The sequence below is a fragment of the Molossus molossus genome, unplaced genomic scaffold (genome assembly GCF_014108415.1).
Source record: "Molossus molossus isolate mMolMol1 unplaced genomic scaffold, mMolMol1.p scaffold_m16_p_21, whole genome shotgun sequence".
NCBI lineage: Eukaryota > Metazoa > Chordata > Mammalia > Chiroptera > Molossidae > Molossus > Molossus molossus.
In genome coordinates, this window is record NW_023425357.1 from 48644055 (window position 1) to 48784600 (window position 140546).

The following is a 140546-nucleotide window of genomic DNA, read 5'->3' on the forward strand; positions in this document are numbered from 1 at the left end:
AGAGAGGGAGGGAGAGAGAGAGAGAAACATCGATGTGATAGAGACACATCGATTGGTTGCCTCCTGCACGACCCCAACCAGGGCCAGGGATCAAACCTGCAACTCAGGTATGTGCCCTTAACTGAGAATTGAACCCATGACCTTTCAGTCCGAGGGCTGACACTCTAACCACTGAGCCAGACTGGCCAGGGTGAAGCTCCCAGTGTTTTAATAGAGAAGTTCAAAAAACAATCTTACGCATTTTGCAGTGTATTTTTTAAACACTTATGTTTGCCCAGCCGGTGTGGCTCAGTGGATTGAGCATCATCCCTTGAACTGAGAAGTCCTGGTTCGATTCCCGGTCAGGGCACATGCCCGGGTTGTGAGCTCGATCTCCAGTGGGGGGTGTTCAGGAGGCAGCTGGTGGATCTTTCTCTCTCACTTCGATGTTTCTATCTCTCTCTCCTTCCTCTCTCTCTCTAAAAAATCAATAAAAACATATTTTAAACACTTATGTTTAATGCTTTTAACTTATACCCCTACCACCATCAACAAACCATATAAGTGTTTTATTCCCATCATAATGGCTGGATTTCTTTTTGAAAAGAGAATTTCACACTGCACGGCAGGAGTTGCGGTGTGGGAACGGGTCCACGGTTAAGTCAGTTGCTTGGTGAACACTTTCTTTCGGTCCTGACTGCACATCTCTGTGATGCGTCAGCCCACACAGACGAATGTCCAGCATCCAGGCTTGAGGTCTTTGATGACCATGTGGCCCTCCTGCTTTAACAGGCTCTGTGTCTGCTTCGGTCATTTAGCCATCAGACGTTTACCAAGCTCTGTGCTGGCACTAACCTAGATTCACGGATACATTCACGAACAGGACGGACAGGTCCTGGGTTTCAAAGAGGTTACATTCTAGGGAGGTTGGCAGAAAATAAACAAGCCAAGGGAGAAGGAAATGGCGGGGGCAGGGGAGGTAGATGCGATAAACCAAAGAACATATATGCCGGATGTGTAACCAATGGACATAAACAACAATGCTGGGGTGGGGCAGGATGGGAAGGAGGGGGTCTCGGGGGGAAGGAGAAACACCTGTAACAAAAATAAATGAATGAAAATTGAAAAAAGTGTAAAAAAAGAAAGAAAGAAAGAAAGAAAGAAAGAAAGAAAGAAAGAAAGAAAGAAAGAAAGAAAGAAATGGTGGTTTCAGACAGTGATAAGAAAATGTAATGGGAAACTATGTAGCAGCTGATGGAGCAGGGAGAACATTAGGTAAGAAGTTCTGGAAAGGTCACTCAGAGGAGGTGGGGCTTGAGCTCAGTGAGACCTGAAGACAAGAATGGGCCAGCTGTGCAAGGAGCTGGCAGCAGAATGCTCTTGGCAGAGACCACGGTGGGGAGGCGTGTCCCCGTTTCTGGAACAGGGGAAGGGTCCGCAGACTGCGATGTTGCATTCAGCAGTCACCAAGTGGCCAGTGGTGGCCTCCAGCAGCCGGCGGACCCAGCAGAAGGAACTGAGCCTGAGAGCCGGCAGGTGAGCGGGGCGGGAACGGCTGCACGGGAGGGGCACAGCAAGGGAAAGGGCCGAGCGCAAGCTTCTTCCACCTGCCTGGCAGGTGCCTCTGCCCCACTGCCCTGGGCCCCTTCCCTGTCCTCGGGTGCACCGCCAGCCTTGGACACTGGCCACAGTTTACCTTGCTCCGGGGCCCCTCCTGTACAGGCCATTGCGCCACATGCAAACAGCCCATGCCCAAACCGAGTTTACGATCATGACTTCGGCCCCTGGGCGACGGGGAGGACACCAGGCTGAAAGCATGCTTCCTTTCTGGTCTGTTCCCGGTCATGTCCTGGTCCCCACCTGAACCGCGGGGACAGCCTTGCCGCTGATCAGAGTGAACAAGCGTCAGCCGTGCCGCTCCCGGGCGAAGGCGGGCGGCCGGGGAAGCTCCAGGCCTGCCTCAGGAAGGGCTGCAGGGTCCCTGGCCGGCCGAGGCTGGAGGCTCGGCCTCGGAGGACGGGAGGCGGCCTGAGCCAACGTGGGGCTGGCGCCCTGGCGCTGGGATGAGCAGGTGGCATTCTGCAAACACAGCCGCTGCGCACGTTTGCATTCCCTTCCCTTCCGTTCGGTTTACTTCCCCTGGTATTCGTTTGCTGGCCCGGTTCTGCACAGTCCCACCGTTGACACCCCCCCTGCATCTCCCCGGAGGGGGTCCGAGTCCACCAGGTCGGCAAACCGCGCTACAGCGGAGAGGGAGAGAAATCGAAGGTCTCCGCTTGCTCTCGAAGAATCTGGTCCTGCTCCTGAAAACCTGCCTGCTGCTTCACGGGGAGAAAGGAAGCGTTCGAGTTTGCTTACTATTCCTTTCAGACCGTGTTGAACCCAGCCATTGAAATAGCTCCCCGAAGCGATGCTCCGGGAAGGCTCGGCCTCACAATTGTTACCAGGCTGAGGAAGAGTCAGGGCACTGGGCACAGTGTCCTCTACTGCCCGCCTTTTCCAAATGATGTCCTCTGTCCACCCGGTCACTGCCTGCCCTCCCGTCATTAGAGGGTCTGCAGCAGGCCTTCAAGGGATGCTTTGCGGCTTGCTGGTGGCCGGGTGGTATTCCCAGGGTTGCTTGGCCTCTGCTGCATTGTTTTGCAGCCTGGGTGGTCCACTGGTCACCCACTGGCAAGGCGCTCGCCCAGACTTTAATCCCTCCTGCTCCTGTCTGCGCCCCGGGGAGCCAGGACAGCGACGTCCAGGCGCAGCCCGCATTTGCCCGTGGATCACTTAGGAGTGGATTGGACAAAGCCGTCCCTGATGGGAGGGTTTAGAAAAAGACACCGCTTCTTCCCAAATGGAGGCAACAGAAGTCTGCTGGGGTCTATTCACACTGGCTCATGAGACCAACCGTCAAACTCTCGGGGATTTTGAGAGCCCAGTTGTTAAACACAAACATTGTGAAAATTAAATTATATACACTTACAACTAAATATACTACATCAGAGACCAAGGGTTACTCCAGGTTTATCACCGCCTAATGATTTTACTTTATTTTGCACTTGGAGGTGATTTATTTACGTCGGATCGGTAGGGTGGCAAGCCACACTGTGATGTTTGACTGCGCCTCTCTTCCAAACGCCATGCTCAGTGGTCCTGTTGGGAGCTTGCAACCAGCCACGCTGGGAATATCTTCACCATGAAAATCAGCAAAAGCTGCAAATCATGGCTTGTGTTATTATTTTGTTGCTTGTCTAGGCCTAGGGAATCAATGTAGGAAATGTGACTAACAAGGTGACATGGACCTATGTGTGTGCCTGCAGCCCTGACGTTGTGAAGAGCACCAAAAATGGGGACATATTCTTCCCATTATTGGAAAACTGTTCAGCAAAGTTACTCGGGTCATTGGCAAATGAGCGAAGGTCCTACCAACATCCACCGTTGACGGTTCATCCTGCTCGTACTCATTAGCAGGAAGCAAAAGGTCCCACAGTGTTCATGCTTAACTCACAGTTGCAACAAGAGGTTAGCAACACACAGCCGGGTGCCAGGGTGCATGACTTGCGATCTAGAATTTGCTGACTCCACCTGCTCCCCACCCCCGCTCCTCCCACTGGGAAGCTTTGCAGAGTGAAGAAACCGAGGGCAGTGAACACGGTCTTTGCCCCAGGGCCGCCCTCTGTGCAATCCTGCCCATTCTACCTTAATGTGTCTATTAGCTAGGCTGGTTCAGGCAGCTGGAAACCTGGCCTCTTCCCAGAGTCATCAACAAGAAGTTTGCGACACCCTCTTACCTAACACACCTCCTTCTTGCTTTTTTCTTTCCCATCAACCCGGAAAGGTTCACTTTTACCATCGCACGGCAAGTCTAGCTCATGACCGGTCCATCCTGGGAGTCTCTCTACCCTGTGCCCGTAGGAGAATTCCAGAAACCGAGTCCACCACACTGGGCTCTGATTTGCTAAAAGAAAGTGAGGTGGGAGGGATACAGGACGTGAGAGAATAATTTCCTAAAACGAGAGGCCGTTTGCAAGTCTCGAAGCAGCATCCAAGATGTGAAGGACGAAGCTGTACCCCAGCACCAGGACCCACCCGGGGAGCGATGAACTTGTGGGGCCCCTTGTTGGAAATTATTAAGAATTTCAAGTTGGTGACGCAGGGCATGAAACCGAGCCTGAGTTCTCCTGAGTTCCCCTGTGAAGCACTGGCCATTCCCCAGCGGCGGGCTGTGTGATCCTCTGCCTCTTTCCCTTCCTTCAGAAATATTCCTAATTACCACCCTTCTTCTGCCCCTGGCGCTGGCTGCTCTGGGGGTGAGTCACACAGCAGAAGGGCAGAAGGCATGTTAATGCGTTGTGGGAAATGCCTTGGTTATTTAAGGTGCCTAAGCTGTGCCCAGATCCACTGCCCTGAGTTGGAAAACCAAGAGTCAGAAAATGGCAAAACCGCGTGACTTTCCCTTATGCACGCACCCATTGGTCACTTGTTTATTGAACACCTGGTCTGCGCTCGAACACCTGGTCTGCGCTCCTAGGCCTGTCCCAGGCCCCAGAGCTTCCGCCACGAGCCAAGCAGGCATGTCCCGCCCTCTGGGGAGTGCAGGAAAGGAACTCTGAGCAAATGATGATTGGCATGAACATACAGTTACCAACTGGGATAGGAGAAGCAGCTTGGTTTTCTTGTAATCCTCACCCGAGGATGTTATTTATTTAGTTATTTTAGAGAGAGAGAGAGAGAGGGACAGATAGAGAGGAGGAGAGAAACATCAATGTGAGAGAGAAACTTGGATCGGTTACCTCCCGGTATGTGCCCTGACCGGGAATCAAACCTGAAACCCTTTGGTGCCCGGGACGATGCTCCAACCAACGGAGCCACACTGGCCAGGGCAGAAGCGTGGATTTATGGGCAGACTTGGGTATAACAAAGGAGACTGACCTGGCCCAAGGTGGTGGGGTTGTGGAGACGGTTTCCCTAAGTGGTATCGGGCTGAGGCCTGAGGAGAGGTTTAGAAAGTCCATCCCAGGCAGAGGGAAGAGCAGGGGCCGGGACAATGGCCCAGCCCGGCACACGGCCCCCACGCTCCCTGGAGGGTTTTGTCCTCTGTCTAATCTGCTTCTACCTGTTGCTTTTTCAGACTCTCTGATTTTGGAGAACAAAGAATTGGCAGAACAACTGAAAATGACCAAGAGGAAGATACACTGGGTCCCCGAGTCTTCGGGTGGCATTGTGAATCTTGGCTTGGATGTGCATGATGACATGGTTTCAGGAGCTGGCTACGTAAGTACATCTCCTTTGCATCAAAACGCCAGGAAGTTGAGTTGGCAGGGTAATCTCAGTGATCAGAAATGAGCTCAAGGAATTATGTCCCATATTTATCCAACCTTGATTTTTTTTTCAGTGGACCTTGGGCTTCTATAATTAGATGAACCATAATCCTCGGTCATGACCCACCTTCGTGGTTCCTGCAGCTGTGCGCATGTATAATCTATTACCGACCTATCTACGTATTTACTTACAATGATGCGCTCAGCACCAGTAAACCCATCCCCGTGCCAGCTTGGACCTTGATTATCACATCCAGCTGTTGGTCTCCCCTGCTCCTCCCCACCCCCACCTGAAGGACCCACTATCCCGAACCATTTCCCATCGATCCCTTGCTATGCTTTTGAGGTAGATTATCTATTCTGTAGGAACTCCTAGAGATGATACGTCTCTTTTTTATTTTAGCTGTTTCCCACTTTATCAAAAGGGTAACACGTAATGTTTGGGGATTTACTTGTTTATTTACTGATTTCTTTTTAGTAGGTTGACCCTCAGAGGGTGACTTGGTCTCACATTCTTTAGGTGATTAACCATAGCACCCTGTTTCCTTGTCTAAGGTGTTGGTGACAGGTGAAATCCAGGGAGTGGACTGACCTGCCCAGAGTCACCTAGTGACCACAGGGCAGAGCCAGGGCGGGACCTGGTTGTCCTGACTCCTGGCTCAGTGCTCATTCTCTGCCTGGTGGCCTTCCATTTATTTATTTGTTCGTTTGCTTATATGGAGATACAGTTGACATATAACAGTATGTTAGTTTCAGGTGTACAACCTAACATTCATTATTTGTACATGTTGCGAAACGATCACCACAGTGAAGTCTAGTTAACATCCATCACCATACATAGTAATGCTTTTTTTTTTTCTTATGATGAGAAATTTTAAGATCTCCTCTCTCAGGAACTTTCAAATATATCACACGGTATTATTAACTGTAGTCACCATGCCGAGACTTCCATCCCAGGACTTCTTTACTTTGTAACTGGAAGTTGCTATCGTTTGACTTTACCCATTTGCCCGCCTGCCCACCAGGCATCCAGCAACCACCGATCTGTTTTCTGTGTCCACGGACTCCTTTTTAATTTTTTTTAAGATTCCACATGTAAGTGAGGACGTACGGTATCCGGTATAGACGGATCCCTCTTCCTTGGGCGGCTGGTCTCCACTCCCTCGGGACGGAATTGATCAGGTCTGTAGCTGATGCTCTTTTTGTTTTTCTTTCCAAGAAAACGTCCACTCCTGAAGATGGCCCCTGGAGGCAGCCGGCAAGGAAGCCCGAGGCCCCAGGGAGTGCCAGTGTCCCCCCTTCGGGGGACCATGACGGCTGGAGAATGCTGATCCCCTCTGCCCCGAGCAGAGTGAGTCTGGGGGGGACGATGAGGGGCAGGGAAGGTCAATGCAGGTCAGTGCCACCTTGGGCACTGCCGCGCTGTCCCCACTGAATGGACAGACCGCGCCTCTTCCTTTGAAAATCATTCCCCTGTTCACGGGTGTCTTCCACGTTTCTGATGTTTCACTAGCACAAATGACAGTCATGGAAACACACACTTTGTTGTCCATCTGGATGACCACGCAGTGGTTTTTACATATTTACAGTTCATCATCTCAAAATCTTGCCCTCGACTTCGTGTTCACCCTCTGGAGCCCACGTGCTAACAGTGACCACATTGCCTATGACTTCTAGGGTTCCTTCCGCCACCCCCTGGATGACGCCGGCCTGTTCTCCTACCTCGTGATGTCGTGGCTCAGCCCACTCATGATCAGGGGCCTAAAGAAACGTTTAGATGAGAACACCATCCCCCCGCCATCGGCACAGCACGCCTCAGGCCGAAACTGCAAAAGGTACAGTCGCGTTGGGCAAAGCACCAGGTTGGTTAAAGACCATGTCGTGGGGGGATGGTGCCCAGTGATGTTCAAGAGCAGGTAGGTGGGTCCAGCCTCAGACAGCAAGGAATGGGGGCTTTTTCTCTGTAGCAAGACGCTTCCCTCTAGGCTGGAGGCTCTATATTTTTATTTTATTTTAATTTTTAAAAAATATGTTTTTATTGATTTTTTGAGAGAGAGATACAAACATCAATGTGAGAGAGAAACATTGACCGGCTGCCTCCTGCACGCCCTCTACTGGGGATCGAGCCTACAAGCAGGGCATGTGCCCTGACCGGGTATCGAACCGGGAGCTCTCAGTCTATGAGCCTGAAGCTCAATTCACTGAGCCACACCGGCTGGCCTTAATTTTTTTTTATTTGAGAGAGAGAGCGGAACATCGATTTGTTGTTCCACTTCTTTTTTTTGGTTAATCCTCACCCAAGAATATTTTTTCCAGTGATCTTCAGAGAGAGAGTAGAAGTGGGGGAGAGAGAGAGAGAGAGAAAGAGAGAGAGAGAATGATGTGAGAGAGACACATCGATTGGTTGCCTCCCGCATGTGCTCTGACCAAGGTTAGGATTGAACCTGCAATCCAGGTATGTGCCCTTGACAGGGAATCAAACCCAAAGTCTTGGCATATCAGGATGACGTCCTAACCAACTGAGCTCCCCGGCCAGGGCTGGAGGTTCTTAACCCGGGGTTCACGAATCTCCTTCCTGAAATGGTATAAATACTTGATCCGTATGGCCAGAGACTTTTTCTGGAGCAAAAACTCGCATCTTTTATCGGATCTGTTTAATGGCCCAGGACACCAAGAAAGGAAGAAATCATTCCTTCTAGTCTCTTTTGCTTTTTCTTCTGGATCAGGTATTGATCTCTGTCATGGGTCATCCACTTGGAGTTAGCAGCGGTGTCTCTTAACCCTTGGGTCTCCACGAACTGGTTGTGTGATTGAACTTCCTGTATCAGGAAGACGTGACTACAGGTTCCCACCTCTAGCTACTGCCTGAGAGTCACCAGGTGTAGAACATCATTTTCCGTGTGTGTTCCCTAGGACCTCCCCGAGAAGAGCCCTCAGCAGGTGGGGGCAGTCTGTGACGTGCTGCATGCACTAGTCAGGTCTCAGAGGTTTACAACTCAAGGGCGTGGATGGACGGCACCGAGCAAACAGAACCTGGTTCAAACCTCCGTCAAGCCCAGCCGGTGTGGCTCAGTGGTTGAGCGTGGACCCTGCACCAAGAGGTCGCTGGTTCGATTCCCGGTCAGGGCACATGCCCAGGTTGTGGGCCAGATCCCCAGTGGGGGACATGCAGGAGGCAGCCAGTCAGTGTTCTCTCTTGTCAATGTTTCTATCTCTCTCTCCTCTCTTCTTCTCTCTCTAAAATCAATAAAGAAAAAACAAAAAGAAAAACCTTGGTCAAAGGCAGAATGTGGGAAATTCTACAGGATAAGTAACTCAGTTTCTCTAGCAAATGAATGGCAGACAATGCAGAGGAGAAACTGCTACAGATGACAATGAGACTCAAGAGGTCTATCAGAGGCAAATAAATAAAACATATGGACCTTGTTTGTATCTTAATTTAGGCAAGCTAACTGTAAGAACCCATTTTTGAAATAATTAGAGATATTTGAATACAGACTGGGTATTCAATACCAGTAAGAAACTATTGTTACTACATCATTATTATTATTTTAAAATTCTCACCCAAGGATATTTTTCCACTTTTGTTCAGATAGAGTGGGAGGGAGGGAGAGAAAGGGAGAGAGAGAGAAACATCAATGTGAGAGGGACACATTGACTGGTTGCCTCCCACACAACCCCAACCAGGGCCAGGGACGAACCACAACCAGGGTACATGCCCTTGACCAGAATCAAACCCTCGACTCATTGGTCCGAGGGCCGACAGTCCAACTGCTGAGCCAAACCGGCCAGGGCTATTACTACATTATTAATATATAACTATGAATTAGTATTAATAACTCTTGTTATTATGATTACTGTGAGTTTTTTTTTAAGGCTTATCTGGGAGAGATACACACCGAAGCATTGAGCGATAAAATGATATGTCTCAGATTTGCTTGAAATACAGGAAAAAAAAGAAAAAAGTGGAGAGGAGGAGAGCTGAACAAACATGTCAGATGCCGAGCGCTCTCCCCCGGGGGATGGGTGCTCGGGGGAGGTGCCCTATGCTCCTCCACTTTGTTCCGTTTGCACATTTCTGTACTGACGCCTGCGCTGTAAGACCTGGGGCACGTAGGTGCCGCGTGCAGACTTCAGTTAGCTGTTCACCTCTTTCCAAGGCTCCGCCTCCTTTGGGAAGAAGAAGCCTGGAGGTGTGGGATGGAAAAGGCCTCAGTGTTCCGAGTGATGCTGAGATTCCAGAGGACAAGGGTGCTTTTCTACATGCATCTGGGCTGCTGCTTCTGCATCGCCAGTGTCCTGGGACCAGCAAGTGGCGGGCTGGGTGCCATGCTGGGGCCCCCGGGCTTTCGCGAGTGGCACGTTCAAGTCCATGCCAGGAACCAGGTTGAAGCTCTCTGAGGGCCCGCAGAGTTCATCATGAGAATGTGAGTTCTGCAGCCATCGCTCGGGTCCGAACCTTGGCCCTTCCGCGTAAATGCCGGGTGCCTCCGGGCAATGCGTTTACCTTCCCTGTGCCTTCGTTCATCCTGGAACCCCATCGTTCTCTCCGTGGTGGACTCCACGGAAATGCGCATGTGCGAAATGGAGAGGATGCTTTGCCTGCCATGTAGGTGACATTCAACAAGTCAAGTATGTGAAGCACTTAGAACAGGGCCAGCTTGGGAGGTGCTGGCTGCTTTGAGAAATGGCTGAGTGGCCCCGGGATGGAGGGACAGGAACTGACAGTGTCTCCCACGTCCCGTGGTTGCGATGAACTGGCTCTGCCTGTTCCGGGTCCTGCAGCTCCACAGCCCCAATACGATTGCAGAGAGCGAGTGGACTGGCCCAGCTGGGGTCCCTGCTGGCCAGCAAAGGGCAGGACCCATGGACTGACCACCCAACCTAGGCTGTGTGCCCCGGGGCAGGGACAATCCCCCAGAGATAATGGAAGTGATGTGACCGACCAGGGGAGAATGGAAGGAGGAGTCTGGGCAGAATATTGATTCCTCGGACCACCTCCTTCTCCTTCACTGGAGGGGCCCAGACTCCCGTGAGGGGCCCTCTCTGTAGGACTCGCTTTTCCTGGGTCCCAGGAACCGCCCCCTGCCCTCTGTCCCCAGGTCTGAGGAGACAGCAATTCCCTGCTGTTACCAGCTCCCCTGTGCGCTGGCATCCTGCTGGATTTCCTAAATTCTGCCCACACCTTTGTAACTAGTCAGTTAACTCCCGATTGCCGTGTGTGTGTGTGTGTGTGTGTGTGTGTGTGTGTGTGTGCTGGGTCCTGGCAGGGCCAGCTAGGAGGCGGCGGAGCTGGGCTCAGATCTGGGTCAGTAGGACAAAGCCCCCCTCCACTGGACTAGGCGACCTTCCTGAGCCAGGGCTGTGCCGAGTCAGTGTGAGTCGTTCAGCCCTGCCCTGGCCGGAGCCCCGCACTGACCGGAGCCCCTGGTGCACAGCCGAGCTGGCTGTCCGTGGCCTGAAAAAGAATTGGATGTTCTGGATGATCCAAACTCCTGGCTGTTGTTTCAGGTGCTGATTATACCCAAGATCCTGGAACATTCCTTGGAGCAGCCCAAGAACATCGTCTACGGGGTGGGGCTCTGCGTGGCCCTGTTCCTCGCCGAGTGTCTGAAGACTCTGAGTCTGAACTCGTGCTGGTTGGTCAACCTGCACACGGCCATCCAGTTCCGAGGGGCCGCCTCCGCCGTCGCCTTCGAGAAGCTCGTGCAGTTCAGTCTCTGACGCAGGTCACCACGGGAGAGGTCGGTGCCTGGCCCTGGGACGCCACCGTCCGGGGGCCATGGGAGGGACAACAGCGAGCCAGGAGAGGAGCGAGAAAGAGAAAGAAAATAATTCCGAGGGGGTGTTGATAACCATCAACAGTGGCCTCTGGGGTCATAAAGCAGGTCAACAAGGAGCCAGGGAGAGGCCACTTGCACTCAGAGGGTTAGAAGGTATTTCTCTATCTTGCCCGGCCGGTGTGGCTCAGTGGCTGAGCATCGACCCTGCACCAAGAGGTCACCAGTTTGATTCCTGGTCAGGCCACACATGCCCAGGTTGTGGGCCTGATCCCCGGTGGGGGGCGTGCAGGAGGCGACCAATCGATGTTCTCTCTCATCGATGTTTCCATCTCTCTCTCTCTTCCTCTCTCTCTAAAATCAATAAAGAAAAAACATTTTAAAGAAGGTATTTCTCTGTTTGCTCCACAAGTAGTTCCGAGGTCCACTCTGGGGCGGCCCTGCTGCAGGCCCTGCGGATGCAGCACGCTGGGAAGGGCAGCCTGTCGGTCAGCCTGGGGAGGAGGGGATGGGAAGACTTCCCAGCTCCGGGGAATGTCCTAGGCGAAAGCAGTCACTGATCACTTCTCTGGGTGTTCATCTTCTTATCTCAGAAGAGGCTCCCAGGGCCGTCCGGGGATGCTGAGCGATGGGTCAGTCCCTGCCCCCCCTGAGCGGAATGAGCACAGGGACTGGAGGACGACACACCCATTTATGACCCATAGTCCTGGGGGACGTTGGAACTTATATATTTAATTCCAATTTCCCCATTTTCCTATGGCTTGCCGGTTGCCTGGAGGAGCCTGGATGACTTTTTTTTTTAATCCTCACCTGAGGATATTCTTCCATTTATCTTCAGACAGAGTGGGAGAGAGAGAGAAAGGGGGAAAGGGAGAGAGAGAGAAGCATCGATTTGAGAGGGACACATCGACTGGTTGCCTTCTGCATGACCCCGACCAGGGCTGGGGACGAACCGCAACCAAGGTTCGTGCCCTTGGCTGGAATCAAACCCGTGACTCACTGGTCTGTGGGCCGACGCTCTAACTGCTGAGCAAACCGGCCAGGGCGAGCCTGGATGACTTTTCAATTGAGAGACATCTGGGTTTTTGGAAAGGGTGGCACTACTTTGGCTCCTGACCCTCAAGCCAACTCCCTTCAGAATCCAGCGGCAGCCACTTTCCAGCCTCGGCTCCTCCCAGGGGCCCTCCCCCAGCCCTAGGTGGGCTTCTTCCCTTCCCGCCAGGCGGGGCCTAACCGCCAGTCCTCAGGCAAACCAGGCACGTCCGCCTCCTCCACCCCCTGCCCCTCGAAACGCCCCTGTGTCCTTCCAGGCCCAATTTGATGCCCTCTCCTGATGAGAGTAGCCCTAAACCCACCCTCTACCCCCACCCCCCACCAAACCCAAATCTGGCCGCCCCACTCCTTTGAGCCAAGCCCCCTTCAAGGACACAAAGCATTCCCGATTCCCACTCACTTCCGCAGAAGGCCCAGCATCTGAGTGACACAGGACAGATGCTCCAAAAATGTCTGCTACATTAACCGTTGCCTCCATGGGCGTGATTTTGCCAGACTCACCTGGTAACAAGCATCAGATACTTATTATCATCATCGCTACTGTTATTCTTCACCATTGTACTAGTTCTGTGACCCCAGGCAGCTTATTAAGCATCCTTCCAGGGAGGTGTAGCCCTTCTGGGTAACTGGGAAGGTGACACCTGTGCCCGGGCCTTGCTGTCTTGCAGGCCATCGGTTTCTTCACCAGTGACACAAACAACCTGTTTGAAGGGGTGTACTGTGGCCCCCTGTTCTTCACGAGCTTTTTGTCGCTGACGTTCTGCTCCATCACCACTTACCTCGAGCTGGGATCCACTGTGTTCATCGCCATTGTTGGCTGCCTCCTGGTCCTGGTGCTAACGGCAATGCTGGCCATTCCCCAGGATTCCCAGGGCTCTGTCGTCGGGGTGCTCCTGGCGGAAGCATTGACCCCTGCTGACTGTCTATCCCTCTGTGGGGAAGCTTCGGCTTCCGTTCCTGCCGCAGACGGTTCTCTGGCCACGACACTGGCCTCGTGAATTAGCGGTGAACCTGCCGTGCGAGGTCCCCTCGTAGCTTTGTCCCAGGGACTGTCTACTTCACACTGTCCTCAGTAGATCGATCGCCTCTGAGGTCCGTGTCCCTCCCCTTCTGCCCAGAGCGTGCTGATGTGATAACAGCACGGACAGCATGTGGCGTTCGGTGAGCACGGTGAGCGGGGAGGGAGACACTCTTGCATTTCAGGGGAAATCAAATCGGGCTAAACTGCAAGTGACCCGCACTCTGAACCTCGGACACCGCGTGTTTTCCCCTCAGTGCTCAAGAATGGTGGCCGTTGTTGTTAGAGGGTCCGGATCCCCAGAGGCAGACGGGTCCACATTCTGTTGAATTAGCCACAGCCTGGCTTGGCACCCCGGAGAGAAAGACGCCCCAGGATTTGAGAAGCAGGTGCCCTAAACCACGGGGGCCTGGGGCGGCTCCCTTTGGAAAGCCTTCAGTGGGCTTAGCCACAGGGATTCGAACCGTGCACAGTTAAACCCCTGGGAATCCTCACTGCCCTCTCAAAAGAAGCTCTTGCCGCACCTGGACTGCAGGTCCTCCTGACCAGCAAGGTTGTGAAGAGCCACAAGGATGCCTCTGAGGTCAGGGACCAGCGCATCCGCGTGACCAGTGAAGTTGTCACCTGTGCCAAGCTGATTAAAATGTACATGTGGGAGAAACCATTTGCAAAATAATTAAAGGTACGGAAAAGCGAGCTTTCTGCTCGGAGCCTGCGGACATCACGGGGGGCGGGAAGGGGGAGGGGCACACTGCTGGCCTTCAGGGATGTCCTTGGCCCTCTGCAGGCTGTTCTTGGCTGACTTCGGGGCATTGCCCGTTTACTTCCCAGCTCTCAGAAGGAAGGAAAGGAGGCTGATGGAGAAGACGGGTTCATCCAGAGCTTGAGCACGCTCTTCTTGTCCGTAGCCCCGCCCACAGCCATTGTCATGATGCTCCTTGTCCGCATTGGCTTGCGGCTGAAACTCACAGTTTTGTCCGTAAGTGTCCGGGGGACTTTGTTTCCCCGCCCACATGGATCGGAAGTTTTCTCAGGTGTCCTTCCCCCGCTTGTGCCCCCCAAAGATCTGAGGGTTTTGCTGATACATAATACAAATTGATTTCGATTTTCCAGGCTCTCGGGGCGCTGGGGCTTTCTTCCATCTCAGCCCCTGGGAGAAACTGCCGTCTCTTGGGTAGCGGCGGTGGGAGGGAGGGATGGCAGTCATCTGGGGGTGCAGAGGGGTGCAATGTATAGTTCACACCCCGATGAGCTGAATGTACACCTTGAGGTTTGGAATCCTAAACTGATGAGTTTCTCTGTTGCCAAAATAGAGCCCTGGAAATACACTTTAAAATGAAAAGGTACAGTCTGGCCGGTGTGGCTCAGTGCTTAAGTGTAGACCCATGAGCCCAGAGGTCGCTGGTTCGATTCCGGTCAGGGCACATGCCCAGGTTGTGGGCCTGATCCCCAGTGGGGGGCGTGCAGGAGGCGGCCAATCGATTTTCTCTTTCAGTGATGTTTCTGTTTCTCTCTCCCTCTCCCTCTCCCTTCCTTGCTCTCAAAAATCAATAAAGAAAAAAAATTGTTTTTAATTAAAAGGTATAGTTTCTTCTGTCTTTTCCTTGTTGGTCTGACCCTGTCCCTGGGACAGAGCAGCTGACTAGGGTTAGGGATCCAGCTCTTTGGGGGGAGTAGGGCCGGGCTGATGTTGGCGGGGTTGGAATAGAGCTGGGAAGGCCGGAGACGGCCCCCCAAGCAAGAGGGGGATTCTTTGGGAGACTGCGGCAAAGGCTCGCCTGCACCCGGACAGCGGCCTCCTCTCCTGGGCCCAGCGTGCACCTGAGCGGCCCTTGTAGGACGTTTGAGGGTAGAAGTGGGGCCCATGTAGGAAAACTTGCAATGGGGCTTGGGGGTCACACAGTATTCACACTGTTGTCGGATTGAACCAAAGCATTCCTGCCCCATTGGAGTTTCTCTTTATTTACTTATTTATTTTTCCTTATTGATATTACAGAGAGAGAAGAGGGAGAGGGAGAGGGAGATGGAGATAGAAACATCGATGAGAGAGAACATCGATGGCCGCCTCCTGCACGCCCCCTGCTGGGGATCGGGCCACAACCTGGGCATGTACCCTGACCGGGAATCAAATCGGACCTCTTGGTGCAGGGTCGACGCGCAACCACTGAGCCACACCGGCCAGGCTGGAGTTTATCTTTAGATTAAACTGGAAAAAGAGGAGGGTGGAGTGCTAGGGCCCCAGGGTGCCTGCAGGGGCTCACCTTCTGGGGTCCCGAAAGCCCGAGGTGGTTTGCTGTAGATGGCGAAGTCCCCTTGGGGAGGGTGAGACCTGGGTCGGGCTGATGTGGGGAGGTTTTGGATAATGGAAGAGGAAAAGCACATCTAAGGCAAAGAAGGAGGAGGAGGATATCAGCAGAGAATAGCACGAAGCCATGTTGATAGTGCACAACGCGATCCCGACTCTATTTTTTCGGTGCTTCCTGAACACCCTTCCTGCACCAGACTGATGATTCGGGGCACTGTGCCCACGGGGAAACGGAGCGCGTGATGAGGGCTGGCCTGCCCATGTAGGGGACGCCCCAGGGGCTAAGCTACAGGAGGGACCAGGCCTTTGGACTTACAGACTAACAACTGCTCTTTTTCACTAATATTTCCAGTGTCCCCAGTACCAGCTTAGCCACAGCCACACGATGGGCCCGCCTGTGTGAGGCTGCGTGGTCCGGCGCTGTGGCCGGAGGCTCAGGGACGGGGCCGCGGGGGTGGAGGGAGCAGGGCAGGGCTTGGACCCTCACACCGCCTGCCCCCTTGTCCAGGCCTTCAGCAGCATGGCCGTCTGGAACACCACGCAGATGCCACTGTTCCTCGTACCCTTCGCCCTGAAAGGCCTCGCCAAGTCCAAGCCTGCGACCGAGAGGTTCAAGGTAAGGGGTCAGGACGGCTGCGTGCCTCGGCATGGGCGTTCCCGACTGTGGGGATGGTGGTGACAGGGGGAGGTAGAGCTGGGAGGGCTGGGAGCACCCCGTTTATGCCAAGCGGGGGGTGAGATGGGGAAGGACCCACAGGGCCACAGTTATGGCTCTTGGAGTCAGCAGCCGGCTCATGGATGCTCATCCGACAATGAAAAATAACTCAACAAGGCAGTGCCCAGTAGCAACCGAAGTGAAGGGGCCGTGTCGTGCCCGCTGGGGATGCTGTCCCTGGACAGGATGCTGTTATTAATCCAGTGAAATAGGCCTGAGGTCCAATTTTTAAAAAGTTAAAAACAGCCCGGCCGGTGTGGCTCAGTGGGTTGAGTGTCGTCCCATGGACTGAGAGGTCCCAGTTCGATTCCCCGTCAGGGCACACGCCCAGGTTGCAGATTCAGTCCCCAGTAGGGGGCGTGCAGGAGGCAGCTGATCGATGTTTCTCTCTCACATCGATGTTTCTATCTCTCCCTCTCCCTTCTTCTCTCTCTAAAAAATCGATTAAAAAATTTGAAGAAAGGGGAAAAACAGACTTCCTCTTTTTTCTTTTGAAAATAGCTTTCTGCTTTGGTTTTGTTTTTTTATAAAATTCTACGTACTCGTTGTCAAAGGTTGAGACAGTAGGAAAAGGTACAGAGAGCAGGAATGACCCTAAACCACCTAAAATCCTGTCCGGACGGTGCCGAGCGTCCGTCTAGGTCTCTTACGCGTGTCTGCAGCCAGAGACGGCGAGTTCAATTCGACTTCGGCGAGAGCCTGCTCCCACCCTCCTTGTTTTAAATGCTTGAGTGCACATAGTCTAACTCTTGTATTTTACAGGCAGGGAGAGGAGATGCAGAGGGAGGTGACTAGTCAGTGGTCACACTTTGAAATATGTGAACCCGAACAGCATCTCTCGCAGTGTGGCCCACGGGCCGACCTTTTTACTTTTAGTTGTTATAAATAAAATTTAATGAGAAAAACTAGCCCGGCTGGTGTGGCTCAGTGGTTGAGCGTCGACCCTGCACCAAGAGGTTTCAGGTTTGATTCCCGGTCCGGGCACATGCCCAGGTTGTGGGCCCGATCCCCAGCGGGGGGCGTGCAGGAGGAAGCCAGTCGATGTTCTCTCTCATCGATGTTTCTCTCTCTCTCTCCCTTCCTCTCTTTCTCTAAAATTAATAAAGACACTACATTTTTAAAAAGAAAAGAAAAACTACACATGGAGACTATGATTCAACAGCTGTTGTCACTTAGATGAGGCTGACGCAGGCGAGGCTGTTGGTCGATGTACAATAAAGTAGCAAGTAAAGAACAGGGCAGGCCGTGCTCAGACGTGGAAGAGTGACCCAGTGGTCTGACAATTGGAAAACCTTGATTTAGAATCTTAACTGATGGTGGTTCTTCTCACTTTCACTGTTTATGAGTTCGTAAACCAGTGCGAGGGGCCGGCCAGCAAAACGGGGACACCGTCCTACTGGACCAAAGATCTGAATTCCTTCTTTCTCCCTTTGTTTTTGTCTGTACAGAGATTTTTCCTCCAGGAGAGCCCCGTTTCCTATGTCCAGGCTTTGAAAGACCCCAGCAAAGTGCTGGTTCTGGCAGGGCCACCTTGTCCTGGAGAAAGACCTGCCCCGGGGCTGTCCACCGAGCGCCGGAACTGGAGAGGAATGGACGTGCTCCCGAGGGGACGAGTGGGGCTCAGCCACCTCTGGGTGCCCTCGGGTCAGAGGACAAAGGGGACAGCCTCGCCCCAGAGTTGTGCAAGATAAACCTGGCAGTGTCAAAGGTAGCCCCCCGCCCCCCCACCCCCCCTGCAGGTGGACAGCTGCCAGAGGCTGGGTTCCTCCTGAGACCAGGAGGACAAATACAGAAACCCTTTCATTCTTCAGTGTGAATCAGTCGACCACCTGAAATTGTTTTGTAAGGGCAAGACCCAGAATAGTATGCTATCTGTGTGCAGGTCCTCAGAGAGAACCTGGCGAAGGAGGTGACACATTTATTAAGTTCCCGGTATGTGCCAGGCACTAGCACAGTGTTTTAATGTGGTTATCTGTGAACTCACCTTACCTGCCCGTTTCTCTGAGTAATATTTGCAAGGATGCGCTTCCCTCCCAATCCCCCTGCTGCCCTGCGCTTCCCTATCATCTGTTAATGTTTTGTAATAGACAGCAGGTATCTAATGATGATATGGATACAGCATGTGAATGCTGATCTGTGTCTAAGGATAGAGATGTCTATATAAAGTAGATATTCATGCTTAAGTCAGCAATACTAACATCTGATAGTCAGAGGTGTTACTCTCTAATATCCGTTATCAGTTACACCTTCCTGCTGGGCGGTCGCCTGCCGCCCCTTGGCTTTCAAGCCCACCTCTACGCTGTTTTCTCTAGCCTCGAAGTGTCTTCGGAGTTCCACATTCAACTGGCTATTTGTTTAGTATCTCCACTTCAATGATGACCACACATTTTAACAAGAAGAGACCCCTTCTCCAAGTCCTCCCTGTCTCAGGAGCCGCCTCGCCGCCCTTCCAGCGGTGGAGGACCTGGAAGTCAGAGCTGAGTTCTGCCTCGTCCCAGCAGGCTGACCCATCAGCAAGGACCATTTGCTCCTGAGCCCAGCCACCTTCCACAGGGGCGTCCCCCACCGCCTCCACCCAGCCACCACTGTGCCATTTTCTGCTCCTCTGAGACCCTCCATACCAGCCTCTCTGCTTCCACTCTGCCCTTTACAATGCACTACACACAGTGAAAAGGGAGCTTTCTAAACCGTAAGCCAGTTCAAGCCGCTCTCCAGCTGGAACCCTTCAGTGACGCCACTCTCGGGGGGGAGCCCAGGTTCCCCCAGCACCCTGCCCACCTCTCTGCCCTCTTCTCCCATGTATTCCCTCCACACCACCTATCCCAACCAGCCCTCTCCCCAGCCCTGCTGTTTGGCAACCGATCTTCTTCCTGTCTCAGGACCTTTGCACCTGCTATGCCCATAGCCTGGAACCTCCGCCAGATCTCCCTGTCCCTGGCTCCTCTGTCATTCAGATCTCAGCTTCACTGACACCTGCTCTAGGAAGCCTTGCTTAGCCAATCCATCTAACATTGTTGTAACCCCCAACTTTCTGAAATAGTAGCCAATTTCATTGGACTTATATCACTTGTCACCACCTGATATTATTTGTTTGTTTGCTTATATCCTGCACGGTTTTCTCTCCCTACTAGAATGTAAGCGCAGTGAGAATTATTTTCATTACTTGGTACACAGAAGAAACTCAAATGACTGTTTGATGGACGAATGCGTGCATGAATGAATGCATGAATGCATGAATGCTGTGAAGCTGGCTTTGTTGTCCCCATTTTACAGATGAAGAAACTAAGGTGCAGAGCGGCTCAGAGCCTTGCCCAGAATCAGAGTGAATGCAGGCGGGTCTGGAACGTGGGCTTCCTCCCTGCCATCACCACTCGACTGCCTTCCTTCAAGGCTGCCCAGCCCACGCTATCAACCGACCCCAGATCTCCTTGTTTGTCTGAGGGGCTGTGGGGTGTGCGTGTGGTTGTTTCATCTTCCATTTGTCACTTTGTGTTCAAACAACAGACCCACCCTGGACAGGTGAAGGCTCGTGCTTTCCCAACACCTGTCTGTCCTCCTTGGCTTTGCAGGGGACCCTCTTAGGGGTCTGTGGCAGCACGGGGAGCGGAGAGCAGCCTGTTGTCTGCCATCCTGGGGGAGGTGAGTGGGCGGTGACCATGCACGGCCCCCCAGGCAGACCAGACCTCCCAAGCTCGAGCTCCCCGTCAGCGGCACCATCACTGTCTTCCTCAAGGGGGCTAAGCCAGACCAGTTTTGATACATCGCAAACAGTGATGGTGCACTGAGGGGGTGGCCGATGTCACAAAGGGGAAGAGTGGAGCCGGGGTTGAAGGCCAGGTCTGCCCGACGTGGTCGGAACTTCGCTTCCCAACACAGCAGCGTTTCCTGGTGGCTTCCGTTCAAGGCCACCTTCCTGCGTGGCCACTGGCTTGTCTGTTCCCTCTGCAAGGGAGCCAGCCAGCTTCCTGACAGTAAAGGAACAGAGGAAGGTGTCACAGAAATTTGTTCTTCATGAAACCTGATCCCAAATCAGAAGCAGGAAGCCCAAGATACAAAGGAGAAAGGAACACAGGATGATGCGGTCCTGGGCTGGGGTGACGGCTGTGCTCTTTACTTTATTAATGTGTGTCTTTAAATGTATCATCCAGAGAAGCTGGAAGACATGGTGGTAGAGACAGTGTCCCGGTGCCCAGGTTCACCGGGTGCTGGCACTCACCCATCTATGTAGAAACACTTTTTTTATCCTCACCCGAGGACATGTTTGCATTTATCTTCAGATAGAGCAGGAAGGGGAGAGAGAGAGAGGGAGAGAAACATCGACGTGAGAGACACATCGAGTGGTTGCCACCCACACGACCCCAACCGGAGCCAGGGACAAACTGCAACCGAGGTACGTGCCCTTAGCAGGAACCGAACCTGGGACTCTCTGGTCCACAGGCTGAGGCTCTAACCCCTGAGCCAAACCGGCCAGGGCTGTAGAAACACTTTTTGTGGAACTATTTTAAATCACGAACACGGTGACACTTCCCTACTAACTACTTCGTCGCGATGTTCCAAACACAAGGACCGTCCCCTGGAACCACGATGCCCGCGTCACTTTAGTAGAAGTTCTGGGGTATCCAGGGAGGGTCCGAGATGGCTGGGGGCTTTCTGTCCAGGGAAAGGGGCTGGGGAATGAGAGGGGAAAAGCAGGGGGTGTCTTCAGTGCAAAACTTGCTCAGTCCCTGTGGGAGCGGGTCTGGCTTTGCTCCGGTTCGCGGGACTGTGCCCTCACTCCCTGGTGGGCCTGGCAGGTCCCATGTTACTCCGAGTCCTTGTACATAGGTGGGCCCTTGGGTCCGGAGGGCAGGGGGGCCCTGGTGTGTCCCCTGGCTGCCCGTCCTGAGGCTGGACTCCCTGCCCCGCAGATGCACCTGCTGGAGGGCTCGGTGGGGGTGCACGGAAGCCTGACCTGTGTGCCCAGCAGGCCTGGATCCTCATGGGCAGCATCAGAGACAACATCCTCAAGGGAAACCAGTACGACCAGGCCCGGTAAGCCTCTGGGGGGCCGGGAGGGGCAGGAGTATGGCTGGTTTGGGGAGGGAACCCCACCTTGGAGTGGTAATTTGAGAATTGCTGACACTTGCTGTGTGTCCCCTTACAGGCCCACAGAGCCCCCCCCCCCCCAGAAAGCTCATTACCATATCCGTGTTCTAGGCCAGTGAGTTGAGGCCAAGGAGGTTCAATCATTTGCCCGAAGTCACACAGCTGGTGGGATCTGATATCACTGGGACTGAACCCAGTCGCCTTCGGAAATTTCACTTAACTGCTTTGCTATACGGGCCCCCCCCCAAAGGTTAGCTTAACACTTTGTTCCCGTGAATCTGTTCTGACCTCTCGGTCAGAGGTGAGTCACTAGGTGATCATGTGGTCAGTGTGGAAGAGTTGGCTGGATTCCTGGCCTGGGGCCCCTCCGTCCTGGTGCCGGTGACCTGCTCCGCACATTGCCAGGACAGCCCGAGGGAAGTCTGTGCCGGAGGGTTTGGGAGAACTTGCCGGACACTGCAGCCAGCCGGGCTCCCAGCTCCGGTGGGCTCCCCTGAAATGACTCTCAGCTCGACTTTGCCATCTGCCCCCCACCCCAGTAACAGCCCCGAGGGTGTAGGTGTTCACACCGACCAGCTCCAGCCCGGTGGCCTGTGGGCTCCTCAATGTCAGGTCCAGTACCAACTCTGAGCACCCTGCTTGCACAACCCAAATTGCCCAATTCAGTTTAATGGCATTCTGGAGCTGTGCACCCCGAGGCCGAGCGCCCCGCCTCCGGTAGCTTCCTCGTCATTGGACAGCTGTCTCCTAGTGCCCGAGGTAGTCTTCTCTCCGTCTGCACGGCCAGTTCTGCTCTGTGGTTTCCGGCTGGGACTGTCCCCTGGTCCTGTCCTTAGCGCTGTGTCCGTCCTCTCTGCTCTGCTCCTCCCTGTGCACACTCCAGGGCCACCCTCACACCCGGCCCTTGTTCGACTGCTGCCCTTCCCGTGCGCTGGTACGGCCCAGGGCCCTTTCGAAGCGAATGTCCCAAACAGACACGCTTGGCATCGCTGCACACGTCATGCATGGGGAATTTCACCCAGAACACAACCCATGTGCAAGCATGTCCACACTGCACATGTTCACAGTTGAAAAAGACTAGACGGACCCAAGTGTGCAGCGCGGGGCCCGTGGTTCAATAATCCGCGGTGCAGCCGGGTAAGAACACTGGTGCCGATAACGCAGCACACGCCTGGGTGTGCTGCTCACGGCCGCCCAGGAGCCGAGCCTTTCTGAATAAACACATAAGAAACCGCGATGGTGGCTTCTCCTGAGAAAAGCCGCTGAGGGCCAAAGACGCAAGAGACTTGCTTCTCGTATCCTCTTCCTTTCGTTCTGTTCAAACATTCACAAGCACCTGTGTTAGAGTAAGAGCAGAGAGAGAAGGAAGGACATGAAAGAGCCTCCGGTGGATTGCCATTAAACAGGATCAATCCAAATGTCTTAGCGCGGAGTGCGGGACCTCTCCCTTCCAAGCGTGGGCAGGCGCAGGGCCTGCGGCCACCTGTCCCTTTGACTCCGCAGGTACCTCCAAGTGCTGCATTGCTGCTCCCTGATCCGGGACCTGGAGATTCTGCCCTGTGGAGACATGACGGAGGTGAGCCTGCTCCAGCTCTGTGTGATGCTCTGGGACCCCAGGCTGCCTCGCCGGGTAAATGGAGGCGGGAACTCATCTTCTGCCCAGCACAGCCGAGCCCTGCCTGAGAACCTCTCCAACAAGGGAAGGACGTTGAGAAGATAAGAAACCTCCCATGAGCCCCCTTCCCCCCACCCATCCCCCTGCCCCTCGCTGGCCATTGCTCCCTTCTCCAGTGGGAACACCAGCCAGAGCTCCACAGTGGCAATCTGAGTTCTGGCTACTGCATTTCTGCACAATTCACCATCCTGCGCACCTGCAGCCACCTTTGATCCACACAGCACTCTGGTGAGATAAATGCAGAGTTGTCTTGATTTCACTAGAATGATATGGCAGTCTGGTGTCCACTTACCATCTGCAAAGTGCTAGTCCAGCCACTTGAGTGCATTGTTTCAGGTGAGCCTCAGACACCCCACCCCTTTCTTCCTCTGAGACCCACCATGCTGTTGTCTGTGTCAATGAACGTGTCTGAGCGTTTTGTGTGTTCGTTTGTTGCTTTCTGTTTAATGTCCCACCTATGAGTGAAATCACATGGTTCTTGCCCGTTTCTATGTGACCTACGTGACTCAGCGTGATATCCTCAGGATCCATCCATGTTGTCACAAATGGCAGCTTTTCATCCTTGCTTCTGGCCGAGTAGTATTCCACTGTGTGTATGTACCGTGTCTTCTTTATCCAGTTATCCCCTGAAGGACACTTTCTCCTATGCAAATTTTTAGAACTATTAAAAATTTTTTTTATTTGTTAATCCTCATCTGAAGATCTTTTCCCATTGATTTTAAGATAGAGTGGAAGGGAAGAAGGAGAGAGACAGAAACATCCATGTGAGAGAGACACATCAATTGGTTGCTTCCCACACCACTCCGACTGGGGTGGGGAATCGAACCTGCAACCCAGATACATGCCAGTGACCAGGGAATCAAACCCTCGAACCTTCAGTCTAACTGCTCAGCCCAAATGGCCTGGGTGAGAACTATTTTTCAAATGCCAGAAATGCCCAATCATTAGGTGTCTAGGAGTGTGCCCCGAGGCGGTTCTGTCTGCCCCCTCTGACCACCTGGCTGGTCTGAGCACACCTGGCTATGCTCACCCTCTAGATACAGTGCCTTTGGCTGCCTGTCCGCAGATTGGGGAGTGGGGCCTCAACCTCTCCGGGGGACAGAAGCAGAGGATCAGCCTGGCGCGCGCCGTCTACTCGGACCACGAGGTCTACCTGCTGGACGACCCCCTGTCGGCCGTGGACACCCACGTGGGGAAGCACATCTTCGAGGAGTGCATTCAGAAGACGCTCAGGGGGAAGACGGTGGTCCTGGTGACCCACCGGCTGCAGGTGCGACTTCATGACAACCCAGAGCAGCTGCCCCTTCAGCTCAGACCAGACCCCAGCATTTGGAGAGTATCGTGAAGAACTTAGGCTTCCTCTGCGCTCATGTGAACAAGACAGGCTGGTCAAAACCAGATTTTAGGGCCTCCTTGTCTTCCGAATGTTAGGGCTGGGCCAGTACTTTAGAAGAAAAAAGGAACAACGTCCCTCAGAGAAGGATTCCCCACGTCTCCCATTCTGCGTTCGATCGAGGGCAGTGGCTGAGCCCGGGGCCGCCTCTCACCCGTCTGTCCCCCTACATACTGTCGTGTTTGGTTTGGGCCTCAAGATATTATTGTTATTTCTCCCTCTTCTTTTTTACTTATTTTATTTTTATTTTTTATCCTCACCCAAGGACATTTTTGCATTTATCTTCAGATAGAGCAAGAGGGAGAGAGGGAGGAAGAGAGAGAGAAGCATTGATGTGAGAGAGACACATCGAGTCGTTGCCACTCACACGACCCCAACCAGGGCCGGGGACAAACTGCACCCGAGGTATGTGCCCTTAGCGGGAACCAAACCCCGGTCTCTGGTTCATGGGCCGACGCTCTAACTGCTGAGCCAAACTAGCCAGGGCTCTCCCTCTTCTTATATCTTGGCCTTGCTATTCTTCTGGTATAAAATATCTAAGACATTAAAAAGGCTTAGAAAGCAATCGAATGAACACCCATATGTCTAGCGCCCAGACGACCCAATCCAACGTGGCCCTCCGGTGGCGCTCCCGTCCTCCTCCTCGCTGTTGGTGCAGGCGCCCGGCGTGTCTGCACACCTTCACGGCACAGCATCTTCAGACACGGTGACGTCTCCTTTCCCACATGGTCCATCTGTACGTAACTGAGGTTTTACTTCCTGGGTTAATTTGCCTTTTCATGCAACCTTCTGTTTTTGAGATTGTCCACGTTGATGTAGCTTTCCTTCTCACAGGTGTGATGTCCCAATTCCTGAAGATACCCGAATTTATTCTCCAGGATGAACATTTATGGGTTCCCCCCATTTTTCACTTTTACAAAAAAATGCGTCAGCCTATGTATCAGTGACATGTGTTGATGCTCGTTTGAGAGTTTTTTTTAGGACAGTTTTAAGGGTTGAATTGTGGGTTCGTAATTCTTCAGAAATCTTTCGTTCTACTGTATGTTGTCAAATTGTTTTCCAGAGGAGTTCTAACTTACAAGCTCCTGCCCCAACATGTTCTGAGTGTTCCCTTTACTTCCAGTCACCAGCGTTTCGTTCTGGCCAACCAGGGGATAGAGTAACATTGTATCCGGATTGGAATTCACCGGTTCCTTTGGAACGTGAAGTTGAACATCATCCCGGGCTCACTGCAGACCTCACTCGTCTGCCTCTTCAGCATTTACAGGTCTGCGACCAGGTCATTTTGCTGGAAGACAGTCGGATCTGTGCAAAGGGGACTCACAGTGAGTTAATACAGAGAGGGCGGTACGCCCTCCTCCTCCAGAGGATGCACAGGGACGCCATGCAGGTGGTTTGCACTCCACCCTCCCGCACGCCCCGTGGGGAGCCCACCGGCACTCACGGCCCTGCTTTCCCCGGGACACACTTTGGGACTTTGCAAAGGCAGCCCAGGAGCCTCCGGGGGAAGGCCAGGCCCAGACCACCTTCCAGGAAGAGTCTCTCAGTGACAATGCTGGTAATGACGCTGGGGACAGGCCAGGCGTCTTCATGTCTGCCTGGGTCCTCCAAGGTCCCGGCACTCCCTCCTGGGCCCAGACTGGGCCGTGTCCCTGACTGTCGGGGATCTGGCACATCACACATACAGGCTACAGGTTCCTGCTAGTCAGGGGCTTTGGGCGTGGGTTGTGCTGGCTGGGAGACCTGAGGGGCCAGGAAGTGAGTGGTCCGGGGCACCTTGGAGGGTGTGCAGAGGTGCAGGCGGGATGGGGCGGCTTCAGCATGAAGTGATGTCAACTGAAAACTTGGCGTCTGGACTTGCCTTCCATGTGTGTGGAAAGCTCGTGTTGAAAACAAAGGTATTGCAATCAGAGATGGTCAGGGCCTGGTCCCCAACACCCAGCTCCTGCCTCGCCCCTTTCTGAGACAGGGCAGCAGAACAGGGAGACTTCCCTCGTAAAGTAAGAGAAGTTCTGGGTTTGCATCCCAGCCCTGCTGCTCGCAAAGCTGTGTGACCTTGGCCAAGCAGCTTAACCTCTCTGAGCCGTCATTGGCAAACGTGAAGGCAAGAGTCGTCATGCAGTTGAGATGAGGTCCAGTTTAAAGAGACCCAGCACAGTGTCTGGCACACTGTAGACCCCTGTCACCAAGGGCATCACCAGCTGTGAAGATCAGACACCGATCTGGGCAGAAAAGTAATTGGAAGGCAAGGGCGCAGGCGACAGAATGACAAGGAAGGTTGAAGCGCCAGGGCCTCAGCAACTTTGGGGTCTCAGCAGCAAATCGATTTGAAGAAAATCTATGCCAAATATTTTCCATTCTGGTGTAATTGCCCTCACGATCCAAATGCCAAGAAGAGCACCCGCCCCCCAGGAAACACTGGGGCGGGCTCTGAGGAGCAGGATGCTTGGCAGGGAAGTACTGGTGCTCTCCAGGGCGCTGCTGCCTGTGCCACTGTCCCCAGGAGTGTCTGCTGGCACCTCCGGTACCCGTCTCCTGCCCCGCTCTAGACCCCGACTCTGCCTGGGCTGGTGTCACAGCTGCTTCTGGGGAGTTGTCTCAGAAGCGTATTGCTGCAAAGCACCTTACTCTCCACCTATAGGCCCGCCTGTTATCAGACGGGGACACAGAGAGGTTAAGTGATTTGCCTGAGGTTGCACAGCATTGTGATGACAATTCTGGAACCCAGGTTTCTAGTCCGAGGTCATTGCTTTCTTCATTTTCTCCAGTTGCCTTTCTCAACCCAGCCAGCTCCTGGGAACTCCGGGCCCTCCAGGGTTGACTGGATAGTTGGGGGTGGCCCCCTTTCCAGACTCTGGAGTCTAGAGTCTTCGTGGGAAAGCTGCTGGTTAGGTCGGATGGCGGGCACTGCAGCCGGAGGCGAAGGAGCTGGAAGAGGGTGGACTCCTCTCGATGCCGGAAGGAGAACGGGGTCATCATTTCTCTCTTCTCTCCCCTGCGCAGGGCTGGACAATCAGCTCATGAAGAAGGAGGAGATGGGAGAAGGGTCCCTGACGTGGCGTGTCTACCACGAGTACATCCAGGCAGCGGGGGGTACGTCTGTCAGCTGCCCATGCCCTGCCCAAGGCTGGTTCAGGTTGGAAGGTGTGAGGTCGTGTGCGGTCCAGAGGCACCGGAAAATCATGCCACACGGGTTACCTCGCGTGATCCCAGCCACTCAGTCACGGCACCAGCACCACCATGGTCAATGCTGGGATTGTGGCCCCAAGGGCGCTTGTGTTACAATGTCCCTGAGATTCGTTTTCATCAGGTTGGTCAGACATGCAGACATGGGCAGCACAGTCGAAGGAAGAGGTATATACTCATAGATCCCTAGAAGCAGCAGGCCACACTGTGGCGGCAGAAATGCGGTCGGTGGGGAGAGACAGATGCGCGCGCTCGGAGGACTAGGAAAGGACTGTAAATGCACCGGTGCTGACCCAGTGGAGTCACATGCCCGGGTTCCAGCCGCCTTTTATACATGACAAGCCTCCAGGCATTTGGGGGCTTCTAGTTCCGCTGTAGTTTAGGCGGTTGGTGGATGGAAGGGGATTACAGAAGCCAGGGGCGGGGTCTCTGCACCACCTACGGGGCTGCACCGGGCTTGTCTTCTCAATGACACATTGGGCCACATGGGGAGGCACCAGGGTTGGTCAGGAGGCAGAGCGGGTGAGAAAGGAGAGTGTGGTTCAGAGACCTTGTTGGAGTTTTCATGGGAAAGAGTGGGCAAGGCCGGGTAGGTACACAGAGTAAGCTCAGAATCAGAGGTTTGAACAGTTTTGGGGGGCTCTGGCTATAGGGATGGTCCCTAGTTGTCAGGTGCCTGGTCTAGGGCAGGGGAACACTGGCTCAGGGTGTGTGAACATGGCAGATGACACAGCGGGGGGATGGGCACTCTCACTGCGGCTGTTTGCCACCTCCAAGGACCAGCTGACCCTGGGAGAGGCAGCCTCTTCAGGACCAGGGCCCCAGTACCAAAGCATCAGGACACAAGACACAAGAAAGTCTAGTGCTACAGTGATGCAGGTGTCAGGGCTACAGCAGTGCAGGTGTCAGGGCTACAGCGGTGCAGGTGTCAGGGCTACAGTGGTGCAGGTGTCAGGGCTACAGTGATGCAGGTGTCAGGGCTACAGCAGTGCAGGTGTCAGGGCTACAGCAGTGCAGGTGGCCACAGCGGTGCAGGTGTCAGGGCTACAGCGGTGCAGGTGTCAGGGCTACAGTGATGCAGGTGTCAGGGCTACAGCAGTGCAGGTGGCTACAGCAGTGCAGGTGTCAGGGCTACAGCGGTGCAGGTGTCAGGGCTACAGTGATGCAGGTGTCAGGGCTACAGCAGTGCAGGTGTCAGGGCTACAGTGATGCAGGTGTCAGGGCTACAGCAGTGCAGGTGGCTACAGCAGTGCAGGTGTCAGGGCTATAGCAGTGCAGGTGTCAGGGCTACAGCAGTGCAGGTGTCAGGGCTACAGTGATGCAGGTGTCAGGGCTACAGCAGTGCAGGTGGCTACAGCAGTGCAGGTGTCAGGGCTACAGTGATGCAGGTGTCAGGGCTACAGCGGTGCAGGTGTTAGTGTTTCTCAAACTGCGTAGTGAGAGGGGTTCAGCGCCCAGCAGCGCTGAGGGGGACAGACGCGTGCCCATCGCCGGGGAGGAGCGCGGCCGAAGCTTTGCCTGGACGTGTTAGAGGTGCCGCTAAAGGCGGAGGGCCGCTGAAGGCTCAAAGCTACTGCTCTCTGAAATGGTGGGTGTGGCCCGGTCCAAACACATGTCACCGTACGATGCTGTAAACCCCGAGCCAAGCGCGTGGTTCTGCATTTGCGGGGTTGTTTAAGAGATTTCTGAGAGTAGCTGTGACTCTGTGACCACTCCTTACTCTTCACTGACCTCAGAAGGGACCCTGTGTCAGGCGGAGCCCCTCACGGAGTCTCAGTGAATGGGCACAGGAACCCCTAATTCAGAAAGAGGCCCGTGTCCCGCATCAGGCCCGGCACGCCCCACACACGAGTACGCACCACCTAAGAGGTGGCCGATGGTGTTCCTTAGAAAATTGGACCCCCCGGCCCTGTGTGAGGGGAACTAACCTTTCTAGAACACCGCTCTGACAGACACTGGCCGGGTGCCAGACACATATCATCTCATGTCCTCTCCAGAGTGGCCCAGGGGGCTGGTGTGACTCTTGTCACTTCACAGCTCAGGAAGCAAAATGCCACTGACATTTGGTACCTTGCCTGGGATCACAGTGTTAGTAAGTAGCAGCGCCAGGCTTCGAACCCAGGGCTTTCTGACCTCAGAACCCAGCTCTTTCTGGTCCTTCGAGGCGTCCAAGGTGGACGGGAGATCCACGGGCCTGGGGTGATGAGCAGCTCGGTCAGCAGCTGCTGTGCTCCTTCCTGGGGCACCCCGTCACCTCCCTCCCCCTCCCAGGGTACCTGGTCGCCGTCCTCGCCGTCCTTCTCATCGTGGTGTTCGTCGCCCTCTCGGCCTTCAAATCCTGGTGGCTGAGCTACTGGCTGGAGCAGGGCTCAGGGGTGAGTGCCATGGTGGGAGTGGGGTGAATTCTGACGGGCTCCTCTGAGGGCCAGCCACAGGCTCGGGACCCCACGACCAGCCCAGGGCCTGCTTTGCCGAGATGACAGACGGAATTCCAGGGAGGACCCCTGGGAGCCAGACCCCCGGGGCTCCCTCTGTCCCGGCTTTAACCGGTGCTCACAGAATGAGCCGTCACCCCTGCAGTCTTTCTGGGACAAAACCAAGAGGTTTCTGTGCCCAACTGTGCCCCACCATGGCGACACTTTCCTTTGGTGGCACTTGTGCCTTCTCGCTCTGTGAGTAAAACATGCCCCTGCTCTGGGTGGGCGTGGGAGCCACCCAAAGAAAACGTGTGGGCTGAGGGAAATCGGGGAGAAGCCGTCGATTCCGCCACTACCGACAGCAGGGAGGGCTGAGCGCCCTTCTGATCCGTGCAGAAATGACCCGGGCGTCTCAAAGGAAGAAGGATGGAGGGGCGGGTGACATCTCCCCGGGGACACAGGAAGCCAGGAGTCCATCCTCCCACGGACACCGGGAGGCAGGGGCCCTCTCCTTGCGGTGACTCCATTCCTAAGGGCGGGTCTCGGGCCCTTGAGAGAGCTGCCTGCCTTGGAAAGAGGCGGACTCGCCCCGGGAGCCCGATGAGAAAGTCCCGGGGAAGGGAGCGCGGGGCAGTGTGCTGGCCGGAACCAAGTCCGTTCTCGGGCCACACCTCGGCTTTCATCGGAGGGCTGGGGTCCCCCAAGCCGTCGACTTAAGCGCTAAAATCCATGTTAGAGTTCGGCTCCGATATACAGCCACGTGTAATGATTGATGTGAGCTGCAGCCCCCTCCTCACCCTGGGGTGGGGGGGCTAGAAGTTCCAGGCTTTGACTCAGGGCTCGGTTCTCTGGTGACCAGCCTCTATCCTGAGCCGTCAGGGCCCAGCCACTGGCCATCTCATGAGCTACCGAGACTCTTGTTACTGCGGAGACTCCAAGTCTAAGCTCTTGTATCAGGACCCAGAGCCAGAGGCCACGTGTTGGAACAAAAGGCGCCCCGAGCGCACTTTGTTATCCTACCACATCCCGTTCTCTCCTGAAGACCAATAGCAGCCGAGAGAGCCGCAGACCCAGGCGACACCCTGGACAACCCCTGCCTGTCCTTGTACAAACTGGTGTTCGGCCTCACCCCCCTGGTCTTCCCCTGTGTGGGGTGTGCTCCTCGGCCGCGTTCAGCAAGCTCACGAGGAAGGCGTCCGCGGGCTGCATGACAAGCTCTTGGACAAGGTACGGCCGCCGCAGGTGGAGCCCGACCTCCCCCGTCCGGTTTCCTCACTAGACTTGACCGTCTGAGCAGTTTTTGGTTTCAGAAAAACAGTGGAAAGTACAGAGAGTTCTCGAACGCCCCTCACCAACCCCTACCTTGTCCTTTTATTAACATCTTGCATTAGTGTGGGACATTTGTTACAACTGATGAGTCAGTAGGAATCTATCGTTATTATTATTATTGTTGTTGTTGTTATTAACTCAGGTCCATAGAATGGGACATTGATGTGAGAGAAACATCGATTGGTGGCCTCCCGTGCATGTCCCGACCAGGATCGAACCCGAAACCTAGGTTTGTGCCCCAACCGGGAATGAAGCCCGAAACCTCCTGGTGCACGAACACGCTCCAACCACTGAACATCCAGCCAGAGCGTGTCCAGGACTTTAGTTAACAACAACAACAACAATAATAATAGAGTCATACTGACTCATCAGTTGTAACAAATGTCCCAAATGTAACACACCTCCTGGTGTGTAAACATGCTCCAGCCACGGAACCACCCAGCCAGAGCGTGTCCAGCACTTTCAGAGAGCTGGCTGGGAACCCACCTCCAAGAAGGGGCAGTCAGGGCTCACTTCTGAGATGCCAGGTCATATGCAGCCACCGTGGGCTTGTTACCAGTCCTCGGTGATCTTGAGTGAAAATGGTCCCATCACCGGAAGTAAGAAGAGCTGGTACGAACGGCTGCTGACCAGAGCCAGGTGCTGTTCCGAGCACTTTCTGTACATTTCCTGTTTCTCTCCCTCCCTTCTCTCTCCCTCCCTTCTCTCTCCCTCCTTTCTTTTTCCTTCCTTCCTTCCTTCTTAAATAACAGCTCTATGGAGACATAGTTCACATGACCATAAAATTCACCCTTTTAAATCGTACCACTCAGAGATTTTTAGTGAATTAGTGGCGTTATACAATCTTCACCACAATTCTATGAAGCGCTGTTATCATCCCCACCTTACACATGAGGACACTGAGACTCAGAGGGGTCAAGCAACTTGCCCAAGGTCACACAGCAGTCGGTGGAGAAGTCCGCGGCTCTGGAGCCCAAGCAGATCTACCCCGGAGCCCCTGCTATTAACCACGACTCCATACGACCACCCCCATGCCCCTCCGGCTGCGTCCTGCCCCTCTCCAGACCCAAAGGATAAGTCAAGTCTCAGCAAAGCCAGCTTCCTCTCCCGATCAGATCCCAAGCTTTTGTCTCTGCAGGTTTCCTGCTGCCCCATGAGCTTCTTTTGTTGTAACTCAGGAGAGTCATCCTCACTCAGACATCAAGTAATTTTGAATATTAGGAGCTTTATTACCTGCGCAGGGACTGCAGCCAACCTACACAGAGGAGAACTGCAGCCCCGAGCTCAGGGGGAGGGTTGCTTATATAGCACAGGGGTTACTCACGAGTTTAGCAGAGCAAGCAAGCTGCGTGTACAGAAGCAGATATCAGCAGTTAGTAACTGCACAAGTTGTTTGTTTTATATTCCTTAACATTTACTAAACCCCAGCCTTGATGTCTCATTGTCCCATCTGGCATCTCCTGATTAGTTAAGCTCATGGTCATGGCTGATGCATACCTTCCTCTTCAAGAATTTTTGCAAAAACAACTCGGGTTCAAGGAACCCAGGAGAGGTTCCTTCTTCTAGCAGATGGAGAATTACTGGGTTATAACACTTTGACACAACCCCACGGGCCGACTCTTGAACTGCTTTGCAGGGGACCTGAATGAGCTGGACCAGTCACTGCCCCTTGTGTCCGAGGAGGTCCTGCTCATGTTCCTGTGGGTGATCACCAACCTGGTGACAGTCGGTGTGCTGTCTCCTTTCATCATGCTGATCGGAGTCACCATAGTCATCGTTTGCTTCATTTATTCTACGTGAGCGGGTTCTTTTTGCTTGTGAATGAGCTCTGTGCCTCGGGGCTTGAGGTTGGGACCCACCTAGACATGGGTGACCCAGCGCTGCCTGGCCAGGTCACGCCCGCCATTCTCAATGCAGGAAGTTGAAGAGGGCCACCAACGTGTTCGAGAGACTGGAGAACTACAGCCGTTCCCCGTTCTCCCCCCACATCCTAACCTCGCGCGCAGTCGGAGCTCCATCCATGTCCACGGGGAAACCGAAGACGCCATCAGCGAGTGAGTTCTTCTGCCGTCTGAGGGTGCTGGGACCGTGGGGTGGCGGGGAGCAGAGCACGGGGAACAGCATCGTCTGCACAAGGATCAGAGAGAACTTTGTTTTATCCATTCACTTCTCGGAGCCTCCGGAGCCTGCTCTGTAAGACGATGCGCACGAGAACAAAAGCCATGTGAGCGATGCAGGAAGTGTCTGCAGAGCGGGAACACCTGTGCACAGGTCTCTTCACGTGGTCAGTGGTCAGAAGGACCACTGAGTCAGCCCTTTCCCACTGGTTTTCCTTTCTCTCTTGAACAGGTGTCTACTTTTCATAAAATCAGAAGGAGCAAGAACTTTCTAAATACCAGAATTCCCTTCATTATATCCACACCCATTGCTTTACCTTCTAAATGTTTGTTGAAACAAACAAAAATCCAATGATTGCTGCTGGGGCTTAACTGTGTCCTACGAACTTAGCTACTTGTGACGACCAGTCAAACGTGGTCTGCGCCGATGGACAGGACGCTCGGTCTGGTGGAAGGTGGGAGACACAAGAACGACGTGTGTGTAGTGATCCAGGGTCGAACGTGACGGGCAGCGCAGGAGAGGAGTGATAAAATGTCAAAGTTGTTCAGAGGGGAGAGGTGACCTGCTGGGGGGTCAGGGGAGGCTCTGGGGAAGCTGTGGGCATGGGGGATGGTGTGTGTTCAGTGAACTGGAATATTGGATGAAGCTTGGCACCAGCTCTCCAAGTGGCCCTGACGAACACCCGAGGGTGGTGCAGACGTTAGGGCTGAGGGTCCTTGAGGGATGCTCTCAGGTGGTCAACATGGAGAGCCCAGCAGGTACTCAGCACCTGCAGGTGGACAAGACAGTCAGCCCCTGCTCGGAGGTGGGGAGGGAGGGACCACCGCCTTCGCCCGCTCATAGACCCTGGCATTTACGTATCCTCCTTGGCCCCATGAAGGTGACTCACCCATCCCCGAACCAGGCACAGGCCAGGACGAGCATGTGGGGCTGGGCCTACGTGGCTCAGAGCCGAGATCTGGGCTCAGGTCAACCCCATGGCTGGGAAAGGGGTGGGGAGGAATCTCCCACAGAGAAGTCAGGTTGTGGCGGTGGGGGTGGGGGCCAGACGCTGGAGGAAGCCACAGGTGCCCACGCTTGGGAAACCAGGGGGCAGGCAGACACGGGGGCTCTCAGGCTGTCCATTCCTTCCCAGGTTTCACAGGCTGACCGGTGTGCAGAGCAACTACCAGATGATGTTTCTGTCTTCCATGCAGCGGGTGGCCCTGAGGCTGGAGCTGATGACCGACCTGGCGACCTTGGCCGTGGCCTTCAGCACTTCGTCCGTGTCCCATTCCTATAAAGCCATGGCCATCAGCCTCACCCTGCAGGTGAGAGAGGACTCAGACAGTGGGGGTGTGGTCTGCGGCCGTGGGCGGGCTCAGCGCATCCAGGGGCTTTGCTCACACCTTGGACTTGGCCGTGTGCGGGCCTGTGAGCCGTGTGTGGGCCTGTGGGCCGTGTGCCTGGCTGTCTGAATCTGCTGCTCCGTCTCCTCATTACCTCTGAGCTGGGAGGCCTGTGTTTAAAGATATTAAGTGGAATCGTCAAATACTGGACTTGAAGGGGATTCAGAACAAGAGCCCTGGCCTCTCCGTCGCCTGGCTGGTATCTTTTCGCTCTACTGTTATACCCTGGCCCAGGTGTCAGACTTTTCTGAGTTACCTGGGGAGGCTGTTCAGTAGGGAGGGGTCCCTGTCCTCGGAGGCGTACTCAGCCTGGGCCCACACCCCGCTGCAGAGCATGGAGTCAGGCCCTGGGAATCTGATTGTGAAGACAGGCTGTCGGGGTGTTCTGATGGCGCAGTCAATGTGCCGTCTGGGGCACTGGGGTGGGGAGCGGGCACTGGCTGGCCGGGGCATGTCCACAGACTCCCGTGGGAGGGTCGTCCTCGAGGGAACCCTGGCTGCACCGTCCAGGGCGCCCCTCCCCCGCGTGTGCAGGAACCGAGTGGCTTTCTCTCCACCTGGCTGCAGGCTGTGGGCCCAGTGCTGACCCTTCTTTGGGGTAAGCAAGGGGTCCGCCTTGCTCCGTGGTGACCCCGCAGCAGGCACGCATATGCACACACACGCTGCCCTCATGCACACCTGCGTGTGCAGGACCTTCCCAGGCGCACGGGCCACACTGATGGCCGTGCGGTGCCCACACGCAGCTGGCCAGTGGGATTTAACGGGAGCTGGACTCGAGCTGGCACTGAGCCAGGCGCTTGCGGGCGTGGCTCCTCTGCATTGCTGCCGCGTGCCCGGGACCCAGCAATGTGGTGAAGAAGGTGTGGTTGGGACATGCAGGGCCACCCCGGCCGCTGCCGCCATTAGCAGTGTGGCTTTGGGGTGGTCTGTCGTCCTCCTCATCTGTGAAAGGGAGATAGTAGATGAGAGGCTCGTGAGGGCGGCGTGTGCGTGGGTGTCAGTGCAGGTTCGGGCCCAGGACCAACGCTTGAGGACTGTTAGCTGTCACCATCTCGCCTGCAGAGAGGAGCCGAGTGTCATTTTCTCCTTCTGGGCCTCAGTTTCCTCCCCTGTGGTGCCTCCAACCCCGGAGGCCCTGAGACTCCTCTTAGCCTGGATTCCTCTGAAGGCAAGGACTCGGGTGCAGGCAGATTATTTGGGAAATGCTTCTAGAAAACAGGCCCGAGGGAGCAGGACAGTGACAGGGAAGGAGGGATTTCACCACGAGAGTCATTGAAGTCACAGTTCTAGGTCGCTCCACTGGGATCTCCTGAGAAGCGGACAGGATGCTCCCAGGTTGTCTGAAGGCAGAGACAGGTGCCCTCATCTACGGGCTCCTACCCCACGAGGTGAGGGCTGCTCCCAGGGCCTCCACTCAGCTGCTTTGGGGCTTCTGTGCATGGGGGTGGCGTGGGGTGGAACACGGTGTCCATGGGAGTCTGCCCAGAACTGCCCAGAACTGCCCAGAACTGCCCAGAACTGCCCGCCGCAGCTGCACCAAACTCAGGAGTGGGCTCGGGGGCCCCAGAGACAGCTGCTCCATTCTCGCAGGAGACCGTCTTGGTTTGAGGAGCCGCTGGGTGGCGGGGCAATGAAGTTTCAGGACCACGGAGAGCCTGTGTGCCCCCAGCTGCCACGGGCCCTGCCGCTTCTCCTCCCCCAGCTGGCCTCCAACTTCCAGACCACGGTGCAGAAGGGGTCGCAGTCGGAGGCGTACTTCATGGCGGTGGAGAGGGTGCTGCAGTACATGAAGGTGGGGTGCGGCCTGCATCGGGTGCGAGCCCAGGGCTCAGCTCCGAGGCCTCTGCGAGTCCCGGGGCCTGAGACTTTCCCAGGCGGCCCCAGGGCTGCGCCCGTCCCCCCGTCCCCCCAAACCTGTGTACCACGTCTCCGCGGCGCTTCGCAGCCTCGGCTCGTCTTGACCAACCTCTCCACGTGCCAGCAACCCTGGATGAAGAAGGAACAAGCTCCCCCTTGCATTTTTTACTTAAGATTTTTTTCCTTTATTGATTTTAGAGAGAGAGGAAGGGAGAGAGAGAGAGATAGAAACATCGATGAGACAGAACACCGATCGGCCACATCTTGCATGCCCTCCACTGGGGATGGGGCCCACAACCTGGGCATGTCCCCATCGAACCGGCGACCTCTTGGTGCACAGGTCAACACTCAACCATTGAGCCACTCCGGCCGGACCAATCTCCCCTTTTTAGAAATGAGAGCTTTGCCCGCGTCTAATAATAATAATAGTGACCATCACGATCGTCCTTACTGTCGCTTCTATGTATGTCCCAGTAGTTCAGTGCACAGATTTCGAGCCAGCTCACCCAGGTTCAAGTCTAAGCTTTGCCGCTGAATCAGCCCTGCAGCCTGGGGCACTGGACACGGCCTCTGTCCACCGCCTCTGAAATGGGAAAGGTCACCTATGTCACTGGGCTATTACAAAGATTACATAACGTGACCTAAAGTTTCTGGCAGCTCCCCGCCCGTAGGAAAGGCTCACTATCATCATAGCTCGGTCATCTCACCGAATCGCAGAACCACTTTATGAAGTCGATGTCATACCCCCATTACCCAGAAGAGGAAACTGAGGCGTGGCCAAGCTGAGCATCTCGCGGAAGCGGACACAGCCAGGGCTTGTGCAGAACCTGTGGACTGCAGAGCTTGGATTGAGCTCTGAGAGCCGCCGTGGGGGCGCTGTGCGGGCGGTGGGGAGCTGGGCTCGCAGCCAGGTGACCCTGTTCTCCATCGTCCTTTCCTGCCGACACGCCCACCTGCGCTTGGTGTGCGCCGTGGGCTGGAGCCCTCGCTGTCCAGCTGTGTCACCTCACACACGTCCTTCACGCTGTCTGGGCATCCGTGTCCGCACCTGTGATACGTGTGTAAAGGCGCCCACCTGCTAGGACAAGGACCGAGACCGAGTCCCGGGGCTCTGAGCTGCCAAACACGCCCCACGGGGGCGCTCTCTGCCGCCCTCATTCTCAAGGTTCTGATTCTGTTTCTTTAGAACCTCAGACATCAACTTAGAGAATGCTCTCGTATTAACAAGGAGGGGCTAGCTATAGGGTTTCTCATTCGTTTGGGATAGAACTACGTGCCTTTCAGGAAAGTGGGGTCAGGGATGTTCTTGGGGTGTCCCTCCGGAGGGTCACACAGCTGGGGCTCGATGGTGACTCAGGGCAGGCTGGGGCGGGGGGTCTGCAGGGGTTGGGTAGAGGTGGATGGTAACTGCTGGTTTCTTTTTCTTTCCTCAAAAACGAGATGAGTGCCCCCGAGGCTCCCTTCCACGTCGGAGGCACAAGCTGCCCCCAGGGGTGGCCGCCGCACGGAGAAATCTCCTTCCAGGATTATCACGTGAAATACCGAGACAACACCCCCGTTGTCCTCAAGGGCATCAGCCCGACCATTCACGGCCGAGAAGTGGTGGGCATCGTGGGCAGGACGGGCTCTGGTGAGCTGAGCATCCTGGGCACCCCGGCCCCCAACTTTGGCCTTCGGGTAGCAGGCCTGTTTTCATCCTGGGTTTGCTGTGACCCCACAGATGTTTGCTGGCCCTCACTTTGTGCTGGGCCCTGCCCCAGCCCCAGCGTCCTCGCTGCCCTGGGACCCCGTGCAGGAGAGAGGTGTTGAACGGGTCTGAGCTAAGGAGGTAAGTGAGGTCATTGTAGGTGTGGTGTGCGCCGGAGGACAGAGGAGGGTGGTGTCGGACAGAGGGACAGGGTCGGTGGTCCTGGAGCTATGGTGGCCTGGGCTCTGAGGCCAGCGTGGGAGCGGGGACAGGAAGGAAAAATGGTGCAGGGGAGGGGCCGGCGCTTCAGGCAGGGCTCAGAGCAGGGCAAGGGGTGCAATCTGAGTCCCCTCCCCTTTCCCCCTCCCCAGCCCTTCCTTCCTAGACTTTTATCAGCTTTCTTCTCCCCTCTCCTGACTTCTTTCCTTCCCTCCCTCTCCTGTCACTTTTGGGAGGTCTGGTCCAAGTGTCACTCCCTCCCACTCTGCACTTGTTCTCAGCTGTTGCTCCGACTGGGATCTTGCCCTCTCTTGTGCACCTTGGAGCTGCCTCCTCCAGGAAGTCCCCTGGGATGACTGGAGCCTTCCTGGGTCTGCTCCTCCTCAGGCCCCTGCCGGCCTCACACTGCTGCCCGGTGCAGGGCTTCAGGCTGGACTCCAGGGCGGCCCTCCCTTTCTGTCTGTCCCGGCGGGTAGCTTGTGAGGGCCGAGGGCTGGCACAGAGGAGCTCCGGGTGGACCCGGGGCCACATGGCTCCGTCCACTCCGTAGGCAGTTACTGAGCAGCACTGAGCCGGGCAATGGGAACGTGAGGTGATCAGACACACAGCTGCCACCCCGCCGACCTTATCTTTTGGAGCAGAGGTTGAACATGCAAATGTGTTAGGGGCCTGGCAAGTGGCATCGATGGGTGACGAGGGCCGGGAGGACCCCGTGGTGAGCGGGAGAAGATGGGTCTCTCAGGGAAACAGCTCTGCTCGGCTCCGGCCGCTCACCACCCTGCGGACACGGGCCTGACGCATACGGTGTGAAGTTCATACAAAGGATCTTCGGGTTTTTAAAAATTTTGGCAACGAATTTTAAAAATGACAGTAATCCTTTGTGTGAAACAAAACACATACGAGGCTGAGTTTAATTCGCAGCTGTCCCGGAAGGTCGAGGGGACCCCGGCAGATGCAAGGTGCTTTGTGAGCCGTGCTGTGCAAATGAAAGCAGAGTGTCTTTTTAATTTTTGAAACCCGACGGTCAGCCTTCAGTTCGCTGTTCAGCTCCTGCGCTGTGGCCACGCACTTTCACGTCCGGAGGAGGGAGGCAGCTGGTTCTCTTCCCTCGGCCACGGGGCATTTGAGGAAGATGTCAGGAGGGGCCTCCCCACAGGGCCCCGTTCTAGGCAGGAGAAGGGAGAGCTGGGCAGTCCGGGCCGTGAGCAGGCAGAGGAGGAGGCCTCAGGTCCACATTTTCTGGGTCCTCAGAAGCCAGCTCGGGAGCTAAACTCACCCAGACACGAGCTCCTGCTTGGCCGTGCGCGGCGGCCGCGTGGGACCAGGCCTGGCGGGCCGCGGGTTTCAGGGACATTTCAGGGGCATCTCAGAGGCAAGAGCATAAACGGACCTCAGAGCGCCATTGATTCTGATGGATCGATCAATCGATTCATTCATTCATTCATTAATTCACTCACTTATTCATTCATTTACTCATCCATTTAGTTTATCTTTTCAGAAACTCTGCCAGGTCCAGACACTGGCTAGGGATTGGGGACATTTACGAGAATCACCATTGCTCCTACCCGGGCCTCCACCAGGAGTTCACAGTGTAGTTGGGGGGAGGGGATGTATCAGAGACATAAGACCTGACTAATTGTAATACAAAGAGGTAATAGCTAGATCAGAGATATGAAGAAAGTATGATATATACACTCTATATTTTATGTATAGATATAAACTTGATACATGCTGCAACATGGCTGGGCCTTGAACACATTATGCTGAGTGAAATCAGCCAGACACAGCAGGACAGATATGATCTATGTCCACTTAAATGAGGCACCTGAAATAGGCAAATCCATGAGCAGAAAATAGAAGGCGTTACCAGGGGCTGGTGGGGATATTGTTTGATGGGTAGAGTTTTTGTTGGGGATGAGTTTTAGTGGATGGTTACACATCGTGGATGTATTTAATGCCCTGAACTGTATACCTACACATGGTTAAAACGATAAACATGTTATGTATATTTTAACACACACACACATCGAAAATGGCTTAAGCTATAAAGTCCTCCTTTGGCTCACGACCCCGGGAAGGCCAAGGCGGATTCAAGGGCCCAGTGCCCCCTAGGTCTGCTTTGCTTTATTTCTGGGCTCCAGTGAGGGCCCCAGGGGACTCCCTGTGTTGCAGTCTCTCCTGGTCAGTTGGAGAAAGAGCTTTAAAGGTCCTGAGATGCACTCTGTGGTGACCTTCCACCCCGACTAATCCCTGAGGGAGGGTTGCTGAGTGCTCACTGCTTACACCTGAGTCACTTGCCCCCCCCCCCCAAGCTGGTAAGAGAGTCCCACCTGGACCACATGGGCTTGGGGGCTGGGGGACAGGTGGCCCCCAGAGAGAACTCATGGGGCTTCTGCTTGCAGGAAGAACGGGTGCCGACGGGCACAGGAAATGCCCGCTCCTGGTAGCCCCACGGTTTCCGTAGCCCCGGGGTCCGGTTCTAGCCGTTCTTGGTGGTTCCCTGTGCGCAGGACCGGCTGCTCTGCGGTCGAGGTGGTTACTAAACACCTGTCTTCCTCTCGTGGAGGTTAAACCTGGACCCCTTGGATCGCTACACAGATGAGCAGGTCCGGGACATCTTGGAGAAGACATTCCTGAGCAAGACTCAAGTAGCCTAATTCTTGGGCCTCACCTGCCTGTTGGACAGGCGCGCCGCCCACACGGTGTCAGGTGGTGCGGCTCGGGGCCGGGCTGACACCGGCTCCCAGAGCTGGGCTCCCAGGAAAGGCTGAGGGCTCAGGGACACGCAGGGGCATGGCGGGGAAGGCCGCTCCCTCGGGCTCTTGCGCTCAGTGGGTGGTAAAAGCACCAAGCCGCTGAGCAGAGACACTTCCCGGTGGGGGTGCGAACTGCGAGGTCGCAATAGGACCACAGCACTTCCGAGGGGCAGCAGCTCCTCTTCGTGGCTGGCCAGGCAGGGCCCCTGAGGACCGGACCCTGGAGCTGAGACAGATCCTGAGCGGCGCAGGAAGGAAGGAGACAGCTGGGTGCAGAGAGAGCGGAGGAGCGATACAGAATGGACGGGGCCTTAGGAGGAGGTCAGGTCAGGTCTCACCCCACAGGCCCACAGGCCCACAGGCCCACAGGCCCACTGGACCTCTTTCGTTTGCCCCGTATCTCAGATCTTAAAGTGACCGCGAAGACTGCAGGCAGAAGTCGAGGAGAACGGCAAGAACTTCTCCGTGGGGCAGAGACAGCTTCTCTGCTTGGCTCGAGCCCTCCTTCCAAACTGCAAGGTGAGACTAGGAGAGGCCCGGGAGGACGCCGGGAGGGGACACACTGGCTGTGTCCCTCCATCACCACAGGGCCGGGCCATACGTGTCTGGGGCAGTGAGGGATGGGGGGCAGGGGCGCACACCTGGGCCCTCAGCCCTGACATCTGCCTGAGCCAGAATGGTCCACCCCTGGAGCCCAAAAGCTACAGGCCAGAAACTTGCTAATTTGAAAGTTGCCCACTATGCATCCTTTTTAAAACTTGGGTGCAGGATGCTCCCTTGTGCTCATTAGAGTTGAGACATGAAGCTCAATGTTACAAAGGCTTGAAAAGTGTCGTCTGATGGAGTTCCCAAACAATTTGCCAGGAATTTCAGCAATTTGACTACATGGGCTCGTTAGGAACAAGCTTTCTCTCACAAGCAAGGCAGCACACATGCACTTGCACAACACATACACGCACAGGTACACATGCGTACGTGTACACACATGTGCACATGCACACACACAGGTGTACATGCACCTCCCACACACGTGCACATGTGAATTTTGTCATATCTGTGTGTCCTCTGATTTACCGACGATGCCCTCTTTCTAAGGACGGGCTCATCTTAAACTCACACGCGTGAAATCCCACTTTCTGTGCTAGTTAGTCTCTTAATGCGTGTTGTTAGTGCAGCCAACACGGAAGTGCTGCAGTAAGAAGAGCAATTAGCCACAGATGGGCTGCGTCTGGCGAGCCCCCCGGGGGCGCCTGCCCCGCTGTGGGCCCTCTGCTCTGCGTTCATGTGGGCAAACGGGAAGGCAGTTCTTAAAACAAGACGTGCCACCGGGTCATTTTCAAGGACTTAATCTCCAGTCACTAAAAATAGTCAGCTTGGTGGAGACTACTCTTCACAGCGTAACCGGTGACGGGAGCGCCCGCTGGGTTTTGAACTCCGTCCAAAGCTCTCCACTTCCAGCGAAGGGTCTGCGGTGAAGGAGTGGTCGGCCCAGGACCAGACCCGGGTCTCGGGGCCCACGGAGGCTGCCTCCACCCTGTCGTGTCTTCACCAGATCATCCTCGTTGATGAAGCCACCACGTCCATCGACATCGAGACCGAAGCCCTGATCCAGCGCACGATCCGCGAAGCCTTCCAGGGCTGCACCGTGCTCATCACCACCCACCGCATCACCACCGTCCTCAGCTGTGACCGCATCCTGGTCATGGACAACGGGAGGGTGAGAGCCGCATTGGGCTGCTCGTGCCAGGAGGCCCTCGGACCCTTCCAGGCTGAGCTCAGCGGTGTCCCTGTCCCTTCCTTTCTCCATGCCCAGGTGGTAGAGTTTGACAGGCCTGAGGTCCTGCGGAGGAAGCCCGGGTCCATGTTTGCAGCCCTGCTGGCCACAGCCAGTCACTGAGCTGGGGAGCAATGGGGGCCGGTGGCCGAGCTCACTCGCCAGGATTCACCAAGAGAACAGCGGAGAAGCCTGCAGTTGCGACCTTTGGGCGTGGGGGCGGCAGAGAGAGACTTCTCCTGAAAGCTGGGGGGGGGGGGGGGGGGCACAGGGGTGCTGGGATGGGATGAAAATGGAGACTGGGGGAGCAAACCCTGGAATGGGCTGCTCTGTGGCTCCCCAAACCTGAGGACCCCGGCATGCTTTGAGACCACAGGTCAAAAGTTTGTGTCTCTTTTTGACTGATATGCTGAGTAATTTTTGATTATATGAAAAGTGTTGCGAATAATGTATTGATTTTGTAACAAAAAAAGTCACATTTTCTGGTCTGCTTTCTATTTTAGCTAGTATTCCGTCAGCTGTAGGGAACAGAAACTGCCTCAAACTGGCTTCTGGGAAAAGGAACTTGACTGGCTCAGGTCATGGAAAGGTCCAGGGAAAGTTCCGGGTTGGGTGCCAATGTTGACTTGCAGACTTTGCCTCTCTTCTCTCAGCTTTTCTTCGTTGGCTTCACTCTCTGGCTGGCTCCCTCCTCATGGCGACAGAATGGCTGCCAGCAGCTCTAGGTTCACATCCCACCAGCTCAGCTCCCCAGATCTGGAGTCCTCGATGATTCCAGCAGAAGCTCCAGGGCTGAATCTAACTGGGATGACTCAGGTCACGTGCTTGTCGTCCCTGAACAAATCGTGTGCTCGGCTGCTGGAATACAGTGACCTGGGCCTCCTGGGGGTGGTCTCAGCTGCCCTGAATCACAGAAACTGGGAATGGAAGGGGTTGTTTCTCCAAAATAAAGTCGGGGTGCTCCTAGGCAGGAACGCATCGTGGATATGGAGGCTGGGCGGGTCCCCAACAGGAGCTGTCTGCCACAGGTTTGAGTACTCGAGAGCACAGGTGGGCGGAGTAAGAGTTAATTTGTAACATCCGACAACTGTAAATAACACATTTGTTGCCCACCCACACAGTGGTTACAGATATATACATAAGAGATAATTATTTTCAGTTTACTTTGAGGGACGCCTCATTGTTGTGGGGAAATGCATTTAAAAGTATTTTTGTTTTGTTTGTTTTCAGATTACAGTGTCTGATTTTGCCATAAGAAAATCAATTCAGTAAACACATATTTCCTCCTCTGTTTCTTTTTTTTTTTAATCCTCACCCGGGGATATTTTTCGATTTATTTTCAGATAAAGTAGGAGGGAGGGTTAGAGAGAGAGAGAGAGAAACAGAGAAACACCAGCATGAGAGAGACACATCTATTGATTGCCTCCTGCACAACCCAGACCAGGACCAGGGACCAAACTGCAACCGAGGTACATGCCCTTGACCGGAATCGAACCCGAAACACTTTGGTCCTAGGGCCAATGCTGTAACCACTGAGAAAAACCGGCCAGGGCTGTTTCATTTTTTTCTTTTAACTTATCTTTATTGTTTTTTGTGGGTTTTCTTTTTTTGCATGTTAAAATCCTATCATACATGTACATTTTATTTTATTTATTTACTTATTTTTAAATCCTCACCCAAGGATATTTTTCTATTTATCTTCAGATAGAATGTGAGGGAGAGAGAGAGAAAGAGAGAGAGTCATTGATGTGAGAGAGACCCATCCACTGGTTGCTTCCCAACCAGGACCAGGGTCCAAACCACAACCGAGGTACCTGCCCTTGACTGGAATCAAACCTGCTACTCTCTGGTCCACGAGCTGGCTCTCTAACCACTGAGCAACCGGCCAAGGCCAATTTATCTTTATTGTTGAAAGTATTACAGAGGTCCCTCCTTTTCCCTTCCCCTTGACCCCCTCCTCCCCTCCCCCACCCCCTTCCTTCCCCACACTATTGTCTGTGTCCATTGGTTATGCATATATGCATATAAGTTCTTTGGTTTATCTATTTCCACCACCCCCCCTTCCATTTGAGGTTTGTCCATCTAACAACCAATTTGTACTTCTTAATCCCTTCACCTTTTTCACCCATGCCCTCAACCCCCTCCCATCTGGGTGCCATCAAAAAGTTCTCTGTATCTATGAGTCTGTTTCTGTTCTGCTTGCTCATTTTCTTTTTTATTAATTAATTTATTTTTGTTACAGATGTTTCTCCTTTTTTCCCCACTGATTCCCCCCTTCCCCTCCCTCCATGTCCTGTCCCCAGCTTTGTTGTCCATGTTCATTGTTCTTGCATACATAAATATAAGTTCTGTGGTTTATCCCCCCCCCTTCTGGGGATTGTCATTCTGTACCCCACTTCCACGACTCTGGGACTACCCCATTCCTCAGACTGTTATGTTCATTATATTCCACAAATAAGTGAGATCATATGATACTTGTCTTTCTCTGTTTGGCTTGTTTTGCTTAGGATAATACTTTCCAGGTCCCTCCATGTCACCTCAAAGGATAAAAGATCTCTCTTTCTTACAGCTGCATAGTACTCCATTGTGTATATGTACCACTGCTTTTTTATCCATTCGTCTACTAATGGACATTTGGGTTGTTTCCAGATCTTAGCTATTGTAAATAATGCTGCTACGAACATGGGGGTACATATAGTCTTTCTGATTGGTGTTTCAGGCTTCTTAGGGTATATTCCCAGAAGTGGGATCACTGGGTCAAATGGCAGTTCAATTTTTAATTTTTTGAGGTAGCACCATATTGTTTTCTATAGTGGCTGCACCAGTCTGCATTCCCACCAGCAGTGTACTAGAGTCCCCTTTTCTCCACACCCTCACCAACACTTGTTGTTTGATGATTTGTTGATGGTGGCCATTCTGACAGGTGTGAGGTGATTCCTCATTGTTGTTTTAATTTGCATCTCTCTGATGATTAGTGATGTTGAGCATTTCTTCATATGTCTCTTGGCCATTTGTATGTCCAGTTTGGAGAGGTGTCTATTTAGTTCCTCTGCCCATTTTTTAATTGGGCTCTTTGTCTTCCTTTTGTTGAGTTGTATGAGCACTCTATATATATTGGAAATTAACCCCTTATCTTATACATCATTGGCAATGATGTTCTCCCATACAGTGGGTTGCCTTTCCATTTTGATGATTGTTTCTTTTGTTGTGCAGAAGCTTTTTAGTTTGATGTAGTCCCATGTGTTCATTTTCTCCTTTGTTTCTGTTGCCTTAGGTGATGTATGAGTGAAAATTCTGCTGTGTATGATGTCTGAAATTTTGTTGCCTACATTTTCTTCTAGAATTTTTATGGATTCATGAGTCACATTTAAGTCTTTTATCCATTTTGAGTTTATTCTTGTGTATGGTGTAAGTTGATGGTCTAGTTTCATTTTTTTTGCATGTAGCTGTCCATTTTCCCCAACACCATGTATTAAAGAGGCTGTCTTTACTCCACTGTATGCTCTTGCCACCTTTGTCAAATATTAATTGAGAATATTGCCTTGGGTCCATTTCTGGGTTTTCTGTTCTGTTCCACTGGTCTATATGCCTGTTCTTGTGCCAGTACTAGGCTGTTTTAATTACAGTGGCTTTGTAGTATAACCTGAAATCTGGTAATGTGATCCCACCAACTTTGTTCTTCTTTTTTAAGATTGCTTTGGCTATTCAAGGTCTTTTTTAGTTCCATATGAACTTTTGAAGTATTTGTTCTAGTTCTGTGAAGTATGTCGTAGGTATTTTCATGGGGATTGCATTGAATCTATAAATTGCTTTGGGTAGTATGGACATTTTAATGATGTTAATTCTTCCAATCCATGAACAATGTATGTGCTTCCACGTTTGTATATCTTCCTCTATTTCTTTTTTCAATGACCTGTAGTTCTCTGTGAATAGGTCCTTTATTTCTTTGGTTAAGTTTATTCCTAGGTATCTTAATATTTTTGCCGCAATGATAAATGGGATTTTTTTTTTAGTTTTTCTTTCTGTGAGTTCATCATTGGTGTATAAGAATGCATTCGATTTCTTCACATTAATTTTGCATCCTGCTACTTTGCCAAATTCATTTATTAAGTCTAATAAATTTTTGATGGAGTCTTTGGGGTTTTCTACATATAGTATCATGTCAATTGCGAATAATGACAGTTTCACTTCCTCCTTTCCAATTTGGATCCCTTTTATTTTTTCTTCCTGTCTGATTGCTGTGGCTAAGACTTCCAGTACTATGTTAAATAAGAGTGGCGAAAGTGGGACTCCTTGCCTTGTTCCTGTTCTTAAGGGAAATGCTTTTAGTTTTTGCCCGGTGAGTATGATGTTGGCTGTAGGTCTTTCATATATGGCCTTTATTATGTAGAGGTATGATCCCTCTATTCCCAGACTGCTGAGCGTTTTTATCAGAAATGGATGCTGGATTTTATCGAATGCTTTTCAGCATCTATTGATATGATAATAAGATTTTTATCTTTCATTTTGTTTATGTGGTGTATCACATTTATTGATTTGAGAATATTGATGAATCCCACTTGGTCATGGTGAATAATTGTTTTGATGTATTGCTGGATTTGATTTGCTAGTATTTTGTTAAGGATTTTGGCATCTATGTTCATCAGGGATATTGGTCTGTAGTTTTCTTTCTTTGTAGTGTCTTTTTCTGGTTTTGGAATTAGAATTATGCTGGCCTCATAAAACGAGTTTGGAAGTCTTCCTTCTTGAATTTTTTTAAAAATAGTTTGAGGAGAATGGATATTAGTTCTTCTTTGAATGTTTGGTAAAATTCCCCCGTGAAGCCATCTGGGCCTGGGCTTTTGTTTGCTGGGAGAGTCTTGATTACATCTTAAATTTCCTTTGTTGTTATTGGTTTGTTCAAGTTTTCTATCTCTTCCTGGTCCAGTTTTGGGGGACTATGTGTTTCTAGAAATTTGTCCATTTCGCTTAGATTGTTGAATTTGTTGCCGTATAATTGTTCATAATATTTGTTAACGATCCTTTGTATTTCTGTGGTGTCAGTTATTATTTCTCCACTTTCTCATTTCTGATTTTGTGTATTTGGGTTTTCTCTCTTTGTTTCTTGGTGAGTCTGGCTAAGGGTCCATCAATCTTGTTTATCTTTTCAAAGAACCAGCTCTTTATTTCATTGATCCTTTGAATTGTTTTTTTTTGGTCTCCATGTCATTTATTTCTGCTCTGATCTTTACTATTTCCTTCCTTCTACTTGCTCTGGGGTTTTCTTTTTGTTTGCTTTCTAGTTCTTTAAGTTGTGAGGTTAGACAGTCTATGAGAAATTTTTCTTGCTTCTTGAGGTAGGCCTGTAGTGCTATGAACTTCCCTCTCAGAACTGCTTTTGCTGCATCCCATAGATTTTGTGTTGTTGTGTGTCCATTTTCATTGGTTACCAGGAAGTTTTTAATTTCTTCCTTGATCTCCATGGTAACCCATTCATTGTTCAATAACATGCTATTTAGCCATTATGTTTTCAAATATCTTTGCATGTTCTTGTTGCAATTGATTTCTAGTTGCATGCCATTGTGATCTGAAAAGATGCTTGATATGATTTCAATCTTCTTGAACTTGTAGAGACTTAGTTTGTGCCCTAACATGTGGTCTATCTTTGAGAATGTCCCATGTGCACTTGAGAAGAATGTGAATTCTGCAGTTTTGGGGTGTAATTTTCTGTAGATATCTATTAAATCCATTTGATCTAGTGCTTCATTTAGAGTGTGTTTTCTTGTTAATTTTTTGTCTCGAAGGTCAATCCAGTGATGTCAGTGGGGTATTGAAGTCCCCTGCTATGATTGTATTGCTGTTGATTTCTCCTTTGAAGTCCTCCAGAAGATTTTAAAAATATGTTGGTGCTCCTATATTGGGTGCATATATGTTTACCAAGGTTATATCTTCCTGTTGGATAGATCCTTTCAATATTATGTAGTAGCCTTCTTTGTCTCTAGTTATGGCCTTTATTTTGAAATCTACTTGATCAGATATGAGTATTGCTACCCCAACTTTTTTTTTTGCTTTCTGTTTGCTTGAAAGATTTTTTCCCCATCCCTTCACTTTCAACCTATTTGAGTCTTTTGTTGCAAGGTGGGTCTCTTGTAAACAACATATATGCGAGTCATGCTTTCTTATCCAGTCAGCTACTCTGTGTCTTTTTATTGGAGCATTCAAACTATTCACATTTAAGGTGATAATTGATATGTACTTATTTATTGCCATTTTTGTTTAGTGTGGTTCTATTTTTCTTCCTATTTCTTCTATTTATTACAGCAGTCCTTTTAGCATATCTTGCAGTGTTGTTTGGTGTTAATATATTCCCTTAGCATTTTTTTTTTTTTTTTTTTTTTTTTTGGTCTGGGAAGCTCTTTATTTGACCTTCTATTTTGAATGATAACCTTGCTGGATAGAATAGTCTTGGATTCAAATTTCAGATCCTTGTTTTTCATGACCTTGATTACTTCATGCCACTCCTTTCTGGGCTGTAGTGTTTCTGTTGAGAAGTCAGCTGAGAGCCTTATGGGGTTTCCTTTGTAGTTAACCTGTTGCTTATCTCTTGCTCCCTTTAGGATTCTCTCTTTGTCTTTAATTTTTAGCATTTTAATTACTATGTGTCTTGGTGTAGGCCTGTTTGGGTTCTTCTTACTTGGGGCTCTCTGTGCTTCTTGAACTTGAATACCTTCTTCCTTCACCAAGTTAGGAAAGTTTTCTGTCACTATTTCTTCAAATATATTCTCTAACCCTTGCCCATTTTCTTCCTCTTCAGGGACTCCTATGATGCGAATGTTATTACATTTCCAGTTGTCCCACAGTTCTCTTAAGCTGTCTTTCTGTTTTTTTAACTGTTTTTTCCTTTTGGTTTTCTGATTGGTTGATCATTTTCTACCCTGTCTTCTAATTCACTGATCCGGTCCTCAGTTTCCTCTACTCTGCTGGTTAGTCCTTAATGTGTTCTTAATTTCTGCTATGTCATTCTCATTTCCACTTGGTTGGTTTTCAGTGTTTATGTATCTTTACTCATAGTGCTGATGTCCTTACTCATGTTGTTGAGCTTCCTCAAAATCATGGCTCTGAACTCTACCTCTGATAATTTGCTTAGCTGCATTTCATTGATCTCATCTTTGATAGAGTTCTCTTGTTATTTCATTTAGGAATTGTTTCTTTGTTTCACCATTTTGGCTATCTCAGTGAGTTTTGGAGCCTGCCAAATTTTCCCTGTGGGTGTTGGTGTTCTGGTGTTTGTGGCTCCCTCTACTGGATTTGGATGAGCCTGGTGAGCCCACATTAAACACCACTGTCAAATCTTACTTTCCTGGGTAGATTTGCAAGCCCAGGAAAGGTTTAGTTAGCCTCTAGTGTTTTCCTGGTGGTTAGTAGTCTCAGTTACTCAGTGCCTTGGAATGTAGCCCTAGTGTTCTGCCTAAGAGGATTTTCAGAGTGTAGGATAGATGCTAGTTGTTAATGAGCCTCAATTTGCATTTCTTTGCCTCACCTGGGAAAGGCTGAATCCCTGAAAGGTGGGGGGGGAGGGGACTGCTGCTTTTCCCCACAACTCAGGGAAGGAGCACACTGGCCACCGTCCTTTGTGGCCAAAACTCAGCAAAAATTCTGAGTGCCCTCTAAATCCCAGGTGAACCCAAAGAGTTCCAGCCAGTCTGCCTTCCCTCTGCCATAGCTCCCAGGTGAGTGGCTGTGGCTATTTTAGCTCTCTGTTTCTCTGTGCTATGGAGCGGGCTTGGTCTTTATTCCCCAAGGGCGCTGCTCACAGCTAAGACTGCTGCTGTCCGTGGGCTCCCAGCCCGCCACCCTCTTGCGCCTCCACAGATCCTACCAGTGTCCCTGGTTATATGGTCCTGTCCTGCTGCTTTTCTGTTGCTTTACTCTGAGGATTTGTCTTTATTTTAGTTGTAATTCCCGTTTGGTCCTGGGAGATCGTCTGCGTAGCTTTTATTCACTCCGCCTCCATTTTCACATCCTCTATGCCTATCTGTGCACAGCTGGGTCGCACAGACCTCTCTGGTGCCCCCACACCCTGCAGGTCCCATGGGTAACTGGATGGCACAGTGCTTTTGGCGACCAGGCTCTATGCCTATGTTATGGCTGCTGGGTTGCACAGTCCTCTCTGGTGCTTCAGCACCTTGTAGGTACCGTGGGTAATTGGATGCGACAGTCCCTGCTGGGTCGCACAGTCCTCTCTGGTGCTTCAGCACCTTGAAGGTACCATGGATAATTGGATGGGACAGTCCCTGCTGGGTCACACAGGCCTCTCTGGTGCCCCTGCACCCTGCAGTTCCTGAGGGCAGGCAGCTGGATTGCACCAGTCTCTCTCAGGCTCTGGCTTCCCACTGCTTTTGTGAGCAACTGGACTGTACAGGTCTCTGTGTTGCCCCAGGTTCCGCTGCTGGTGGCTGTGGAGTGCTGCTGCCCCTTGGGGCTCAACTCCTGCTCAGCTTTTGCTGTAGTTTTTGGGGATGGGTCTCGGCTGCTGGTCTGTGCCTCTGTTGACTAAGGATGGATCTGCTCCCCAGCCTCTGTTGCTGAGGGTATATCTCGACTCTGATCGGGCTGCTACTATGGGGGATGGTGCTGGGCTCCGGGCTGTCTGCGGCTTCTGGGACAAGCATCTTGGGAGCTCCACTACTGTGCATTGGTCTGTGTTGACACAGAGTGCTCACTGGTCCAATGGTGCCAGGTGCGCTGGTGGGCTCCAGTTGTTGGGCCCTGGCTGTTTCCACTTCGTCCTCCCAGGGAAGACCCGGGATCTTCCAAAATGATGGGACTTCCCCGTGGTGCAGGGAGAAGCGCTTTGAAGGGCCGCTTACCACAGTAGCTGGCTGCTCCCGTCCACAGCACAGAAACCTTCTGCTTCACGTCTCTGCACTGCTCAGGTTTGGTTGTCCACCTTCACATCCACTCACACTCTCTCACACACTCACTCACTCTCTCACACACTCACCCTCCCTCTGGTCCTGCCTGCCGCCATCTTCCTTGCTTGCTCATTTTGTTTGTAGATTCAATTTTTTATTTTTATTTTTTTTATCCTCACCCGAGGACATTTTTCCATTTTTTGTTCAGGTAGAGTGGGAGGGAGAGAGAGGAACAGAGAGAGAGAGAGAAACATCGATGCGAAAGGAACACATCGAGTGGCCGCCACCCGCACGACCGACCAGGGCCGGGGACAAACTGCAACCGAGGTACGTGCCCTTAGCGGGAACCGAACCCGGGCCTCTCAGGACCGCAGGCCGATGCTCTAACCGCTCCAAACCGGTCAGGGCTGTAGATTCAATTTTTGATGGATATGTATTTATTGCCATTTTATTGTTCATGTTGTTGTTGTTGTTGTTCTTCTTCTTCTTCTTCTTCTTCTTCTTCACCATCAACATTTCATATAATACTGATTTCATGGTGATGAACTCCTTTGGCTTTTTCTTGTCTGGGAAACTCTTTATATGTTCATCAATTCTAAATGATAGCTTTGCAGGATAGATAATCTTGGTTGCAGGTTGTTGCTTTTCATCACTTTCAATATCTCTTGCCACTCCTTTCTGGCCTGCAAAGTTTCTTTGAGAAATCAGCTGACAGTCTTATGGGAGCTCCCTTGTAGGTAACAAACTGCTTTTCTCTGGCTGCTTTTACGAATCTCTCTTTGTCTTTAATCTTTTGCATTTTGATGATTATGTGTCTTGGTGTGGGCCTCTTTGAGTTCATCTTGTTTGGGACTCTCTCTGCTTCCTGGACTTGTATGTCTGTTTCCTTCACCAAGTTAGGAAATTTTTCTGTCATTATTGTTTCAAATAGATTTTCAATTTCATGCTCTCTCTCTTCTCCTTCTGGCACCCCCATGATGCGAATGTTGGCACGCTTGAGATTGTCCCACAGGCTCCTTACACTATCCTCATTTTTTTGGATTTTTTGTTCTGATTGGGTGTTTTTTGCTTTCTTATATTCTAAATTGATGATTTGCTTTTTAGCTTCACCTACTCTACTATTGATTCCCTGTAAATTGTTCTTTATTTCATTTAGTGCATTCTTCACTTCTGACTGGTCCTCTATTATGCTCTTAAAGTCCTCACTAAGTTCATCAAGCATCCTTATAACCAGTGTTTTGAACTCTGCATCTGTTAGATTGCTTATCTCCATTTCATTTAGTTTTTTCCTGGAGTTTTGTTCTGTTCCTTCATTTGGGACATGTTTCTTTGTCTCCTCATTTTGGCTGCTTCCTGTGTTTGTTTCTATACATTAGGTAGAGTTGCTATGTCTCCTAGGCTTCCTAGGGTGGCCTGTTGTAGTAGGTGTCTTGTAGGGTCCAGTGGCATAGCCTTCCTGGTGTACCCTTAGTGTGGACTGTCTACCCTTCTGTTGTAAATAAGTCTTGACTGCTGTTGGCATGTCAGTGGGAGGGATTTACTCAGGCTGATCAGCTGCAAAGACTGGCTGTGCTCACTGACCACTGACCTCTGACCACCTTGGAGGATCAGCTGTGCAGGGCCCACCACACAGAGCAAGATTTACTTCAGCAGGGCCCTGGTACCCACTGAGTCCACTCATTGAGTGTGTCCCTTGTGGAGGTGGTTGCCTGGTGGTGTTTCGATGTGGTCTGAAGCTGTCCACTGGGTGTACTGGCTCTGGGGCAAGGTCAGCCACTGCCTGTATTCTACCCAGGGCCTCCAGGCATAAGCTACAAAGTGATCTGCCGATGGCTGCCTCTTGTGCTGGGCTTGGAGGTGCCCAGGAAAAGTCAAACTGTGAACCAAGGCTGGCTGCTTCTAGTATAGTCCTGGGGCCACTTGGTGAGAGGTATGGGGCTTCCTGTGGCCAGATGCTGCTTGTTCGAGAGATTTTACAAAAATTTGAAGCAGGAGCCAAGACAGGCCATTCCTATGGTAAAGCCACTAGAAACAGTTTGGGTGGGCCTGTAAGTTGGGTGGGTCAGGGCCTCAGGGAATCACCAGGGTGGGGCAAACAGTGTGAGCCAGGTTTCTGGAGTCCCAGTTATGAGGACCGCCTGCCAGCCCCGTGGGGGAAGGGCTCACCAAATGACCAGCGGCCTCTGGCAGCACGTCTGTAGGGGAGAAATTGTCCCTCCAGCTCTCGCCCTGATGCCTAACAACTCAGTTCTTCCCCGTATGCCTCCGGTGACTTTTTAAGCTGCCTCCCCCATGCTGGAGCTCAGAGGGAGCCCATCGGACTAAGTCCGTGCACAGGCCCTTTAAGAGGAACTGCCTGGGGCTCCAGCAGCCTCAGCCTCCCTCAGCCTCAGTTCCAGCTGGTTTTACAGCCCAAAGTGATGGGGATTCTCTTTCTGGCACTGGGATCGTGAGCTGGGAGCCTGGTATGGGACCGGGACCCCTCACTCCTCAGGGAGGATTTTCCCAGCAGAGGTAGCCCTGATTTTTATCCACCACACACTGGTGTGGGACCAGCCCATCCACCCCTCTGCCCTCCTCCCAGTCTCCATGAGGCTTCTGTAAATTCGTGGCTGTAAGACTTCCATTCAGCTGGGATTCAGGTGGTTCTGAATGATGGTTGTGCTGCAGTTGTGATGTGGTCGTGGGAGGAGGGGATACGGCACGTGTACCTCCGCCACTGTCTTGACCACTTCCTCTGTTTCTTGCACTGAGGGTAGGTGCTGGGGGTGCAATGATGCCCCTTCATGGGATTTGCCCTCTTGAGCGTGAGTAAACAGTAAACAAGTAAACAGAACCAAGTGACGAGGTGAGGAAGGGTATAGGAGACTCGGACAGTCAGAGAGGGCTTCCTGGTGGAGGTGAGGTTATGGTTTACAGAGACCTGAGAAAGGAGCAATCCTTTGCTCAGATGAAAGGGATTGGGAAAGAAAGGGATGTTCCAGGCAGAGAACAGCAAACAAGTCCCGGGGGCCTGGACTGTGACGAGGCTGATGCACTCCCCGGCCCAAAGGAAGAGGCAGCCCCAGTCCTGGTTAGCCACAGCTGCCATCTTTTCTGTTCCTCCCTGGACTTCTTAGGCAGCACCTGCTTCCCTTCCCAGGGCAGTTCCTGGGTGAATGTCCTCTCTCTAAAATCCCTTTGCCCGGTTGACCCCCTCCTCCCCAGTTCTCGTCTTTCCTTCCTGGGCCCCGAGGAGCGCCAGGGGTCCCTCCTCCCCCACCTCATCACAACCCTGCAGGGTCTGCAGGCTGAAGTGCCTACTCACCCTGCCCTGTCCCCTCCCAGAGCGGCTGTCCGCTAGAAAGTGCTCTGCAAACACACGTTCCTCATGTTGGCCAGCAGATGGCAGGCTCCTCCCAGGAAACGCAGGGAGGGCCCCGTGGGTTTCACATCTAGAGCCACTGACTCCACCAGGAAAGGGCTCACCCGTGTCAGAGAACAGGAAACAGAGCCGATGTCCACTCCGCTCCCAGGGCCCCACCCACCGCCCCTCTCTCCCCAGAACAGTTCTCACCCTTGACTGGAGATACCCCACTTTTGAAAAATAGTGCCGTCCACTCCTGGGCGTTCTCATTTCATTGGTTTGGGTGGAGACTGAGCTCTGCGTGCTTTCGATGAATCTGATACGCCTGAGACTCGAGAACCCACAGCTCCCAGGGCACAAAGCCAGACTTTTTGAAAAATGGCATATATATATGTGTATGCACACACACACACACACACACACACATCTATATGTGTGTATATATATTTTTTTAAATTCCTTTATTGATTTTTAGAGAGAAAGGAAGGGAGATGGGGAGAGAGATAAAAACATCGATGAGAGAGAACATCGATGGGCCACCTCCCGCATGCCCCCCACTGGGGGTCGGGCCCACAACCTGGGCATGTGCCCTGACCGGGAATCGAACCTGCGACCTCTTGGTGCAGGGTCGCTGCTCAACCACTGAGCCACACCGGCCTGGGCTGGGCACTATTGTAGGAGAAACACTGGTAAATGGAGGCTCTTCAAAGGACGACCAGCAGGGGGCCTGGAGCCCACATTTGAGAGGAAAGGGTGCACTGCCTGAAGGCCTAACAGAAGGGGCTCCAGAGGGCACTGACGGTCATGTCATTGGAAAATCCCACCAGGGAGTGGCTGTGAGCCCTCGTGCACCCCGAAGCTTTGCCCAGGGTGGGGTGTGGGGCAGGGTTGATGTCCCCAGGCTCCAGGAGGAGTCCACAGGCCGAGTGGCATCGGGGGGTCTGCATAGGTGGGGAAGTGGATGGGTAACTTCCCTGGACACATGAGTCTGGGATGCAGTTACAAACACAGCCAGCGCCTGGCAGGGTCCTCAGACCTGACAGAGCGTTGGGATGGCCCAGAGGGCTAACACTGCCTGCCAGGCCCCACCCCACACCTTCTCGGTCAGTCCGTCTGGGGTGGGGCTTAAGACTTTGTGTCTCTAGCAACATCCCAGGTGTTTCTGCTGCTGCTGACCTGGGGTCTGAGCTTGCTCTGTCATGTGTGATCTCGAGAGGAAAGGTTCCGACCCCATTCTGATGTCACCCCATAAGCGTCTGTGTGTTCTCAGGGCACTTTTATTCTTATGACCTCTTTTGGTGCAGACCCCCTGAGCATCTCACTAAGCCATAACATTCACAGTCCGTCCATTTCATTGACCCAGAAGGGGTCTTATTTCCTTCGTACATGTCAACAACCTCAGTGAAGTTTTGGCCCAAAGGAGGGGTTTCTACCCCAGTAATTCAACAAGATCCACCTAAATACGGAGCTATCATCTTCCTAAGGAGCCTCTCCATGCCCACCCTCTAGGCTCCAGCCTCCGGGGTGCCCTGTGCTGCTCTCCTCGGGGTTCTCCCTGCCCCCTGCTCCCCATTCCTGGACGGGGTTACGCAGAACAGTTCGGTTCTTGCTTCGAACGCCTTTCCTGCCAAGCAAGTCATCAGGGTCTCATCGTCTCCCCCAAGAGACGGACCAAGGCCCCTCTCAACAAACAGTTTCACCCTTGGATACACTCTGGCACCAGCTGTTAAGATAGTAAAATTTCACCCCATTATCCTAATTGTCCCCCAGGCTGTCCCCTGTCTCATTTAAACAACTCTGTGGAATCCAGCTGTGCCGGAGGCAGGAGCAACTGCGGAGACTGTCAGTCCAGATGTCCTGAGCCTGTGGTCCACGGACTCCGTAGCTGGGCTCAGGGGAGCATGAACTCGGATGGGAAGACATTACGTCTTTTTTTTCACTCACTGAAATTTAGCATTTCCGTTCCCTATGAAAGAGGCAACAAACCACACCAGTGTTAGCAGTGCCCGTGACCTGGTCACTAAACAAAATTGCAGACACTCTCAAGTCTCAATTTGATTGCTTCAGAAATCTCAAGGTATCATGATGTGCATCGCTCCTTTGAAATTAGAATGGCTATTGGACTCAGGCCATTATTCTCCCATTGATACAGAAGGATATGTTACAATGTTCAGTTTTGTTTTTTAATGCGGATTTTGACAACCCTGTTTTGTTTTGTTTTTATCCTCACCCGAGGACATTTTTCCATTTTTTGTTCAGGTAGATTGGGAGGGAGAGAGAGGAACAGAGCGAGAGAGAGAAACATCGATGTGAAAGAAACACATCGAGTGGCTGCCACCCGCACAACCGACCAGGGCCAGGGACAAACTGCAACCGAGGCACGTGCCCTTAGCGGGAACCGAACCCGGGTCTCTCAAGACCGCAGGCCGACGCTCTAACCGCTGAGCCAAACTGGCCAGGGCGACAACCCTGTTTTAGTGCGAATGGTTTTCTTTGCAATCCTGTGGTTTAGTTTGTGCATCAGAAATGCTGTTCTGAGAACACACTCGAATGACCAAGAAGTCTGCAGACCTTCCGCAGGGGTCTGTGTTCCTCACTGACTGGCCACAGGCCCCCCACCTCCCTTCAGGCAGGAAGAGCGGTACCCTGAGGCCTCCTCCTGGGTGAGGTCCATCCCCACAACCAGCCGGCAGGGGGAGGAGCGGCCGGGGTAGGGGTAGAGAGAGGATTTGGGCAGACTTAAAACACGACAGCAACTTTCATCATAAAAACCATGTGAGTTAGAGGAACAGGTCTTCTAAGGTGTCTAGATAATTCCTACGAGTAAGTCAGGGTCTGGTACATCTGAGTCGAGAGATGGGCCCCCTTGCAGCGGTCGGCAGCCCGGGTCCCGTCCAGCGCTCTGGGCTCCGGCGCTCTGAGCAGAGCAGGGCCCGCACTCAGGGGCCGAGGCGCCGAGCACGCCGGTGCTCCAGTGTGCAAGCTCGAACCCAGACCCGCAGGACCCTTTCGTATTCAAGGGTTCACTCTTAGTACCAGTCCCAGACTTGAATGGTTCAGCGAATGAGGAGTGAATGAAGGAGCCTGTTTTGAAGATCAGGTTCCCCTCCACCTCTGACCTCCACATGGGCGTTTTGCAGGAACACGGAGCAGGAGGGGGGAGCCTGCTGGGAGGCAGGTCCCTGGACGAGAGGCGGGACCTGGGCTGCTGGCCTCAGCCCTGCCCCCCTGGGGTGGAGAGCCTTCCTGGGCAGAGGGCCTGGGGGGAGGGCCCCTCCTCTCACACAGCTGTGCTGTGCCAGGCTGGGGGGCTGTGCCAGGCTGGGGGGCTGTGCCAGGCTGGGCAGGAGCTTCGACCTCGCTGACCGTGCCATGGCCCTCCTGGGGGCAGAAGGAATGTTGGTCCCCCAGAGTTCCCCTCCGGGGTGGTGGAGTGGCAGTTGAAGGGGCAGTTGGAGGGGAGGGCCCCGGCAGGAGGGCAAGGCCTGCCCACTGTGAGCCCCGCCTCCTGACCCTCCTTCTCTCCCTATCCTGTGCTTCCTGCCCAGGTAAAGGCCCCTCTGTCCTGGCCAGTCTCTGTTAGTCTGGGGGCCCTTGTCTGTCACCCCCAGTGCAGGCTGCCCTGCGGGAGGAAGCGGGGACCCGGAGCCTCCCAGGGCATAGGGAGGCTGGGAAACTTCCACTGTTGGAAGTACCGATGCCAGTACCGGCTTTCCAATCTGTGCCCCCCCCCCTACACACATTGTACTGTTCACAGTTCAATCACACGATTTCTTTTCAAACACCTTGAACTCATGGTCTACTACCGTGTGGCTCATGCAGACCCAGAACACGAGTCCTCATTCTTCAACCTTGTCCAAGCCTCTAACGGAAAGGGTGGTCGCATCGGTCACCGTCTGGGGCCTCTGGGGACCAGAGCACTTTAGCAACCTCCCCCTTCTGCACCCCCAGCTTCCCTGCACCCTCTTCTCACCTCCCTTCTCTCTCCAACACCAACCACACGTGGCTTCTCCAGGGCCTGGCTGCCCGTGTGGCTGGGGACAGCTGGAGGGGACAGGAGGGGACGGGCAGGGACTGAGCAGCCTTACACGGCTGCTCCTCTGAGCGGGAGGCTGCCCGGTGCCGAGGAAAGGGCTGCGAGAGTGGGGGGGGGGGAGACCCTCGCTCGGGCAGCGGTACTTGGGTGCCTTTCAGTCGGGGAGGGCTCGTTAAGAAAGGAACAGGAAGGACTCCGACTGGGGCTCACGGCACGCGGCGGCTGCGGGGGTCCGAAGGAAGGATTCCCGTTCTGGCAGCAGGGACACTCAGAAGCCATTCTCTGGGGGGCTATCGCTCATGTGCATCTTCGGGGTTAGCGAAGCAGAAGCAGAATCGACGGGAGCAAGGGGAAGGGTTTCTTCTTGAAATGCCCTCGAGCTGTCTTCCGTCCTCCCTCCGTGAGGGAGACAAGGAGAGAACGGGCACCCACTCGAAGGAAGACAGTGGTGCCCACGTCACCCACAGCCCCGAGTCTGGGGCAGTAAGGAGAGGGGACGGTGGCAAACGGAGCCCGCACGCCCTGCCCACGAGGGGCCGCCACCGCCCAGGCACCCAGGGCTCCGGACTTTTGGACACAAGCCACGGGTCCCTTTTTCTCGGATTGTGCTATCTCCTAATTCAGACTCAAAAAAATTTAAAACCTGTGCAGTCCAAAGAAACAGCCTTGACGTTGCCTGCGGTCCGTGATCCACCGGTGTGTCCTCTGCCCTGAGCACAGACCCCTGCTCCTGCCCTGTGAGGCCCGTTAGGGTCAGTGGAAGACACCCCACCAGCAAGCAGCAGGACGCTGCATGGGGCCCGGTCCCACCGGCGCCACCCAGATGCTTGAGTGGAGAGGGACATGCCAGGGACAGAGCCCTGGGGCCTGGTGCCCGGGGTCAGGTGCCGTCCCAGCTCCATCAGCCCCGCCCCGCCCCACCGCCAGGAAGCAGATTTGTCACTCAGGCAGCTCCCCACCCCTGGCAGAGGACGGTGTGACAGCCGGGAGAGAGAGGCAGCCAAGCCGACTTCCTGATTTAAAAGTCTCATTTCCCCCGGGACTGCCAAATTTAGCGAAGTGCCGTTCCAGCCGCTTCCAAGCCGCCCGTGGAGTGCTCGGGGAACGGGGAATGGGCTCCCACACCGGCCTCCCGCGCTCCCAGGCCCCGCCCTGCCCCCGCCGGCTCCGCCTGGCACCCTGGAGCCCAGGCCTCTGAGGCAGGCTGCTGGCCAGCTGCCAGGACCTTTGCCCTTAGAAGAGGGGGGAGTCATAGGTGAGCGGTCTCCAGGACGGGGAGCCCAGCCCTCGGACGAAGGACCAGAACCGGAGGGCCTGGGGACCGTTAGCTGGACCGAGAGGAGTCCCCCATGGCTGCTGGGGCCAAGCAGAGGGACAGATGGCTGGAAAGAGAACACACGTGCAGCCTGCAGACACCTTTGAGCTGGAGGAGATGGCGCTCAGGTCCACAACAGGAAAATGATCCATCCCTGCAGGGCTATTCCTTCTCCTCCTCCTCCTCCTTCTCTTCCTCCTCCTCCTTCTCCTCCTCCTCCTCCTCCTCTTCCTCCTCCTCCTCCTCCTGCTGCTCCTGCTCCTCCTGCTGCTGCTGCTCCTCCTCCTCCTCCTGCTCCTCCTCTTCCTGCTGCTGCTCCTCCTCCTCCTGCTGCTCCTCCTGCTGCTCCTCCTCCTGCTCCTCCTCCTCCTCCTCCTCCTCCTCCTCTTCCTCCTCCTCCTCCTCCTGCTGCTCCTGCTCCTCCTGCTGCTGCTGCTCCTCCTCCTCCTCCTGCTCCTCCTCTTCCTGCTGCTCCTCCTCCTCCTCCTGCTGCTCCTCCTGCTGCTCCTCCTCCTGCTCCTCCTCCTCCTGCTCCTCCTCCTGCTCCTCCTCCTGCTCCTCCTCCTCCTCCTGCTCTTCCTCCTGTTGCTCCTCCTCCTCCTCCTGCTCTTCCTCCTGTTGCTCCTCCTCCTCCTGCTGCTCCTGCTCCTCCTGTTGCTCCTGCTCCTCCTCCTCCTCCTGCTGCTCCTCCTCCTGCTCCTCCTCCTGCTCCTCCTCCTCCTCCTGCTCTTCCTCCTGTTGCTCCTCCTCCTCCTCCTGCTCTTCCTCCTGTTGCTCCTCCTCCTCCTGCTGCTCCTGCTCCTCCTGTTGCTCCTGCTCCTCCTCTTACTGCTGCTGCTCCTCCTCCTCCTCCGTTAATCCTCACCTGAGGATATTTTTCCATTGATTTTTAAATAGAGTAGGGGGTGATGGTAGAGAGAAACATCAATGTGAGAGAGACCCATTGATGAGAGACACATTGATTGGCTGCCCCCCACACAACCCTGATGAGGCCAGGGATCAAACCTGCAACCGAGGTACATGCCCTTGGCCAGAATCGAACCTGCGACCCTTCGGTCCGAGGGCCGACACTCTCACTGCTGAGCCAAACCGGCCAGGGCTGGGGCTATGTCTTTAAAAAAGGTTTCACTTCTTATTCTGAAATAATTTCAAACTTACGTGAATACTGTGAAAAGATCCTAACTACCCTCCTCTCCGATTTGCGAATTAGTGGGGTGCCATGTTTGCCTCCTCCAAGTATGGGTACGATTTTCCCGACACGCTTGAGAGCGAATCAGACATTTTGCTCCGTTATCTCTGAACACTTCAGTATTATTTCCTAAGAAGAAGGGTGTTCCTTACATAGCGATAACTATAAAAATTATTGCCAAATGGTACAGGGATGAAAATGAGGAAATTTTATTCGGATATAATGCCATCACCTAACCTACCATCCATATCCAGATTCGCCCACTGTTGCCATGATACCCTTACTGTTCTTCTGGTCCGGCATCGAGCACAGGGTCATGCGTTGTTTTTAGCTGCCATGTCTCTTTAGCTGCATCTGAGGACATCTCCGAACACGGACACACCATGGGTTTGTCAGCCAGTCAAACCTTGATGGTGGTGGTGTATCGGATGTCCCCAGCCATAAAAACTCCCAGAGAAAATTCCTGCCGTGGATAATAGTGAGGCCTCAGACTGCAAGGGACGGAAACCAACTCAAGATGCTTTAGGCAAAAAGAGCAGGATTTGTTTGTAGGACGTGGGGAGATGATGTCTTGGAGCCCTCAGGGCAGGAACAGACCTCAGGAAAAGTCGGGAACAAGGAAAACCTCTGGGGACTGATCTCTGTTCTTGGGGGTGATGGCTTGTGGAGGGGACAGACACACCAAAGTGTCCTCTCCGCCTGGGCTGTGGGTTTTCCGCAGGGGCAGTGGTCACGTGAGTGTGGGCAATGCGAGTCTGTCCACCTGTGCCCAGTCCTGAGGGGTGGTCTTGTGGAAGGACTCTGACCCTTGGGCTGGGGCAGGGACTGTGGACACGCAGGCGCCCAGCTATCTGAAAGAACTGGGAAGGAGGTGCGAGACAAATCTCTGGGTCACATGAAACAGCAAACCCACCTTCTTGGGGGCTCTTTGGTCAGACAGGGGCTCACGTTGACTATGGGCTGGCCCCAGCAGAAAACCCACAACAGGCTTTTCAGCTCCCAGTCAACCCAAAATGGGGAAGAAGAGGAACCCAACGTCCTTGCTAATGAGGAGCCCGGCAGTGGCGTTTGGAGATGGGGTGGGGCTTCTGGCCACGCTCCCCCGTAAATGTGGAGGGCTGCTCGGTGAATCCATGTCTGAGGGGTCGGGCAAGGGAGCTGGCGGGGGTGGAACAGAGGCTGCCTGATCCTACCCCGGAGTGTCCTCGTCTCTCAGTGACCCTCTCATCTTTCTGCTGCAGAGTGAAAGTGTCCCTCGGTCAACAGCCCAGGGCTCCAGACTGCCGTCAGGATGGTGGGTGAAGGCCCTTACCTCATCTCCGACCTGGACCGCCGAGGCCGGCGGAGATCCTTTGCAGAGAGATACGACCCCAGCTTGAAAACCATGATTCCGGTGAGACCCTATGCCAGGTGAGCCAGAGGAGGGTGGGTGGGAAGGCTAGGGCAGAACTTCTAAGTATGATTTCTGGTCCATCAGAAGAGTGGGCACTGCCTCCGTTCCCCATGCTGTGCTCCACAGCCTTGTCCTTTTGTCTTTCCATCCATCCACCCACCCACCCACCCTCCCTTCCATCCATCCATCCACCCACCCACCCACCCACCAATCCATCCATCCACCAATACACCCACTCATCCACCCACCCTCCCATTCATTCACCATCCATTCACATATACATACATAAATATACCCACCTACCCACCCTCCCATCCATCCATCATCCATCCATCCATCCATCCGTCCATCCATCCACCCATCCATCCATCCATTTATCCATCCATCCATCCATCCATCCATCCATCCATCCATCCATCCATCCATTTATCCATCCATCCATCCATCCATCCATCCATCCATCCATCCATCCATCCATTTGTCTATCCATCCATCCATCCATCCATCCATCCATCCATCCATCCATCCATCCATTTATCCATCCATCCGTCCGTCCATCCATCCGTCCGTCCATCCATCCTCAATTACTCATTGATGGACCCCTCACTTCTTGGCCTCTCCTATTCTTGGGTAAGAGGGAGACAATAACTAATATTTAAGGAGATGCTCAGTAGCCCCCTGTTTTATGTGGTATCGGCTCCAGACAGACACACAGACTTACATAATCCAAAGAGCATAGATGCTCATAACATCTAGTATAATAATTAGGAAGTGATGACTTTCAAGTACTCACTGCCTTTGTCATTGAGATAATTTATTTAAATTTGTCATTTAATTTTTAATATCGTCTATGTGTAGCAACTGAAAAATTTCTGAAAATTTAATAGTCGGCTCTCACAAGCTGGCCCGATCACCCCACTTCTCCGAGGGCTGTTGTGTGCGAGTCCCAGATTCCGAGCTGTGGTTGTGACCATTGTTAGGGACTTACGCCGGGGACCGAGTGCAATGCCCGTCATCCCGGGACACTTTGCATCTATTCTGTCTCAGGTTGGCATCCAACCCCATGGACGACGCGGGGCTGCTCTCCTTTGCCACGTTCTCCTGGCTCACACCGGTGATGGTGAGAGGTTACAAGCAGGCGCTGACTGTAGACACGCTGCCCCCACTGTCCCCATATGACTCGTCCGACACCAACGCCAAAAGGTACCGGGGCTCACCTGGGGCGCCGCGGGAGAGGAGCCGCCCCAAGAAGGGACTGTGAGCCCTTTCGTGGGCTCCCATTTCCAGGGTTTGGAAACTGACACCCACAGGTCCTGGTGGCTTCCTCCGTGGCTGAGACGTGGGCTGGGCTGACAACTCGGTCCCGTCTCCAGGGAGGTGAGGACTGGGGAGAGCTGGCGGAGAGGAAGGATGGCCTGAGGCTCAGGACACTTGGCTGGGGTGTCCACTGGGTTGTGCTCTGCTGCAGGACAAGAGTGGCCAGAATTTCGCTCTGCTCTGCGCTGGCAGGACCCCCCGCCCCCAGGCTGCGGCACACAGTTCCAGACATCATGTTGTGTTCCCTTTAAAGATCGTTGGTAGACTTTTATATTACAAGTAGGTTCAGGTTGACCCCAGTGAAACGGCCAGTACTTGACCTGCAGAAGCATTAGTGTCATTCACGACCTGAGCCGTGGTCATGATGAAAGTGTTGAGCAGTGGAAAACGAAGCTGACGCGCCTGTACCCCATTCCCATCCACCCCCCACACGGAGCACTGATGCCTGTGGATCTGCTACCATCTGCAGGTGGCCACCCTCTCCTTCCTCCCACGCTCGGGGCACATCTGCTGGCTGCTGTCACTGCTGAAACCAAGTGAAGCACACTATGGACGGGGCACCCAGCTCGCTGTTTTCAGTCCAGGGTTTGCATGTTTTTCTCCCTGTCGGACCTCAGCATCATTCCTTCCAACAGCTGCATTGAACTTGGAGATAGGGGGAGGGCACTTTCCAGAGCCCGCTCTCTGCATCTGTTTCTTCTGGAAGTCTCCTTCCCTTTGGCCACAGGGTCACATGTGAGGCGCAGCCTGGAGCGCATACTTGAAGGGGCCGGAGTTTTTATCACGGTCTTGTAATCATCTCTACACCCACACCTCCCATTACGTGTGCCATGGAGAAGTCTCCATCCTCGGTCATTTCCAAAACCTGCCGTCTGGAGAAAATCGCCAGTGGTTGCAGAGAGAAAGCAGCTGGACCAGGGTCTGGGCTGGGTTTTTCTGCCACTCTGGCCAGTACGTTCCTGTCTTTAATGCTTCCTCCCATGTCCCCAGCATCGTCTCAGACATTCTTCTCTTCCAGGCTGTGTTCTGTTCCTCGTGGGTCTTTCCACTCTGAAGGCTTAAACACCAACACAAACTGACAGCCTCGGTGACATTCTGTCTCCAGTCCACACTTCTCCTCCAGGCTCTGAACTCGTCTGCCCAGCATCCAACTGGGCCACTGCAGCATAATTCTAATTTCAAAACCAGAAAAAAACACTACAAAGAAAGAAAACTACAGACCAATATCCCTGATGAACACAGATGCCAAAATTCTGAACAAAATACTAACAAATCGGATCCAGCAATACATCAAAAAAATTATACATGACCAAGTGGGATTCATTCCAGGGATGCAAGGCTGGTACAATATTTGCAAATCAATAAATGTGATACACCACATAAACAAAATGAAAGATAAAAACCACATGATCATATCAATAGACACTGAAAAAGCATTTGACAAAATCCAGCACCCATTTCTGATAAAAACGCTCAGCAATCTGGGAATAGAGGGATCATATCTCGACATAATAAAGGCTGTATATAAAAATCCTACAGACAACATCATACTCAATGGGCAAAAACTAAAAGCATTTCCCTTAAGAACAGGAACAAGACAGGAATGCCCACTTTCACCACTCTTATTTAACATAGTACTGGAAGTCTTGGCCACAGCAATCAGACATGAAAAAATAAATAAAAGGGATCCAAATTGGAAAGGAGGAAGTGAAACTGTCATTATTTGCAAATGACATGATATTATACATAGAAAACCCTAAAGACTCCGTCAAAAATATATTAGACTTAATAAATGAATTTGGCAAAAGCAAGATACAAAATTAACGTCAAGAAATCGACGGCATTCTTATACACCAATGATGAACTCACAGAAAGAGAAACTAAAAAAAAATCCCATTTACCATCACAGCAAAGAAATTAAGATACCTAGGAATAAACTTAACGAAAGAAGTAAAGGACCTATTTGCAGAAAACTACAGGTCATTGAAAAAAGAAATAGAGGAAGATATAAAAAAGTAGAAGCATGTACCTTGGATTGGAAGAATTAACATCATTAAAATGTCCATATTACCCAAAGTAATTTATAGATTCAATGCAATCCCCATCAAAATGTCAACAACATATTTCACAGAACTAGAACAAATACTTCAAAAGTTTATATGAAACCAAAAGAGACCCAACAAAGTAGGTGGGATCACAATACCAGATGTCATGTTATACTACAAAGCTACTGTAATCAAAACAGCCTGGTACTGGCATAAGAACAGGCATATAGACCAGTGGAACAAAACACAGAATCCGGAAATTGACCCAAGACATTATGCTCAATTAATATTTGACAAAGGAGGCAAGAGCATACAGTGGAGTAAAGACAGCCTCTTTAATAAGTGGTGTTGGGAAAATTGGACAGCTACATGCAAAAAATGAAACTAGACCACCAACTTACACCATACATAAGAATAAACTCAAAATGGATAAAAGACTTAAATGTGACTCATGAATCCATAAAAATCCTAGAAAAAATGTAGGCAACAAAATTTCAGACATCATACACAGCAGAATTTTCACTGATATATCACCTAAAGCAACAGAAACAAAGGAAAAAATGAACACATGGGACTACATCAAACTAAAAAGCTTCTGCACAGCAAAAGAAACAATCATCAAAATAGAAAGGGAACCTACTGTATGGGAGAGCATAGTTGCCAATGATACATCAGATAAAGGGTTAATTTCCAAAATATATAGAGTGCTCATACAACTCAACAAAAGGAAGACAAAGAACCCAATTAAAAAATGGGCAGAGGAACTAAAGAGACACCTTTCTAAACAGGACATACAAATGGCCAAGAGACATATGAAGAAATGCTCCACATCACCAATCATCAGAGAGATGCAAATTCAAACAACTATGAGGTATCACCTCACACCTGTCAGAATGGCTGCCATCAACAAATCATCGAACAACAAGTGTTGGCGAGGGTGTGGAGAAAAGGGGACTCTAGTGCACTGCTGGTGGGAATGCAGACTGGTGCAGCCACTATGGAAAACAATATGGTGTTACCTCAAAAAATTAAAAATTGATCTGCCATTTGACCCAGTGATCCCATTTCTGGGAATATACCCTAAGAAGCCTAAAACACCAATCAGAAAGAATATATGTACCCCCATGTTCATAGCAGCACTATTTACAATAGCTAAGATCTGGAAACAGCCCAAGTGTCCATCACTAGACGAATGGATAAAAAAGCGGTGGTACATATACACAATGGAGTACTATGCTGCTGTAAGAAAGAAAGATCTCTTATCCTTTGAGACGACATGGAGGGACCTGGAGAGTATTATCCTAAGTGAAACAAGCCAAGCAGAGAAAGACAAATATCACATGATCTCACTTATTTGTGGAATATAATAAACTTAACAGTCTAGGAACAGGGTAATCCCAGAGACATGGCAGTAGGGTACAGACTGACAACCCTCAGAAGAGGGGGAGGGAGGGAAGGAAGAGATAAACCACAGAACTTATGTGCATGTACGCATAACCGATAGACATGGACAACAAAGCTGGGGACAAGGTTGGGGGGGATGGGGAGGAGGGTGTCAGTGGGGAAAAAAGGAGAAACATCTTGTTACAAAAATAAATTAATAATAATAATAAAACAACTGGGCAGCTGCATGGGGATCTTCTATCTAAACCATCTTCTGTGTGAAGCTGCAGATAAAATCTCCCGCCTTCCTCCTTTCCCATCTCTGCAAACCTCGTTCAGACACTTGGCCAAGCCGGAGACCTGGGCTGCTTGGTTCCCTTCCCTTAGCTCTCGCTTCTAATTCATCAGGAAGTCCCATTGTCTCGCCGTCCATCCTTCCTCAGTGCCTTCTCCTTCCATTCGGTGTCCAGCTCCGTTTCACTGGGCGCCGCGTTTCTGACTGTGGTTTCCCTGCTCTTGCGTTGCTTCCCCGTCGTCGGAGAAAACGACATTTTTTTTTTTTATCCTCACCCGAGGACATTTTTCCATTTTTTTTGTTCAGGTAGAGTGGGAGGGAGAGAGAGAAACAGAGAGAGAGAGAGAAACATCGATGTGAAAGGGACACATCGAGTGGCTGCCACCCGCACAACCGACCAGGGCCGGGGACAAACTGCAACCGAGGTACGTGCCCTTAGCGGGAACCGAACCCGGGTCTCTCAGGACCGCAGACCGACGCTCTAACCGCTGAGCCAAACCAGCCAGGGCCATATTTTTTTGATATGTAGTGTCATCGTGTCACTTCCGTGAAAGCCCCCACTGTGTCCTCTGCGTGCCTTGCGTCAGGAGTGAAATCCAAGCCCCTCCCTGCGAGCTCGGGCCCTCCCGGTGCCTCACCAGCCCCCCCCCGCCTCCTGTCGCACTGCCCTGGTTTCTCATCCTTGACCTCCTCCCCACCCCGAGAAGGTGTTTCTCTCGATTTCTCGGTTGCATTGTCTTTCCTCAGAGCTGGTACGGCGCCAGAGAGGGCAGTGGAGGTGGAGATGGGAGCCTGGAAGGTTGCCCAATGCCAGGCACCAGCTTGTGCCATTGTCCAGTCTTCTCTGGCCTCTCACAAGTCCCCTCCACCCTGTGACGGGAGACAGAGTCAGTGCCCCTCGTCCAAAGCCACGTCTGCCCGGGTGAGGGCCCCGCGATGCACCTTTCAAAGGTTTGTCCAGCCCTGGCCGGTGTGGCTCAGCAGTCAGAGCAGCAGCCCTCGGACTGAAGGGTTGCAAGGTCGATTCTTGGTCAAGGGCACATACCTGGGTTGCAGGTTCGATCCCTGGCCCCTGTTGGGGTCGTGGGGGAGGCAACCAGTCGATGCGTCTCTCTCACCTCTCTCTCTCTCTCTCTTTCTCTCCCTTCCACTCTACTTAAAGCAACCAATGGAAAAATGTCCTCAGGTGAGGATTAACAAAAAATAATAATAATCCATAAATAAATAGAGGTTTGTCGGTTGGAGAGGCTCAGACAGCACGTGGAAACACAGGTCCTTGTCCGTCCCCTTCCTCCCCCAGGTTGCGGAGCCTCTGGGACCAGGAGGTGGAACGGGTGGGCCCTGAGAAGGCCTCTCTGGGCCGAGTGGTCTGGCGGTTCCAGAGGACCCGGGTTCTGATGGACACTGTGGCCAACATCCTCTGCATCGTCATGGCAGCCATGGGGCCGGTGAGCGGGCACCCTCGCGCCTTGTCCCCGGCCCCCGGCTGACTGTCATTAGTTACTTTCTCTGCGAGCTGGTGGGTTTGTACGATGTCATTATCTTTGAGCTCCCCGGGGGTGAGTTTTCATACAGCTAAGCCTCGCCACGCACAGCAGCAGCCCCTGGAATTAATTAGAATGTTTGCCTCGTAAAATCAGCTCGCTGGCACCGTCGGGGGCTGCCCGGCCCGGCCCCGTGCCCCAGCGGCCCCCTGCCATGCTGTTTTGCAGACGGTCCTCATTCACCAAATCCTCCAGCAGACCCAGAGCGTCCCCAAGAATGTCTGGGTGGGCACTGGCCTGTGCGTAGCCCTTTTTGCCACCGAGTTCACCAAAGTCCTCTTTTGGGCCCTTGCCTGGGCCATCAATTACCGCACGGCGATCCGGCTGAAGGTGGCCATCTCCACGCTGGTGTTCGAAAACCTTGTGTCCTTCAAGACGCTGACACACATCTCTGTGGGCGAGGTAAGCTGGTCTGGGGGGGGCCGGTCTAGCAAATGACACCTCCAGTTTGCTCTGTGTGATACACGCTTCCCGGATGGAGCGCCGGCCTCCCGTTAGCTTGTCAGTGTCCTGCCCATCCGGTCCCATGTCCCTGCTAAGTGGGGCGGTGGAGGCACTCAGGGAGGGGTGCCTCCCTGCAAGCTGGAGAACTTGGGGAGTCTTCACTGTCCCAGTGGGCTCTGGGGTGACCTCGCCCCCTACCTTTGACTGTCGGTGAGGACCCGGAGGTGGTACAGAGCCGACTACAGTCATGTGATAAAGCTAACTGACGCACGTATCCAGAGGCTCCGTGGGTAGTATTTGGGGTGCCAGAGACATGATGAAGGCCGTGCCTGTGGATTTCAGCGTTGCCATTTTCTTAGCAATGACATCCCACCATGTACCCAGGAAAAGTGCCCCAGTCCAGGGAGCCCGGGTGGTACGAGGTACGGTCGAGGCAGCCAGTGTCCACTAAGATTAGATTCCGCCGCATGTCACAGAAAAGCCTACGCAATGAGGGATGCAACACGAGGAATCTCTTTCACCGCCTGCGAGGGGCCTAGAAGAGCTCAACCCAGGGCCGGCAGGGGCCTTCCAGACCCTTCTATGAGTCTTCCTCACCCTCCTAGCACACGGTTCCCAGAACAGTGCAAGGCGGACACTGGAGACCCTGCCACCCCCATGTCTCAGACAGCAGGGGGAGGAAGGAGAGGAGGACCAAAGGGGTGTCCTGCAAGTTGAGTTGGCTCCCTTTAAGCATCCATCCCCCGAGTCCCGTCCACACTTTGGCTTTGGTGGCGTTGCCCCTCGCGTAGTCCTGGGCTGCACCGGTCACCAAGGAGGCTGGGGAGTGCGGTCCTGTAGCCGTCTCCCTGCTCCCTCAATGAGGAGGGTGTCTCCCGGGTGCCCCCAGGAGGGGCCTGTCCTCCTGGTCCTTCCTCACGGGCTCTCTTCCAAGTCGGACCAGACTGAGACCCACACAACTCATCACGCCGTCCCCTGGCACCCCCCGTCAGGCAGTGTCTGCTCTCCTCAGACCCTCAGCCTCCGGGACGTGTCCGGCCCACCCTCCCCCACCTGAACCCATGTGCTTTCTTTCCAGGTGCTCAATGTTCTGTCAAGTGATAGCTATTCCTTGTTTGAAGCTGCCTTGTTTTGTCCCTTGCCAGCCACCATCCCCATCCTCATGGTTGTTTGCGCGGTGTACGCCTTTTTCATTCTGGGGCCCACGGCTCTCATCGGGGTGTCCGTGTACCTCGTGTTCATCCCCATCCAGGTAACCCTGCCTTCCCGGTCGCGGTGGCTTCACGCCTGCGTTGTGCACGCGTGAGCTGGAGGGGAGGCTTCGTGTGCGGGGCTCACCGCTGGGCTGTCTCTTCTGGGCACAGTGTCGTTTCTTTAACAACTTGACGTTGAATGCCCGGGGGAGGGGGACAAGGCGTGTGCTCCCGCCGGTCAAAGTCCCCAGCACCGTCTTTGCACCTGGTGGCCCATGTGTTTGTGTCGTCTGCCCCGAACCTGCGTCCCCAGACCACACTGGCTCCGCCAGGAACCCCCGGCCAGCTTCCCGTGGGACCTCCCCTGGCCCCCCACTCCCGCCCGATGCTCGGGCCGACGGCACGCTTCTCCCCGCACACAGTGCCTGTGCCTTGATTTCAGATGTTTATGGCAAAGCTCAATTCGGCTTTCCGAAGGTCAGCCGTGTCGGTGACGGACAAGCGGATCCAGACAATGAACGAGCTTGTGGCCTGCATCAAGCTGGTCAAGATGTACGCCTGGGAGAAGTCTTTCACCAAGTCCATCCGAGGTAGGACGCACAGCAGCTCGGAGGGGCACTCACCCCCAGGACGGGCTCTCCGCAGGGCTCTTCGGGGTCCTGGCGTGAGGCGGCCAGAGGGGCCGAGGGGACCCCTGTGCCGCCCTGTGGGCTCTTCCCAGGACCGGGGAGATTGTATAACAGAGACAGGCCTCTGTTCTCGGGAGCCTGGGATGCAGCAGGTGAGCACCATATGGTTTACATACTGCGGCATGTGGATGGTGGTGCTGACCAGTCGGTACCTTTTGCAAAAATAACTCACGCAAGCAGGGTGGGCAGAAGGGCTGTGTCAAGCTATGCCCTTGACTTAGACGATGTCCACACACACACACACACACACACACACACACACCCCTTCCATTCCTGCAGAAGCCGGCTCGTCACGGGGCGACCCACCGGCGTGACATTCCCTGTGCAGATGTGAGACTACACACGTAGCTCCTCTTCTACAGATGAGGCTCAAACCGTTTCTATCGAATGTAAATGCAAGTCTAATTGCGGGAACATCTACATAATTGCTGACAGAGACTCAGGTGCTTGGCCGGTTAATGATGTGAACCGCTGTTACAATTGACTCCCCCGATCCGCAATTACACTTCGGGGCCGGCATGTAATTGGGCCTGAAGCCGCGTGTCTGCGTCTTGGGGCGTGGCTTTGGGAACACCACCTTCCTGCTGGCGGAGGGCAGGGCCCCACGCTGGACGCCGGCGCCCCGTGGGACCCCCTCTGAGGACCCAGAAATGTGTCCTCACCCACGGAACACACTCCATACAGTTGGTTTGCTTGGAATATGTTCGGTTCCATTGGCTTTGATTTCAATTCGATTTGACACGGGTCAGACTGAGTCGATAGACACTTGCCAAGTTGTGACTGCGTGTGCCAGGCCACGCGAGGGGCACAGTGGCCAGTGGGCGATGCCCCGCTTTTCGGATGCAGGAAGGGCAGCTTCGCTCAAACACAGCGGAGTGGTTGGCGTCGCCTCCAGCAGGTGTCTGGAGTCTGTGCCTTCTGTTCATTCCGCCCTCGCCCTAGGCTGAGCCAGCATCCTCTGGGACCAGGCAGGGACTTCCAGACGCAGCCCCGCTGGTCCCCTTCCCCCTAACCTCCACGAGCCACTGAGCAGCCCGAGTGGGCTTTTAACAGTGTCAGTCGGTCCCTCCCTGCCCTGCCGGGACATCTTTAGGGGCTTCTCATCACACGTAGATGATTCGAAGTTAGGACTTTGGAAGGAAATCCCAATTCCTTTGCGTGACCTGTAAGGTCCATCCCGCCCTGGCTCCTGCTGACCTGTCCAGCCTCAGTTCATCACATCCCAGCCCCCCGAGATGCCTCCGCCTGCGCAGGAGCCTTCCGCCTGGTTTTGGACCAACAGCCGCACTCACTCACCCCGGGGACCCTTGCAGCGGCCGCCCCTCTGCCTGGACCGTCTGGTCACGTGTCCACGACAGCTCTGCCTGGACTCTGGGTCTCCGCTCTGGGTCAGTCTCTCGGAGGCCTCTTGACCGCGGTGCTAACGGGGTCCAGGCCCCTCGCTCCCTGTGAATCACTTCACCCCACACACTGTAGCCGCCTGACTTAGCTGCTTCCTGCCCTCGCCTGTCGGGGAGAAGCTGAGAGAGACCTGTTTCCTCTGCACCCAGCACCCAGCAGGCACCTGGCACATCGTGGGCATCAGAGGAGAGCACGTTGATGGGCGGGAGGGGGGCGTCGTCACGTGAACCCTCTGTGGGGTAAAATGTGTAAAATGCCATCAGGGAACCAAGAGATGCTTCGGGGGAGCACACGGGGCTGGAGGCCAGGTGAAGCCCCGGGAGGGGTGGCCGCTGGGCGCGGCCTTGAGGACAGCAAGGCTCGGCCGGAGAGCTGGGGGCCGTGGAGGTGTGACGCGCGCCTGGGGAAAGGGTGCTGGCCGGTGCCCTCCAGGGGAAGGCACGTGGACCGCAGAGGTCGGGGTCCCAGTGGAGCTGGGTTCTAGTTCTGCCTCGGCCACTTAAAAGGCAAGTTACTGCCCTGGCCGGTTTGGCTCAGCGGTTGAGCGGCAGACTGCGGACCAGAAAGTCCCAGGTTCGGTTCCTGTTAGGGGCATGTACCGAAAAAAAAAAAAAAAAAAGAAAGAAAAGGCAAGTGACTTAAACCACGAAGACTTTCCTCCCCTGTCAAACGACATAAGAATGTCCCCTCCCCTGTCCCCACGGTGAGGGTGGTCTAACCACCGGGTCCCGCACAGCCACCAGCTAGGCGCCAGCCAGGAGTGGGCGCTCGGAGCGAATGGCCAGGCGCTGTGTCACCCACATGAAGGGTTTTTGCAGAGGACGGGGAGCTCAGGACTCGACGCCAGGGAAGAAAGGCCTGGATTTGAGAGTGGTGTCGTCCAGGCCTCCTCTGGGCCTGTGACGGGGGGGGGGGGGGCAGGTGCCCCGATCCCGCCGTCTTCAGACCAGCCCCTGGGTTGCTTGGCCCCTGCAGTACCTCAAAACCCTCTTCATGAATTCCCAACACTCAGAAGTAGGGCAGAGTCTCACCAAAGTCCACGTCTCAGACTTGGAACAGCGGGTGCTCCGGGAGCCCTGGCTGCCTGCCTCGGGAGCTGGCTGGCCCTCCAGAGACGCACGGTCCCCCTCCGGGCCCTCCACACTCGCCCCGGCCTTCTCTCTGCCCACCCCCTCCACTATGCCTGCCTGGCCCCTGCAGGATCTGAGCGGACGACCCCTGACACCCAGGGAATCGGGAGTGGGAGTGACCTTGGGGCCCTGCCGTGCGGACAGGCGGCCGAGTTCCCCATGCCCTGGCTTCGTGCCCAGCTTTCTAGCTTCCTCCCGTCTACACTGCAGGGCAGGGACCCTTCAGGCATTTGCGAGGAGGACAGGCAGGTCCCGGACATGCAAAGTGAGACGGCGGTGCCTGCTTTCTGTGTTGCAGATATAAGGAAGAGGGAAAGGAAGTTGCTGGAGAAAGCAGGCTTTGTTCAGAGCGGAAACTCGGCCCTGGCCCCCATCGCGTCCACCATCGCCATTGTGTCCACGTTCACTTGCCACATCCTGCTGAGACGCAAGCTCACAGCCCCGGTGGTAAGAACCTCCAGGCTGACCTCTGGGCACCCCAACTCTGGCGGGTGCCCGGTGGGCAGCTCCTGCCCACGTGTGCCTGGACTGACATCAGACTGCCCCATCCCGGTGGGTCAGGCTACGCCAGAACCGCACACAGATGCTTAAACTCGAGCGCGTGGCTGGCGCGGGGAGCCTCACAGTGATTCCTGCTGTCTCTGGCGGGGCTGGGGTCGCAGTTCACTTGGGAACACGATCTTGCATGTGGGAAACAAAATTAAAACCGCACCAGCAACTGCCAGTCCCTGCAGTGGGGGCACTATTTCAGACCCCCCAGCAGAGTCGGCGAGGGGTCCGCCGCCTCCGCAGCCTCAGGGACACTTAGGCAACTTGTTCTGCTGTTTTCATGGTAGCTGCCCCGGTAGGTGCGAAGTGGTATCTCGCTGTGGTGGGTCTGGTTTGTCTGTCTTTCAGTGAGAGAATCCTCGCTGCCCACCCAGGCGACTGGCGGACGTCAGGTTGGGCTCTGTCCCCGTGAGGGCCTGTGCTGGCTTTGGGCCCGGGACATCCTGACCCCTCCCGTCAGCGGCTCCGCCCGTGGACCCTGTCCCTGACCTCTGCTCTGGCCTCCCCAGGCCTGGCAGCCACGCACACAGTTTGTGTCTAGGGCTTGACTGCGTTGCCGAAGCAGAAGGGAGAGGGTGTCATTCACGCTGATTCCCACACACGACACGGACGGGAGGCTGCGGGGTGCTCTGGGTGGGCGGGGCTGTAGGTCCTGGGACAGGCGGTTGCCTCAGGGCCAGACTTACAGCAAATCGTGGACTCATCTTGCCTCGATTTCGTCATCTGTACACGGGGCGGTGAGCATCCCTGTGGGTGTGCGGACCGAGGAGCCCGCTCATGGAAGGACCGGAACCGCGGGGTCTGCAGTTAAGGCCAACGGGTGTGCTCCTCTCGGCCTGGTGCCCCCAGGCCAGGCGGAGGGGGAGGGAACTGGGGGTGATGGCAAGGCCCTCAGGTGTGGAAAGGGGCTGTGACCCAGAGGGAGAGCAACCTGAGCCGGAGGGACAAGAGCCAGCAGAAATAAAGGAACAACAGCTGCAGGAGTGGACCCGCTGTCTGAAGGGCAAGTGGTTGGAAGAAAAACAGGAAAAATGAAAAGGAGAGAAAGAGAATGAACAGCAAGCGTAGGGGTGCTCACGGGGAGGAACCGCACCGAACCCGGGACCGCGAGGGAAGGGCGGGGTTCGGGAGGCAGCCTGCCCTCCAGGGCCACGCTCAGGACGCCCCCAGCTACTGCCGTGTTTCTGTGGGAGGCGGTTTATCTGCTCGGGCTCCTTCATCCGCTTTGCTCCCGGCCGAGGGGCTGGAGCCCCCCATGAGCCCGAATGGCGTGAACAGAATGCACCTCCCTAGCGGCGACGGCTTTCCGATCCCCAAACCAAGCAAACAATGCCCCCAGCAGCACACCAAGCAAATGAACTCGAAACCGAACTGAATACACACAGCTGAAATGTTCTGAAACGGTGACTCAGAAGAAAGCTAGACCCAGCGCGGAGGCCTGGACACCAGGCGTGTTCCTGCAGGCCCAGAATCCCTTGCAGCAGCATCTCTGCGGGCCCCGGCGAAGGAGGTCAGCCCGAGGCGCTCGGTCCCACCAGGGGGCGCAGGTGCTCAGACACCCTGGGCCGTGTTTCCTGAGCCGAGCCGTGCCTCGGGACCCGGGGGTGCTGAGCTCTCTTTGGGGGATGCATTGACGACCAGATGTGATGGAGGGAGCATCCTCCACCATTCGCTTCCTGGTCTAACTGGGAGCAGCCGACCCCGGGCCCTGTCCACGGGGTTCCCCGTGCAGCAGGCAGGGTCATTCCGCACTTGTCCGTGGTAGCTGTGCTGTCTGCTTCTTGAACGGATGGTGCAGGAAATGCTGCCAATCACAAGTCGGACAGAAGAGAAGATGAAATGGGATGAGGCCGTGCTCCCTGGGGCACCAACCAAGTGTGAAGACTTGTCTTCATGGGGACCACATGCTGTTAACACCCCCGGGCCAGGCTCCATGGGGAAGGCCCGGGGAAAAGGGGAGGTGACCTGGGGGGAATGGCACTTGAACAAAGGCTCTCAAATCTGTCCTGGTGTCTGGGGAGGGGCGCGCCGTGCAGAGGGCATTCTCTGAACCAGCGCGGGCCAAGCAGGTCCTTCCAAGGAGCCTGGGCCGTCACCCCTGGGCTCTGCGGAACGCCGGGGGCCCAGGCTCCAGAGGGAAAGATGCTTCTGCAGCAGCTAAGAGAAGGGAAGGATTTGGGGAAATCCGCGTGGGGTTTTGAGTGGTCGGTCTACTTCTTCGGGCCTGTCCTCTCTGGACGGACGGAGACAAGGGGACCCATGTCCCACCACGTTGGTGAAAGTCCCAAAGCAAAGCATAGGAAGCTGTTATTGTCCCTGATTTGCCGACCATGATCTCTGAGCCACGAAATGAAAAAGAAAACCGTCCCTCTGAGGACCCCAGGGGCGCCCGCCTCCCACCTCAGAGAGGTTGTCCCCGGGGACGCGAGGGTCCAGAGCCGCGGCGACGCCCGCCCTGACCCGGTCTCTCTGGCCCCCAGGCCTTCAGCGTGATCGCCATGTTCAACATCATGAAGTTCTCCATCGCCATCCTGCCCTTCTCCGTCAAGGCGGCGGCCGAGGCCAGCGTCTCCCTGAGGAGGATGAAGGTATGGCGCACACTGGGTGAGTGGGGGCGAGAGGTCTCAGGTTCGGGTGGGGAGACTCCCGGTCCCGGGGACGCTGAGTCAACCCGCCGGAGGGCTGGGTCGCTGGCTGATGGACAGGAGAAGGCCCCCAAGGCAGAGCGGATGCAGAAATGTGGTTTTCCCGTGGTCTGCCCTCTAGGACAAACGACATGGCGTCTGTACAGAGCCGTGTCCTGACCCTCTGCTCTGTAGCCAAGTCCTAGAGGTCCAGTTGCTCCAGGTGAAGGTGGGGCTTGCACTGAGCTGCCCCCCCCCGGCCTGTGCGGTTTGTGCTGCAACGGGTGGTGATGGGAGCAAGGGGGGCTCCCCAGTTATGCACTATTTAGCCACTAACCACTCGTTTATTTGTGCGTCAAAGACAAACTGCGTGCGTCCTGCACACAAGGCACAGTGGGAAATGCCAACACAGGAAGGACAGCCTTGACCCTCTAGGGCCCCCAGCCTAGGGTAGGACCAGGTGCCCCAGTCCCTGCCACACACGAAGGTCGGATAAGGGGGTTCCGAGTTGAGGGCAGGGCAGGGACAGGAGCAGGGTGTCCCCATCGAGAGTGGCACGCTCACACACCTGCGAACTGACGGAGAGACCTCGCTCACCGCGGCCAGACGTCTGGACGGCACCTTAGGCGTCCTGGGCATCCGTAAGCCCTTCCTCGCCGTCCACTTCGACCCCTCCGGGAGCCCTGCTGACCCGTCTCCCGATCACTGCCCCTCAGTGTTGGGAGGCACCGTGCGTAACGCCCTTAGAAGGCGCGCTGCTGAATGACCACTTTTTGAACCAGTCACGAATCGACCTGCCACGTTAGTTGTGTGTCCTACTATGTCGGGTATCTCAGCCGAGAGGGACGTGCGGGTTCTTACTCCTCAACGTCCTCTGCGACCCGGTGGCCATTGCCGCCATCCGATGCCTCATCGTCTCGGTGACTGTCGCAGTGATGGAGGCAGCATGGGCCTGTCCGAAGGTGTCCTCCTCGCGCTCACTTTGCACTCAGCACCCGGAGCGCTGTTAGCCTGTCGGTCTGACCACTGACACTCACCGGCTGGAAACCCCTGAATCCTTGTCCCCCCAGGACAGGCTGAGCCTCCCCCACCGGTCAGTGGGTCCTCAGTGACGTCTCCACTCATTCCCTCTCCCCTTTCTCCCGTGAGCTCTGGGCCTCAGTAACCCTGAATTGCTTGTCTCCCCCGCCACCTGTCCCCCAACCGACGGTGCTTCTGCTCGCGCTGAGCCTTGCGGGGGGAAACTCTCCTCCCCTCCGCCCTCCCTCGGCTCTGCCTGGACTGACGCAGCCCCGGCATCCGGGGTGGGGGGCCGGGTGCCCCTCCTCGGCTTTGTCCCGGTCACATCTCACTGACCTGTGCCTCGTGCCCTCTCCCCCCGGGACTGTCATCGCTTCAAGGACAGGAGCCATGTCTTTTCGTATTTGCGTGTGTGCTGTTTGCCCCGGAACCTGGGCGCTTGGCCGATGTTTTGTTGAACTGAGCTGAGAGGGGACCAGGGAGAGGACACGGCAGACGGGGCGTGGGACCACGGTTACATAGCGTAGAGCCGAGCAATGAAGCCCACCCCCCAGTGACGGCCATGGCCACGGCCACGGCCACGGCCACAGCATGGGGGTGAAGCGCAGCTGGGATCGCACCCTCCCTGAGGGTGACCCCCACCCCCGAAGGCCTGGAGGTTGACGAGCCGTCGTCCCACATGGCGTGAGCCAGGGAGCCACCTGTGCTGCAGGTTCTCCCACGGGGGGGGGGGGTCCTCAGGATATCGTCCCTGGGCATCCGAGGTAAAATCGCCGAGATTGTGACCGGAGGTCCGTGGGAGATATACTGGGGGTGACTCTTGCACGTGGATGATGTCTACCCGATTCCTTCTGTCTCCTTAACCTTAGAGAATCCTCGCCGCTCGAAGCCCCTCGCCTTACATCACCCAGCCGGAAGGCCCAGACACTGTCTTGCTCCTAGCAAGTGCCACCTTGGCATGGCAGCAGGGCGCCGGCAGGACGGGCAGCCCGAAGGACGGGGAGAGCCGGCGGAAGGGCCTTCTCCTGCCGCGCAGGGGGGCGGCGTACCGTCTGAGCGCGCCCGCCGAGGGCGCCCCGGGCCCCGAGCAGGACCACGGGAGCGGCGGCAGGACTGCTCTGCACAATATAAGCTTTGTGGTGAGAAAGGTGGGTGCGGCTCTGGGGGGCTCCCTCCTGCCGCGGGGCCTCCCGAGCCTGGTGGGCTTGTTGTGGGCTGCAGGCGGGGGTGGGGGTCCCTAACCAGGCTGTCTCCTTCCCACTTTAAAACTCTGTGCCCATCAAGGAGGCACCTCTCCAAGCCGAGGGAAGACGGGGGGCTGTATAGCCCCGATCATAAAACCCAGAGGAGTTTGGGGCCCTTGCAATGGAGAGTCACAGTCCACTTGGGCGGCCGAGGCCCGGGCTGCCCAGCTGTGTAAATGCTTCCGGATGTGTTCCTAAGTATGGCCTGGAGTACGGGCAGGGGTGACGGCAGCTGCCTGTTGGGGATGTGTCCCCACTCCCTCCGCCGCTAGGGGTACGCCACCTCAGTCTCCCAGAGTTCCCGGGAGTTTCCCAGCAGGACCCAGCCCCGCGAGACACCTCGATGGCCCCCTGCCCTCCCCTGCCTCGCACCCCCTCTTCCCAGCTGGTGTCGCCCGCACCTCCTGACCGACCCCTGTCTCAGGGCCCATGTCTGGGAGGACTCCAGGTGAGACCCGTGCCTTTGGGGAGCCTCCCGAGCTGCCCCTGTGGTCTGTTCCCACGCACGACTCTCGCATGCTGTGGATTTTACTCACTCATCTCTCTCATTAACTGCCCACCCCCGACTAGCGCTAGCTTTGTTAGATTTGCTTTCCTGGAGCCCGGGTGCAGGCAGGACAACCCCGAGACGGGGCTGTGTGTCCAAGGACGGAGAGGCTGCTCACCCAGGTGTCCGTCCTGGGGGCCTTGCAGCCCTCCAGGGGCTCGGCCGCGCCGCCCCAGGGGAAGCGCTTTGCAAGGCTTGGCTTCCGGCGCCCTCCCAGGCTCGTGTCCGGGTGGGGTGTGAGGTCGCACCCACCGCCTCCTAGAGCCTCCAGCGCCTGGTCCCCACCTGCGCAGTCCGGAGGCGGCACCTTGTCCCGAGACCCTGCAGGAACAGGGAGAACGACCGTGTGTTTTCTGTCTGGTAGGGGAAGGTCTTGGGGATCTGCGGCAACGTCGGAAGCGGGAAGAGCTCCCTCATCGCGGCTCTCCTGGGACAGGTACGCTGCGGGCACCACGGGGATGGCACGCCGATGGGACCCGGGTCCCTGCCTGCCCGCTGGGCCCGTGAGAACGGTGGCCCCCACGGCTGGGCACGGAGTCATGATCATGCCCGGGAGGCTGGCACGCCTGGCAGCCCCACGCCCTGGGCCAGACGGGGCTGAACCTTCCAGTCTTCCCTCCGAGGTGCGTGTTCAGTGGTGACGCGTCCTTGCCTAGAGCTCCAGCTCGGTCCAAGGAAGAGGTGGGTCATGAAACCCGCGGTTTCCCGGTGGCTCGGGCCGTCTGGACCAGAAAGGCCAGCGAGGCGGCTTGGCGGGGACGAACCGGAAGCCTGCGGCTCAGGGCTTCTGGGGGTGTTTTCCGCGTCCCTCGCACACCCCCAGCATCTGCCCAGGGCAGCGCTCCGTCCAGCCTTCCTCCCGGACTGAGGGGCTGCCCGCCAGGCGCCCCGGCTTCTCCGCGGAGCCCGGGGCAGGGCCAAGGAGGAACCGGGCTTCTGGGCCCTTGCCAGCTACTTCCCGCTGCGTGGCCCCAGGGAGGTGGTCAAGCCAGTCACGGTGTTCACAGCCCCTGAGTGGCCGGTGTCTCATCACATGAATGAGAAACTTTCTGGGGAAAACGGTTGGTCCTCTGGCTCCCTGCACTGCTGAAGAGGAGCTCGGGCACCCGGCATTGCCTTTGCATTTGGGAGGGGGCCATGGGCACCTCTGCAGAAACGAGGATGCCAGGCTCAGAAGAGTCCCCCCACCCCCGAGCAGGGTGACTTCTTTTGGCCTCTGGTGACTCATTTCTTTTTTTTTTTTTTATCCTCACCCGAGGACATTTTTATATTTTTTGTTCAGGTAGAGTGGGAGGGGGAGAGAGGAAGGGAGAGAGAGAGAGAGAAACATCGATGTGAAAGGGACACATTGAGTGGCTGCCACCCGCACGACCCAACCAGGGCCGGGGACAAACTGCAACCAAGGTACATGCCCTTAGCGGGAACCGAACCCGGGTCTCTCTGGACCGCAGGCCGATGCTCTAACCGCTGAGCCAAACCGGCCAGGGCGACTCATTTCTATAAATAGTGCTAACTCCTTTCCTGCCCAAAGGTGGAGGTGGGGGCAGAATCAGGTGAGTTCCTGGGGTCGCCATGCTGGGCATTCCTGAGTGTGCCCATTGAGGCCCTAGAGTAGCAGGCATGTTGCAGGTGACCCTGCCCGGTCCTCTCCACAGCCAACCTCGGCTCAGATGCCTCTGGTGATGGGCAACTCAGTATTCCGCAGCCCGCTCCCTCTTTGGAGAGTTTGGCTGCATATTGGAGTGAGATTTGCCTCCTTTTATTATCATTTTTTTATCCTCACCCGAGGACATGTTTGCATTTATCTTCAGATAGAGCAGGAGGGAGAGAGAGAGGAAGAGAGAGAGAAAAACATCGATGTGCAAGAGACACACTGAGTGGTTGCCACCCACACGACCCCAACCGGGGTCGAACTGCAACCAAGGTACGTGCCCTTAGTGAGAACCGAACCCGGGACTCTCCGGTCTGTGGGCCGATGCTTGAACCGGTGAGCCAAACCGGCCAGGGCTGCCTCCTTTTAACTTGTACCCTTTGGTCTGCTCCTTTGGAACGTCCCAGAGAAGGTAAACTGTCTCCATGTGACCGTGGTGGGACCAGGCCCCTCTCGTGGTCACTGGAGAGGCAGGACGCAGAGTGGTTAAGCGAGTGGGCCCCCGATGCCTGGGCTCACCTCCAGTCTCAGCCTTGTGCTCGCTGCTTCCCAAGTACCCTCACCTCTCTGAGCCTCTGTTTCCGCACCTGTAAAATGGGTCTAAGGAGGGCCGCGGGCGGTCACACGAGGTCAAGCGTGTAGCGGTGGACTGCAGCCCGTTCCCCGCGCAGTGTGGTCCACACAGTGCCTGGCGCACAGCCGGCTCGCTGAGACGTGCGGTCACCATCCTCAGCGCTGTTTTCATTCTCTCGTCTCCAAGTCCTGTGGTCATCCCGGAGGGGACGTGGTGTCACCTCCCTCGGCTGTTCTCTCTCCCCGCCCTCGTCACACCGCCCCTGCCCGCGAGCACCAGCCCTGAGCACCCGGCCTGCCTGCACCCCCTCCTGACAGACGGAGTGTGGCGTCACCACCGGCGTCACCCCGTCTGCGAGGCGACCCCACGTGGGCTGTCTGAAGTGGACGGGTGCCCCAGGGGACAGACGGGACCCCGCGCACGGTTTTTTATCGGATGGCCCCATGTTTTAAAGGTTTAAAATTTCCATAAGAAACTGGACTGTCTGCTCCCCTTGAAGAGTGAGGCGGCAGCCCTGCCCGGTTTGGCTCACTGGTTAGAGCATCGGCCCGCAGACCGGAGAGTCCCGGGTTCGGTTCCCGCTAAGAGCCTGTACTTCAGCTGCAGTTTGTCCCCGGCCCTGGTTGGGGTCATGTGGGTGGCAGCCACTCGATATGCCTCTCTCACATCGATGTCTCTCTCCCCCCCCCGCCCCTCCCTCCCACCCTATCTGAAGATAAGTGCAAATAAAAAGAAAGAAAGAAAAGAGAGGAGTCTGGCTGTACCAGGCCTGCATGGCACCAGCTCTGCTCCCTCAGGAGGGGGCATGCCGGCCCCTCCCCAGCAGCCGGATGGCCCACCCCCGGGTGCCTGGCTGAGGAGGGGGTGCAGTCAGTGTGTGAGGAAAAGGAGCCTTCGCGGTGGGTTTGCCTGTCACCAGGCTGCCCCGTGGCTGGCAGCAGCCCCCAGCCTGTGCTCTCCACCAGCAGCAGGACCCCTTACTGCCTCTTCCAGAATATTCCTGCCTGGCCCCCCGCAGATCTTTGACATGGAGACCCTCGGTCTGCAGCCTGTGGCCGAGACGTTCTGCCTCCCCCTCGTGCACCCCGAGAATGAGGGCTTGTGGGATAGAGGGCTGCAGGCGCCCCATGGGCCCGGGGAGACGCCGGCAAGGTTTGCTCCTGAGGGTCTCCGGCTCTGTGTCCCCAGATGCAGCTGCAGCAAGGGGTGGTGGCGGTCAGCGGGACCCTGGCCTACGTGTCCCAGCAGGCATGGATCTTCCACGGGAGTGTGAGAGAGAACATACTGTTTGGAGCCAAGTACGACCAGCAGAGGTACCGCCAGCTGGGGGGCAGGAGGCTGTGTCTGGGCCCCTCTGCCAGGGACTCGGCGCTTCTGGTGATGGGTGTGCAGGGGTTTCTCTGACGAGTTTCCACTGAACACTGATCGGGCCCAGGGGTGCTGATGGTTCTCTCCCTGGCCCGGGTTCCGGAGGGGCACGTCAGCGGACCTGGGTGGAGCCCCAGGACGCAGGAGCCAGCGCTCGGCCCCCAGCGCGGAGCAGCAGGTGTTCCAGGACTTCGTCTCCGCACCCACATCGTCTGCGCGAGGAAGGCGGGTCTGGCCATTCTGCACCAGGCCCCGTCACCAGAACGTGGCTCGAAATTGTGAACGGCACGTCCATAGTTCATCAGCCCCGAAGTTATTTTTTTCTTTATTGAATTTAGAGAGGCAGGAAGGGAGAGGGAGAGAGGGATAGAAGCATCGATGAGAGAGAACATCGACTGGCCGCCTCCTGCCTGCCCCCCACTGGGGATCGGGCCCACCACCTGGGCATGTGCCCTGACCGGGACTCGAATAGCGACCTCTTGGTGCAGGGTCGACGCTCAAGCCCTGAACCACACCGGCCGGCAGCCCTGAAGTTATTTGCTGACACCAGAACCATCAGGACACGTTATCCTCCACATGCAAAGGAAGCAAAAACAAAGTTGGAGTCACAACTTTGCAGACACTGCGGACTGGGGTCTCCTGGCTCCGGTTTCCCGAGGTTCTTTGCTGCGTTTGAGGGGCTGCCCTATCCAGCCGCTCCTTAGAGCCCCAGAACCACCCATGTAGGGGACCCTGGCCTCGAATCCCCATTTTACAGCGGAAGAAGCTGAGGCCCAGGGAGGACAGTGCGCTGCCCAAGGTCAGGGCTATTACACGGCAGAGCAGAGCAGCCCAGCATCACCGGTTCCCACGGGAGCTGTCCGGCAGCTGGGTCTCCCCGGGCCTCCCGTGCGCCATGATGCTGAAGTGATGATGCAAGAGGCTCTGATTTATGTCAGCAGTCGGCTCTCCGGGACGCAGGCAGCCTGCCGGGCGGGTCAGAACCTGGGCCCGGTGTGGAACCCAGCAGCCCCTTGGATGAGCACAACCTTCACTGCCAGCAGGCACACGGGGCGCTCAGAGCAGGAGCGGCCCCCGAGGCGCTGTGTGGGTGCTGGGGTGTACGGGGGCCCCTGCGTGGGCTCGCGGGCACAGAAACCTCAGGAGGCGGGTGTGGGCTCTCCCTGGCTCAGGGATCTCCTCTGTGAGTTCCCACCCACTAACCTACTGACTTTTCGGGACCCTTGGTGTCAGAAGTCCTCAGGAGTGGGACGGGGTCATGCCCAGGGTCACTGGACCCCAGCTTTGCTGTCCTTAGCAGGACGAGGTGCTGGCCCCAGCAGTGTGGCTTCTGCGGGTTGGGTGACGTCCCTTGAACCAGACAGTGGGGAGGGCTGGGGGGGGGGGAGCAAGGAGCTGGGATCCTCCTCGCACTCGGCCCGTCTGCGCCTCGGTGTCTCGGGGAGAAGGGCCTGTTCTCCGACCGGGCAGGAGCACCCTGGAGACATCAGGGTGGTGGTCGTGGCCACCAGCTGCCACCCTCCACCCATTCACGTCTCGTGTCCTGGGGAGCCGTCCCCAGTGACCTCAGCACACCGTGCAAAGACCCCCCCCCGACTCCCACGGGCAGTGCCAGCAGTTGGCGCCCCCACGTTTCGGGGGTTCCATGCTGATGTCATCACCCCCGCAGGGTGGGAAGTCTGTGAGGAGAGGGGCCATTCCCAGTCAGCTCTGAATCAGAAGGGGGGTGACGGGGGGCCCAGGGGAAGCTGCCCTTGGACATCAGCAACAAAGCTGCGGCCACATCCTCGCTGCGCCCCCGGGACAGCAGCGGTGTCTGGACGCGCCCAGGGCGGCGGCGGCGGCGGAGGGTGTCACTCACCGCACTGACGTCTGACCTTCGCGCCCACAGGTACCAGCACACGGTCCGGGTCTGTGCGCTCCAGGAGGACCTGAGAAGCCTTCCTTACGGGGACCTGACCGAGGTGAGCAGAGCCGCGGTCCAGCCCCAGGGCAGCCCGACGGCCCAGGGCCACAGGGCGGAGGCTGGGCAGCTCCGAGGACAGAGAGGTGCCAGGAAATGCCACAAAGTCAGGGTCTCCCATCTCAAATTCTCCGCCGGGGTCTGTCCTTGGGGGAGGTCACAATGGACGTGGTGCCGACTCCGCTTGTGCTGGGTTCAGCGTGGTCACTCCGGGGCCCACTCCCAGTCTGCCGGTCACCTCAGGGAGGGTTTCTGGCCAAAGCCGCTGGCTCACCGCGAGGGCAGGCTCGGTCCTCTGAAGGCGGAGGTCCAAGTGCCGGGCTGCGGCTGAGGTCCCGAGGGCCCCCTTGCCTCACGGTCTCTGCTGGGCCCAGGAGGGCAGGGGTCGCCTCCGAACACTACCCCCGGGACACCAGTCCGGTTCTCAGCCTCTCCTCCCTCCTGGGAGCCTGTCCCCTCCCCGGAGAGTTCTGCTCTACTGTCCCCTCTCGTGTGAGGGGCCAGGACGCAGCCTCTCAGGGCACTGTCCCAGCTGCTGCTGCCCACCAGGCCCCCGCAGGAGAGGTGCTGTTGGGGTCCCTGCCAGGGGCAGGGAGCTGGGATGTGGCGCCGGGCAGTCTGCAGAAGCGTTGAGAAGCTTCAGGAAGCTCCTGCTGCCCGAGGACTGCCGGGGGCGGGGGACCCGGTGACGAGCAGTCGCATTGCCCGTGTCCGCAGATCGGGGAGCGGGGCCTCAACCTCTCCGGGGGGCAGAAGCAGAGGATCAGCCTGGCCCGCGCCGTCTACTCGGACCACGAGGTCTACCTGCTGGACGACCCCCTGTCGGCCGTGGACGCCCACGTGGGGAAGCACATCTTCGAGGAGTGCATTCAGAAGACGCTCAGGGGGAAGACGGTGGTCCTGGTGACCCACCAGCTGCAGGTGCGACGGGCTGGCAGGACCCTGTGCAGGGACGGGTGTGGCCCCGTGATAGGGTCTCCTCTTCTGCCTGCACCTGCCCCTCCTGTGCTAGGCTGTCCTCACCCGGACAGTCAGGGAGGAGCAGGGGACAGGGGACTGTGGGTATAGTCACCCCGGTTCCCACAGAGGCCCCCGGCTCCTCTGTCTGCAGCCCTCCCTGGGCCCTAGCTCCAGGACCCTCCCTCCGACAGAGGGCAGGTTCTCCCAGGGCCATCGGCTCCGACCTGTGGGGTGGACACGGGCACCTGCTTCCGCTCTGGGTTGTGGCCGGTGGGGACAGGGGAAACCAGACATTTCGGTGTTGCTTGTGGGCACCTCCTGGGTTCCCTCTGAGTTGGCCGGATCCCCTCCGGGAAGCATCAGGCTGGGCTGGTGAGGACAAGGCCCCCCCCCCCCGGCTTCTCTGCTGGCCGTGTCAGGCTGGGGGAGAAGGCTGGATATCTGTGGCCCCCGCGAGGTGACTGGCCGTGGGCTCCTGTCTGCACCATGAGGGTCCAGGCCCTGAAGACCTCCTGCAGTGGGGGGGTGCTGTCATCCTGAGGGGTCCTGGGGGGCACCTGACAAATGTGGGTCACAGCTGTCCTTCCAGGGGTCCTCACTGGGGAGCGCAGTAACCTCCAGCTTGCTCCAGTCCTAGACAAGAACGGCCCCCCCCAGAGTCCCCGGCAGTCTCCCCAGAGTCCACCTCTCACCAAGGTCACCTCATCTCACCCCTTCCGTGTTGGGAATGCAGGCAGCCACCAGATGGCGCTGGAATCTCAGCCGGCTGTCCACGGAGGAGGAGGGGGCTGAGTCCGGAACCTGGGCCCCTGGGCTCTTCCAGAACATTTCTCTGCTGCTCTGACTGTGGGGCCCACGGGCATGATTCCAGGTGCTCCGGGGCGCTTGGGCGGGACGCAGCTTCTGTTACCGGAGGCCGGCCCTGGCCACAGGGATGCAGCAGGGCTCAGTTCATGAGTTTACAGAACAAAACCGCTCACATCATACAGAGCGAGCTGGGCTCCCCGCCAGGGGGGCCTTGCCAGGAGCATCTGGGGCTGGAGCGTGCACCCCACGCAGGCAGACCCCACACCCGCGCCTCAGTTTCCCCACCTGGAAAATGGGCTGATCCTGAGCGGCCTGCTCCCTTTACTGAGGGATGAGAGAAGACATGGGGCTTTGAGAAGTTAGGTCGACATCGGCCAGGCTGTCCCTGCCTAGACTGTCCCGGGAAGGGGGCAGGGAGGCTGCGGCTGCCGTCACTCGCCTCTTGGGCCCCACCCCCTCCTCCACACCTCATCGGGGGTCCGAGGACCAGAGGGAGCCCCTTCTTTCAGGCTTCCAGTGAAGAGCATCAGAGGTTGCTTTGACTTTGAGCTGACCCTGGAGGTCAGGGAGCCCTCTGGCCAGTCGCAAAGGCTGCTGGAGACAGAGCTGTCTGAAAACCCCCAGCATCCCGCCCGACTCCGCGAGGAAGCTCCCTGCCCTTCGATGGGTCGACCCCACGGGAGAACTCTGTCCCCGCCCAGAAAGAAAGGAAGGCCCTCTGGGCATAGTCTTTGACCTCAGGTGTGATAAGAAAATGGCAGGGACTCCAATCAGGGCGGCAGAGGTGCCCTGGGCAAAGCTCCGGGGACAGCATCCTTAGACAAGGCCGGGATGACCGCCCCAGACCGGGGGGTGGCCCTGTGGCCTGCCCTGAGCGCTGCTGCTCGGGGCTGGATGATGAGATGATGGGGTGGCCTTGCAGTGTTCCAGCCGCTGAGATCCTGCCCCCCCTCCGCCAAGTCCTGTTGCCAGGACGGTCCAGACCTCCATCACCCGGCTTGGAGCAGGGAAGCCCCTCTGGGGACCCTCCGCGTGCCGCAGTGACCACCAAAGACCCCCTTTGCACTCAGGAGACCCTCGGTCACCAGATCAACGCTCCTCGCCCCCTTAACGGGCACTTGGCCACATGTGGAGACATTTTTGCTTGTCAAAGAAGGGTGGATGCTCCTGGCAGGGGGGTAGAGACCAGGGAGCCTGAACTCCTACAGGGCACAGGACGGGCTCCCACAAGGCGTGGTCTGGCCCCGGTGTCGGAAGAACCAGGCGAGGAGCCCGTCCTGGCCGCGCCGGACGCGGCGGGCTGGGGTCTGCGCCGCCCTCCTCTCTGTCGGGGCAGGAGTTCACGGCAGACGGCTTTCCTGTCCCCGCAGTTCCTGGAGTCCTGTGACGAGGTCATTTTGTTGGAGGATGGAGAGATCTGTGAGAAGGGGACCCACAGGGAGTTAATGGAGAAGAGAGGGTGCTATGCCAAGCTGGTCCACAACCTCCAGGGCCTCCAGTTCAAGGTGACACGCGGCTGGGGGCCTGGGCGCGGCGCCCTCCCTCCTGGGTTCTGGCCTGGGGAGGCCTCTCATCCCTTCAGAAGGCACCCCGCTTTGTCTCCAGGACCCCGAGCACATTTACAACACAGCGATGGGGGAGGCCCTGAGAGAGGGCCCTTTGGACCGAGACGAGGGTGCAGGTACAGCCCAGGTTGGACTCGCGCCTCCCTTGCTACCCGGGGCTCGAGAGTGGACACAGACCTCGCTGTTTCTCACCCTAGTTTCGACTCCGGGAGATGAGAAAGAGGAAGGGAAGGAACCGGACACAGACGCCGAGTTCAAAGACGTCCAAGGTACTGCCCCCAGCTCACCCCGCGGTTGTATGCGCCCACATGTAGGCGGGACACAGACCTGGGCACCCCGTGCGTGTCCTCAGGGTGAACCGAATTCCAGGGCTCACCGCAAGGTGAGCCTTGGGGTTCGGCTGCCCGAGTCCCCATCCTGGCTCAACCGCGTGCTAGTTTTACAACTTTGAGCAAGATCACGCAGCCGCTCTGAACCTGTTTATCAATTCATAAGACGGGGAAACAGCAACACCCACCTCATGGGTTCTTGCAAAGGTTGTTTAAGAAGCTCTGTATGAAATAATTAGCACAGGGCCCTGGCCGGTTTGCCTCAGCAGTTAGAGCGTTGGCCTGCGGTCCAGAGAAACCCGGGTTCGGTTCCCGCTAAGGGCACGTACCTCGGTTGCAGTTTGTCCCCGGCCCTGGTTGGTCGTGTGGGTGGCAGCCACTCGATGTGTCCCTTTCACATTGATGTTTCTCTCCCTCCCTCCCACTCTATCTGAACAAGAAATGGAAAAATGTCCTCGGGCGAGGATGAAAATTAATAAAATAAAATAATTAGCACAGTGCTTTATATACAGCCATTATTAGTATCAGCTGAAAAGATGGACGACTGCCCAGAGGTCGGGCAGGTCGATTCGGGGCAGAGCACACGGGCACCTGCTGCGCAGCGCTGCGGGTCGTGCGGCAGCGACGAGACTGAGGCAGGGCGCGGCTGTCCACTCCGCCAACCAATGAGGACCGGGCACTCTGTGCCAGGCGCCCAGCTAGTCCGAGGAGAGGAGAAAACATGCCCCGGTCCTTCGGGTCGGGTGGGGCATCGTGGGATGTAATGGGGAGTTGTGGTCCAAGTAGCAAATCAGGGAGGGCTTCACGCAGGAGGCAACCTCTGGCCTGTCCTTCGTGGGTGTGTAGGAGTTGGCCATGGACACGGGTGGGGGAGGGGAAATCGGGGGTTGAGGGCAAGAGGGAATTCCAGGAAGGCAGAGAGGAGAGAAGAGGGAGCTGGGCCTGGGGGCAGCTGCCTGTCCCTGAGCTCAGACCCCGTCACCAGCCATCCCTTCCCCCCTCCACACTGCTGAGCTGGAGAGGACAGGGATGGAGAAGATCCAGTCTCTTTTCCTCGAAGAGCCCTCAGCGGGTGGCTTTCCCCCTTAGAGTCTCTTCCTCAATAATGAGTAGCTAAAAATAACCTTAGTGCAGTCCCTCCGACTTCGGATGCTACCCGTTCTGAGACGGCCAGGCTCCAACGCGCTCCTGCACTGGAGGAGCCCGCCACCCCACAGTGCGGCACACGGTCGCAGGCAGGGCTCGCCTGCTTCCCGAGGCGTCGACATGTGGGGAAAACATGTGTCTGCGAACGGATGAGACTTGGCACCGCAATGGTGCTTCCGACAGACGCCTTGGGGAGGAACTTATTTTTATTGCTCCCTGCCGAGCCCTGGCCTCCACGCCGCCCAGGATTTGGGGTCCCGTGCCTCTTTATCCGCTCACCGCCCTTCTCTGAGGGCAAAGTGAAGCTGTGGAATGAAATGATCTGGAAGCGATAGGAAGGGAGCCAGTTAATGGCAGAGCTGCCCCGGGCCTGGCGAGGGGCTTTGGCTAATGGGCAGCCAAGGTGAGCTGGGCACCTGAGTGGGCTGGCTGACTGACCGGCCCTTCTCCACAGTGGGAGGCTGTTCATTAGGCTGTGCCCCCCGCCGAGGCGGCTCCCTCCTTTCGCAGTCCCAGGGGGAGACACAAGGAGCCAGCGTGGCTGCGCATTTTCAAAGACGCAGAGGTTCCCGGGAGGGTGTGTTGAGAGGCGCTCTGAGGTTGGAAGCCCTCCCTCCCAGCAGGGCGCAGGCGGCCTGTGCCCCAGCCGGCAGCCAGCTCTGCTCATCGCTGTTTATAAAAGCCAGTGAGGTTCAGGACTCTGCCTCGGGGCTGGCGTGTTCGTGTTTCTGTGGAGGAGAGGGAAGAGAGGCGCTCAGTCCTGGCTGCTGGGACGGCCCCAGCCAGCATCCCGGGACCTCGGAGGCTTCTGTGAGGACGTGCCGGTCATTCTCCCTGCCCCTTGGAAACCCGTGAGGACTGGGGACGGCCACGGCAGGGAATCGGGAGTGCAGGCCGGGGCTGACCTAGGACACCGGGTGTCTTGTGCAGCAGAATTGTGGGTGCCCTGGGCACCTCGATGCGCCAGCCGACTCCCGAGGGCCACCTCTGCTCTCCTTTGCCTGGGGCCTCTCTCTGGCTGCAGCTCAAGGGGGAAGTGCTGGGAATTCACCCCCGGGGGGCCGCCCTCCCCGGGGGCCGATGGGAGCGGGCAGAGACATCCCAGGCCCCTCAAGCACGTGGAACACCTCTGGGCTGTCTGATCTGCCCTGGCTCCAGGGGTCTCTGTGGGGTTCGGACGGGGCTGGCCTGAGGTGGGCATGGCTGCCTTCTCACGCTCCCCTGCCCCTCGAGCTCCAGCGGAAGGGTAGCACCCTACCCTCCTCTTAGGACCTGTTTCCAGAGGACACGACACGGCTATCCCTGTCTCCCCAGGACTGAGCACATAGTAGGTGCTTAGGAAAAAGTTCTCAAAAGACCCAACGCCACCTGCCTCATAGGGCTGTAACGAGGACCAAAAAATAAAAATGAAATGAGCGAAAAGTGTGTCGGGAGTTTGAAAGCACGGGGCAAAGGGCAGGAAGGCTGGCACCTGCCCTGGGTGGTGGCGTGGGCATGCGGGAGGGTCACTGCCCCGTGGGCTCCCAGCCCCCAGGGGGAGCTTCAGGCCTTGTGTTTGCCCCCCAGCTCCTCTGCACCAGCTCGTCCAGCCGGAGTCCCCCCGGGAAGGCGTGGTGACCTGCAGGACCTATCACACCTACATTCAGGCGGCTGGAGGTTCGTTATAAAACAAGGGGCTTCTTGATTTGCTTTGCATTTTAAAAAAATCCTTCTTTATGGGTTTGTGTTTCTGTGATTTCTGAACAGTCATTCTCTTCAGGCCAGAGCTGTTTATCGATCTTTTAGTTCCCCCGAGAATGTGACGTCTGACAGCACGGCCCCTCAAAGGGAATTGTCTTTATCTGAGCTCTGCCGGGCTCTCCACGTCACCCAGGGGCTCCGCGGCCCCTCCCCTGTCACCGAGCACATCGGCCGTCGGCTCGGGGTGCAAACCCCCCCTCCACAGTCTCACGCCCTGTCTCTCCCACGAGACGGGGCTTTGTCTTGAAGAATTCTGAGTCACTTCTGTTACAGTGCATATCGGTGGTTTTCCCAAAAGTTGACAACTTGGGTCTATTTTTTATTCTTAAAAAATTTTTTAAATTAATTTTAGAGAGAGAGCAGGGAAGAGGGAGAAAGAGATAGAGACATTGATGAGAGAGCACATCGACTGGCCGCCTCCTGCATGCCCCCCACTGGGGGTTTGGCCCACAACCTGGGCATGTGCCCTGAGTGGGAATTGAACTGGCACCTCTTGGCGCAGGGTCAACGCTCAACCCGAGCCACACCGGCCAGATGGATCTGTTTTTTAACCAGGTGGACAGGTGTCCCCATATGTGTTCAGGAGCCCAATACCCAGACCTGTCCCATCCACCTGGAAGGTGGTTCCCAAGGGTGGGGGACCTTTCCCTGCAGGTTTTACATGTCCCACCAGGCTTGGGCCTGAGGACACTAGGCCCACTGAGGCCCCCTGGCCCCTGGAACCTGCTAGAACACTGCCTTCTTGCAGGCTACCTCCTGTCGCTCTTCACCGTGACCCTCTTCCTCTTCATGATCGGCAGCTCTGCCTTCAGCAACTGGTGGCTGGGTTTCTGGTTCGACAAGGGCTCCCAGGTGAGCATCCCCCCCCCCCGCCCGCCCCCGGCCCCGAAAAGGTTGAGGAAGTGACCTGCGGGGAGCCTACCCCCTCCAGCGCCACCCGAGCTCATTTTCGAGGTCCGTTGTCACAGCACACGTTTCCGATCCTGAACTCCCCTTCCATCCTTCCACTTTGCAAGACGAACGGGGACCAGGGTTTTGTGTGACCCTATCTTTAAAATTGGCTGAGAAGATGGCAGGGCAGGACAGCACGCATGCAGGCCCACGGGGGTGCCGGACAGCACGCATGCAGGCCCACGGGGGTGCAGGGCAGGACAGCATACATGTAGGCCCACGGGGGTGCAGGGCAGGACAGCACGCATGCAGGCCCACGGGGGTGCAGGGCAGGACAGCACGCATGCAGGCCCACGGGGGTGCAGGGCAGGACAGCACGCATGCAGGCCCACGGGGCTGCAGGACAGGACAGCACGCATGCAGGCCCACGGGGGTGCAGGACAGCACGCATGCAGGCCCATGGGGGTGCAGGGCAGGGTCCATTGCACGGCCTCGGTGGCAAGGCACCCCTGAGGAGGAGCCGAAGGGGCTGGGGAGGCTGAAACAGACCTGTGCCTTCCCGCCTCTGAAGGGGGCCTGCATCCTGTCCTCGACCCTGCCCGGTGCCAGAGGCTTCCGCCCTGCATGGCTCCGCTCCCCAAAGTCCCTCTGCAGGAACAAGGTGCATATGCGTCAGGCTGGCCCCTGGGTGTGCTGCGGGGCCCTGGCGTCTCTCCGCCTCCGAGGCTCTCGAGAGGCCCGGGCCCGTCCTGGGAGGACCGGTGGGTCTGCTCTCGCTCGAGCCTGCTAACAGCCCCCCAGCTTTCGGCCAGTGGTTCCCAGGCTCTGCTGGAACCCCAGGAAATGCCGTGGGGGGCCTGCCCCTCCTCCAAGGTTACATTTGGGCGCAGTCCTGTTGCTATAACAACCACAGCGAGGCAGCACTGGGCAGATGCGGGCAGCGGAGAGGCGCCACAGGCCCCTGGAGTTGGGCACAGCTTCCTGCGGCTGGTGCCCGGGAGAAGCCAGCGGGTGGCCGGGGCTGGGCCGCAGGAGGGCCGTCTCCGCAAGGTCCGTGTCCCCCGGGGCCTGCTCGCTCACGAAGAGCCGTTCCTCGGAGAGCCCGAGGTTTCAGACGGGCACAGCCTCCCCCTGGGCAGCGCCGACGGCTGGCTGAGCAGGCAGCAGTGACGGCAGACCCGGGCACCACTGATGGCACCAGCGAGGCCTCTTCTCTGGTCCTCTAGCTCCCCGGGGGTGCATTTGCTTTTATGGATGTCTGTCCGTCAGCGGCCACCTCTGGTTCCCACTCCGCTGTTACTGCCACCAGCAAAGCGGCACTTAGGAGAAAGAGCTTGTTTGCTCCCCAGAGCGATCTGGACTTTAACACGCGACGCGGAGGAAAGCGGGGGGCCACTCTCAGGAGGAAGGAGGCCTCTGTGCAGAAACGCTGCAACACGGTGTTCTCCCTGGGGAGACAGAGCCCCGCGCCCCTGGACCGCCCCAGAGCCTTGGCTCGCCGGGCTCCCGCCCCACCAGGGACCCCAGGGCACAGCTCGGAGAAAGGAAAGGGAGGGGCTTGGGGTTGTCCATCACACAGGTGGCAGGTGCCCAACTGATGCTCAGCCAGCCTGTGGAACACCGGTTCCCTCTGCTCCTGTCACCCTCCTGGCCCAGCGTCCCCTCTGGGCAGCCGCCCTGTGCTGCCTGGTTAGGGTCCTTGGCCTTCCCACTGGCTGTACCAAGCCTCCTAAGTCAGGTGCCCCTTGGGGTCCTGGTGGCCCAGCAGGACCCATGCAAAGCTCAGAGGCCCCCAAAAGGAACAGACTCGATTTTACCACCTGAGGCATTCTTTTTTTTTTTTTAACTTATTTCTTAAAATTTTTTTCTTTATTGATTTTAGAGAGAGAGGAAGGGAGAAGGAGAGAGAGAAAGAAACATGGATGAGAGAGAACATGACTGGCCGCCTCCTGCACGGCCCCCACTGGGGATCGGGCCCACACCCTGGGCAGGTGCCCTGACCGGGAATCAAACCGGCGACCTCTTGGTGCCGGGTCGACGCTCAGCCCCTGAGCCACCCCGGCCGGGCCCACCTGACGCATTCGTAACCATGTGGCCCCTTTAGTTGCCTCCCCCGGGAAATCCCCTCCCCTGACTGTTCACCAGCTCCCATGTTTCCCACTCCTCTCCCAAGGTGACCTGCGGGACCCCGGACAACAGGAGCGTGTGCGAGATCGGCGCGGCGCTGGCGGACACCGGGCAGGGCGTGTACCAGTGGGTGTACGCAGGCAGCATGGTGTCTGTGCTGGCGTTTGCCATCACCAAAGGCTTCGTCTTCACCAAGACCACCCTGATGGCGTCCTCCTCCCTGCACGACCAGGTGTTTGACAAGGTACTGCCCGGGAGCGGTGGGCATAACGGGCTCGTTGGACAGCGGGGCTCGCTGACCGCCTAGTGCACCGGGCGCCCAGCTGGGCCCTGGGGACCGACACGGCACCTGTGGACCCGCCAGTCTGGGAAAGTCCCCCCGTATCTGATTACCGACAGCGAAAGCAAACTCCGGGGAGCTGTGGGGGGTCGGGGCCCTCAGACGAGGCTGGGGTGGACAGGAAGATTCCCTCCCTATGGACGCTGCACTGCAGTGGGCACGAGCAGGCCAAGAGGGCTCCTCTGTCCAAGGAGCCCGAGGAGCCCTGGTCAGTTTGGCTCAGCGGTTGGAGCATCGGCCTGCGGTACAGAGAGACCCAGGTTCGGTTCCCACTAAGGGCGCGTACCTCGGTTGCAGTTTGTGCCCGGCCCTGGTTGGTCCATGTGGGTGGCAACCACTCGATGTGTCCCTTTCATGTTGATGTTTCTCTGTCTCTCTCTTCCTCTCTCTCCCTCCCACTCTATCTGAACAAAAAATGGAAAAATGTCCTCGGGTGAGGATAAAAAACAAAACAAAAAACAAAGAGCCCGAGGACATGGCCGGCCTGGGGAGGTGCTTCAGGCCCCTCCTCCCGCACTGCTGGGAGGCCCTGGCCCAGCGCACAGGTGCGGCCCATGTTTAAGTGGAACTTAGCTTTCTATTGCCCTTGGGCACAAAGTCCCTCCGTCCTCCAAAGGGACCCCGGGCTGCACCCCAGGTTTGGCTGCCCCCGCGGCCAAGTCCCACATTCACTGTCCTTCGTGGTCGTCACAGACAGGGGAGCATCCCCACCGTGGGCACCGGACATCGGGGCCTGGAAGGAAGGCCAGGCCCTGCGCTCACCCTCGGCGCCCCGCAGAGGGGCAGGCTCACCAGGCACCCCTCCCACGGTGCCCGCAGATCCTCAAGAGCCCGATGAGCTTCTTTGACATGACGCCCGCCGGCAGGCTCATGAACCAGTTTTCCAAGGACATGGACGAGCTGGACATGAGGCTGCCCTTCCACACGGAGAACTTCCTGCAGCAGCTCCTCATGGTGCTGTCCATCCTCCTGACGCTGGCGCTGGTGTTCCCCGCGGTCCTGCTCGTCCTGGCTGGCATGGCTGTGGGCTTCCTGGTCCTCTTACGGTAGGTCGAGGCTCCGCTTCAGGACAACGAGAGCCCTGGCCGGTCTGGCTCAGCGGTCGGAGTGGCGGCCTGCGGACCAGAGAGGCCCGGGTTCGGTTCCCGCTAAGGGCACGTACCTCGGTTGCAGTTTGTCTCCGGCCCTGGTTGGGCCGTGTGGGTGGCAGCCACTCGATGTGTCCCTTCACGTCGATGTTTCTCTCTCTCTCTCTCTCTCTCTCTTCCTCTCTCTCCCTCCCACTCTTTCTGAACAAAAAACAAAAAAATGTCCTCAGGTGAGGATAAAAAAATAAATAAAACAAAGAGCAAACTGAAGCTGTCAGTTTTAGTAACTCCACACAGGGACCCAGTCAGAGCCGGCAGCGTGGGGTCCTGGGCCCGGGAGCTTCAACACCCAGGGGAGTTGTAACCCGTGCAGGGTTTGGTTTTAAGGTCGGCTCCTGAGGCTACCAGGACGCTTGCTCGAAACTGCCCTGGAAAATGCCGTCAGCAGCTGACACACTGGAGGTCCCTCCCGAACTGGAACAGACCCCTTTCCTCCGCTTGAGCCACAGAAGTGGCGGTTGGATTTACAGGCTGCGGCGCAGGAGAGGTCCAGGTCTCAGGACCAGAAGGACATCCATGCAGGGAGCCCTGGTGCTGCAGGCGCTGGGACCTGAGGCACACCAGGGCGGGGCTCACACAGCCAGGATGGCCCCTCCCAGAGCAGGACTGTGGGCCAGCCCTGTCCCGGCTCGGGCCCCCTGTCTGCTTTCGCTCTGTCTCCAGTGCAGGGCTGAATCTCTGTGTGCTGAGGGGGGCCCTCTGAGACCTCCCTGGCCGCCCTGGTGGCCCCTTGTTCCCGCAGCATCTTCCACAGAGGAATCCAGGAGCTCAAGAAGGTGGAGAACATCAGCCGCTCACCCTGGTTCTCCCACATCACCTCGTCCGTACAGGGCCTGGGCGTCATCCACGCCTACGACAGGAAGGAGGACTGTGTCCACAGGTGCGTGTCCGCTGCCCTGACCCGGAGGTCACGGCCCGCAGAGCTGGGGGGGGCGGGGCATGGACCCCCTGCAGGGGAGGAGCCACTCGAACCTCCCTCGGAGAAGCCTCCCAGACAGGCCTCTCTCCCCGAGCCTGGCCCCCGACAACATGAGCTCACTCAGTGACAACCTCAGCACGGGATCTGACGTATTTTACTCTTTCACACGGAAAGTAAAATGTGTTCAATTTAGGAAGATGGGTTACAACAGAAAACAGGACGAGGGATCCAAGTCGTATTTCCATGTATTTCCTGCCAGACTTTTCTTTTTCTTTCTGAAATAGTTATCATTATTTCACCTGGCTCTGTTTTTAAATAGCATCTTTTATGTTATTACATATTCCTTGGCAAGATGATTCTTTTATTTAATTAACTTATTTTTGTTACAGCTGTTTCTCCTTTTTCCCCCATTGACACCCTCCTCCCGTTCCCGCCCCCGCCCCCCAGCATTGTTGTCTGTGTCCATTGGTTATGCTGATATGCATACGTTCATTGGTTTATCTCTCCCCCCCACCCCCTTTTCTGCAGTTTGTCCGTCTGAACCCTACTTCTAGACAAGATAATTTTTATTTTTTTAATTCTCACCCAAGGATATTTTTTCCGTTGATTTCAGAGTGGAAGGGTAGGAAGGAGAGGGAGAGAGAGAGAGAAACATCGACGTGAGAGAGACACGTAGATTGTTCCCTTCCTGCACACGACCCAACCAGGGCTGGGGATCCAACCTGCAACCGAGGTAGGTGCCCTTGACCAGGAATCGAACCCTCGACCCTTCAGTGCTCGGGTCAACGCTCTAACTGTGGGGCCACACCAGCCGGGGCTGGACAACAGGACTTTTAAAGGCCACACTGCCTGTCACTTAGTGGCCGGAACCGCTTCTGTCTTTATAAAATGTGGGGACCAGACGAGAACATTGCTCTGGAGTCTTCCGGCTCCAAACTTCTAAAACACAATCTGATCACAGACTCGCTGGGAACCCATCACAGCAGACGCACCGTAGGGACAAGCAACTCCAGATTTTAGCAGCTTAACACAAAGCCTGTGTCTTCTTCCTCAAGTCGCAGTGAACGGGCCCGTGGGAGGGGAGGGTTTCTGCTCCAAACTCAGGTACACGTTCTCTTTCCCTTGTCACTGTCCTGTCTCAAGGGCCTTGGGGACGTCTCCAGGGTTCCAGGTATCCAACTGGAAGATGCAGGGAGAGATTTGGGTGGTGGGACCCCTATGACGTTTTTATTGGTTCAACTCCAATGAAGATGCTCATTTCTGCACGTTCATTGGCCAGTTTACAATGTCATGGGGTCGCCTAACTGCAAAGGAGGCTGGGAAATGAAGTCCGGCTGTATCCGTAGGAAGAACAGAGAGGGGCGTCGGGAGAATCTGTAGCAGGTCTCTGCCACACAGCTTTCTTTGTGTCTTGTTTTTCCAGTCATTTACTTATTCTCCCCACCTGCAGTGAGTGCCGTCTACGCTCTCCGCGAGACACGGCAGCGACACAAGTGTTTGTTTGTTTTTATCTTTTCCTTCTTTAAACACCGAAGACACACTTCAAAGTTTGCATCTAACTCTCTCTCTCTCTGTCGGTCCTTGGCCACACGGGACCCCAGTGGGGACTTGGCATCCGTGTCTTTGGTGCGGTCATCGGCTACTGGTTACTAGTTGGACCTGAATGTCAGGTGTCAATCACCCCAGTGTCTGTCCGTGGAGCCGTTTCTCGACGCACACCAACCATAACAGAGCTGAGCTGTGTCTCCTCCGAGGCTTCCCGGAGGGTCCTTGGGAGAGCTGAGCCCCCCTTTTAATACATTCTTGCCTGTCACGGACTTTCCGGAGGGCGTGGGCTCGTGACAAGTACTGCTTCTGCCACCGACAACAGTGCGAAAGCGTGAAGAAGGGTTTGAGGTCAAAGTCCAGCTTGATCCCAGCCAGTGATTCTGTTTCTGCCCAATCTAACCAGCCTCCCACACAAGACCCCAGACGACGTCTCAGTCGCTTACGCTGCCAGGGGCATCTGTAGGTTTTGTAGCTCCATGGTAGAAGCACCTCGGTGTCTGCAAGACTGTCCCCTGAGCTCTGGGGAACACAAGCCCCAGAGGAACAGGGAGGAGGGCGCTGCAGGACCCAGCCTGGGTGGGAGCAGCTGCTTCCCAACAGACCCCCCCGAGGAACCTTGGAACAGGACGGGGCAGCAGAGCCCGAGGACGCCCGCGGCCGGACCGGTGGGGCATCTTGGCTCTCCAGGGATTTAGACATGGAAGGGTGTTCCTTTTTCCCATTGATTTCTACCACCTGCTCCAAGTAGCTCAGGGAGACTGCTGTGGCAATTGAATCTGATGTGTCTTTAGCGCCGTCCATTAAAATTTGCATCTTGAATGAATTCTGGACACAGCCCTCCCTCCCTCTCTCCCTAGAGGCTTGGTGTGGCCACGCTGTGCTGGGTGTGTGTGTCCGGCAGGTGTGCCCAGGCAGGTGTGCCCTTTAGCCGCCTCCCAGCGGGTCTCTAGGCTGGTCAGGCGATGGAGGCAGGGAAGACACACCCTCGGGGGACTCCTGTGTCTGGGTCACCCTCTCCCCTCTGGGTCCCCCTCCCCTCTGGGTCACCCTCCCCTCTCTGGGTCACCCTCCCCTCTCTGGGTCACCCTCCCCTCTGGGTCACCCTCCCCTCTCTGGGTCACCCTCCCCTCTGGGTCACCCTCCCCTCTGGGTCACCCTCCCCTCTCTGGGTCACCCTCCCCTCTCTGGGTCACCCTCCCCTCTCTGGGTGGGTCACTCTCTCCTATCTGGGTCACCCTCCCCTCTCTGGGTCACCCTCCCCTCTCTGGGTGGGTCACTCTCTCCTCTCTGGGTCACCCTCCCCTCTCTGGGTCACCCTCCCCTCTCTGGGTGGGTCACTCTCTCCTCTCTGGGTCACCCTCTCCTCTCTGGGTCACCCTCCCCTCTCTGGGTCACTCTCTCCTCTCTGGGTCACCCTCCCCTCTCTGGGTCACCCTCCCCTCTCTGGGTCACCCTCCCCTCTCTGGGTGGGTCACTCTCTCCTCTCTGGGTCACCCTCCCCTCTCTGGGTCACCCTCCCCTCTCTGGGTCACTCTCTCCTCTCTGGGTCACCCTCCCCTCTCTGGGTCACCCTCCCCTCTCTGGGTCACTCTCTCCTCTCTGGGTCACTCTCTCCTCTCTGGGTCACCCTCCCCTCTCTGGGTCACTCTCTCCTCTCTGGGTCACCCTCCCCTCTCTGGGTCACCCTCCCCTCTCTGGGTCACCCTTCCCTCTCTGGGTCACCCTCCCCTCTGGGTCACCCTCCCCTCTGGGTCACCCTGGAGGGCCCAGCAGGACCAGACCCCTGGCAGCTCCGCGGAGGCCTGCCGATGGCAAGATGTGCCTGGAATGAGGAGCCCAGCAGTGGGCCCTGCCCCCAGCCCCTGGTCGTGTCCCCTCTGTCACTGCCCTGTGCTCCTCTCCTCCTTCCGTCAGCGGGCACACGACACGGGTACGACACGTCAGCTTCCTCCTCTCGAAGGGAGCCCCAGCCTTATGAACAGTTATCTGACTCTTTCCCTTATTTGGGGAGGGGAACAGATGAAGCACCCCCTCTTCTTCCTCTACCATCACCAACACTGACCGTCCCTAAAGGCCACCTCCTCCACAGCCCACCCCACCCCACCCTGTCTGTAGATCGAGGGGCCAGTGGTGAATTCCACAAGGCCTTTGGGGGTAGCCAACCCCAAGACAGGGATCCTTTGAGGGTGGAGGGGGAGGCCCTGAACCCCTTTGGTTCTCAGCCGGGGTCCCACTTGCCAGTTCTGGGAAGGACAGCAAGAGGCTCCCAGCAGTGCCCCGGCCGGTGTGGCTCAGTGGTAGAGCGTCGGCCCGCGGACCAATGAGTCAAGGGTTCGATTCCCGTCAAGGGCACGAGCCTCGGCTGTGGTTCGTCCCCGGCCCTAGTCGGGTTCTGCGGGAGGCAGCCAGTCGATGTCTCTCTCTCTCTTTCTTTCTCTCTGTCCCCCTCTCTCCCCCTCCCTCCCACTCTATCTGATGATAAACAGAAAATTATCCTCGGGTGAGGATTGAAAAAGAGCCCACTCAGCACACACTGCCCTGCACGGACGTCTGATGTCGGCAAACGGCAAAGCACAGATGTCTGCGGAGGCAGATTCCAGAGCGCGTGGACGTTTGTTTCTGTAAACGTGCCCTCGCCCTGGATGGACAATGCCCTGCCGACTGCCCCAGCAGCCTGGTCCTAGTCTCGGGACGCACACCTGGCCTCCTGCTCTGTCTGGCTTCTCAATCGCAGGTTTAAGATGCTCAATGATGAGAACTCCAGCCACCTCCTGTATTTTAACTGCGCTCTGAGGTGGTTTGCCCTGAGAATGGACGTCCTCATGAACATGGTCACCTTCATCGTGGCCTTGCTGGTGACCCTGAGTTTCGTCTCGATCAGCGCTTCCTCCAAAGGCTTGTCATTGTCCTACATTATCCAGGTACCACCGGGGTCAGGGTGGGCTTGGCCTGGAGGCTCCCACACAGAGTGCGCGAGGGAGGGCGGACCGGACAGAAAACCACCTCCAGTGGGTTCCAGCGGCGGGGACGTCCGGCCCGAGGGCTGTGTGGGGCCCATGAAATCAGTACCGGCTAACACCGCACACCTCACCCAACTAGCCTGACCAAACAAAGCAGGCTAATTTTTTAAAATTTTTATTTTTTTAATTATTTTTGTTACAGATGTTTCTCCTTTTTCCCCCACTGACACCCTCCTCCCGATCCATCCCCCATCCCCACCCCGTCCCCAGCATTGTTATCTATGTTCATGGTTACACATGCATGCCTATAAGTTCTGTGGTTTATCTCTTCCCCCTCAACACCTCCTCTTCTGGGGTTTGTCAGTCTGTACCCTACTTCCATATCTCTGGGTCTATTTTGTTTATTAGCTTGTTTTGTTCATTATATTCCACAAAAAAAGTAAGATCATGTGATATTTGACTTTCTCTGCTTGACTTGTTTCACTTAGGATAATACTCTCCCGGTCCCTCCACGTCGTCTCAAAGGATAAGAGATCTTTCTTTCTTACAGCTGCATAGTACTCCACTGTGTACATGTACCACAGCTTTTTCATCCACTCATCTGCTGATGGACACTTGGGCTGTTTCCAGATCTTAGCTATTGTAAATAGTGCTTATAGCAGGCTGATTTTTAAGTTAATAATTTTGTATGGCCTGTGAATGACATTATAATTACCCAAATGGCCCTTGGCAGAATAAAGGTTCCCCGTCCCTGCTGGGTTCACATCATTCAAAGGTCTGGTGGTTGCGTTGGCTTCAGGCACGGGTGGATCGTGGCCTCTGGCGTGTCCTCCTCCTGTGACCACTCTCATCATGGTTGTGGTGACCCGCAGCTTCTGAGGGCCTGTGGAAGGAAGAAGGCAGGAGACGAACCCTTCCTGCTCACTGCACAGAAGCCCTGGGTACACTCTGACTGGATCAGAACTCACTCGTGGCTAGTGGGGTCCGGACCGTTGGTTTAGGCCAAGAGGTGGCGTCACACCCTATCCTACCCCCGAGGCACACTGCTGCCCCCGTGGGAGAGGGAAAAGGGTCCCGGAGAGACAGCCATGGTATGTGTCCCTGGCAAATCGTCACAGACTTCACTTTTTGGTTGCCTTGGTTCCTTTCTCTTGAAAAATGATAATAGTGAATCGCATGTCATTGACTGTGTCTCGGATACTGTCCTCAATCCTTTAACATAAACGAATGTGTTTATCTCCACAATAGCCGTAGGAGATGGGCACGACCATCATCCCTATTCTACAGGGGAGGAGGCTGGGACCAGAGAGCCCTGCCCAGGATCACACACCTGTCTGAGAGCCAGGATTTGAACCCCGGCCAGATGGGTCTGACCCTCCTTCCCTGATTCACGCCTGGTGTTTTTCTCTCTGGAAGCTTTTCCCGATGCCCTCCTCCTCGGTGCTCGGAGTGGCGGAGGGTGGTCTGTCGGTCAAGTTGGAAACAATGTCTCCTCTCCTGTGGCTGTTTCTCTTTCTGTGACTCGCCTTGGGCGGGCTCCGAGTTACGCCCCAACAGCACCTTGTTCCCTGTCTTTGACCCCGCGCTCCTGTTCTGGTCTGCGCGTCTTTGCCCCGGGACTCCTCCTTGGCGTTGCCATTCGGCTGTCTCTCGACTTGGGAGTGTGGCTGTCATAATTCATGTGCTCAATTCCCACCAACTCTTTCTCAGTGGATTTTAGAAGAAGCGTTTTTAATGGGTGCCTATATGTTTTTGAATCTCTCTGCATCTATTAGAGGTCCCCCTCCTTCCTAAACTGTCCTCTCTCCCGTGATATCTGTTTTCTCCCGGGTCCGTTCTTTGTCTACCTGGTCCCCGCTCTCCTGTGCTGTTGGCTGTTTGCATGGTTCTCGTCTATTTGCATTTGAGGGGGAGGGGCCGGGTGGGGACTTGGGGTTCCTCTGCCTTGGCACAAGCCGATGGGAGTTGGTGACTGAGGGTGGGTGGGCAAGGCTTCTCCACGGGCTTCACTTTGAGAAAACAGCCAGGAGGCTGGCTTCAGGCACCCGCGTGCTCGACTTAAAAGGGTTTTGTCTAGGGTACTATTCCGGGAGCCCCTTTATTCTGGGCGCCCCTTCATTCCCAGGTAGTTCACTCAATTTCTTTAGAGAAGTATGTGTGCGCATGTGCATGTGCATGTGCGTGGCGTGTGTGTGAGTGTATGTGTGTGTGTGTGGCGTGTGTGTGTGTGCGTGCATGGTGTGTGTGTGCGTGCGTGCGTGTGCGTGCATGGTGTGTGCGCGCGTGCATGTGTGCGTGTGCGTGCATGGTGTGTGTGTATGTGCATGTGTGTGTGCGTGCATGCATGTGCGTGGCGTGTGCATGCGCGTCACTGGCCTAGGGTCCAGCTGCCTGTGGTGGGGAGGAACAGGAGGGAGGGGGTAATGGGCCCAGGAGAGCTGTCTATAGACAGACTGTTAATTAGCTTCTCTGTGGGCCCCTCTCACATGGGGCCTCCGTTCTGCCGGACCCACGGCCCTGGAAGCCCGGCAGGACATTCTATGGAAACGCCCTCACCCTCCTGCCAGCTTCCAGAAATGTGTGACTCTCTCGTGCAAGGACACCTCTTCCCAACCGCCTTGCTGTCCGAGGCTTCTCTTCTGGAACTATCATTTTAATGTGTTTGGGGAGGAGGAACAAAAACACATTCTCAGGGCTCTACCTTAAGTGGGAACACTGGGTTTTCCTCGTTGATGGATGTTTTCATTTGTGGTCGCCTAGTAAGATACAGAACAGATGATGTTGAATAGATTCCTTCCTTACTCCACGCAAAACAGCTTTCCTCGGCTGAGGTCACGCTTCTGAGGGGTACCAGCAGCTTCCCAAGAGATTGTTTGCAAACATCCCTGTGAGGTGGGGGAAGCGTCTGCACACACTGAGGCACTGGGGCACTGGGCCCCTCTAGAAAGCACAAACTCCACAATATGGGCTGTCCCCTGAGGACAGAGGAGGCTCCCCAGGTGGATGGGAAACCGGTGAAGAATAAGGACACTGGTTGGGTTTAGGACCCAGCCCGGCCACCCAGGATGGTCTCAAGACCCTTAATTACACCTGCAAAGATCCTTTTCCAAGGGAGGTAACATTCACAGGTCCCAGGGATGCCGATGTGGACATAGCTTTTGGGGGATCACCATTCACCCAGCCTGAATACAAGTGCTTACACTCAACTCTAGGGTCGGCATCTGGGGGATCCTGGCCCGAGGTGGGTGACCTTATCAAGCCACACCCCCCAGTCTGGGCCTAGATTTTCTCATGTTGGAAGCAAGCAAATGGGCTTGGTGGCTTTCCTCGAACTCTGATCATTCCTGATGCCTCTTGGCTGTGGGTGGGGTAAAGCAGGGAGGGCAACGAGGTGCAGGGGCCCCCAGGGGGTAGGCAGGGGGCAGATACCAGCAGTCTGCAGGCTGGGAGAGCCCCGCTCACAGCCCTTGTGTCAAACCAGGAGGCGGTGACCAGGTGGTGCTGGGGTGTGCTGGCTGTCACCATCTGGAGATCCTGGGAAACTTAGTTACCGTTTGTTTCTAAATACAAAGGAAATGTTTAAAGGAGAAAACACCCAACAGGAGGAGCCTCACTTCCGGGCACTTGGCTGGGAACCTGCCCACTGTGTGTGTGGCCCTGAGTGGGGCCCGAGGGGACTTTGCTGGGCTGTCCCTGAAGGCAGGAAGGGGCCTGACCGGGGCTTGCCCCTCTGCCACAGCTCAGCGGGCTGCTGCAGGTGTGCGTGCGGACAGGAACGGAGACCCAGGCCAAGTTCACCTCCGTGGAGCTGCTCAGGGGGTACATTTCGGTAAGAAATGAGCGCAAGCCAGTTAATTCCGGCAGAACCCATGTGAGCGTTTGATCTTTCTACCTGGGAGAGGGATCTTCGTAAAAACCGAACTCTGACCACAGCCTCTCCTCTTAAAACCCGTATTTACAACACAACCCTGAGTCCTGGTGTTGAGAGAGGTCCCTTTCCAAAAACACGTTCCCTGAGGCTGTTTCTGCGCAGAAAAGATAATTTGGTGGCTCACCTTAGATGCTCTTCTGTAAAAACCTTTATGCTCAATTTACAAATTCTGCTAGTCTTTGAAAGGAAGTCTAGCCAATCGGAGCAATCACTTTTAAAGGCCCCTGAATAGCATTTGGCCACTTAAAACACTTAATTAAACACTTTAAAGCATTTAAAACTGCATTTTAAAATGTAATCGATAACATTTCTTTTTTAAGTACCCTGATTATCTGATTTAACAAATAAGCCCTCCTGAGGTTATACACATCTAAAAATATAGATTTATGTAACCCACTTATGGCTTTGAGTTTGCCTAAAATCCCAATGCTATATATAAATCCAAATGCTATACATAAACAGTAGGCTTTTAACTTAAAATCATTTTTAAATAAACTGTTCGATTGTGATTTTAAATTAGAATCACAAGACCGAATATTATTAATATTATGAAACTTTAAAACTCCAGGTATGCAGATTCCTTAAACGAAAAATGTTCCTGTTACAATGTTGCTTCTGTGAAATACTTTTACTATTAATTCTAAATCTTCCGTGGGTTAAAAATAGTCACTGTCCACAAATACAGTTGTTTTCTTGGCTAACTGTGGTCGCTCATTGACCAGAAATTCGGGCTGGTTGGCCACCCCACTGGGGCACATGGGAGCCCTATTTCCCGTCGCTAAAGGGGGTTCTTAACCCCAGAGGAGGGGTTGGTCCGGTAAGGCAGCCACGCTGCTCTACCCTTAATTACACTGCGCATTTCGTGGGCTTTTTGGAATTTAAATGTCCTTTCCACGGAATTCGCAAGACCTCTGAACCGACACCCGCGTTCCCGTCACCTTCCTGCTCCGGCACCGGGGTGACTCCTGCAGATGCAGGGGCTGTCTGGGCACATTCTGCCCGTCTCGAAGCCGGGCCTGCAGGTGCTGCCCAGCTTGCAGGGCACGCGGCCGACAGTGACCAGCCCACAGGCCCTGCCTGCGGCAGCTGTCCCTTGCAGTCATCATCTCACTAAGCTTCAGCCTCGCCAAGGTTCTCTCTGTTCCTCCCAGTGCACAACTGTGTTCTGGCCTCAGGGCACCACTACCCACTCTGCCTGGAAGGCGCCAGACTCCATCTCCTGGCAGCCCGCCGGCCACCTCCCAGCATTCCAGGTCCCCTTCAGTCACTGTCATTGCGCCCACCCCCTCGAACCCACATTCTTCTCCAGCCCTCTGCTTCATTGTCTTCATCTCGATGTCTTTTCTTCTTCTTTTTTTTAAATCCTCAGCCGAGGACATTTTTGCCTTTATCTTCAGATACAGCAGGAGGGAAAGATGGAGGGAGAGAGAGAGAAACATCGATGTGAGAGAGACACATCGAGTGGTCGCCACCCACACGACCTCAACCAGGGCCGGGGACAAACTGCAACCGAGGTAGTGCCCTTAGCGGGAACCGAACCCAGGACTCTCTGGTCCGCAGGTCGACGCTCTAACCGCGGAGCCAAACCGGCCAGGGCTTCTCTTCTTCATTCTCTCTCTTTCCCACCGGACCGAGTCTCATGAGTGCCGGGGCCTAACTGGTCTAGCCGACCACGAACCCGGGGACCTAGAACTGTGCGCGTGAATGAGCGGAATGAATGGGAACGCGAGGGAGTCCCAACCCGTCGTCGGTTCTCCTGCTTTTCAGACCTGTGTCCCCGAATGCACTCAGCCGCTCAAAGCGGGGCCCTGTCCCCAGGACTGGCCCAGCCGTGGGGAGATCACATTCAGAGACTACCGGATGAGATACAGGGACAACACTCCCCTCGTGCTCGACGGGCTGAACGTGAACATCCCGAGCGGGCAGACGGTCGGGATCGTGGGAAGGACGGGCTCTGGTGAGGACGGCGGCCGTGTTTCCGCCGGGCGTTTTCTCTGCATTCGCTCGGGGTCTGCGGGCTCAGCGGCTAGGGCGGCGTGGCGGGCCGCAGGCTGGCCCAGCTTCTCCTCGCATCTCCTTCCTGTAAACTAGGGTTTCGGGGCAAGCGGGCGTGTGGAGTTGGAAGCAAACACACATTCAGTTTTGAGTCAGTTAAAGGAGAGTCATCCTGGTGAAACGAGACCCACAGGATGAGCCCTGTGCAAATAGCCACGGTGTGGAGGGGAGGGTCAGCGTGTGGGGGCTGCCGACCGCCCCCCAGGGTGAGCCCTTCCTGTCGGCAGGACCCTCACAGAGCTCTGTCGCTGCGTGAACCCCCCCCCCCATCAGATACGTGGATATGACGGAAGCACAAACTGGCCTTTGACTTGTTCTGGCTCGTCCTGTCCCCAGGCAAGTCGTCGCTGGGAATGGCCCTGTTCCGCCTGGTGGAGCCCGCCGGCGGCACCATCCTCATTGACGACGTGGACATCTGCACGATCGGCCTGGAGGACCTCAGAGCCAAGCTGACTGTGATCCCCCAGGACCCTGTCCTGTTTGTAGGTACAGTAAGGTAGCTGTTTCTGATCGCTGCATTCCTCTCTCGGGACAGTGCAATCAGACCGACCAGGAGCTCTGGGGGGCGCCGGGGCGTGGCTGGTCTGGGCCGCCCCCCTGAGGGAGCAGCGTGCCGAGGGGCTGGCACCGGCTCCCCAGGGAGGCCCAGCGAGGGGCGGAGAACCAGGGCCCTGAGCGGCACTTGTGCCCACTCAACACCACGGCTAGTAGCAAGATGCTTACACCTGGGGCGAGCAGACATCCTGGGTGGCACAGGTTTGAGCCTCGGTGTCCGCATTTTATCAGGTGTACCAACAGCCCCTCTCAAAAGTGCCCGGTTTGTGCACTGAAACAAGTGGCTATCCGACGGAGGCCGCTGTGCGTGGCCAAGTGTGACAGACAAGGAGCAGTAGCGTTGCAGCTTCTGCAGGGTGTAAGATCCCAGGTGCAGGCCCAAGGACAAAGCCGGGCTCTCCCTTGGTCCCATGAGTGGCGGACCCTCTCCTGAGAGGGATATCGCTCCCACTGAGCAGCAGGGGCCCTATTCACATTGTATGAAAAACACATCCCCCGTGGAGACGCACCCCCACAGATGCCCTCCGGGAGCCTGGAACTGCAGTAGCTGGTGCTTCTGACGGCAGAGTGAACGCAATGGCCCGCCACGCTGCTCCCTCGCCCTTCCTCCCTGCTGAGAACCTGCAGACGGTCCAAGGCACTCGGCTGCCCATGGCCGCTGAGAGGACCGCGGGTCTTCCTGAGCGCCTAGCGGGGTGCTCTCTGGGCGGGCTTCTCTGTATTCCACCTCGGTGGTCTCTGCTCCACCACGGAGTTGTGGGTCCTTCGTCTCTTGACCTGAGGCTGGTGTTTCATGGGCCCTCATCCCGGGATAAGTGAGCACTGCCCAGGGAGCCACTGGGTCATAGCACCTCCTGTCCCCACCATGTGCTACAGAAAACCTGCTCCCTGGACCTCTCGCCTCAGAAATGAGCTCCCTGTCCTTCCGTCATTGCAGGTACAACTTGGACCCCTTCGAGAGCCACACGGATGAGATGCTCTGGCGGGCTCTGGAGAGAACGTGCATGAGAGACACAGTAGGTCTTGGGGGCTTGTCCGGGACGTCTCTTTGGCACTCGTGCCCCGGGCACCTGGCCCAGGGTCAGACTCGATGAGTACTGGGCCAGCATTTGGCCAAGGCTACTTGTTGACCCCCCCATGTCAGAAGACACAAGCCTTGTTTACGTGTTATGATTAGAAGCAACAATCGATACAATTTATCAGGTCTCTGCAAGGATTCAGCCAAGACCTGCACATGTATCAGGGCCTTGGTTCTGACCACAGCCCTCGGAGGCTGGTACACCGACCTCCTTCTTTAGAGACGGGAAATGAAGGCTCAGGGAAGTGACAGGTGCAGGCTAGCGCATGGCAGAATGGAGGCTCGAACCCATGTCCACCTGACTCAGAGCCCAGGGAGTGCCCCAGTGCTCTGCCCATAGCCTCACTGCCTTTGGGAACTATAAGGACAGGAAGGTGAGGGGTGGGTGAGGCCTCCAGGAGGGGCGGGGCCTGCTCTGGGAGGGGCGGGCCTGCTCTGAGAGGGGTGGGGCCTGCTCTGGGAGAGGCGGGGCCTGCTCCAGGAGGGGCGGGGCCTGCTCTGGGAGAGGCGGGGCCTGCTCCAGGAGGGGCGGGCCTGCTCCAGGAGGGGCGGGGCTGCTCTGGGAGTGGCAGGCAGGCAGGTTGGAGTGGACCTGACCCTGTGACTGGGCTCCACAGGGGAGTGTGGCCACCTCTGCAGCCCACAGGGGACCCCCTCCCCCCCCCCGCCCAGGACTGGTACCCAGGTGAGCGTGTCCCATGCCGTTTTGACTTGTCATGCTGGATAAACCAGACCGTCTTACCTTTCCTGATGACTAGAAAACTGTCCCCTCCTCCTCTATTTTGTCCATGCAAACAGGGGCCCCGGAAGCCGTTTATACTAGTTTGCGTTTCTCTGGGCCCATCTGTGCATCGCTGGTGTTCTTCTGTCGAGGTGCCAGTGGGTTAGAAATCACACTGTGATTCTAAATGATGAATGTCCGCCCACTCCCGGCCTTTCCTGGTGCCGTTCGCGGTGTTGAAAGGATCGTTGTTTTGCACTTTCTTCCCCGCAGGAACATAAAGCCAGCTGAGGAATGCGACAGGAGGGGGGCAATCGATGTAAGTGGCACAGAACAATTTCATAGATCATCGGCACAAATGCGGCATTCTCTGTTCTGTAGATAATGAAGCTCCCAGAGAAACTGCAAGCCGAAGTGGCAGAGAACGGGGAGAACTTCTCGGTGGGGGAGCGGCAGCTGCTCTGCATGGCCCGGGCCCTGCTCCGCGATTCGAAAGTAAGGACGCAGCAGGGAAAGGCGGTGGTCGAACCCTGCGCACTTCCCGCCGCGCCTCGGCTCCGTCGGGGAGAGGCCTGTCTTTGTCTGTCAGCAGAGAGAGCGATTGCGCCACTTAAAAACCGATCGCTGTTCCTTAAGACAAAGTTGTGAGACGTAGAAACTGAAGAGTAACAGCCATTTGCGGCAGCAGCACCTGCCTCTCCGGGGTCTCGTCCTGGGGCGCGGTCTCGCTTTGGTCTCTCTGTCTCCCTGAGTGGTTCGAGGCTGAGAAATCGCCCCCTCGACTTCTCCCCTTCGTCCCTGAACGATTCTTCATCAGAGGAGTCCCCAGGCCACTCACAAAAGCGAGCATCTGAGAATGGCAAAATGTGTGCTCATTCTTCTTAGCGACTCGGACGTCCTTGCTTGCTGGTTTCAGGGAAGAGGTCGCTGGTGCTTTCGGAACCTCACGCCCCGAACCCTGATCGCAGTGTAACGGTGGCGTGGGCTCCCCAGGAAAGGGCGACAGCCGGCCCTCGGCCAGACTGCTAAGCTGTTTTGTGTTGTTTCTGCATTTCATGCTCTTAATGAGGTGTAACCCCCTTTTACCCACAAGGAAACAAACAGAGCCGGGGGGGAAATTCAGGAATTAAGCCAAGGTCAAGCAGAGTGGGCACTGAGCTGCGGCCCTCTGACTGGTGGACCCGCACGGTGGGTGGCAGAACGGTGCCCCCTGGCCCCCCAGGACATCCACGTCCTGACACGGGAAACCTGTGACTGTGTTACCTTGCCTGGGAAAGTGCTTTGCCCATTCGACTCCATCGAGGGTTTTGAGACGAGGTCACCCCGAATGACTCGGGTAGGCCCAGGTCTTTCTCACAAGGAGGCAGCAGAGCCGGGCAGACGAGATCTGACCACGGAAGTGGAGATTCGAGCAATGCCAGGGAGGGGCCACGGGCCGCACGCGCAGGCAGCATCTAGAAGCTGCACACTGCAAGGGACCGGTTCCTCCCCTCGAGCCTGCAACAGGAATCCAGCCCTGACAGTACTTTGACATTGGGACTATGTCGTTCCAGAGCCATGAGATAATCAACTCATGTGGTTTTAAGCCTCTGAATTTGATACAGCAACAACGGGAAGCTAATGTGCGTTACATTGCATGCCGACTCGTGTTAGCATGCAACACGAGTAGATAATCCTGGGTGCTGCTTCCTACCAGTTTGCAGGATTAGAATAAAACACTTAGAAAGAGGAGTAAAGATTATACAGCCTTGTTCCCCAGCTAGTCCCTCTAAAGAAGATGAAGGAAGTGGTGTGATGTAACTTTTATGTTGCCATTGTTTTTCTAACTTTTGGAAATGAATACACAGTTCATTACTTTTTAGCCCTTCTCCTTTTAAAAATGAAAGAATGAATGAATGAATGAATGAATGAATGAAGCTAAGATTATACGTTTTCCTCTAGGTACAGCTTTGGCTTACTGTGACTTTTGCAACATTTCTTCCTCAACAGATCATTCTCCTTGATGAAGCCACTGCCTCCATGGACCCCAAGACTGACAGCCTTGTTCAGAGAACCATCAAAGATGCCTTCGAAGGCTGCACAGTGCTGACCATCGCCCACCGCCTCAACACGGTCCTGAACTGCGACCTCGTCCTGGTCATGGAAAATGGGAAGGTACAGGAAGCCATTGGGGTCACCTGGCTTCAGAGCTTTGGGTTCTATGGTGGGTGGGCATTTTCTGACCACTTCCGCTCTTCTCTGACTTTCAGGTGGTTGAGTTCGACAAGCCCGAAGTCCTTGCTGAGAAGCCAGACTCTGCGTTTGCGATGTTACTAGCAGCAGAAAACAAAGTTCGATTATAAAGGTCCCGGTGCATTTTAGAGGAGAAGGAGACGTTGCATGGGCCTGCAGGAGGGCTGTCATCCCCACAGGCAGCCCTGGTCACCGTCCCTCCCACCCCTGACCCAGGCTGAGCCGAGCAGAGGTCGCTTCCCTGCCTCCCCTGGTGCCTGCCCCCCAACCTCACTTGGCGGGCCTGGGGCTGGTGGTGGTAACAGAGGCAGATGGAGCTAGCGGGCCCCTCACCTCCTGAAACCCCAAGGGTCCCCCGTGTGTCCTTATCAATACCACCCTATTCCTGAAAAATAGTAAGACGGCTCCTGCCTTGTGGTCAGGAGGGGAAGGAGCCGAGATTCTTCCCGCTTAACTTCTATCCACATGTATTTTGAGTGTCTGATGAGCAGTAACCACAGGGTCTGTAGCACAAAAGATTGATTCCAGTGTTTGGCGGAAATCCTTTTTTTTTTTTTTTTAAATCATATTGTAATGTTCCAGTTGATCTATTAGAATAACCAAGAAAGCAAAAGGTTGGCGTTTCCCGATACATGACATTTTTATATCTTCTCTGTTGGTCATTAAAATGCAGCAGGAAATTGAACTACCCAGAAATGTTGCTTTGAAATGTTCTTACTGGAGGTACTGTGGCTTCTGTGCTGTTTCCTGTCACAGACCCTGGCGGCTTTCTCCTGGGGCTCAGCCCTAACCCCACAGCGTCCCCAAGAAAAGGCTCCCCTCCCACTTCCAGCTTCACTGTGACGGAGGCAGGGGACACAGAGCCCCGGCAGCCCGGAGTGTGAGCTGCCAGTTCACGGTGACATTGGAAAAAACCCGCCAGGAAATCTGATGGGCACTTGGGACGCGTTTGCCCAGGGCCCGCCCGCAGTCTGGCTGTTTCTGGTTCCTTAGGACTGAGGGCCCCAGGGAAGCTTCCTGGCCTCGTCTCCCGTCTCCTGCCAGGCTGTGCCCGGCGAGGCTCAGGGCAGTGACGGGCCAGCAGGGCTTCCGGTCCACACCTCCAACCCTCCCCATTCCTAGTCTCGGTCAGACTCCTCCCCTCCTTCCCAAGACGGAAGAAGACCTGCTGGCACCGCGAGCACTCAGCGGAGGGCGTGAGCCTGTGGCCCCAGAGTGGACTCATTCAGACACGGACCGGAGCCCGGGAGTGCCCAGCCCTGCCCGGCCACAGGGCTATGTCCCTGAGGACAAGGCTCAGCTCTGCGGCAGACTGGCCACCGGCCAGCACCTCCAGGGCCGGGCTGAGGCCTGTGCCTCCGTCAGATGGCCCCCCAGCTGTCCCGGCCGAGCGGTGGGGTCTGCAGGACCAGGGGGGAGCAGGTAGACCTCCGGGGTGGAGTGGGAAGGCCCAGGTGAAGGCAGGGAGGCCAGCCGCTGTCAGCAGAGGGTGCACACCACGGCCAGCGGGCTTGGAAAGGCCACCGTGAGGGGCTCCTTCCACGGGCAGCTCCAGGCCAACTGCGGTCTCCCCGCCAAGGGCCAGAGGAAGTCTTATGTTTGTTTTTTTTTATTAATCCTCACCCAAGGACATTTTTCCATTTTTTGTTTAGGTAGAGTGGGAGGGAGAGAGAGAGAGAGAGAGAAACATCGATCTGAGAGAGACACATCGAGTGGCTGCCACCCGCATGACCCCAACCGGGGCCGGGGACAAACCGCAACCGACATATGTGCCCTTAGCGGGAACTGAACCCGGGTCTCTCTGGACCGCGGGCCGACGCTCTAACCGCTGAGCCGAACCGGCCAGGGCCAGAGTAAGTCTTTAAATGGTCCACTGCCCTGACCCGAGCCTTTCCCCATCATGGTGTGTGACCCTGGTCTGAGGTCATCCAACCCCCGTCCACTGGGCTCCAGAGCAGGTGCCCAGATGAATGTCCACCCACCCCCGATGTGGTGACCAGACCTGGCAGTCCGTGCTGACACTTGGAACCCGTGCCAGCTGGGGGTGGGGGAGGGGCATGCTTTATTTTCCATCCACTCGGCACCAGGCTGACCATCGGAGTGTGATCTCAGGAAGGCGTTTCTGGGGAGAGGGAGGGGCTGCAGTGATCTGTGGCTCTTCGGATTCACTGGAGGGTGAGCCACCTGCTGCCCCTTGTCTGTGTCCCCTCCCCCTTCGGCTTGTACTGTCCAGAAGAGAATGCCGCCCCTGGCACCTGGCGAGCCCTGCCGTGTGCCCGGCATAGCTACAGGCACTGCACGTGAATCATTTCATCCACCTTCCCCTCACCCACGAGGCGGGCACTTTTATCATTCACGTTTTACAGGGGCACCAGGAGGTATGAAAACCGTTCAAAAGGCTTGCAAGGGTGCTACAGGGAACCCCACGTAGAACTAGACGTTTGCGAGGCCAGCAGAACCCAGTTCAGCCAACCCGGAGACTTCACTCGGTGTCCACTTTCTCGCAGGACATCGGGGTGTCTCTGAAGCTCCCCATTCGGTCTGGAGCTCTGTTCACCTGCCCACAGGGGGCGCCCATGTTCAAGGTGATGCATTAGCAGCTCCTGAATGCCCTGTTGGAGGCCAGCAGACCCCAGAACAAGCCGCGTACAAACACTGTCGTGCTATGTGAATAACAAAGGGCCTGTGACACGTTCCACAGTCCGCCGTGTCCTAAAGCGAACCGTGCGGCTGGCTGACCCACAGCACAGGCGACCCAACTCAGAGGCCACGTCCTGCCGGCCGCCTGTTTTTATCAATAAAGTTTTATTGGAACACGGCCACTGCACTCTCCCCGGTGAATCATTCCCTGGGGCTGCTCTCACATTCGAATGGCAGAATTGAGTACTTGTGTCCACACATCCGTCCTCAGAGCCAAAAACAGTGACCCTGCCGTCCTCTCTGGAGAAGCTTGCTGCCTCCTGTTGGAGTCTGAGGTGCCCTTCAGGCCGATGATCTGCAACGGGGAAGTCGGCGGGGTGGAGTTGGGGTCCCACGGCCTGGTGCGGCGGTGGTGTCCGAAGCCGTGGGGTCACCTGGTGAGCACGAAGGACAGATGGACGGCGCACGGTTCTTCCTTGTGGGGACGAGCTGGGTTCCACCCTGCAGCCACCTCACCCCTCGTGCTTGTTGTCTGACCCGCCTGCGCTGGCAGCTGGTACCCAGCCAGCCACACTGTGACTGACGCAGAGACGGTGGACCTTGTCCTGGGAAGATGCTCACTCTGGCCTGCGGAAGAGAGCCAGGTCCCTGCCTGGGGTTCCCTCCTCCTCGGGCCCGAGGGGCGCTAGCTCCGGTGGGAGCAAGGACTTCTCCAGTCCCACCTCGCCCCGAAGAGTCACGACAGCGAGGACTCTCTTCTGCCCCTCCCCCCCGGCTGCCTGAGGCCTCAGAAGGAACTCACTGGTTTCATTCTCGCTCTTCAAGCAAGCAGATCTGAGACGGGCCCAGAATTGTCGATCAAAAAGCAAAACATTCTTTGCAAAGAGTGGAAATCACTCTGGCCAGAGCAGCACGGTTTAAAAAGGACTGAAAAGGCAGGAGGTTGTTTGAGGTCAGCAGGACCGATGAAAGAAATCACTTTTCTCTCGGCCCTGGGTACGAGGCCACCCCTGGGGGAGGCTAAATCGGGCACCAAAACCTTCCCATAAATGCCCATTTCCGCGGGGAGGCTGCCCCTCCGGTGGGACCGGCATCAAAGGGTCAGACCGAGGTCGTTTCTATGGTTTCAGCACAAAACACAGCAGGCCGGGCTGATTCCTCCTCCGCTCCAGGAGCCGCACCACACCCAGGAACCTACCTTGGCTTTGTGGCAATCGCTTGACATTTCTTTTTAAATCTTATTATGTTAAAATATAACCGACCATTTTAACCATTCTCAAGGGGTCAATGGGTGGCCGTGAGTACACTCACATGGTTGTCCGGTCGTGGACACCACCCGTCTCCAGATCTTTGTCAACGTCCGAAACGGAGATTCGTGCCCATGGAACAAGTGTCCCCCCCCCCCCCCCGCCTCCCACCTGCCCAGCGCCCATCACCTGGGCCCTCCCTCTTGTCTCTACAAATCGACTCTCTCCGGGCCTCAGGGTGGACTCAGAGTACGTGTCCTCCTGGCGGATCGTCCTCGTGGCACACTGTCCCCAAGGCGGCATCAGTGCGGAGCCCGTTTCCGAGGCCACGCCGGGCACTGGGAAGGGGTCCTCGTCTGTGCCTCTTGTGCAGTGATGGAGAACAGCACGTCCTGTGTCCGCCGCCTTGCATTTCTCTAAAGACAGATCTGCGTGGCGGGACGGATCTTCACAGGAGAGACACTGGTCTGCGCCTCTCAATGCTCCTTCTCTACGACGGCGTCTCCAGTGGTCTCGGTGTCAGACTACGGACAGGTCACCAGCTGCGGGCCAAGCGCCTGACATTCATCGTATCGGTAAGTCTTCAGAACAACTCACAGTACACCTGGTTCTTCCCATTTGCTCGGGGAGATGACGCCACCTGCCCAAGGTTAGCCAGAGGGCAGGCAGAGGGGACAGGATGCGCCCAGGGCCCACTCCCAGTCCAACCCCTTCACTGCACAGATCAAGCAACCGAGGCCTGGAAAGCCCCAAACTGGTCCAAGTTCATCCACGGAGTTGGGGGGGGGTGACTAGTGACTAGGGTCCTGAATTCCAACTTGGCGCTCTGTCCTCGGGGTCACATCAACTGCCGCACAGACCGTCTCCAAGGCTGACGGCAGCCCCAGGCTGTGACCCCAGCCATAAAGGAAACAGGCAGTGTTTCCTCCGTGAGCTCACGATGTCACCGCGGACGTGCCGAGTGCCAAGAGCACACGGTGAAAGGCTGGAGCACGCGCACGAGTTCAGATGTGCACATCCACGCACGCTTCGTTGACGTACCCCCACGGGGCGTTCCGCACCATCACTCACCTCGGTCGCCCTTCTTTTCATTAAAAAAAGGGGGGGTGGCGAGTGAAGGCTGGCAGAGGTCAGGACAATTCTGGACACACCCGCCAGGTCCTCACAGGGCAGATGGGGCGTGATGGGGGCGTGATGGGGAGAACCATGCGAACACCTGGAGCCGAGGGCGCACCTGGCTGAGGGGACGGCGGCGGCTGCCTAACCAGGGCTGCTCGGAAGATCCTCAGGTGCCTCACTGTCCGCACCTCCAAGGTGGGGACGACCGACAGCTTGGGTACAATCGGCGAAGGGAGAACCGCGTGTGCAGAAACATTTAGGGCAGGCGCTGGGAGGAGCCCATTGGCCCTGCAGGGAGTCTGGCCAAGGAAAAACCCGGCCTCCCACAACCCCACTGGGGCAGCACCAGCACTCTCCGGGGTGGCACCGGGCTGGTTCCACCACGCCGCTCACTGCACAGATCAAGCACCGAGGCCGCCCCCCCCCCACCCCCCCCCCCCCCGGACAGGGTGGGTGTCCCAAGGACACACCGCCAGGGCCGCGTTTGCTAGTCTGCCTCGGGCACACTGCCCCCCAGCGGGCAGCCCTCTCCGGGGCCGGCAGAGGAGAAGTCGGGGAGACAGGTTCCCTCTGGAGAATCCGGGACAACTGTGTCTCTCTGCTCTGCCGTCGGTAAGTCCGAGATCACCTGCACCGCGGGTCATTGGGGACACCATGCGGCCACACTGGGCGTGGCGACCCAGGGGATCCTTGACCCGTGGTCCCGGTCGAGTTTCAACACCGGTCACCTTCCTGGGTTTCCTCTGGGGACTGCAGAGCTGGGGTCCTTGCTCTAAGCAAAGGCCACACGTCCCCTCTGGATGGCAAACTGGGGGACAGGGCCCTGTCGTGAAGAGGAACAGGCCGCGGCTCTGGGGTCCAGGAAATGCTGCCGGTGCTCTTCCCGGGTCCCCTGGTCCCGAAGTTTCAGGTGCTTTTGCTCCCAGAGGCGGCCCCCTGGACTCTTCTTCCCAGGACCCTCACACAGGTCCCCCCACGGCAGCTCTGAGCTGAGGGGCCCAGCTCCCCAGCCCCCGGCGGGCCGCGCTGGTGTTCGACTTACACTTCCCAGTTCCCGGGGGCGGGGGGCGGCTGAGGCGGCCTCTGCAGGAAGGACCAGAGTCTGAAGTCTCCCCGTCTTTGTCCTGCTTTGCCCTGACCCTCACAGATTCCCCTGGGAACACGTCTTTGATCAAGTTCAGGCATAAAGTCCTGGTCTCGATCTCTTCCTGGGGAACCCTACCTGGGACAGGGGTCAAACCCAACCCCATCATTTCCAACATCTCAGCACCTGTCAGGGGACCACCGCCCGCTCTATTCTTAGCCCAGGGACTAGGCAGTTTGCCCCCCCCCCCGGTCTCTGGGGAGGCCCGGGATGGACACCGGGCCGAGCAGTCACGGCTCTGTGGTGCCAGGACAGGTTCAGGCTGGGCATGGGACTCACGCTGGGCCAGCCAGAGTCGACCCAGGACTTTAGCTGGAACCACAGGGACAATGGAGGGCAGGAGTCTGTGTGCAGGCTCCGGGGCAGTCCCTGGCCATGCCGAAATCCAGGGTGTCCCTGTGCCTCTGGCAGGACCGAACTCCACATGCAAGCCCCCTGCCTGCGGCTGAGTCTCCCCCACCGCTGCCACACCCGCCAGCCCCTGAAATGCCGCTTCGAGGAGGGCGGACCTCAGGCTTCCGGGCCGCAAACCCACCCTGTTCTAGGAGCCCGCAGGCGCCGCGTCGCGTGACTGGCTCCGGTCGGGGTGGGGGCTCAGTCCTGCTCAAGCCCCATGTCGGGGACACCGCGCCGGCATTTCCCGTTCACCTGGAGCGTCGCGTTGCCCATACAGTTGCCGGGTCCCTGTGTCTGCCTCTCGGTCGGTCTCACAGCTGCAGGAGCCCGGCCCCTCTCCTGGCCCCTCTCCCGGCCCCTCCCAGGGCGACACCTACCATCGTCCGGTGAAGTGTGAACCCTCCGGGAGCCAGCACAGCACTCGGGGTGTGAGGTCGGCGACCCAGAGCAGGCCCGTGCAGTGGGCGGCCGCTGAACCCGTGTCACCTGCGGTGGCAGACGGGGCTCTGAGGGCCGTCCCTGAGGAGTCCTCACCCAGGCTCCAGGTGGCCGCATGTCCCCAGCAACGTGTCCCCTGCCTCGCACCTAGATCATCCCTCTCATCCCCGACTTCCTCCCGCTCAGTGTACCCTGCCTGGAAATGAGAACCGTGATTCCCAAAGAGTGTTCTCCGGAACCCTCGGCCCCCAAGGCGAACTGGGAGGCAAGGGTTCTTCGGTCAAGTACACCCGGAAAGGCCCGGGCTGCTCCCCCGCCTGCAGACCCACAGTGCCCGTCGGCTGTGTGTTAGTTTGGGTGTCCCCCGAGCATCTACTGAATCAAGTCTCCCGACTCCTGAAAGGTGGGGGTGGGGGGAGTGAGGCAGGAAGCAGCCCATGGGGGTGAGCAGTGGGGCCGGCACCCCGGGAACTGAGGCTGACTGCCCCGGAGGCGGGGCACGCTGGGGGCTCCTCCCTCCAACAGTAGGAAATCATAGCCGTCCTCTGCAAAGCACCAGAGCACAGACTGGCCCCTTGGGAACCTACAGATTTGGTTGAAATTAATCTCCCAGAGACGCATAAAGACATGAAAGAAAAATCCCAGATTAATCATAAAAAGAACTGAGGCACTTGCCAGAAAGAAGAAACAACAGAGTGAAAGAAAGAACACAGCCCGGGGCTCCCGTGCACCCCCTCTGCCCCGGGGCAGACCCTGGAGCCCCAGGTGTGCTTCCGGGAGCCTGCTCACAGCGGGCCGTGCCCTGGCGCGTGCGGAGGAGGATGCCTGTTGGCACGGTGATGCACCCAGCTGCGCGCCCGCTGCAGGGACACCAGTGCGTTAGCAGGAGGAAAAGGAGGCTGCCTGTCCACTTCCTCTCCTCAGGTCCACTCCCGCGCTCTGCAGCCCACTGGGCGCCACAGGGAACTACATTTCCCAGACCCCCTGCTCCCTGGGAGGCAGAGAGGAGAAAAGCCAGGTGTTTCTTCCCTGTCCCTCTGCTGCCCACGGTGCCTGTGCCCCCTCCACGGCCTCAGCTGCCCTCCCTCCGGTGTCCCCGGCACTTCCCAGTGGCCAACGTGGCTCAGCTCCTGCCAGAGGCCCCTCAATGCCATCCATGGTCCCCACGCTTTCCCTCTGCCCTGACCCAGAACATTCCAGCACGTCGCCGTGACTATTATTATGGAAACTGGAGCTTACAGAAGGGACGGCGAGGGCTGCAGGCCAGTGTGGGGTCTGCGCACAGGTGGCTCACTCCAGGGCTGGTGCCTCTGCTGGTCCCTGACCTGCTGTCCACGTGGTCCCCCGAGTAAGCAGGGCCCACGGCCTTCTCTGCTTCTGACCCCCACAGCCCTCTCCTGGGCCGTCTGGCTTTGAGTGGAAGTCGAACCAAGAAAGAAGAAAACACACGCCCGCGTTTTGCATCTTAGATCTCATCTGACTTCTAGCCAAGATACTTCCTTAATCAAGTCGGCTGCGAAATGGCAGAAACAGCCCCTAGGTCCTGAGTTCTTGGAGGTGACCGCTCCATGGACGCAGACGCTCCTCCAGCCCGGCAGTAACGCACCCCCCACACACACACATACTCTGCCGTCCGCACGAACGCTCTGAGGGCATCTGCCCGGCGCTCGGTGGGGTCAGGGGTGGGCGCCACCAGAATGAAGCTGAGCTCATTACTGCACACGGGGATGCAGTATGTATGGCATTGGCCTCGTTAGCACACGTCTCTTAACAACTGCTGACAGCCACGACGCAAACCCCTTTCCTTCCGAGGATCTCAGACTCAAAGGCTGTGTCCCCACCCATTCCCTGGGAGCCAGGCCTCATTACAAAACGGAACTTCACAGAGCCCACAAGTTCCCCAGAATAACAGTAACTAAGTTTTTTATAGAGCGCGGCCTGGGACGCGGAGGAACTGGGTTATTCCCAGAGAGTCGGCCCCACTGACACGAGAAGGCTGTTGTCTTGCAAAGAGCTCCACTTGCAGGGACTGCGAAGCCACAAGGCACCGCTCAGGGAAGGAGAGACTTTGCACAGAAAAACTGGGGCTGACCTATTTCTGCCTGGAACTACTGCCCCGGGCGAGACAGAAGCACAGGTGTCTCGGGCCTTCGTCATGGTCACCGTCGTCGTGGTCACCGTCGTGGTCACCGTTGTCGTGGTCACCATCATCGTGGTCACCATCGTCGTAGTCACTGTTGTCACTGTCACCGTCATGGTCACCGTCGCCGTGGTCACCGTTGTGGTCACTGTCGTCATGGTCACCACCGTCGTGGTCACCGTCAGCGACATCCTCCTCAGCCCAGACAGTGTTGATCAGGTCTGCTGGGCTACCTTGCTCTGGTAGCCGGATAAACCTGGAGGAATTCGCTATGAAATGGGGCCCACTCCTGGACGCCAGTCAATCAATCAAATATTAATCAGCCTTTTTCTGAGGCTCCGGGATGCGCCGACCCTCGGCTCTCGAGCCGCACACCGGCATCACTTGCAGAGTCTGACAACGAGCCCGGGCCTGGGCCTCACCGCAGACGGATGACACCCCATCTCTGGCCGCGGGGCCTGGCAGGGCATGTCTGGACCTCTTCCGGAGACTCGGAGGCGCCGCAGAAGTGGCCGGAACGGGCGTTAGAAAGGAGGACCCTGGGCCCAGGTAGGGAAACCCAGGCGCATAAATGACACGTTAGCTGATGAAACAAGACCACTCGAGAGGCTTCCGAGGAGCACTCCCCGGGGAGGGAGAGCTTGCTGGTGAGGAGACAGATGAGTTCAGAAGAAGCGGCGGAGAGGAGGCTCGAGTGTTCGGGGGTGCTTGTGGGAGAATCGGAGACCGCGGAGGAGCTGGGGCCAGAGAGGGGCCGCATCCTTCCAAGCGGAAGGGGCCTCGATAGTTAATGGAAAAGCAGACTCAACGCGTCACTTTCTAGGAGCGGCGGTGAGCTGAGGATCGTCAGGCGGTGGGTCAGTGTGGAGAGAGAGAGACAAGGGCGTGGGCTGGGCTGCAGACGGCCTTGGCTCGGGCCGCCCACGCGTGACCCGAGCGCAGAGAAGGCCGTGCGCGCGGAGGAGGACGGGAGGTGCTGTTCATCCGCCGCGAGGGGCCGCAGGCCAAACCTCTCCCTGCTGCAGCCCAGTTTTATGAATAAAGTTTTATTGGCACACAGCCACATCCCTGCGTTCACACACTGCCTGTGGCTACTTCTGAGCTGCAGCCGCCGGTCTGAGCAGTTCCTGCAGGGACCACCTGGCCTGAGGAGCCTAAACGATTTACTAGCTGAGCCCTGGCCGGTTTGGCTCAGCGGTTAGAGCGTCGGCCTGTGGTCCTGAGAGACCCGGGTTCAATTCCCGCTAAGGGCACGTACCTCGGTTGCAGTTTGTCCCCGGCCCTGGTCGGTCGTGCAGGTGGCAGCCACTCGATGTGTTCCTTTCACGTCGATGTTTCTCTCTCTCTCTCTCTCCCTCTCTACCTGAACAAAAAAATGGAAAAATGTCCTTGGGTGAGGATAAAAAGAAAAGAAAAAAAAATTTCTCTCTCTCTCTTCCTCTCTCTCCCTCCCGCTCTATCTGAACAAAAAATGGAAAAATGTCCTCGATAAAAAATAAAATAAAATAAAAAGATTTACTAGCTGATCCTGTGCAGAAAACATCTGCCAACATCTGCCAACACGTACACCAGAATCTCGGTCCCTGAGGGCGGGGCCTCAGGGCTGTGATGGTCATGCTGTCTCCCCAACTCTGGAAGGACGCCTGGCACATGGCAGGCTCTGCTGAGTGTCTGTGGGGTGACAAGATGAAGGGAGGTGGTGCTGGGCTGGTGTGAAGACTGGGGTTCATTGCTGAACCATGGGGAGCACCAGCACCTCGGGGGGCTGGTTTGAGTGACAGGAGGAGGAGCCGAGCAGGAGAGGGGGAGCCCATGAGAGCAGCTCACAGAGGCGGGGCAGCAGCAGGAAGGAGGGAGAGGACACTCCAGGGAAGAGGTGAAGACAGCTGGCGTGTGCTACCTTTGGGAATGTGGGGGGAGCCGTGAGGGGGAGGAGGCTCCGGCTCTTTAAACACCTGGGTCCCTTGGAAGGCCTCCTCTCCTGATCTTGGTTTGGTTAACCCGAGTCCCAGCTGGCCTGCTCCGACATCTCTCCTTCCAAAGGCTCAGAAGCTTGCCACACCGAGTCCAAGGTCGCTGGTGGTTAAGAGGAGTCACTGTCCCTCCCGGACACAGAGCCCGGGCCTCTCCTTTGGGATGAACCGCTTCTGAGTTCCTGCATCAGTCCTGAGAAGCGCTGTCAAAACTTAGAGCAGGGATCGCAAGGGCTGGCTTCCTTCTCATCTTTGTCTTCAGCTTAATTCAAAGACCCTTTCTGCTCCCTTTATGGGAGTATACTAATTATCACCCAAATCAGTTTCAGTTCTACTGAACCAGTCTAAACCTCTGCAGAGCCCACTAGAGACAGGATCAGGGCGCGCAGCGCCCCCAGGAGGCTCCACAGGCTGGTCTCTGTGTGGGGCGGGGTGAGCCGCTCCGGGGAAGGAGCTGGGTCTCACACTCAGCAGGCGCTCGAAGATCCATCCCTTCGCCTTCCCAGCCCTTCCAGCAGGGGCCAGAGAGGGTGCTGTGTTCCCCCTGGCTGCCGGCTGTAGGGGGAGCATTCGCGAGGGGCTGCTCTTCGGGCTCCTTCGAGGGAAAGCCGCCTGCAGCCGTGGCCACTGGGCTGGGCATCGGGCCCGGGCCTGTGACCAGGACGCTCTGCACTTGGGTGCTCATTAGGAAGAGCTGTTGTAGCAGCCGTCCCGGCAGGGCTCGGAGAGGGCCTGTCCCCTGGGAGAGAAGACAGTCTGCCTACGGAGGGGCTCTCTCAAGGGGCCCTGGTGCTCTTCTCACCCGGGCTGGTGGCTGCTGCTCACACCAAGAAGAAAAGCAGATGGTGCCCACGGGCCGAGGCCCGGTGGGCTCCCCGCCCCCTCTACAGCTGACTCTTCCGGATAAAATCGAGTCAGAGCCGGTCTCAGTGACGTGGGGCACACTGGGCCAGGGAACATGGCAATCTGCTGGGGGTCCCGCCCTCTCCTCGTCCATCACCCCCACCAGGGGCTCCTCGACCCAAATGCTTCACCCAGCCTCCCACCCAGCTGGAATGAACACACCTCTGTGTGAGTTGAAAACCAGAAGGCTAACCTCAGCCCCTAAAAAATAAAAGTCAGGTCCGTGAGGGGGAGCAGGGAGCCGGGGTGGGAGGGTCTGGGGCCGCCTTCAGAACAGTCTCCACCCCCAGGTCCTTCCTCGGAAGCCTTGGGGTCCTGCGTGCTCCCGCCGGCGGCCGCTAGGGGCCGCTGTGGTCGGGGCGGAGAACCGGGAAGCCAGCCGGCTGTTCACAAAGGGGACAGAGGAAAAAGCCAGGATGCGATTATTTCCCCTCGTGAGCATTTCTGAGATTTCAGGGGGTCTGGGCAGGGTGCTTGATCCCTGGCCTCTGTTCTGCACATAGGTGACCCCTCTCTTGCAGGACGGCCCCTCCATCTGAACCAAACGAAGGCTTGGTGACAGTTGCAGGCAGGGAGGGCCCACCTGGGCTGGGCTGGACCGACTTGGCTTCATCTCCAACAGGGTGCTTGAGGAGACAGGGCTCGCCCCAGGGCACAGGAGGGGCCGGACGCCCAGTGCAGGCCTTCAGTGATGCACATGGGGACAGAGGGGTGATCATTACATTTGCCCAGACTCCGTGGTTCCCCGTGGGGCGGAGGCCAAGATGGAGAACATCAGTGCTGGGCTGTAGTCCAGCATGGACCTTACTGAGCACCTACTGTGTGCAGGAGACCTTCCTCCCTCAACAGTGTTCCCAGAAGCTTCCTTTGGAAGAGCCGAGTTAAACATCTGGAGGGAGCTGTAGGGGAAGCCAGAGAGGCTTTGGGAACCAAGCTCACAGGAGCTGGGAAAGTCAGGAACGCCTGTGAAATCGCATCCGTTTCATTTACCAGGAAATGGAAACGGGACAGGATTCAAGAGTAGGGTGCCATGCTTCCTTTGTGTCCTGCGGCTGAAAAACATGAACAACGCGCATCCCCGCGGAGCAACCAGCGCCTCCGCGTGGCTCCAAGGTCACGGTGGCACTGTTGTGATTATCTTCGTCATTCTTATCTTGGACATGTTTTGCCACTGTGAGCAATTGTCCGCAGGGGACATGCGTCGTTGCTGATCAATTCAGCTCCTTTAAAATTGGAAACAAAACAAATTAGAACCGGATTCCTCTCCGATTGAAAAAAGACCTGAAATCAGCAGTATCGTGCGGGTCTGCACGCCACAGCGATCTGGTCTGGGCCCCGCACTCTCAGAGTGGCCCTCGGGCGCCCGGAGGGGACCTGTCACGTCCACGAGGGCCGGGGCCAGGCAGGGCTCCTGCATTGGCTCTGCAGCCCTCCCTGGGAGCCACCAGGCTGGAGGGACACAACGGGGCCCTTCTCACGCGGCCTGGAGACCTGGACCCCGGTCTGTGTGTCCGTCCCAGCCCCCCGGGACAGTGGGAGATTTCTGAACTAGCCAAAGCCAGGACCTGTGAGCACAGGGGCAGGGAGCAGCCTGAGAAGGTCTGCCCACCCCCCAATGCCCACGTGGGTCAGGAAACACCTTTTCCTCTCTTTGCCCTCCTTGGCGCTCCAACAACAGGTGCCATGAGCCTTCGGGAAATGCGAGGAATGAGCCTGGTCCTTGCCTGGCACTCGGTCGATGCTCAGCAATGGGGTTCCCTCCTTTTCCTCTCCCTTCCCCGTCGACGACCACCCCCTCCAACCAGAAGCTGTCAATGCACTGAGCTCTGGTGACGGAGAATGCGTATGCTCGGCCGGACAATGGCCTTGGGCTCCCCAGGGCCAAGTGGAGGGGCAGTTTGGGGGAGGAAAAGCCGATGACGCAGAGAAAGAGAACTACTGGAGACAATACGCAGCTGAGACCCCATTTGGGCTTTCAGGGGTCTTGTGGGTTCTGCTGTCACGCACTGTCTGCGGGTAAGGCATCTGGCCGGCGTTGTATGCGTGAGGTGAGCAGGTCCGTTGGGGGGCTGCCAGGCGCACGTGCTGGGTATTTTAGCGGGATCATAGCCACCGGGCTGCTGTTTCTGTGCTGCGAACATACTTCCTCTTTGCTTTGACCACGGTGCCCAGCACAGAGGTCTCTGGATGCACATAAAGATAAAGATGGATTTGTGTGTCTGAAAATCACACCCTGCCAGACTCCTCAACCTCGTCCCTCGTGGTGGAAGGCCCAGCACGCAGAGATGGGGGTGACCTCAAATCGTTACTGACGCTAACTCCTGAGGAATGTCGCCTGCTCGTCCCTGCCCAAAGCGGGGTCCCTGCTCAGCAGCCTCTGCACCCCCAGGAAGCTCGTTGACAATGCAGAACCTCCGCCCCGCCCCAGACCTCAGGGATGGAATCTGAATCTTAAAAGCCCTGCAGGTGACTCAGGAGCACACTGACGTTTCAGACGCGCTGTTCTTCAGCCCTGACAGGTGCCACCCACGTCCCCCGAAGACAGGCAGCTCTTCCAAACTGTCCTACTCATAGGCTGTCATCGAGTCTTCTCAAGCAGCAGGTAGTAAGTCAGCCCCTTCTTTTCCAAATAAAGCGGTGCATCCACGCACCCAGCGACTATTCACGATGTGCTCTTTGTGCGAAGTGTGCGGAGGAGGAGAGACACGCGTGACTCAGCCAGCTCTCCAGACACCAGGATCTCACACCTTCATCGTTCTCCCTAAGCTCATCCCAGTGGTCAAAGTAATTTTTTTTTAACTCATCTTTATTGTTGAAAGTATTACAGATGTTCCCTCTTTATTTTCCCCACTGACTCCCCTCCTCCCCAATCCCACCCCCCTCCTGCCTTCCCCACACTATTGTCAGTGTCCATTGGTCATGCATATATGCATAAAAGTTTTTTGGTTTATCTCCTCCCGCCCCACCCTCCCTCCTTCCCTTTGAGGTTCATCAGTCTCACAACCAATTTGTACTTCATAATCCCTTCACCTTTTTCACCCATCCCCCAGCCTCCTCCCATCTGCAAGCAACAAAAGTTCTCAGTAACTATGAGTCTGCTTCTGTTCTGCTTGCTCATTTTCTTTGTAGATTCAGTTGTCGATAGATATGTATTAATTGCCATTTTATTGTTCATATTTTTGTTCTCCTTCACATTCAAGAAGACCCTTCAACATTTCATATAATATTGGTTTGGTGGTGATGAACTCCTTTAGCTTTTTCTTGTCTGGGAAACTCTTGATATGTCCATTGATTCTAAATGATAGCTTTGCAGGATAGAGGAATCTTGGTTGTAGGTCGTTGCTTTTCATCACCTTGAACATCTCTTGCCACTCCCTTCTGGCCTGTGAAGTTTCTTTTGAGAAATCAGCTGACAGTCTTATGGGAGCTCCTTTGAAGGTAACTGACTGCTTTTCTCTTGCTGCTTTTAAGATTCTCTCTTTGTCTTTGACTTCTGGCATTTTGATGATGATGTGTCTTGGTGTGGGCCTCTTGGGGTTCATCTTGTTTGGGGCTCTCTGTGCTTCCTGGACTTGCATGCCTATTTCCTTCACCAAATTAGGGAAGTTTTCTGTCATTATTGTTTCAAATAGGTTTTCAATTTCTTGTTCATTCTTTTCTCTTTCTGGCACCCCTATGATGCAAATGCTGGCACGCTTGAAGTTGTCCCCGAGGCGCCTTACACTATCCTTATTTTTTCTTTTTTGCTGTTCTGATTGGGTGTTTTTTGCTTCCTTATATTCCAAATTGATGGTTTGCTTCTTGGCTTCACCTAATCTACTATTGATTCCCTGTAAGTTATCCTTTATTTCAGTTAGTGCATCCTTCATTTCTGACTGGTCCTTTTTTATGTTGTTGATGTTATCACTAAGTTCCTTGGAGGTCTTCTTAAGTTCCTTGAAGGTCTCACCAAGTTCCTTATAAGCTGTGTTTTGAACTCTACATCTGATTGATTGCTTATCTCCATTTGGTTTAATTCTTTTCCTGGAGTTTTGTTCTTTTCTTTCATTTGGGACGTGTTTCTCTGTCTCCTCATTTTGGCTGCTTCCCTGTGTTTGTCTCTATCTTAGGTAGATTTGCTATGTCTCCTAGGCTTCGTAGGGTGGCCTGTTATAGTAGGTGTCCTGTAGGGTCCAGTGGCACAGCTTCCCTGATCACCCCAGCTGGGCCCTCAAGGTACACCCCTCGTGTGGACTGTACACCCCTCTGTCGTAATTGAGTCTTGATTGCTGTTGGCACATCAATGGGAGGGATTTATTCAGGCTGATCAACTGCAAGAACTGGCTGTGCCCACTGACCACTGACCTCTTAGTTCTTTGGAGGATCAGCTGTGCAGGGCCCACCACACAGAGCAAGACTTACTTCAGCAGGGCTCTGGTACCCACTGAGTCCACTCATTGAGTGTGTCCCTTGTGGAGGTGGTTGGGTGGTGATGTTTCGATGTGGTCTGAAGCTGTCCACTGGGTGTGCTGGCTCTGGGGCAAGGTCAGCCACTGCTGGGGCCACCAGGCATAAGCTACAAAGTGATCTGCAGATGGCTGCTTCTTGTACTGGGCTTGAAGGTACCCAGGAAAAGCCAAGCTGTGAACCAAGGCTGGCTGCTTCTAGTGCCAGGCCTGGGGCCACTTAGCGAGAGGTATGGGGCTCGCTGAGACCAGATGCTACTTGTTTGAGAGACTTTAGGAAACTCTGAAGCAGGAGCCAAGACAGGCCAATCCTATGGTAAAGCCACTGGAAACAGCTTGGGTGGGCCCGAAAGTTGGGTGGGTGGGGCCTCAGGGAATCACCAGGGTGGGGCAAACAGTGTGAGCCAGGTTGCTGGAGTCCTAGATATGGTGCAGTCTGCCACCCTTGGGGAAGGGCTCATCAAAGGAACATCAGCGTCCACCAGCTTGTCTGTCCAGGATCAAGCCCCCTCCCCAGCCCTCATCCCGAGGCCAAACAGCTCAGCTCTTCCCTGTATGTCTCTGGTGCCCCTTGAGCTGCCTCCCCTCCGAGCTCAGAGGGAGCAAGTCCGAGTACGACTTCCGGTTAAGGTGACATGTAGGTAAACACGGTCTTGCCTCCTCCCACAACCACATCAGAATCACAAGGAAACTACAGCACAAACATCCTTCAGAACCGCCTGAGTCGAGCTGAAGGGAAGTCCTACAGCTAGGACATTAAAGCAGCAGCCGCATGGAGCCTGGGAGGAGGGCGGAGGCGGAGGGGCTGATCCCACACCCACGTGTGGCGGATAACAACCAGGAGGTGCCCTGGCCGGTTTGGCTCAGCGGTTAGAGCGTCGGCCTGCGGTCCAGAGAGACCCGGGTTCGGTTCCCGCTAAGGGCACATTTCTCGGTTGCAGTTTGTCCCCGGCCCTGGTCGGTTGTGCGGGTGGCAGCCACTCGATGTGTCCCTTTCACGTCGATGTTTCTCTCTCTCGCTCTTCCTCTCTCCCCCTCCCACTCTATCTGAACAAAAAACGAAAAAATGTCCTCGGGTGAGGATGAAAAAAACCCAGGAGGACACCTCGGCTGGGAAGGTCCTCCCTGAGGACTGAGGGGTCCCCGTCCCACACCAGGCTCTCAGCTCAGGGTCCCAGTGCCGGGAAGAGAGTCCCCATCACTTCTGGCTGGAAAACCAGCGGGAACTGAGGCTCAGGGAGGCTGAGGCGGCTGGAGCCCCAGGCAGCTCCTCTTAAAGGGCCCGCGCAAAGTCATTCAACCTGATTCATCCCAACCGTTCATTGAAGTCCTCTGGAAATATGGCGCTTAAGACCATGTATTTCTTCCTCTTTCTCTTCTTCTTCTTCTTCTTCTTTTCTCTCTTAACTAAACGATCCAGCAGCCCCACCTCTGGGTATTTATCCAGAAGAATTCAGGTCAGGGTCTTAAATGACGTCAGCACTGCAGTGCTCACGGTGGCAGCGTTCGCAACACGGGCGTGGAAACGAGCGCGGCATCCACAGGTGATGAGCGGGCGAAGAAACGGGGTGTGTCCGCACAGAGGGAGGGTGCTCAGCCTTGAACAAGAGGACCTGCTATGTTGTGACGGGCGTGGCGGAGCCTCCAGGACTTTATGCTAAATGGAGTCGGCCACGTAAAAGGACAGATACTCCTGATTCCACTTATAGGAGGGATCTGAGACAGCCAACTCCACCGACTCAGGGAGGAATGGTAGTTCCCAGGGGGCAGGGAGTGGGAGCAGGGAGTCAGGAGCCAACAGGCATGAAGCTTCAGTTAAGTAGGACGCGTGGGTTCGAGACCGTGGCACCAGGTTGCCTGTGCCAACACCGCCACGCGCCTCAGTGCTGCTGAGAGGTGGGGCTCCTGTCGTGTTCGCTCTGTGTGATCACGGAGGCTCACCGGCCAGGCCACCCCACCAGCGCTCTGTCCTCAGTGGGCAGGGGCCGCCAGGGAGGGAGGCGGCGTGCGGGGTCGGGGTGCGGCTCACACCTCCCTCACTGCCGCTCCCCATGGCCTCTTCCTAACAGCTGTGCCGCTGACAGCAGCCAGAGCCGGGGTGGCCTCGCTCCAGGACGCCTGACATTTGGGGTGCAGGGCTAACTGCAGGAGGGATGCCACCTGAGTGCTTTGTGGCGGACAGGAAACTCTGCAATGTTCCTGGACCGCGGGCAGCCCCAGCTTCATGCAGGCTTTATTTTCAGGGTCCCCCCGGGCCCTGGAACACCCCCATCTGGCCAAGAACCCCCCACCCCAGAGGCTCCAGAAGCGCTCGCTGTGCACTCAGGATCTGCTGCCTGCAGCCGCGTGGCCCCGGGAGGAGCTGCCTTCTCACTCCCTCCCCAGTCCCTTCCCGTCCGTCCAGGGCCTCCGCGGCCAGCAGGGTGGATTGCACCTTGCCACCCCTTTGCAGTGGGCAGGTTCTGGCTGCATGGAGCAGAAGGTGACGTGTGCAACCGCAACACAGGCAGCAGCTGGTCCAGCGCAGGCGTGGCTGCCACAGCCACAGCGAATGACCTCCGAGGTCAGGGCTGGGAGTGCTCCCCGGCTTTTGTAGTGGAAGGTGAGCACCCGGGATGGGGAGGGGTGGAAGTGATTCCCCAGCAGGAGAGTGGGGGACACTGGGGACAGGGGCGAAGGACAGGAGCTGATGGCGGTCCAGCCCTTGGCTGGCCCAGCCTCCATCATGCAAAAGAAAACCCAGTGGAAGTTGTCTGACGCTCTCCGCCTGTGTCTTCTTGTCTGCCAGGTGCACCCCTGGGAGCACACGGGAGGCCCCACCTGGGCCAGCAGGAAGGGGCCCAGCCCCGCCCCCCCGGGTGTCCTTGCCTGTAAAACGGGGTCCACCGTGCAGGGCACCGTGAGCTCGGCCAGAACTGAGACTCGTTTTGCCCTGAGCGGGCAGCGGGCCCTCCGCCCTCCGTGCCCTCCTGCCCCGCCCTGCGTGTGCCGTGGCTCCGATCTGTTCGGCTGGCTTTGCTGGGCTCTGTGCCGCAGAAGGTGTGGCTCTGGGGCAGGGTTTCCCTTTGCTCCCTGGCGGGCTGGTTTTGCCCACATCCTCCTCTGCGTTCACAGGGCAATGCCCCCTCCTCCTGCAGCCGGTGACACACGGGCTCCTGCAGAGCGTCCCCGACACCCTCCTCCTCCTCCTCCTCCAAGTGTCACGGCCTCGGGACCGCCGAGACCCGACAGGCCGAGGAAGACGCTGTCGGCCTCTCTGTCAGGGCCGTGGGGTCTGGCCTGACACACCTTCCCACCTGTCTGACGTCAATGAGACGTCCTTCGGCGATCACAGCAACAGCCCGAGATTCTCTTGGAAAGAACCACAGAAAAATAACACCCTGGTTCTCTGGAAAAGAACACCAGCCACATGGCCCAGCTGGTGTGGCTCAGTGGTTGAGCGTCGACCCTGCACCAAGAGGTCGCCGGTTCGATTCCCGGTCAGGGCACATGCCCAGGTTGTGGGCCCGATCCCCAGTGGGGGGCATGCAGGAGGCGGCCAGGCCATGTTCTCTCTCATCGATGTTTCTCTCTCTCTCTAAAATCAATAAAGGAAAAAAAAAAAAGAATACCAGCCACAAAATACAGCCAACTAAGAGAAAGAAGTCCAGATAAAGCACAAGGGGTGAAGCCAGGAAAAAGGGTGGGTTCTGAGCAACATACTTGCTCTCATATACCCCAGGACCAAGTCCGTCAGGAATGATAACTGCAGAACAGCCTACAAGTGTTGCCAACCTTGAAAATTCAAACAAGAAACAACTCACCGAAGCAGGAAAGGGCAGCACCGGTTTCCATACCTCCAGAGCGTGAAGCAAAGGAATCTTATTTAAAATGAAGATCGACAGGAAAAAATGGCTTCGACATGTTCAAGTTTTAATTACCACTATTATTTTAATCTAAGAAGGCTCTTTTAGGAAGTAAAACCTCTAGCAGTACAATACATTTTACTTGAGACTCATGAATTCTTTTGGTCTAGTGTCATTTTCTTCATACTAAATTAAAGCAAAATTAAATTTATTTTTTAAATAGCATGTACAGAATTATCCACTTTGTATAAATGGAGTTTACATGATTTATCTGGCCTCACCCCTGTATGTATGCTGAGGTATTTGGAATAATATTCTTGTAACTGAAAGAATACACACATTATTTTAATGCTACCTATTTCTGGGGTTAGATTGGGGTAATTCTTTGACATGCTCTGCAGATTTAGCTCCAATTCGTCCTAATAAACACAAACTGTTAAACGAAAAAGCCCAAATACAGTCATTCCTCTCAAAAAAGCGCCTTGAAGAACCCTGACCGATTTGCTCAGTGGTTAGAGCATCAGCCTGCGGACTGGAGAGACCTGGGTTCAGTTCCCACTAAGGGCGCGTATCTCGGTTGCAGTTTGTCGCCAGCCCTGGTTGGGGTCATGTGGGTGGCAACCACTCGATGTGTCTCTCTCACATCGATGTTTCTCTCTCTCTCTTCCTCCCTCTTTCGCTCCCGCTCTACCTGAGGATAAATGCTAAACTGTCCTTGGATGAGGATAAAAAAAAAGTGTCTTGAAGAAAAGGACTCTGGGTCGGTGGGACAACCCGCCATCTAGATGAGCACTTCATGTGTACTCTCAGAATAACACGCATGATCATTCGTGTTCACATGGACCATCCGAATGCACCGTAAACCCTGTTATGACTCTGATACATGTTCGTGAAGCTTAAAGACTTCGGCTGGGAAGTGTCTCTGTGTGTTCAAATCTGTGTGTCACCGCGGAAGGATGACACCCATGCTTTCTTCGTTCACGTCGGGCGTGATGGAGCTGGAGCGGGTGAAGGAGGCGCCCCCGTTAAAGGCAAATGAACGTGTTATCTCCAGTGCGACCAGCGTGAGGCGGGACACAGCGAATTAATGAGGTGATGGGTGCAGCGAGCACGGGCTGTCGGTGACGCCGGTTTAACACTGTGACTTAAGGCCCTGGCTATGCCTCCGCCACCTCCACTCGGGGCCTGACACGGTGGCAGCTCCGTGCTTTAAGACTCTCTCTCGTTCAGGTTATTTTTCCCTGGGCGGCGATCTGTCTGCTCTCATTCAGGAGAGAGAGCTCAGAGCAGACGGGTTGTTGGGAGGAGGCAGCGAGTGAAATCAGGGTGATGAAAGGCTGTTTTCCCTGATCCGCAGCCCCCCTGAGGAGCAGCCCTGGGGAGAGCTGATAACTCGGTGCCTTCTGTAAAAGTGGGTTGCCTTATACTTTCATTGATCCGGGCAAATTACATTTCTCCAAATGTATGCCAACCTTCTGGCCCGAACCCAGGTATTCCTGCCATCCAGAGCGCTGATGCTTAACCAGGGCCTTCCAAATGGACACCAAAAGGCAAGAAGTAAGTGACCAGAGCATTCCGTCCACTTCTACAGAAACTGCAGGACATCTTCGAAATTGCTTGTCATAAAACATCAGAGAGTGCATGCGTTTTATTTATTTACCCACGGAGAAATATGTAACATTGTGTGCACTTTAATATGAATTGTGTCGTACAATTGTATATGTACATAAATGCACCCAGAAAGGTCTGCAGATCTCATCTCAGAACAACAGAGGCCTTTAGGGAGAAGGAGGGTCCAAGGTGGGGCGCAGGGAGCAAAGGGGTGTCTGCCAGGTTCCCATCTCTCTCCTCTTCTCTCCTCTCTTTAGCTCCCTCCTTCCTTTTGTTTTGCTTTGCTCGCTGGTGCATCTGATCCCATATGGTGCTGGATGAATTAAAAGATAAGAGATGGGTTTTTGATTTGATGTTTTTATCTGAATATCAGTTGCAGCTGGGAAGAGTAATACATCTGTTCATGAGGGACACAGAGTTCACCCCACAAAATGTTTGTGAGCCCGGCTGGTGTGGCTCAGTGGACTGAGCGTCATCTCATGGTCTGAGAGGTCCTGGTTCAATTCCCAGTCAGGGCACACGCCCGGGTTGTGGGCTCGACCCCCAGGAGGGGGCGTGCAGGAGGCAGCCCATCAGTGTTTCTCACATAGATGTTTCTCTCTCCTTCTTCCTCTCTCTCTCTCAAAAATCAATAAATCCTCACCTGAGGACACTTTTGCATTCATCTTCAGATAGAACAGGAGGGAGAGAGGGAGGAAGAGAGAGAGAGAAACATGGATGTAAAAGAGACACATCGAGTGGCTGCCACCCACACGACCCCAACCAGGGCCGGGGACAAACTGCAACCGAGGTACGTGCCCTTAGCAGGAACCAAACCCCGGACTCTCTGGTCTGTGGGCAGACACTCTAACCGCTGAGCCAAACCGACCAGGGCAATAAAAACATATTTTAAAAAATGTTTGTTCAATGGCTGGCTGGGTAGATGGATGGATGGCTCAGTGGGTAGATGGTTGGATGGATGGATGGATGGATGGATGGATGACTAATCTGATGTGAGAGATAATCACTTGTTAGGCTAAGGATGACCTTGAGCACAGGTTATAAATTTTAGAAAGGGGGGGAGAAAACACATTCCCATTTACTTTTGGCCAATAGCTGAATTTGATGAAGACAGTATTTCTTGACTTAAACACTCAGCAAAATGAAGGGCTGGACAAGATGACCTGCGTCTAACACTGAGCCCAGGCTGAGGAGCCGTAAACGGTTTCTTCTCTCTGTGAAATGAGCGAGAACTTACAAATGAGCACCAGAACCGCCTAGGACTGTGGTCACACGGTTTCGGGGAGGTCGATAGTGCCCCGAGAGGCAGCACGGCAGTCGGGACACGGAACCCGCTGCACAAATGGGGGTTTTATTCGGAAAGGGGCCCCAAGAGGAGGCGCGGTCACTGGCTCTGAAGTCCGCTTGCCCCCCGGTAGGGCAGTGGAGCCGACAGTCTCAGAAGAGGACGAAGAGAATCCCCATGGGCCCCAGAGAGAGGGGACGAGAAGGGGCCAGGGCTGAGGGACCAGCGCGGTGTCTGTTCCTGCTCGTCCCCACTCAGGGTCTTGCCCTCTCTTCCCTCTGAGGTTCTGCCCCTTTGAGCTCCAATGGAGAAAACAGACCGAGAGCCCAGCTTCATGCTTCGACCTGTTTCCACTTCCATCCCAGCCCCTCGGGGAGGGACGTCCCTTCTGTAAGCTCGAGGGCGCTCAGCAGGCGTCGGGTGTGTGCAGCAGAGTCCCCAGGACCACGGTTTGCAAAGCTCCGTCTCCCATGCGGCCCAGGGCCCTGGCTTCCAGGAGCTGTCGGGCACTGTCATAAAGGGACACCGAGGCACAGCGCCTCGGACGTGAGCGGGAACGAGAGGGACGTGACTTGGCCTATTTCTTTCAACCATCTGCAGGGGGCAGACTGAGGCTCTGGGTGGAGAGAACAGGAGAGAGGAGCAGCCCCCTCCCGCCCCGCCCCTCCGCACACAACGGCTGGCGTGATTGACTTTGCAAGTGCCATAGACGGATCTCTGCTTAAAACTGGCTGTCAGACTTGTTTTTCTGCGCCTTGAAAAACTCTGTCAAATTCCGCAAGCCGGGCTGTCAAGAAAATGCGCCTCGTCTCTTTTTTCTGCGAATCATCAGCCTGCTTCATGGGCTGCCGGCCAAACACGAGGGAGGAAGTGGATGCTCTGGTTGGCCATCCCCGCGACTGAGCGTGCGGTGTGGTGACGCGCCAAGCCCCCTGTGTCCAGCTCCAGTGTGCCCAGGGGCACCAGCCCACACAAAGGAGCGGAGGAGGCTGACCGCGGCGTTGGCAAAGGGCACTGTCCCATCCCACCCGGCTGGAGACCCTGGTCCAGCGGGCTGCTGACCTGGAGGCTGGAGCGGCCCGCCTGTGGCTCCGTGCCATCCGACTCAGGAACGAGAACAGAACGCAGAAACAGGAGGTAGCACGATTGTCGTCCTGAAGACACGTGATCTGCATCAGTTATTCCAGGGTCGTAACTGCCTTTCTCTTTCAGGGAATTGTTTTGTTTTTCTCTTATCCATGACCCTAAAATGTGCTTCACCAGAAGCGACTGCATTCTTGGGGAAAGTAACCTTCTCCAAGGATGAACACCTGACCCAGGCTGGACGGCTGATCCTGGTACCTGACCCTCCCGGCCACAGCGATTGGACCAGGGGCTGGGCATGGGGACCCAAGGTGGCCCACAGTACCCTTTTCTGTGTCTTTCTTTTCCTCTTTTATTGACTGATTTGCGAGAGCGAGGGAGAGAGAGAGGTGCCGACTCGTTGCTGCACTTACGTACGCGCTCATTGGTTGCTTCTTGCATGTGCCTGACCGGGGATTGAACCTTGGCGTATCGGGTCAGGGCTCTAACCAACTGAGCTACCTGGCCGGGGCCTTTCTTCTGTTTTAACTTAGAGCTTGGGGGCAGCACTTGTTCATCCTGAAGCTGGGAATGTGTCAGTAAGAGGTGGTTGGCGGCCCTGACTCCAGCCCTGTGGAAGAAGCCAGCCTGGGAACAATGGGAACAGCGGAGACCAGGGACAGCGAGTCACGAGGGCAGCGCGGCCTCACCCTCAGCCACCCCGAGGAGCGCCCTTCCTGGTCTTCCCGAGGCTCGGTTCATCAGGAAACAACCCTCCTTTCTGCCCGGCTCGTGGTGTTGAGCCTCTGTCCCTTGTCACTCAGAAAACCCTGACAGGTATGAGGACTCGGACCGGACCACCTCGTTTCAACCTGCCTCTGACAACCTGCTGTCATCTTGAGAAAGTTCATTAACGGCTGTGCCTCAGTTTCCTCATCCGCGAAATGGGCACATAGGGTTGTCGTGAGGAGGAACAGAGTCCATACGTGTAAAGCACCCAGAGCAGGAGTGTTGTCGTGGACGTGCGACCACGTGGCAGAGGCGGGTCTTCTGCTCAGCGCGAAACCGGAGACCAGCAGGTCCCGCCCGTCAGAGAAGACGGTGACTGCACATGACAGATGTCCCCTTTTCCTTTCCCAACGAGAAGGAAAAGGGAACTTTATAAACATCAAATTCATGCTCAAGCAAGAAATGAGAAGGAAAACCAGCTGGGAACGGTGGAATTCGTTAATATTCTGAGAGGGCGGAAAGTTGAAGCGATCACAGTGACTGTAAGACTTGAAACACCCACTACAAAGAGAAGTGACAAATGGGTGAGTGAAGGTGCAGCTTGATGCCAGCATTTATGCAAAACTCCAGGACGTGACAGGTCTGTAATTTCGACTTCAGCAGAGGGGGAAGGAAATTCACTTTGGCTCAAGCAGCGGGGAGAACGCTATTATTTAATTAGGGTCGGTGAGCAGATTCAGACGAGGAAAAACTCCCTGTGCAGAGTGGTGGGCCCACTGGCTTCCTGCGGAGAGGAGGAGGAGGGCCCCTCCCAACGCAGCCAGGTGAAGACCTGGGCTCTGAGGCCCAGGAGGAGGGCCCCTCCCAACGCAGCCAGGTGAGGACCTGGGCTCTGAGGCCCAGGAGGAGGGCCCCTCCCAACGCAGCCAGGTGAGGACCTGGGCTCTGAGGCCCAGGAGGAGGGCCCCTCCCAATGCAGCCAGGTGAGGACCTGGGCTCTGAGGCCCAGGAGGAGGGCCCCTCCCAATGCAGCCGGGTGAGGACCTGGGCTCTGAGGCCCGGAAGCCCTCCCTGAAAGCTACGGCCCATGAGCCCCGGGTGCCGGCCTCCCAAACACAAGGCATCTGCAAGCCTGCAGAGGGGACAAAGGTAGCTGCCATTTCCATGTTGTTGAGATTGACCTGAGCAAGGAGGAGATTAAATGAATGTGGACAGGACTGTAGTTCTGAGGAGATTCAGGTTTGTGAACACCCAGTGATAAAAACCTCAGGTTGAGGCTACGGGGTCAGCGGAGGGTGTCTCCCCTCCCAGAGGTCTTCAGGAAGGGACATGCTGGCCATCTGAAGACACGGCCAGAAGGGTGAGTGAGACAGGTGCACTGACGGTGGCCATCTGCCCAGCTCCACGGCCTCCACAACATGCACCCCCCAGTCAGCAGGTGTCTGCACTAAGCTGCTCTGGAGACAAAGGAAGACTTCGTGCACCGTCCCCGGAGCTGGGAACCCTGCCTGTTGCATGGTGGGGAGGCAGGTTAGAGGGGCCTCAAGGCTCAGTCTGACATCACGATTTTTCCACGACAGACAGTGGCCTTAAAAAATGGTTATTTCATGCCCTGGCCGGTTTGGCTCAGCGGTTAGAGCGTCGGCCTGCGGTCCGGAGAGACCCGGGTTCGGTTCCCGCTAAGGGCACGTACCTCGGTTGCAGTTTGTCCCCGGCCCTGGTTGGTCGTGCGGGTGGCAGCCACTCGATGTGTCCCTTCACGTCGATGTTTCTCTCTCTCTCCCTTCCTCTCTCTCCCTCCCACTCTATCTGTACAAAAAATGGAAAAGTGTCCTCGGGTGAGGATTAAAAAATAATAATAAAAATAAAAAATGGTTATTTCAGTCCAGACACGTCCTCTCAGAGGGTCAGAAAAAGGTGGCTCATCAGTCCAGCACTGATTTTATTCACTCTTACTTGAAAAGTTTGAAGAAAGAAAGTAAATTTAGAGACCGACTCGGCGAACCCGTGGAGAGCCTCCCACGAGCAGTCGACGGCCCAGGACAACTCGACCTGGTCGCAAACCCCAGGGCCACGAGCAAAAAACGATTTCCAGGCGGTCTCAGAGGACACCCGTCTCAATCAGAGAACGCAGGGAGCGTGGTGTCTGTTCTTAGTGTCTGAAAGCTGATGTCACTGTTGCCGAGTTGCCATTTGACCCCCAGGTTGTCCCCAAGGGAGGGCAGGTGCAGAGAAGCCGACTTGTCTGTGGTAAGTGACACAGACTCCTGTCCCAGCCCTGCCTCTGATTCTGGTGACCTCACAAAAGTCACGTGTCCTG

The 140546-nt window shown here is 55.9% G+C and overlaps 2 protein-coding genes across 2 annotated transcripts; both read left to right on the plus strand.

Moving 5' to 3' along the window:
• The first annotated feature begins 5142 nt into the window (after positions 1 to 5142).
• On the plus strand, positions 5143 to 43166 carry ABCC11 (ATP binding cassette subfamily C member 11). Its single transcript, XM_036276074.1, is given in 38 exon segments — positions 5143 to 5241; positions 6508 to 6639; positions 6966 to 7123; positions 9449 to 9596; positions 10800 to 10999; positions 11457 to 11490; positions 12790 to 12963; positions 13675 to 13831; positions 13971 to 14003; positions 14006 to 14118; positions 15953 to 16060; positions 17608 to 17677; positions 17680 to 17867; positions 19729 to 19766; positions 19768 to 19798; positions 21067 to 21118; positions 21121 to 21190; positions 22748 to 22820; positions 23986 to 24189; positions 25571 to 25697; positions 25769 to 25870; positions 27316 to 27405; positions 29770 to 29873; positions 30958 to 30977; positions 30979 to 31061; positions 31064 to 31111; positions 31114 to 31142; positions 32844 to 33040; positions 33162 to 33241; positions 33244 to 33298; positions 34498 to 34672; positions 36453 to 36542; positions 38048 to 38284; positions 40826 to 40956; positions 41080 to 41161; positions 41675 to 41788; positions 42822 to 42986; positions 43083 to 43166. Coding segments are annotated over 38 exon segments (4095 nt in total).
• Positions 43167 to 63114: 19948 nt separating this feature from the next.
• On the plus strand, positions 63115 to 113359 carry ABCC12 (ATP binding cassette subfamily C member 12). The gene is made up of 29 exons (XM_036275463.1): positions 63115 to 63233; positions 64264 to 64419; positions 69557 to 69704; positions 69969 to 70202; positions 71323 to 71496; positions 71880 to 72027; positions 74956 to 75104; positions 77687 to 77794; positions 79720 to 79998; positions 81006 to 81077; positions 84055 to 84179; positions 86126 to 86198; positions 86915 to 87118; positions 89335 to 89469; positions 89570 to 89656; positions 89705 to 89798; positions 92571 to 92660; positions 93493 to 93596; positions 95809 to 96006; positions 96922 to 97148; positions 97993 to 98130; positions 102482 to 102638; positions 106417 to 106506; positions 108376 to 108565; positions 109000 to 109159; positions 110156 to 110234; positions 111399 to 111512; positions 113007 to 113171; positions 113267 to 113359. Exons 1-29 carry the CDS (start codon positions 63115 to 63117, stop codon positions 113357 to 113359), a joined length of 4110 nt encoding a protein of 1369 aa, XP_036131356.1.
• The last annotated feature ends 27187 nt before the right edge of the window (positions 113360 to 140546 follow it).

Bases quoted from the DNA above. Each gene is read 5' to 3' on its own strand.
- ABCC12 (XM_036275463.1), top strand. From the start codon at position 63,115: ATGGTGGGTGAAGGCCCTTACCTCATCTCCGACCTGGACCGCCGAGGC. The intron at 89,470-89,569 runs GTGACACGCGGC...CTTTGTCTCCAG, and splicing joins TCCAGGGCCTCCAGTTCAAG to GACCCCGAGCACATTTACAA. The intron at 93,597-95,808 runs GTGAGCATCCCC...TCCTCTCCCAAG, and splicing joins GGTTCGACAAGGGCTCCCAG to GTGACCTGCGGGACCCCGGA.